This window comes from Somniosus microcephalus, chromosome 6 (genome assembly GCF_052327205.1).
Source record: "Somniosus microcephalus isolate GS21.2 chromosome 6, FLI_Smic_1.0, whole genome shotgun sequence".
NCBI classification, from domain to species: Eukaryota; Metazoa; Chordata; class Chondrichthyes; order Squaliformes; family Somniosidae; genus Somniosus; species Somniosus microcephalus.
This window is the reverse complement of record NC_140992.1, coordinates 56,944,812-57,088,990: the sequence shown is the minus strand read 5'-3', so window position 1 is coordinate 57,088,990 and position 144,179 is coordinate 56,944,812.

Genomic DNA, 144,179 nt, shown 5'->3' with positions numbered 1-144,179 from the left:
GTGTGCAGTTTTGGTCACCTTACCCGAGGAAGGACGTTCTTGCCATGGAAGGAGTGCAGCGAAGATTCACCAGGCTGATACCTGGGATGGCAGGAATGACGTATGAGGAGAGATTGTGTCGATTGGGCTTATACTCACTGGAGTTTAGAAGATTGAGAGGGGATCTCATCGAAACCTATAAAATTCTGTCGGGCCTGGACAGACTAGATGCAGGAAGGATGGTCGGGGAGTCCAGAACCAGGGGTCATAGTCTAAGGATAAGGGGTAAGCCATTTACGACTGAAATGAGGAGGAATTTCTTCACCCAGAGAGTGGTGAACCTGTGGAATTCTCTGCCACAGAGGGCGGTGCAGGCCAGTTCATTAAATATATTCAAAAAAGAGTTGGATATATTTCTTAAGGCTAAAGGGATCAAGGGATATGGGGGGAAGGCAGGGACAGGGTACTGAATTTGGATGATCAGCCATGATCTCATTGAATGGCGGAGCAGGCTCGAAGGGCCGAATGGCCTACTCCTGCTCATATCTTCTATGTTTCTACGTTTCTATGTTTATAGACTCTCCAGCCAGGGGAAACAATCTCTCAGCATCTACCCTCTCAATCCCCCTCAGAATCTTATATGTTTCAATGATATCACCTCTCATTCTTCTAAACTCCAGAGAGTATAGGCCCAATCTACTCAATCTCTCGTCATAGGACAACCCTCTCCTCCTAGGGATCAATCTAGTGAACCTTTGCTGCACTGCCTCTGAGGCAAATATATCCTTAAATAAGGAGACCAAAACTGTGCACAGTACTCCAGGTGTGGTCTCACCAGAGCCCTGTACAATTGTAGTAAGACTTCCTTACTCTTGTACTCCAATCCTCTAGCAATAAATGCCAACATGCCGTTTGCCTTCCTAATCGCTTGCTCTACCTGCATGCTACCTCTCTGTGTTTCTTGTACTCGGACACCCAAATCTCTCTGAACACCAACATTTAACAGTTTCTCACCATTTAAAAAATATTCTGTTTTTCTATTCTTCCTACCAAAGTGAATAACCTCACATTTCCCCACATTATACTCCATCTGCCACTTTATTGTCCACTCACTTAACCTGTCGATATCCCTTTGCAGACTCTTTGCATCCTCCTCACATCTTACTTTTCCACCTAGCTTTGTATCGTCAGCAAACTTGAAAACAGTCCACTCAGTCCCTTCAGCTAAGTCATTATTGTAAGAGTAAAGTCCTCTAGCATGGTGGCCTGAAATTGAAAGTTGGAAGCAAAAGCAAAATACTGCGGATGCTCAAAATCTGAAATAAAAATAGAAAATGCTGGAAATACTCAGCAGGTCAGGCAGCATCGGTGGAGAGAGAAACAGAGTCAACGGGGTCAATTTTCATGAAGCTGTCGGGAAGGAGGCGGGACCACAACTTTCAGGTTTTAGTCCACCTACATCGATGTTCGGCCAATCCACGCGATTTTCCCTTGATTGACCTTGTTAAGCCCGCCCAGCAGGCTGAGCAGGCCAATTAAGCGCCACCCAGCAACAGGTGACGTCACAGACTGAAATTTCATCTGTCAAGAGGTCTTGACAGATGAAATATCAGTGTTTCACTGCTGTTTGAAGCTGTCAAACACTGACAGTCTGACTTCTAACCGGAGTCCTTCTACACAGACTCAGTTAGAAGTCTCAGTTAGAAGGCTGTCACTTTTAACAGCTCGCAGCCATTTTGCTTTCAGTGCCGGCTGAGTGATGGACTCCCGAAACCTAGAGGAAGAAAGGCTGTTAAGGTAAATACAGGTAATTTAAACTTCTTTACACACTTTAGACACACCAAACACACTTACCTTTGCACTCATGCACCCATCACTCACCTGAACACCGACATCGCGACCCCTCCAAGTCCTTCAACCCGACGGCCTGCCTGTTCTAACCTGGCGTGGTTTGGAGCCATCGGGAATCCCACACGACACCCCTCAAAATAGGGATTAGGTTGAAAACTGCCTGTTAACTACCTGTTAACAGGTAGTTAATTGGGACTAATCCCTGTAATGATCAATAACATGTCATTCTATAGTGGACACTAGGTGGAGCCGTAGAGCTGTGTAGTGCTGTATATAGCTGTATGTATATTAAGACTACATTACCCATGAGGCACTAGGCTACCCACAAGGCAGCAGTCAAGATGGATGCCTCTACAGATACTGTACCTAGTCCACATGTGCTCAATAAAAGTGTCTAGCAAAAGCTAGCAGTGTTCGTAATAAGAATGTCTATGTATTAATGAATATAAGATGGTACCAGGATGGTGAAGATCTGCTGAAAATTGTGAAAAGCGACATGGAGAATTTGAAGCCACCAGAGCGTTTGAAACTCACAGGAAATATCGACTACAATTGGCAGACTTTTAAACAACAATTCGAACTCTACATTGCAGCCATCAGATTTGGGACGAAGCCAGACGCAAGGAAGATAGCGTTGCTGCTTACGGTTGCAGGCCCACAGGCAATAGAGGTATTTAATACATTTGTATTTAATCCAGAGGAGAAAAGAGAAAAATTGGAAGATGTGCTAAAAAATTTTGATGCACATTGCTCTCCCAAAAAGAATGAGACCTATGAAAGATACATCTTCTGTTCTCGGACACAGCAGCAAAATGAGACTTTTGATAGCTTTATAACTGATCTGAAACTGAAAGCACAGACATGTAATTTCTGTGAGCTCAAAGCATCCATGATTCGTGACCAGATTGTGTTTGGTATTCATGATAAAAAAGTCAGGGAATGTCTGTTGAGGGAAACCGAACTAAATTTGGAAAATGCGGTGAAAATATGCCAAGCCAGCGAGCTAGCTCGAAAGCACTCGAAGACTTTCAGTGAAATGAATAATGATGCAATTGTAATGAGTGATAATGCTGCTGTCAGTGCTGTGTCCTACAAGGGGAAGAAACGTGGGCAGAACAGAAATGAAAAGCAATCGGAGGATGACATTTTTAATTGTAAACGCTGTGGTTACAAACACCAGTTAAGACAGTGCCCAGCGTTTGGAAAAATGTGCACAAAGTGTAATGGAAAGAATCACTTTGCCAAACATTGCTTTTCTAAAGTAAAAACTAAGAAAGGGCAACGAGTTAATGTAATTGAGGACACTGATTTAAGTGAGACATTTTTTGTAGGAATGGTGTCATGTGACAATATCAAAAAGGATACAGAAAATTTGCAGCCCTCAGAAATGGACAATGCTGAACATAAAGTTAATGCAGTAAAAGAGGACAAATGGATGATCCCACTGCAGGTAAATTGAGCATTAGTTACCTTGAAACTAGACACTGGGGCAAAAGCAAACTTAATCAGTATGAGTGACATTAACAATATGAAAGAAAAGCCCAAAATACAGAAAAAGTCAGTACTACTGAAGGACTATAATGGACAGAAAATAGATAGCTTAGGTGTATGCAGACTTAAAGTGACAGTCAAAGACAAAGTGCATCATCTCATGTTTTCTGTTGTGGCTGAAAGACTTGATTCACTACTGGGTGACAAAGCTTGTGAGGACTTAGAACTGGTCAAGAGAGTCTACCGTATAAACTGTGCCATAAGCAGACCAGATGACTCGGTGGATTCTGTAGTGAATAATTTCCAGGATGTGTTCAAAGGATTTGGAGTTCTACCATTCACTTACAAGATCCAGCTAAAGGAGGATGCTCAGCCAGTGGTACATGCTCCACGAAGAGTTCCAGCACCCCTACGTGACTGGCTCAAGAATGAACTGGACAGAATGACCACACTAGGAGTCATCAGGAAAGTCGAAGAGCCAACAGACTGGGTTAACTCCATGGTATGTGTAAAGAAAAAGAACAATGATCTAAGAATATGCATGATCCAAAGGACTTAAATGCAAACATAAAACGTGAACACTACCAGATTCCCAAGCGAGAAGAAATCACCAGTGAAATGTCAGGTGCCAGATACTTTACAAAGCTCGATGCCTCACAAGGATTTTGGCAACTAAAACTGGATGAAGAGAGCACCAAATACTGTACCTTCAACACACCATTTGGCAGGTATTGTTTCCTCAGAATGCCTTTCGGGATAATATCTGCATCTGAAATCTTTCATAGAGCGATGGAACACATAATTGAAGGTCTGGAAGGAGTTCGGGTCTATGTTGATGACATCATCATCTGGGGCTCCACACTGAAAGAACACAATGAGAGACTGACTAAAGTGCTACAGAGCATACGCCGGAATGGACTGAAGCTCAACAAAGCCAAGTGTCAGTTTGGCGTCCAGGAAGTCACTTTCCTAGGAGATAATCTATCTGGTAAAGGAATAGAGCCAGATATGGAAAAAGTAAACGCCATACTCAAAATGCCCCGACCCACTGACAAAAAAGGAGTGCTACGCATCATGGGGATGATAAACTTCATTGGAAAGTTCATTCCTAACTTGTCAGCCAAGACAGCCTGTCTGCGAGACCTGCTACATAAAACAAATGAGTTCGCATGGACAGAAAGACATGAACAAGAGTGGATGAACCTCAAAACAGTGCTGACAACCACACCTGTACTCACCTTCTTTGACCCAACAAAAAGAATCAAAGTGTCAACGGATGCATCAAAAGATGGCCTAGGTGCGGTCTTGCTACAAGCAGAGGGTGAAGATTGGAAGCCTGTTGCCTATGCCTCCAGGTCTATGACTGATACTGAGTGTCGATACACCCAGATTGAAAAGGAATGTCTAGGCTTGGTAGTTGGACTAGAAAAGTTTCATGGCTACATATATGGACTTCCCACCTTCACAGTTGAGACAGACCACAGCCCTCTGGTTGCCATCATAAAAAAAAACCTGAATGAGATGTCTCCAAGGATTCAACGACTCATGATGAAGCTGCAAAGATATGACTTTGAACTGATCTACACACCAGGCAAATACATAGTGTTAGCAGATGCACTATCCCGAGCACCCACAATGAGTCATGTGAGCTCTACTGAAGAAGACGTGGATGTTCATGTGAGTATGGTCACTGCTGTGCTGCCCGTGTCAGACACAAAATCAAAGCAAATAGCAGAAGAAACAATAAAAGATACAGTATTACAAACAGTAATATAGAATATTCATCATGGTTGGCCAAAAGGTTCCTGTCCAAAATATTTTCACATAAGGTCAGAATTGAGTGTCGCAAGTGGACTATTACTAAAACAGAACAGAATAGTCATTCCACAGGCTCTACGTCAAGACATGCTCAAAAGGATTCATGAGGGACACCTCGGAATTGAAAAATGCAAGAGAGCAAGAGACACTGTTTATTGGCCTGACATAAATAAGGACATTGAGAACATGATAGGCAAATGTGAGACATGTCAGAAACACCAAAACAAACAAGCAAAGGAACCAATGATAGTAGCAGACATACCAACAGCACCATGGCAAAAGGTTGGTATGGACCTTTTTCATTTAAATGGTAAAGACTATCTAATAGTGATTGACTACTATTCTAACTATCCTGAGATGGCGCTGCTCTCAAGCACCACAGCAAGCAGTGTCATAATGCATGTGAAATCCATCTTCGCCAGACATGGAATTCCCAGGATTGCCATTAGCGACAATGGTCTGTGCTTCAACTGTAAGGAGTGGCAACAGTGTGCAGCACATTATGACTTTCAACACATCACACCCAGTCCTTTGTATGCTCAGTCAAATGGTAAGGCAGAGAAAGGTGTTCAAGTTCTCAAGCAGCTACTGAAGAAAGCGACAGAAAGCAAGTCTGATCCTTATCTCGCCCTGCTGAGCTACCGAGCCTCACCTTTAGACTGTGGTTCCTCACCTGCTGAACTACTAATGGGTCGCAAGTTGCGCACCATGCTACCCTGCTGTGCAAAAGAACAGCAAAGTGAGGAACTGAGACAGAGACTTCAACTGTTAAAGCTGAAACAGAAATCATACTATGACAAGTCATCCAAAACTCTAAAACCATTGACAAGGGATGATGTTGTCAGGATTGAGGATCCAGATGCATGGAACAGGAAAGCTACAGTTCTTGAGGAAGTAGGACCAAGGTCATACACTGTTAGAACTGAGGAAGGACAGATTCTCAGGAGGAACCGCCGTTCCCTCCTAAAAACACAAGAGACTATTCAAGAGCAGATTGATGACAATGCCGCAACTGCATCTTGTCATTCGCCGCCAGAACAATCTCATGAAGACACATCAGACTTACCTGTGTTGAGAAGATCCACACGTGAAGTAAAAACGCCTGATAGACTTAATCTTTGAGTACAATGTAAAGCTTTGAAAATGTGTTGACTGTTTTGAAAATGTTTATGTTCATAGAGCACTAACAAAAGTGTTACTGATATTATCTTTATTGTTTTCTTGAAAGTTGATTGATACTGATTTTGTTAAACCTCAATGAAAGGGGGATGTAATGATCAATAACATATCATTCTATAGTGGACACTAGGTGGAGCCATAGAGCTGTGTAGAGCTGTATATAGCTGTATGTATATTAAGACTACATTACCCATGAGGCACTAGGCTACCCACAAGGCACCAGTCAAGATGGATGCCTCTACAGAGGCTGTACCTAGTCCACATGTGCTCAATAAAAGTGTCTAGCAAAAGCTAGCAGTGTTCATAATAAGAATGTCTATTTATTAATGAACATAAGAATCCCTTCCCACCTCGGGTCAGCGGGTCCCAGTGTGGGGCGGGTACCCGCCTCCCCTGAAACTTACGTGGAGGCGGGTTTTGGGCAGGACCCCAGAAATCAGGATTTCCCCCCCCCCCCCCACATGCCTGAAACCCCGCCTGACGGCTCCAGGAAAGTCAACCCCAACATTTCAGGTCAAAAGTTGGATGGTTAGGACTTCGTTCCAATCGTGTTGAGGGAGCAGGAGGTCAGTCTCATGGCTGAGATAAGCTTGGCGAGTGCATGAAGGGAGATGGGGGAGAAACTCTAGAGTAGGAGGGGGGTTCAGCATGAGAGTATGAGGGCTGGTGGGAGTTTGACTTTGTAGGCAAGGGAATGGGAGGAAACAATAGACAATGCTCTTTAACTTGGTGATTGAGAAATCCATGAGCTTCTTGCGCTTGTTGTTAGAGAGTGTATGGGATGGGGGAAGAGGTTTACAGAGGTGGTTGGTGATAGAAAGAGTAGCTTGGGGTTATCTTTGCTCTCCAGGATGATCCTAGAGTAGTAGCCAGTTTTGGAATAAGAGAGTGAGGCCTGGTGGAGCTTAGTGTGATTAAGGGAGATGTGACAATGGATAGCTGAGCCAGATATGCTCAAGTTTATGCTGCTTGAACCTGAGGGAGCAAAAATGGGACAGTACTGGAGAAATGACCGGGATGGAAGATGGTGAAGGTTTAGTTGCGGACAAGGGTGTGAGTGGTGAGGGCTGGAAATTCTGGTCAGGCAGTGAGGTGGCTGTTGGCATCACTGCTTGAAATTTACTTCATTCTCTGCTGCGAACCTGCTCAATATTTGGGCAGGATTATGGAAGAGAATTCCTGCCTATAAGTCAGCACATTCACTAATAGTGCACTAAAGGGTAAATTTCCCACCAGGAGCAGATATTGGGAAATTGTGCAACATGACCAATGTTTTTCTATCAATTAATTGTGAATTCAAAAAGATGAGTCCAATAGGCTGCATTCTTAAATAGGGTTCTTTGTCTAATTAAATAACGATAACATAATTATCTGTCTAGGGATGGCCAGTCATTGGCGGTGTCACCACATGTAATTGGAACCTAGTCAGGTCTAGCTTTGCATCAGGTTTTTGAAATGATAATGAATACAAGTTTGCAATGGTGGGAGAAAATATAACTCATTCTCTGCGATTGTTGTAACCATGAAATAAATGTCATGCTGGATAAAATTACAATTGGTTTTGTTTTAGGCCTTGGTATAAGGCTCACTGGACAACAATCTGTCCACCTGATGGGTAAAATTGATATGATTGCATGCAAGTTAGAAAGGAGAGTTTCTGATGTGAAAGACCACAATAATAGGGGGATTGTTCGTCCAGTGGCATGCTATTTGATTCAAGTCACTCATTGCAAATTGAAGACTGTGGGAGACATGAGTTTGCTTATGGAATCTGTCTTTTTGCTGTGAATATGAATGAAGAGAGTTGTGAGAGAGCCCAAATCATAACTTCTCCCTTGGTTGAACTCACCTCAACATATCTGCTCAATATGGCTCCCTAAAGTGAATGTTCCCAGGACACCACAGAAAATAATCCAATAATAAAACCAGCAAAAATACCTCAGACCAGGGAAGAACTCTGTGCAAATACCAAGCAATTATGTAATTTGCCTATAAGTTCTCTAGAGCCAATATACCACAAGCTTTTGGTACTGAGTTCATCCTAGTTTTAGTATAAATTCAGCTTTAAATTGTTCATATTACAGCTGGGCATATGAATTCCTCTGGCATCAAATCACCTGTGTTCGTTCTCATTTATCATAAGAGAGAGTCTGAGTGGATTGCTGCAGTATAATAGCAGCAGGTCAACACAGCATGAATAGATCCAGTCAACCTAATGACCAACATGAGTGCAAACCCCACCCCATGGACTGGTACATCAGTGCTGATAACAAGGTTCATGGTTGTGCAGTCGTGGGAAGCAGATCACATGGTGCTGTGTGCTTCAGCTTCAACTGAACCTTGGACTGCCAGGTCTCATGCTCATACTGAGCATTCACAGTGTTGCTCCAAGTTGAGGCAATTCAAAGAGCATCAACAGTAAAGCTTCAGGTGTGTGTAAAATGGTGCTGTTTGAATAGCACTTTATATAATAATATAACAGCATCAGATAGTAGTAAAATTAATATGTCCTTTTGCCAAAATGAAATGTGTTAGTTGACGCACATTTATCTAATGTTTATGTTGATATTCCATTACCCACATTCTTTTAGTTTTTGCCTTAAAGATCTTACAGTTGAGATAAACTGTACTGAGGTCTAATTCATTAAATAAATACCTGCTATGTTAATGTCTGGTAGTCCTTTAATAATTTGGGGGACCAGGTAATATTTTTGTTCCACATTCCTCATCAATTAAAGTATTAGAAAGTTTTCTTCAGATGACGTTGAATATTTTTCATGTTGCTATCTTTTGTGTGTTTTTGTGTAATATTTACAAATGCAATAAACTAGAGGGTAATTCTGAGCTTCTCCCCCAAGTGCCAGAAATAATGATTACCCAAATAACTTGATGGTTAAACCAGAGAACGTGTAGCTAGTCAGTCTCAAGTGTCCCCTTAGGGTAAACACTCAGTCTGAATTTTCAGTTCTCAGTCAGTTAGTGTTCTAATTACTTTTTTCATTTTTTAATGCAAGAAATAAGAGCATTGATGAAAGGGAGTGAGTATGTGAGTGGGGGAAGATGGAGAAAGAAGCATCAGAGGACATGCAATTTAATGTGGGCAACGTTTTAAAAATCTTTTTGGCATCAGTGAATTGGCGACAGAATCTGCACCTCACGGTGACCCAGAGTCCTCGGCTGTTGCTGGATTAACAGACCCGAGTCAGTGCTGAATGCATTGTCCAGGGAAATGGTCCAGTGGTTAACCCAGTAGGGTCAAATACACCCACCCACAGTGAAAATTCCTTTGTGAAAAGAGCCATTGCCTGGACAGCAGAAAATTAAAGCCATTAGTTAAAAAGATATTTTGTAAAGGAATTTGGTAATAAGTGAACATCCATATTTCATAGATCAGGTTTATATTCAAGAAGCAATGGGAAACCTCAGCAGCCATTGTACGTAATGTGTACAAAAAAGATTTCTACTAGGCCTCGCGAAAAAATACAATTATATTTTATTAAAGAAAAATTGTAATTATATTATTTATATAGCAGTACAAAATGATGCCCCATACCCCGTTAGTATCAGTTCAACAGTCACATTAATAGACAGTTATTAACATTGAACTAGTAACACAGTTGTGAAATAATTTGACTACAAGCTTCACCTAATTATAACCCTTTATTACACGAATATTATTTTTGTATGCAAAGATTTACTTTTGATAAATTATATAGCGGGGAACTCATGTTTAAAATTAATCTACAAACAAAAGAATTTTGGGTCATAATAAAGGGTCATAATTATGTGCAGCTTGTAGTCAAATTATTAGTTCACAACTGTGTTACTTGTTTATGGAATAAAACTTATTTTATTGTAGGACAGAGCAATTTCAGCTAACATTTTTGTTTATGTTGTAAACTGTTGCTTAGTATGCCAAGTGATAGCATTTTTTAAAGTGTGTGTATTATTAGGTGGTTCTTTATTCGCTAATAGTTCCCAGGTGATTGCAGTCACATTTAATATTTCACAGTTCTTTTATGTCTGCACTGGTTATCATAGCTCTTTTCTACCAAAACATTCTTTTATAAGTGCTGGAAACTGTCCAGTATTTCATTTCAAATAAAACACAAGATGGATGTCCTGATTACTAAAGAAGAAAAAACACATTAATGGGCAATGAAAATACTTTCAATACCCATTACCAATTTCAGCTCTATTGTTTAGGAACTTTTGAATGTTTGGAAGGAGGGAGAAATGTATATGAAAAGGTCCTAAATCCAGTGTAAACAAGTTGACTGCTATGAAGAGGAATGTTCTCACTGCTCTACTTTACAGAAAACAAGGGTGGAAACACTTGGAAAAGGCAGATTCTGAATGCCTCAGCACTTTATGAAAGATTCCTTTAACCCTATTCCTGCACCAATTTTTGTGGCACCGGAAGTGGGATGGAGAAAGGGGGAGTGAGGAGCTTTTCATTATTAACTCTTTACCTTTCTAGTTGTTCTACTGATAAACAGGTAAGCCTAAATATGCATTTAGTACAGGGTTATGCTTCCACAGCCTGAAGGTTACATTCTAATGCTTCTCGCTGTAATTTTGAAATGCGTTATGTGTTGTGTTTGATTGTATTCTCTGCGCCTAAATATTGAATGGCTTTTTGATACCCAATGAACAATTAGTTTGTAATAGCTTTATTTAAGTAAGTCCAGTTGAAGGGGAGCAGAGAGAGTTAATTGAATACTATTGCAAACTCAGAATCATGCTTTTGATGCATGTTCCAGAAACATCAACTGATAGCACACAAAGCTCCAAACAAGACAAAACAAATAAAGTGGAATGCAGCACAGATTAACTAATTCATTGTTGATAAAGATTTATGGACGGTAGTTGTTTTTAGAAAAACTGTCACACTTTTTATCAAAGTGCCTATAGTAATTCATCTGCTTGGCTTGCTGAACCATGAGATGGGTTCAATGCCACTCATGCTTGATAGTGTTACTGTTGTTATCACATGATTTTGAGTCACTAGGAGGGAGGTTGTGTCACTACCCTGTTTTGCTTTTATCAATTCATTTTAGTTTTCTCATTTGATCTCAGTAACATTGAAAATATATAAGAGTGAAAGGACAATGCAAAATAATTTGTTTCCTATGATCTACGTTGAATTATTTTGTGGTATCCCTCCAGCCTCTAGTGGCAATGCTATTACCCTAGCTATGGACCAATATAACTAGGAGATGTATACCAGCTGGAGGGATTTCTAAGAGTTAACCATATGTTGTGTTGAAATGCAAATCATGAGATATAGTACTTCTGTCACTTGATCTGAGATGTATCAGTGTGTGAAATAACTTTTAAAAGTTCACCAGTGAGATATGTAGTCACTTTCTAATTATGAAACAGTATAAGATAAAACATCAGAAATAATACTTCTCTCTGCATTTTGGAAGGTCCTGCATTGGCCTATAGATGTGTGCCCCCTGCTGGCTGTACTGCCATTGGAAGGAGTAAAATGGGCTGCACTTTTGGGCCTCCTTTCCAATTGTGAGGATGACCAACAGGTGAGTATTATGTATGTGGGGAATAAAACAGGATAGAAAACAGATGAGGTTAAAGCTGCCAAATTCACACCACCCCTCCACCCCCACCTTCTGAGCCATGTGCCAATTTTTGGTCAGATTCATAAATTTAGATTCAGTGCAGCAGCAATCTTTGTGCATGTTGATTGATATAAAACAGAGCTGCAAAATACTGCAATAGGATTTCAATATAAAAATAATAATAGAACACTTGGGGATGGAGGTTGAAGCAATAAAACTGTTATGTTGAGACTTGTTATAGAACTGAGATATGGTTCAAGTTCTTCATAAATATACCATTCATATACTCAAAAATGCACTATAAAACCCTCTGGTATAAATGGTCCAGCGCTCCTTAAAGGAATTTGACTTTATCCTGCAATGTAACTCACTGATTTATATTAAACGAGTATTAGAGTATTAAAAGTGAAATAATGAGTTAACAGTTTGCTGGCATGATTTGCGAAAAATTTCCAATGGGGAAAAGTATGCAAATGCAAAGTAATCTCAGACTTTCTGCCTGCTTGTCACTCTAGACAATGTGTGTAAATACATATTTCTGCTTGCTGAGCTGTGCTTCTGAATATCACTGCACTTGCTCCTCCAAATTACAGCAGACCTGAAAATAGCTGTTAGAAAATTCATAGCATAAGCTGGAACATGCTTCAGTATGGTGCAATTCTGCTTCTAAAATATTTAATCTAGATGTTGAAAGGGGAAAGAAAGTTGATATGAATTTAAATGATCATATAAATCAATTACTACATGTAAACATAATCCTCATTTCACTGATTTTTAAGAAAAGATTGTAATTGTCACACCCTATATTATACTGTAGAGCACGGCATTATTTCACAAGACTTCCGGTAGCACAGCAGTGCTGCACAGAACACAATCTATTTATTAACCCACAGTGGAGGCGCACATTAAATGAGCATCAGATGCCTCTTATTCTTTGGTTAATCTAAGCTCTGTCTCAGAGCAACTGAAAGACAGAATGATACACCCTCTGTGTTTCTCTCTATTTGTTTCTCTGTTTTTTCACTCGCGCCTGTTTGGTGTGAACACTATGACCCGAGCAGGGCATGGTGTGTTGGATATAGAGAAACCTTTGTTAAAGTACATAATGATGGAATTAAATGCTTTGTTGATCTCTATACCAGATGCTGGTGAATTTTGTGTGGATTTTCTTGGTGAATTTTTTGCCTTTCAAATCTCTCAAGAAATATATTTGCATATTGCAAATCACAATCTGATCATTGTTACTTTTGCTTTCCTGAGAATTATCTCAAATACATTCTATGGATTGAAATAGATCTTTATGTTCTGAAGTCACTGAGTTGACACAGAGAAGCACTTGTACACATGTATGCATCTGCTGGATTGCATTTTCCATGCAAAAAGTCACTTAACTGTAGCTTTTGTGCGAACCTATTTTCAGTCATTTCTGTTCAGTTTAGTTGTTTTCTTGCTTGTTTCACTTTATATTCATGCAATAAATTACCTTTGAATAAGAGCAATTTGTAATTTTAAGGAATATATGTCTGGCATCAATAATCCAAGGATTTAATGGATACACTGTGTGCAAATTTGTATCATGAGCAGTGGTTCCCTGTACGGCATGAGTTTTCCTGTTGGCTCATTTCTATATGCTTTTATAATAGAGTTCATGTGTACCCAGCACATACTTCCACACATACTTTAACACTTACTCTTATAAGTCAGTTCCATAATGGGTTGTTATCATATGAAAACTTTAATTTCATATTACTTTTTTCTTAAGCTGTGACTTTGCTGATAAAATAGATTCTGTGACAATTGTTCAATATTGTAGAGGTTTCATGAAGAGCTCTTGTTCTCCCTACCCTTGAGCCACACCATTAATATTGCCAATGCCATTGCAAGTCTATTTAGAAAGATCCCAATTTTTAACTACGGATGAGAAACAATTATACACATACATAGAAGAACAATAGCATTTCCTCTGCCCTGTGACTGCTGTCTGAAAAATATTTTGTCTGACTGATGGACTACAGACTGAAGTCAAAATAATGGAGTTAATTTTAACTTTAGGCAATAGTGTAAAATGGGTGATACTGAATTGACTGCCCATTGTACGCACTGGACCATTTCTTTTCCTTCCATTGATTTCAATGGAAAGGAAAATCAAGCTTGGTGTATAATGGATGTTTAATTCGATATTGCTTATTTTACACTATCACCCAGCGTTAAAATGACACCCAATGAGAGTAAGCATTACTCAATTTTTACTTCCATCTACTAAATTGTAATAGAGTTCAGCCTCCCTATTTTAGTTGTAGTGGGTGGAGGATGGAAACAAGGTTAATCCAACTGGTATTGGACTATTCACCAGGATGCAGTTGCATTTGATCGCTAGCCATGTGGTTCTGTCAGTGTCTAACGACCATCAATGTAAAGGTGAGGTATGTGTCCATATTTCCTAAACATTACGGAGAAGGGGGGTGTGTGGGGATGGTATGTCTTTGTTGCCTGGAAGTCTGGGCACATCTGCATGCCAGCTTCCAAGATTGGAATCAGATCCTTGGATTACAGTTTGTGAATATCTCAATTATAAGGGCTCTGCAAAAAAAGCAGAAACTCAGATAAGGTAGACTCTGCTCTCTAATCCTAGTAAATTAATGAAAACAAAGTAAGGACTCTAGTCTTACATAATAAAATGAATGAAATCAAACAGTGCTTGAGTATGACAACTTAGTGCCACTTCTCCAGTGAATTGCAGCCTATTAAGTCTGATGTCATTATGCCCTGGTTCATTGACATTTCATTATATTCAGCTGATCAGAAATGATTGGAAATCAAATTTGCGCCACAATATTACAACATGATTTTCATTTATTTCCTCGCATCGATCCTTTTTTGAAATTGCTTGAAACGTAAAGCTTGAACATATGTCAAGGTTTCACACACTTATTAAGTACGGGCTGTTTATTTCATAGTGGCTATTTTATTTATTGTGTTATAGTTTTTGAAATGCACCTACCTTCATTAGAAAGCCTGTTGTACACAAATGCTACGAGATTGGCTCCAATATTTTATGCTCCATTGTTGGACATTCACTATAGCAAGTACCTTGTTATGAAACACAAAATTTTTAACTCTCAAGGAAAGCAATGTGGCACATTTGATTTCCTGGTTATTGGATTCTACAAGGTATGTCATACTATTTTTTAAATCCTACTAATGTCAATTGTTGTCATAACATGTGCACCCAATAATATTCAACTGACCCCATCTCACTTCCTTTTTACATCCTTTTGTACATCTGTACCTGTATGGGTTTCATCAGTTTCTCAACTGGTAAACTATTTCGACAACACTCGATTAGTGACCATAGGTAGAAAATGAGATTTCTTGAGGTCTGACACCGTCATGAATGGGAGACATAATTGCACCTGTTGTGGCATCTCAGAAAGAACACTTCCACTTCTGCAGAATTACAAAATAGGCCGATTAAAAGGCACAAGAAAATGGGAACAATGATTTTAAATTATACAATACATACCCCATCTGTTCTAATTCAAATCAAAAATGTATCACCTAAAATATATTTTGTTCCATACTTTGATATATAAGAGAATGTTGTCATTGTCACAATAGCAAAATACTGCAGATGCTGGAAATCCGAAATAACAACAGAAAATGCTGGAAAAACTCAGCAGGCCAGGCAACATCCGTGGAGAGAAATGAGAGTCGACGTTTCGGGTCTAACCCTTTTTCAAAACTGGAAAGGAAATGAAATAGATCCCAGCCCTGCCTTTCGATCTATTTCATTTCCTTTCCAGTTTTGAAAAAGGGTTAGAACCGAAACGTCGACTCTAATTTCTCTCCACGGATGTTGCCTGGCCTGCTGAGTTTTTCCAGCATTTTCTGTTGTCATTGTCACACCTTGTATAATACTGTATAGCATTGTAGCATATCACAAGACGTCCTATGACACATTGGTTATCGCATAGTATATGGCATAATATAAATCTGAATGGAAAGATATATAACTTAAGTATAGTGGAAAGATATATAACTTAAGTATATTTGAAAGCTGCTAAAAGCATAACTCTTTACCAAGAAATCTCAATTAATTTGCAATACTATAAATCTCTTTTATAAGATTCTTTTCATAACCTACAGGCTATGAGTCAAGGTGTATCTTGTGACTCCCTTTCTAAACCATTATAAGCACAACTTTATGTTAAGTCTTCCATTGTCTATGGCTTCTAAAGTTAGTGCTTTAAAGGAATCTTATCATTTGTGCATCTTAGTCTGTTCAATCCCATATGCTGTAACAGAACCTAACTTTTAAACAAATATACAAGCATGTTTTACAAAAGGCTGCTAATGTGCAAGAAGGAGTGACATGCAGTACTAATAATATAATATCAACTGGACACAATTATAGACTTTTATGCTTGGATTGCACAAAATGCACTTAGGAAGATTTTTCTTTGGTTAATAGACTATATGGAATTCTAAAGGGCAGTTCAATTGTTTATGTGTTTTTTAGGAAACTATATATATATTTCAGTTACTTACTTTGGCGATGCTCTGACTGATGAGATCTCACTTATTAATTAGCTTATTATTCAGCAGCTGGCAAAGTAGTAAAAGTCAAAGTAGTAGAACATTGATCAATACTGGGAAATAATGTTTGGATGTATAAATGCAGAATAATGCTACAAGGTCAGGTTATTGGATATTGGAGCCCATCATATACAATAATGTAAACAAGTGTTAGAATGCCTATGGATCAAATGATAACTTCAGACTTCATGTTGGATTAAGGGACACATTTTGAATTGGATGCTTTAATTAACCCCTTATCCCCTTTTTCAGCTCAAAACACTTTGGAGCATTCATTATAACCATTGGTAGTGGAGGGAAAAGCAATATATATTCTAATACAGGTAGACTATCCTTTATCCGAAAACCTCGGGACCAGCCGAGTTTCGGATAAAGGAGAATTTCGGATTTCGGAAGGTGGGTCGGCGGGGGGTCGTGCGTACGACTTACGCTGACGCTCAGCGTAAGTCAGTCGGGGTCGGCGGCGGCGGCGGCGGGGGGTCGGCGGTTGTCAGGGCTGGCGGGGTCCGCGGGGGGGTCGGCGGCTGGCGGGGTCCGCGGGGGGGTCGGCGGTTGTCGGGGCCCGCGGGGGGGGGTCGGCGGTTGTCGGGGCTGGCGGGGTCGGCGGTTGTCGGGGCCCGCGGGGGGGGTCGGCGGTTGTCGGGGCTGGCGGGGTCCGCGGGGGGGGTCGGCGGTTGTCGGGGCTGGCGGGGTCCGCGGGGGGGTCGGCGGTTGTCGGGGCTGGCGGTTGTCGGGGCCGGCGGGGTCCGCGGGGGGGTCGGCGGCTGGCGGGGTCGGCGGTTGTCGGGGCTGGCGGGGTCCGCGGGGGGGGGTCGGCGGTTGTCGGGGCTGGCGGGGTCGGCGGCTGGCGGTTGTCGGGGCTGGCGGGGGGTCGTGCGCACGACTTACCCTTTATCCGAACTTCCGCAACCGGAACCCTCTAAAAACCGAAGGTTTTTTCGTTCAGCGTAAGTCGTACGCACGACTTACGCTGAACGAAAAAACCGAAGGTTTTTAGAGGGTTTCGGTTTTCGGAAGTCCGGATAAAGGGTAGTCTACCTGTAGTAACAATTTAAGGACTTGCAGAATACGGTGGTGCTCATTCTAGGAATGTTGACTTTTACCATATGTTAATACTCAATTTCATATCCAATCCAAATACTCCATATGATAACCTATCCACTAATGCTTATTATTGTAGTGTGACAATGGCATTAAGCTGTGAGGACAAACATAAAGTTGTGATTTTACAAATCCAGGTTGAAGAAAGATCCGATATAATTAGACTTCTATAACCCTCAAAATAAGCCTAACAGAAACCATAAATGCAGGAATGAGCAGCAACAACACATAAACAAAATGTGTGGTTATCCATTATCCACACACGTGCTAATAATTTTTATCCTGTAAGTGACAAATATCTAAACAATGTAAGAAGAAAATGTATTCTATAATTATTTTTTCACTGCCGTTCTGGTAAAGAGCCAAAAATAATCATTGGATGTTTGTTTTGATTTCTGAATGATTCCTTTCACTTCACAGTTCCTTTTCATGTTGCACCATACAAACATGTTTTTCATCACCCGATCTGTAAAATAGATGAAAAACACTATCTAGCTTCAATAGTCGTTTTACAAGCTTCAAAGATCCTTTTACATGAACACCCTGTTATGAGCTACAGTACTTTAATAATTGTAAGTTATTAATGACAAGATCATCAAAGAGAAATAGCATACACAATTACTACTAGACAGCTAAAACAGGCTACTAAATTGCAAGTGAAAACCCTGATTAGTTATGTGTTTTAGCATGTGGCTATTGTTACTGTCACTATTAATGTTTGCTCTGCTCTCCACAATGTGCTGAAATACTAAATGATTTTATTGTCTAGCTATTCCAGGAGGACAGAGGAACTGGATGAGTGTGTTTTTTTAATTTTGAGCATGATGTTCTTACCAGCATTAGGTTGGAGAGCAAAGCTGTTGGCAACAACTGGAGTTTAAAATTGAGCAGCAACAGGGAAGGACTTTTACTTTATTCCCAAGTGACTGATGTTGGGGGAAAGGAGTGGGCAGGTTGTCAGGAGGTTAAGGTTGTTGGTAGTAACAGCTTACCTTTTTGTAATGGTACTTGAGGATGAAAAGATTAGGCCAGTGGAATCTTCGTCCATCAGGAATGAAAATTGGGAAATCACCAGTGTGCTCTCACTGATTTTCCATCCATTAATATTAATGGCAGGAAAATGATATGGAGCAAGTGTGCAAACTCATAATATGCACTGCTGGCAGGTGAAGCTCCACATCAGGAACTCATTCCTAAAATGTATCCTATAGAGTGCAGTAAGTAAAACAAAATTAGTGATCAAGAAAAATAGCAAATGCTGGAAATACATAACCATCACCATCAGAAATCAGAAAAGGTAAGTTGATATTTCTAGTGTAGATCCTTCATTGTCAATTAATGTGAACCTATATTTTTTCTTTCAGATGCTGATCAACCAGCTGTGTACTTCCAATATTTTTTGTTTTCATTTCAGCTATCTAGCACGCGCAGTTTTCCTTTTTAATTTTAGTGATGAAGTAATACTGTGAACTTGCCAAGCAACCAAGTCAATTGGTCCCAGTCTAGTGTGTTGGACACTTACGTATCAAAATGCTTTTACTTTTAGTTAGAAGCTGAACATTGACAGTAGCAGATTTCACGCTGACTGTAAAACCATACCTACTATCTGGAGAAAAATGAGACTCAAGCTGCCAGAATTGAATGGCAGTTGCTAATTTTCATTTTGAAATCTATCCCTAGCTGTTCGATTTAACACACTGTGTAGCTGTGCTATTAGGAATTAAACCACAGTAGTAAGGCACTTGGAGGCTATTTTTTGTTTGGAAGCTTAACAAATTTAAATGTTCAACCCCTCGAGCCTGTTCCATCATTCAATTAGATCATGGCTGATCTGTATCTTAACTCCATTTACCTGTCTTGGTTCCATATCCCTTAATACCCTAACCTAACAAAAATCTATCAATCTCAGTTTGGAAATTTTCAATTGACCTAGCTTCAACAGCTTTTTGGGGGAGAGAGTTCCATATTTCTACTACACTTTGTGTGAAGAAGTGCTTCCTGACATCAACACTGATGGCCTAGCTCTAATTTTAAGGTTATGCCCCTTTGTTCTGGACACTGCCACCTGAGGAAATAGTTTCTCTCTATCTACCTTATCAAATCCTTTAATCATCTTAAACATCTTAATTAGGTCACCCCTTAATCTTCTATACTCAGGGGAATACAACCTTTCAACCTTATGCAACCTTTCCCCATAATTTAACCCTTTAGTCCCAGTATCATTCTGGTAAATCTGCACTTCACTCCCTCCAAGGCCAATATATTCTTCCTGAGGTGCGGTGTGCAGAACTGAACACAGTACTCCAGATGGGGTCTAACCAGAGTTTTATACAACTGCTGCATAACTTCCCCTTTGCATTCCAACCCCCTTGAGATAAAGGATAACATTCTGTTAGACTTTTTAATTAATTTTTGTGCCTGTCCACTAGCTTTTACTGATTTTCGTACATGGACCCCGAAATATCTCTGCTTCTCCACAGTTCCTAGCTTCTTACCATTTAGAAAATACTCTGATTTATCATTCATAGGTCCAAAGTTCCCATAGCAAAACCTTTTATTTGGAGGAAGTGAGTGGAGTCAAAGGAAAAGTTGTTCAATGTGAGAACAAGTTCAGCCAGGTGGAGGAGAGTGGTGGTGGATGGGGACTGGCTGGGCCTCCATTCTAGGAAGAAGCAGAGAGCTCTCAGGCAGTCTTGGTGGGGGCTGGAAGTATAGAGGGACGGAGGAGCGCAGGAGATGTAACACCTGCCCTTTTCTCTCCTCTCTTCCCACTGTCCAGGACCCCAAACACGCCTTCCAGGTGAAACAGTGATTTACTTGTACTTCTTGCAATTTAGAATACTGTATTCACTGCTCACGATGAGGTCTCCTCTACACTGGGAAGACCAAACACAGATTGGGTGACCGCTTTGCAGAACAGCTCTGTTCAGCCTGTATGTGTGACCCCGAGCTTTCGATCGCTTACCATTTTAATTCTCTGCCCACTGCCACTCTGACCTCTCTGTCCTCGGCCACTTACAGTGTTCCATCGAAGCTCAATGTAAGCTCGAGGAACAGCACCTCATCTTTCTATTAGGCAGTTTACAGCCTTCCAGACTCAACATCGAGTTCAACAATTTCAGATCATAACCTCGGCCCCCATTTATTAGGTCAGCAGCTGTTGCTGATGATTCTGATATTCCCATTTACACCTCCTCTAGATCTATCTTTTGTTTCTTTACTTGTCCCATTACCTTCTCCTTTCACCTTGCACCATCATCCCTTTGGTCATTTAATCTCTCCTGCCTTCCACCCTATCACAGACCTTCCCTTTTGTTCTTTCCTCCCCTCCCCCCTTTCCCTGCCTTTGCTTAAAACCTGTTACATCTCTAACCTTTTCCAGTTCTGACGAAAGGTCATCAAGCTGAAATGTTAACTCTGTTTCTCTCTCCACAGATGCTGCCTGACCTGCTGAGTATTGTAGTGTCCGTGTGTAGATAAAGACACTGAAGACAGGAGTTGGTTCATAGGTATTTACTAAGCAAGTCTGGGGGGGGGGGGTTTCTAAAGGATATACACAATACACAGGCTTATATAGCCCAAGTGGCAATTACCGGCATTACGCACACCTGGGGCTCTTAAAGGCACATACACCACAATTCCTCCCCTTCTAGCTAACTAGTACATCATATTTTAAGTAATTATTAATTACATGTTATATGCAAAATAATATACATTGCTGTATTAATTAATTATAAGTTAGTCTCTCAGGAGGCTTCCTGACTCGGTCCGGATAACGCCTCGGGGGTGTAGTAGTTTCTGGTGGTGTAGTAGGTTCTTCTGGCAAGGCTGATTCGGCTTGAAGGCCAGTGTCGGGTTCATCGGGCTCCAGTATCACCGGATCGGAGGTAGATATGGGTATCTCTACTTCATCGTTAGATGTATAGAGTGGTGGTGTAGGTTGTCCCTTTTCGGATGACTTGATGATTTGGTCAGCATGGCGCCTTATTATGCTGTCTCCGATGTCCACGGTATACATCAGTGGTCCTAATCGTGTGCAGATAGTTCCAGGCTGCCATTTCTCGGTACGGTAGTCCCGGGCCAAAACCGGTTGGCCTATCTGGAAGGCCCTAGTTGGCCTTTCATTCATGCCCTGAAACTGCCGGTTCTCCACGTCCCTTCGGATGTTGGGCTTGACCAAATCCAGCCGGCATCTTAGGTTTCTATTGTAGAACATCATGGCGGGAGTTTGGTTAGTAACCATATGCGTTGCATTCCTATATGCAAATAAGAAGTTATCCACCTTGTGCTGAAGTTTTATGTCTTCATTACCCATGGCCTTGATGGCCTTCTTGAAGGTCTGGACAAACCTTTCAGCCAATCCATTGGTGGCGGGATGGTATGGGGCGGACGTGTAGTGCTTTACCCCATTGTTCTTTAAGAACTTTCTGAATTCTTCGGACACAAATTGCGGTCCATTATCAGAACATATCTGCTCCGGCAGCCCATTCCTGGCAAATATGGTCCTTAATACTGTGATGGTTTTTTCCGTGGTGGTGGAGGACATCTTTATTACCTCCGGCCACTTGGAGTGTGCATCAACTGCGATTAAGAACATCGAGTCCATAAATGGACCAGCAAAGTCGATGTGCACCCTTTGCCAGGGAGATGAGGGCCACTCCCATGGATGTAGTGGGGCCTGTGGCAGAGCATTTTGGACCTTCTGGCATCCTAGGCAGCTCTTGGTCATGTCTTCGATGTCTCCATCGATACCTGGCCACCATACAAACGCCCTAGCTAGGTTCTTCATTTTCACTCCACCCAGATGCCCCTCGTGAAGCTCCTTTAGCACTTTATCCTGGAGTTTGGGTGGAATCACCACTCTGGATCCACACATCAAGGTTCCTCGGCACACTGACAGCTGTTCTCTTCTTTGCGAAAATGCTGGCAACAGTGGTTCGCCATGTGCTGGCCATCCCTTCACTGTTAAATCGTAGACCCGTGAGAGAGTAGGGTCATTTCTTGTCTCCCTTTCAATGGCAGAATTTGTCACCGGTAGACATTCCACTATGGTAGAGTGGAATATCTCTACTGGGTCTACTGTAGGTGCCTCTTCTATCGTTGGCAACGGTAGGCGTGATAAACCGTCAGCATTCCCATGCTGTTTTGACCCTTTGTATTCAATGTTGTATTGGTGTGCCCCTAGAAAAAGGGACCACCTCTGTAGTCTTTGTGCCGTCATAATGGGGACACCTTTTTTAGGGTTGAATATGGAGATGAGGGGTTGATGGTCAGTCAGCAAGGTAAATTTTTGTCCGTGTAGGTAATGGTTGAATTTCTTCACTCCCCATACCAGGCTGAGTGCTTCCCTGTCTATCTGGGCATAGTTATGCTCAGCTGAGTTCAATGAGCGTGACGCAAAAGCTATCGGCCGTTCCGAGCCATCAGGGAATCTATGGGACAATACCGCTCGTATGCCGTAAGGGGATGCATCGCACGCCAGTCTGATTGGTAGTGATGGGTTGTAATGAGCCAAAATTTTCTCGGATGTGATTAAGTCTTTACATTTATGGAAGGCACGTTTACAGTCTTCGTTCCATTTCCAAATCACTCCTGTCTGTAGAAGATCATTAAGAGGGTGTAGAATAGTTGATAAGTTCGGTAAAAATTTATGATAGTAATTTATTAATCCCAGGAATGACCTTAATTGTGAAACATTTTCAGGTGCTGGGGCTTTTATAACTGCTTCAATTTTTTCAGGTGACTTATGCAACCCTTCCTTATTAATTATGTGGCCACAATATGATATCTGATTTTGGAAAAATTCGCACTTGGGGCGATTTGCTCGTAGGCCCCGTTCTTTCAGCCTAGTGAGCACCTGCTCCAAATTGGCAAGGTGCTCGTTGTCGTTTTCTCCTGTTATAAGGATGTCATCTAGGTAGCATTGAGTCCCCGGAATCCCTTGCAGGACTTGCTCCATAGCTCTTTGCCAGATAGCTGGAGCTGATGCTATTCCAAAAACCAGTCGATTGTACTGGTACAGGCCTTTGTGTGTGTTTATTGTGAGATACTTTTTAGAGGTCTCCTCAACCTCCATCTGTAGATATGCCTGTGCCAAGTCAATTTTTGTGAAACGTTTCCCTCCGGATAGTGAGGCGAAAATATCTTCTATCCTCGGAAGAGGATACTGTACCGTGTGAAGGACCGGGTTTACAGTCACCTTAAAGTCCCCACAGATGCAAATTTTTTTCTGTTCCTCAGAGTTATTTTTCAATGTTTTTTTTATGACTGGAACGATGGGTGTTGCCCATTCGCTCCAATCTATTTTGGATAATACGCCTGCCTTTTCCAAATTCTTCAGCTCTGCCTCGACTGCCGGACGTATTGCATATGGCACCAGTCTTGCCTTAAAAATTTTTGGAATTGCTGCATCTTCCACTTTTATTGAGGCGGTGATGCCTTTCAAGGTTCCTAGTTTCTCTTGAAACACTTCTTTGGCGTTGGCCAAGATGTCTTTTAATCGTTCAGGTATGATGTCATCGTTGTTTTTTTCCTTACTGGTCACCGTCAGTGCCTGAATGGAGTGCCAGTCTAAACGTATCTTCCTTATCCATTCACGTCCCAACAACGGTGGACCACCATCTTGTAGAATGTATAAATACAACTTTTGTATTTCCTTGCCGTTGTATACCACAGGCACCCTTATTTTTCCTTTGGGGTAGACTTTCTGCCCCGTATATGTTTTTAAGATAATGGATGTGTCTTTTAGAGGTATATGCGAAAATAGCCTCTCGTAATCTCGTCGATTTATTACGGTTAGAGCTGATCCTGTATCTAGCTCCATTTTAACTGGGGACCCTGCTATTGTGAGGGTAACCCAAATGGTTTGGTAATCCTCTTTGGCAAGTACATTATGTAATTTGAGACAGCTTAGTCTCTTGTTTCCGGAGTCGCTATCGCTATTCTGGTCTTCGGAGCTATTGTCCGTCATCATTTGTACCTTCCTGTACTTTTCTTTATTGATTTTTTGTTTTCTGTCCGTGGATTTATTTTGTCCAGATTGGCATACCCGTGCAATGTGTCCAATCTTACCACATTGCCTGCATGCTTTGCCCTTGAACCAGCAGTCCCTCTGGTTATGGGTGGATCTGCCGCAGCGATAACATCTTCCGAACTCCTGTGTCATTTTATGGGTGCCGAAGTCCTGTGTCTCTTGTATCTCTGCAGCTCCTTTTGCTGCTGCTTCGTATGATACAGCCATACTGAAAGCTTTGTCCAATGTTAAATCTTTTTCAGAAAGCAGTTTTTTTTGTGTTCCTTCACTTAAGAGACCGCAAACAAATTTGTCTCGAAGATAATCCGATAGTCCTGCTCCGAATTGGCAGTACTTTGATAGCTTTCTTAATTCGGTTAGGTAATCAGCGTTACTTTCATTCTTGTGTTGATTTCTCTTGAAGAACTTGAATCGTTCCGCTATCAGCAGCGGTGTTGGGTTTAAATGCTCCTGCAGGGTATCAACAATTTCTTTAAAAGTCTTGTCCTTTGGTTTGGCTGGAGTGATTAAATTTCGTAACAGCCCGTATGTCTTCGCGCCCATTAAGTTCAGAAGTACTGAAGCTTTTTTTTCATCTGTTATTCCATTTGCAGTGCAATAAATCTCTACTCTTTCCACGTATGTGGTCCAATCTTCTATTTCGCCATCAAAAGCCTCAATATTACCAGATTTAGGCATTTCAGAAAAGATATGGCGCTTCCCGCGCTTTTTTTTTCTCTCTGTAGCAACGATATGGCGCTTCCCGCGCTTTCCCGCCGCTGCTACCGATAACAACGCTGTTTTACTGTAGTTTCCGTTTATTCACTGTTGGAGACTCGTTCCCGACGGAGGTCTAAACGCTGACCTGCTTGCCGCGCCAGCCGTCTCTCGAGTGCACCCTCCCAGTCCGTTATTGCTTGCCTCCGATTTCGCTGCCTGTCTCAGCTGTAGAGCCCGCCGCTGGAGCTCCAGCCTGACGCCCAGGAAGCATTAGCGCAGTACCTGTCACCAGCTTGGCCAGCTGGTGAAACCACAATTTCTCTTACTTCCTTGAGTCTTCTGGACGCTGGAGGAATCGATGTCCTTGAGGTGCTGCCAAATTGCAGGTAAGTCCGTTTCCACTTCGTCGCCACTGTAGTGTCCATGTGTAGATAAAGACACTGAAGACAGGAGTTGGTTCATAGGTATTTACTAAGCAAGTCTGGGGGGGCGTTTCTAAAGGATATACACAATACACAGGCTTATATAGCCCAAGTGGCAATTACCGGCATTACGCACACCTGGGGCTCTTAAAGGCACATACACCATAATTGCTCTTAAAGGCACATACACCACAAGTATTTCCAGCATTTTCTGTTTTTATCTCTATTTCTTCATCTAAGTCATTGATAAATATAGATAAACGCTGAGGCCCCATTACAGATTCCTGTGGGACACCACTAGTCACATCCTACCAACTGGAGTACATACCCATAATCCCTACTCTCTGTCTCCGACTTCCTAACCAATTCCCTACCCTTGTTAAAAGGTTGCCTCCAATTCTATGCGGTCTCATCTTTGCTAACAGTCTCTTTTGTCAATGAATTCCCCATAGCAGATCCTTGAAACAGTAAAAATCAAAATCATGGTACCTGTTTTTTTTTTAAATCAGTTTTAATTCTACATTTTACTTTGTGTCATGTAATGTATTTTAATTTTCCAACATATGATTTTAAATACTATAAAGTTCTCTGAAGTGTGACTTTAAAATACAATTGTGCAGTTCCTCATGGATTTCTTGATTAACCAACCTTATAATTGACTATTGTCACACTCAAATAATGATTGAATGTTCGAGTAATCACAGCACTTTGGGAGCATTTTACTGAAAAAGATTATATTTGCAGCAGGCATCTCAACACCTTTTTTAAAAAATGGCAACATTTTATGTAAAATGAATGAACTAAGGATTAAGGCCAACTGTGGCCAGGAGCTGGGGACAGAAAAAGACAGTGATTAGAAATTTGTGACTGACAGACTGAAGGAAAACAGACTGAGATTTCACTAGACAGGACCAGGGGATTGTGATTGACTGCAGTGGGGACTGAGAGAGTGTCAAAATCTAGATCAGTCATATCAAAACACAGTCAACTATTGTAAAGTTCAAGTTTGTTTTCCTATTAATTGAGCTGTGAATTATTTGTGTAACTAAACTCATTATCAGGCTATGCCGACTACTGTAAATATCGAGCTTTATTTTGTTCAATTTATGCAAAATGGAAACATTATTTGTCAAAAATAAATATATCAACATTTTTCCCTTTGGCTAATAGGTGAATTTTAATTATTTTCTACCCCTGTTAATGTGATTTTAATTATATGTACACAATCTTCAAAATGATTGTATTAATGATTCCAACTTTAGTATTTCTACTGGTACTTGATTTGATCTCGGCCTTAAAGACAATGGGGTAGATATTGACTTTGTGCAATAGAGTAAAATGGGTGCTGGTGAGTCAGCAATCTGTTTTACATCTTTCCCAATTTTTATATCCACTGAAGTCAAAGTCAGAGATCTACCTGAAAATGGACAATGTTTGATTCAATCTCATTGGTACTAAGGGGCTGCTTATATAGTTATATTTGGACCAAGATAGCAGGAGGAGAACAACAAAATGAGCTAACTGCCTATCTCATTGTGTCCTAATTCAACAAATCAATGTATTCCTCCCCAGCTTGAACTCAGGAAAGCAACAATTGATTATCTTCAGTTCACAAATAGGTAATTTGTGTAACCTAGGCAACTCCCATTATAATTAAGTAAAGAGTACTGGCACCAATGTGCTTGTGTAGTTAGCTCTTCTGCTGTTGGACTGGCTCATGCATATTTGCTTCAGAAATTAATGGCCCTGAATTTGCGGTAGGAGGCTTCCCGCGGGGAATGCCTCCGATCCGCAAATAAAATGCCCATGTACCTGGTGGCCCGAGAGGTATGAAGATTCGCGCGACGCTGGGCCTCTCCAGGTACCCGCGGGTTGAAGCCCACGTATTCCGGAGCGCAGGTGGTTCGCAAGCACCCCTGGGATCATGTGGGCCGGCACAACGAATGAAAGAAGGGAATTCCCATTCATACTTATGGCGATTCCGTATGTACAGAATCCCCATAAGCATGAATGGGAATATCCCCAAAAATATATCTACACATCAAATAAATTTTAAAAATTACATATTTAAAATGAATTAAAATGTCATTTAATTATTTAAAACAAAAATTAAATTTTTTGAAAAATAAATTTAAATGTTTTAAAGGGGCTAAAAATAACCATACCTTATTGCACATGTATTTTAATGTATAAATGATTGAAAACATTTTATTTTTATGTTTTTTTAAACTCTAAAATTTCATGGGCATTTGCTGGGCAGAAGTTAATCGCCCAACTCTCCACCCGTGGATGCCTTTTTCCTGGGGATGCGGAGGATCTGTCAAGAAGATTCTTGACAGAGCGCAAGTTTCGGGTTTTCGCACACGAAGCGGGGGGAGGGTATTTATGAATCTGGAAATAAAGCATATTGTTGGGCTAAGTCTAGGGAATTTTATCCTGTATTTGGCCCATGCTGTAACTGAGGTATTGGTATTCCATAACAATACTCGTGTCCAAAGTGGGAACAGTTCCATTCCCGAACACTGACGACCCTTTTGATAAATGTATTGATATTGGTGGAACTTTCTATCCAAGGTCAAGTCCCCTGATGATTCTGTCGATCTGGAAAGTGTTTTGTATGATCAGCAGCTGCATGGAGTTAATTAAAATAGCTGAGCCTGTTCTAAAATTCTGCAGTCTTTTCAAGTTTGTTATTGGCTGAACTTGATGACAAACAATAGATGGTATTGGGTTTGGAAGTTACTCACTCTGAACCTACTAGAATGTTTTAAAAGGATATGTAGGAAGAAAGAACATATGAAGCCAGAAAAGCTGCTTTTAAAAATAAAAGCATGTAGTATGTTCATCTTATGATCAGTGCTGCTAATTGTGAAAATCAATGTAACTAATTCACAGTAATAATAAATGGTAACAAGAGGACAGAGTGAGTTATCGGTGAAATAATCTGAACTGATCAAATAAAAATCCTGTACTGTTTTTGTTCTACTGTGTCCTACTCTGTGTGATTGTAGTTACTAAAAGTTAATTTTAAATGGCAAAAGTAAAATACAGCCACTGTACAGATCTGAAAATCTGTTATTCAAACTGTACTATTTCTAGCAAAACTAGAGAAGGCAGATGAACTGGTCAGCAATTAGAAAAGCTTTAAGAGAATTTTGCGACAATAATGCAATTGCATCTGTAATTATGTCTCATTAAACAACAAAATACCAGAACTAAAAACAGAAAATGCTGGAGATGCTCAGCAGGTCAGGCAGCATCTGTGAAGAGAGAAACAGAGTTAATGTTTCAAACGTTAACTCTGTTTCTCTTTTCATAGATGCTGCCTGACCTGCTGAGTATCTCCAGCATTTTCTGTTTTTATTTCAGATTTCCAGCATCTGCAGTATTTTCTCTTTTTTTTTTAAATACCAGAACTATTTGATTAATTATCAACAGGGTCAGAAGGGCACTGGAAATAGTTGATGGTCTTTGGTTTTAAACTGATGAAGAATAGATTGATACAGATGTTGTTCTTAGCAAGAAAGAACAATTTTGAGTTGGAGAAACTTAGGAAGTGGTAGACAATGAGGATTTTAAAGGAGAGGCAAGAGGGGTGGAACAAGGTGAAGTGTAGAATGGTGAAGGTGCCAGAGGAGACCAAGGTGTGATTTGGTGATAATGGTTACACCACCACTGTGACAGTTTCGGTGGAGCAGGTGGTGGAAAGTGGAGTCAGGAAGGGAGGCTTTAATAAGGGCAAGGTAACGCTATCCATGACCCAAATTTCAGTCCAAAGCTATGATGCCAATGCAATGTGAATGAATGGACATTCTAGAGGGAAATGTGAAGAAGGTGGGGATTATTGATCTGCTGGCAGAGTCTGAGGGGAGCAGTGATGGGTTGTGTGATTGAGATGGGAGGGAGGTTGGCAAGATTAGCAGGAAGCTCTGGGAGGGAAGATTATCAACAGAGGAGAATGGGACAATTGAGGTTGCTGTTCATATGGAGGCAGCAACAAGTGCCTTTGGAGAATGCCAAAAGTAGCACAGAGGGTAGCTGTGGGCTTATTCAAGGCGTGCTCCTCTGGGCTCCACAAAAACAATCTGGGCTACTGCACTGTGGGTTTTCCCCTCTCGAGAACTGACCCTGCCCCCCCCCCACCTAACTTCTTCCAGGTCAGCTGGGTCGCCTAATATTATGGTAACCCAGGGCCAGCAGGCTGCCCTGGGATGATTGGTTTCCACGCGCAGTCTGTGGCCCTTTGTTAATGAAGCCCAGCCTTCAAAATGGACGGGTTTTCCACGGGCACTTGTGGGTAATTACAAACGGCTTGAAGCCAAATTTCATATCTCCAAGAAAGAGAAGGAACTGGTTCTTGCTGACATATCAACCTTTCATAATCAGAAAGTTTTACACTAAGGAAGTTATGTCAGTGAACACCCATCTAAAAACTGTAAAAGAGATCAAAATCATCAGCATGCTGTCATACGTACCCCTATTTGACAACGGAATGACCAAGTTTAAATAATTTACTGGAGTAGATGAGGATTTGAAAATGTTGAGGATGAAAATAAACAAAGGATGGCCTCACACAAGAAAAGTGTCGCCCCAGCTCTCAATGCTAGAGGTGAACTCAGCATACAGAATTGACTGATATTCACGAGAGTTAAAGTAGTTATACCACTCGATGAGAGAAGCGATGAAGTGTAGAGTTCACACAAGCTACAGCAGAATCGAAGTTTTTTTTAGAGCTAGAGAAATGATTTATTGGCCTCTCATGCATAGGGCATAGAGACATAAATGGGAAGGTGTGATGCATGCAGGCAGTTTCGAGTGAAGAAACAAAAGGAATTGCTTATTAGTCACCAAATATCACAAATACTTGAGATCTGTTTGAAGCAGCTGGTAGAAACTATCTCATGTTGCGATTGATTTCTTTGAAACCAATAGATTGTCTGATTTAAAAAAAGGAACAAAGTCATAGCTAAGATAAAAGCTTCCTCTACACATCATGGTTATGTCAGACAATGGGCCACCGTCTGTGCAACAATGAGCTCAGTCAAGTTACCAACTGTAAGATTCTGAAAAGTGTAATAAAACCGCTGCTACCGTATGGAGATTGAAATTGCGAACGAATTGTAAGATGATAACGGACAGATTTAAATTGTAGGAAATCAGCATGTGTTCTTTGTTTGTGAAGACACAAAATGGTGATCAGTATGTCTTCTTTGTTTGAGATGCCACCTGGACAATGATTGACAAGGAAGTCCCGCCCCATACATCTCACAGGAACAGGAACGTGTCATGCGGAAGGAACTTCAATCAGGGAAGGCTTGGACTGACCTGTCAGAGGGAGGCAGAGTGTGATTTACGATAACCCAGGGGCGGGAGTTTTCAAGTTTTCTGAAGAAAGAACATCAGAGAACACAGAAGAAGAACACCGAAGACAGCGCAGGAGGGAGATCACCCAGAGTTGAAGGAGTATGTATGGGAATCCGATATTAGCTTAGATATTGTTAAAAGGGTACTTTTATGTACATTTGAATTAATAAGTTGCAGGCATATTTATTGCTGAGAGTTCTTTGAATTTATAGCCAAAGGTTCTTCTATGCACACTTGAATTTTGAACTATAGTGTGAATAAAGACCAATTTTATTGATCACAGCCTTGTCTGTCATTGTTAAGCTAATTCATAATTCTCAAGGTCCGAACAGTAGTAAGAGAAAGTGCTACACAGCTCACTGAGGTATCCACCATTAATTGGCAAGATATAGAATGCTGTTAAAATAACCTTACTGTTAGTCAACTAAGATGGGTAGGTGGAGTTAAGATATAGATCAGCTATGATCTAATTGAATGGCAGAACAAGCTCGAGGGCTGAATGGCCTACTCCTGTTCCTATGTTCTTGACTGGTAAAATACACAAATTAAAGCACTGGACAGCTCAAAGGCTATTGGGCAGATGGACCGATACAATCCTACCTAAAGCAAGTCAGCTTCTGAAACAAAGGCTGGTAAGTGAATTAAAAGAGAAATTGTGCTTCAGGGAAGTCACATTAGCCCTGTTTGGAAGCTTAAGAGTAAGAGAAGGGGTCAGAATTCAGACAACAGGAAAAGTGCACTGGATACCAGCAGAAGTGCAACATCAAGTAGGTGTCAGAGGTCCGACAATGTATGAACTGGAGATGGCAAAATGTTTTGGAGAACCAGTGAGAGCTATGAAAATCAAAGCCACCATTTATAAAGTGAGAGTCTGCAAATTGTGGCAGGGAACGGTGGATGGCCAATGTAATACCTCTGTTCAAGATGGGAGAGAAGGATAAACCAGATAATTATAGATCAGTTAGTCTAATGTCAGCTGTGGGAAAAATCTTATAATCCATAATTCAAGATCAAATTAATGAGAATTTAGAAATTCATGAGCTAATCAAACAGAACCAATGTAGATTTCCTAAAGGCAAGCCATGTTTGACAAACTTAAAAATGGATTATTACTAATGGAGCAGAGAAGGCTAAGAATAGATTTATTAGAGATTTTTTTTAATTCTGAGGCCGAGCAATTCGGCTCCTTTGCGCCTGCCATTGGCACCTAGGCGCTAACAGGGTGCAAACAGCTTATCGCCCGGGTGGGGACACTAATAGCGCCTCCTGAGAAATTTGGTGGGGCGCTACTGAAGGGCTAGTTGATAGCAGCGCGCCCCCACCAGTAGCGCCCCAGGTCGCTGTGCTGCCGGCGATGATCCCATAGTGCCCTGCCACGGCCCCTTACTGCCCCACAGCAGAAATTCAGCTGCGCCCCATGAGGCTACCGTGGGTGGTGTCAGAGCCAGCCTCTCGGGTCGCGAACCGGGCCGACCTTTGCCTGCGGGGTGCTAATTAAAGGGAGGTGTGGCCACAACCTGCGCTGCCATTCAATTTTTTTTGGCTGACCTCTGTGGCGGCCCTTGGCGTGGTCCATGACCGCCATCGCGTAGCCCGGCACCATGTCTCAGTGCCGGGCTGTAGCCACAGCACCACGCCGCCCTGGTGGGCTAGTGTGGGCCATCGGAGGCTCTGCAGAGCTCGCAGCGTCCCTCCCCTTTAACGGAAGGAGAGGGGTGCTGAAACGCGTCAGCGCTACGCGGAGCGGCCGCGTGGCGCTCTGACACTACCGCGCTTTGCACCCCCGACACTGCCCTGAGAGGAAGTGGAGCACCTGAGATAGCGCTCTGCTTCCTCGCCGGGGTGGTAAGCTGAATTTAACAGCTGGGACGGTACTTCCGTGCCGGGCGCTAAATCTCCAGCGATAATTTGGTTACTATGTTAAAGGCGCTATATAAATGCAAGTTGTTCTTTATGTTGTTATAGTGGAATCTTTAGATTGCATTTAGATGTGGGCCGCGATTTTCTTCTTGGAGGCGGGTTGGCGTTGGGAAGGGTAGTCGGTGGGTTCCGGTCCCGCTGCCGGTTCCAGTCAGCCTGCTGAAACAATTTTTGATAAATTGGGCTAGTTAAGCGCGCCGTGTGGGTTACCCGCCCTGATCACAAGGTGCGCGTCTGTTCAGTTGATACTCTGAAGCTTTTGTAGCTGTTGCATTTAAGGGGGCTGTTTCACCATTAGATCTCAGATCGTTTCTGGTGCTTCAGACTGCTGCTTCTCAACACGATGGGGCCGATTTTCAATGTGCCATGTGTAGAGTCTGTAAGTATTATGGCAAATTAATACACAGACTACAAGAGTAACTTTAACAGGACTTTACTGTTCGAAGGTCAGGGCGAATCTGCCCAATAAATCCTGACACAGCACTTATATACCGGTGTGGTCACCGTCGGTATTACAGTATACAGCAGCCAAGATAAAGTAGTGCCACACCTAAAATAGTTCTCTTAAAGGTGAACGGTTACATACAATAGTTCTCTTAAAGGTAGAACAGTTACATACACTACAATCCTCCCTTTTTAGCTTACAACATACTTATTCCCCATTAAACATAACATCATAACATATATCCAACTTCATGTTAAAACAGTTCACAGATGTAGTCTCTGCGGAAACAGTTCACAGATTCAGTCTCTGCGGAAAACAGTTCACAGATTCAGTCTCTGCGGAAAACAGTTCATAGATTCAGTCTCTGCGGAAAACAGTTCACAGATTCAATCTCGGTGGATGCGCCTTCCGTGCTTCTTGACTCGGTCCTGACAACACCTCAGTGGTGTAGCGGTTCCCTGTGGTGTAGTCGGTTCACGTTGCTGGAGTGACTCATCCAATAGCCCTTCACTGGACTTAACAGCTTGAACTTCCGTCCTTCTGAACCAGCATTGTTGGCTTGTAAAAACTTGAGTACCTTGGGAAGTTTTTCTACTTCCAAACTGATTTGGCTCCGTTCGAAGGGACCCCATGCGTGATCTAGTAGTGGTGATGATGGTCCAGATGATCATCATCTTCTGCTTCGTCTTTTCCTTTTCTGCTTCTTGGAGACTCTCTGGGCTCCACTGTCAGCTGCCAGCTGCATGCACAGTTCCTCCTTCTCGTCCTCCTTTTTCCGTAGTAGCGCCACCATCTCCCGATGTTCCTTAGACTTTTTGTGATTCTTCATGGTTTCTGCACTTTGGGAGTTTTCATCACAAGCTGGGCAGAACAGGTCATCGTAATATTCGATGTCGTCCAACAGGTCATGGTAATATTCGGTGTCATCTTGAGCTAGGCCAGTGAGAGGGTCTTCTATTTCCTCCATACCCAGCTGGACATTAGCCAGCTTTTGTTCCAAATCCAGACATCTTTCCTGAAGAGACTTCTTCAGGCGTTCAGCTTCATCCAGCTTTTTCTGGGCTTCCTGCAAGTCTTTTACTAATGACGTCATTTGTGATTTCAATACTTCAACTTCATTCGGAGATTGGTTGATCGGACTATTCAATCCCTCTACTGCAGCAGCTGTTTCAACCTTCTGTTGTTCAACATTGATGTGAGTCAGCGTACTTTTGGCATCCAAGGGTTGCTCTGCTGCCATCTTCTCAGTCTGTGTTGCAACCTCAGCTATTTCAATAACTTTTGGGAGCTCCAAACCCCTCTCCTTTGAAGATTTAAACTCATGTTCAATTTGTTCCCATTTCAGAGTCTTGTCCTTCAGCATATGAAAGAGTTGGCTGACCGTTAACTCTTCTGACCTCATACGTTTCCCAGTAGCTGCAGGGCTGTTTATAACCTTGCCCTGGGGCTCCTTTGCTGTTTCTACTTCGCCATCATCCGCAGCCTCCACCATTCGAATTTCCCCACTTGAATCGTCCGGTGATGCTGCACCCAACTTCAGTAGGAGCTCGGAGTTCATGGCGACCAAATCAGTCTTTTCTGCCTGCAATCCGCTAACAAGCGCTTTCAGTTGCTGAACCTCTTGCTCCACCAGATTAAAGCACGCACCTTCTGAAACCAAATCAGCTTTGATTCGTTTGGCCTCCTTGCCCCGACGGTTTGTGTGCTCCTGCTCCTTTTTCTCCATCAGCTGTTTCTGTTGTCTTTCCAGGTTCTCCCACTCTGTGTCACAGAACTTTTTCATTGCTTTCATCTCTTGTTCGAGACGGCAACTCAATTGTTCTAATTGCTGTTGTAATTTGAAATGGAGTTGAGTTTGAGCCTGGTGTTCCTCAGAATTGTGCATATCTGTAAACTGGACAGACTCAGAATTCTCTGTCAACTATGTTGTTGTTGTTCAGTGGAATTCTGTTCTGAAACTTTGTTCTCCTCTGAAGCATAAGCATTTATGCACTCCTTCGTTTTTCCAACCTTAGTCAGCAAGTCCATTTTAAACTTGTCTTTCGCACCTGGGCTGGTCTTATCGTCATCCGTTTCAGAGTCTGAGCTGATTGTCTTCACCGAGTTCTCACTCATTATTGCTTTTAAATAGTGCCATTCCATGTTTATTTCCCAGATCCACTCCCGTCCCAGAAGTGGTGGACCTCCCTCAGGTAGTACATATAAATACATTCCTTGGTGTTCTTTGCCCCGTCTCTCACCTTGACTTTTATCTTTCCCATGGGGTATACTTTCTGCCCCGTGTATGTCTGCAATACGATCTTGGTATCTCTCAAGGGTATGTGTGAGAATAGCCGGTTGTAATCCCTTCGATTTATGACTGATAGGGCTGATCCTGTGTCCAATTCCATTTTCACTTGGACTCCGGCTATTTTTAGCATGACCCAGATAGTTTGCAGGTCAGCTTCCTTACTCACATTGTGAATTCTCAGACTACCCAGTTCCTGAACGGTTGGGTCTGAATCCGAATTCTGTTCATCTGAACTCTTCTCAGCCACCTTGTGTACCTTATTGTACTTTTCCTGCGGTGACTTTTTTTTGTTGTTGTTGGTCTTCTTTCCTGACCGGCATACCTTAGCTATGTGACCAAGTTTGCCACATTTTCTACATTCCTGGTTTTTAAACCAGCATTGGTTCTGGTCGTGTGTTGTCTTCCCACAACGATAACATTTCGATGTACCCGAAGTAATTTGATCCACACTGAGTACCGCTGCCTTCAGCTGCATTTCCGCTGTGCCTCTCGCTGCGGCTTCGTGCAATGCTGCAATAAGGACAGCCTTATCAAGTGTGAGATCGTTCTCTTCTAGCAGACGCTTTTGTGTTCCTTCCTTCGACAACCCGCACACGAACTTGTCTCTCAATGCCTCTGTCAGATTTTCCCCAAACTGGCAGTATTTCGCTGGTCTACGCAGTTCGACCAAGTATTCCGCGTTGCTTTCCTCTTTCCGTTGCGTTCTCGCATAGAATTTGAATCGTTCCGCCAACATCAGTGGTGTGGGGTTCAAATGATCCTTCAGGACAGCAACAATATTAGCGAAAGTCTGATCCGCCGGTTTAGCTGGTGATAGAAGATGCTTCAATAGCCCGTATGTCTTTGCCCCCATTGCGTTTAATAAGGTGAGAGCTTTATCATCATCTGCTATCTTATTGGCCTCACAATATATCTCGATACGTTCTACGTACGTGGCCCAATCTTCCACCTCGGAATCGAAGTTGTTGATGTTACCATGCTTAGGCATCTTCACTATCTCTCACTATCTTTCTGCGAAACAAACACGAAATTTTTCTTTAACTTTTTTTTTTAAATGGCGGTTTCCCGCGCTTGTCTTCTTCCCCCGCCCACTTTCAAAATGGCGGTTTCCCGCTTCTGTCGTCTTCCCCGCCTACTGGCAGCTTCCCGCGTTTCTTCCCCTGGCGGGAGGGGTAAGCTTTTCCCTCGGGCGACGACCGCTGGCTTTCGGGGTTCGCAGCCTGCGCGTCAGCTTCAGTGCGTTCCTTGTTCCCTTTTCTCGGCAGGGCAACCGGCGCTGGGTACAACCCGTTGACGGCGAACAGTTTCAGCCGCTGGGCTGGATCTCGCTCAGTCTCCCTCGCTCGGGCTCTGTTGTTCCCTTTTCTCGGCAGGGCAACCGGCGCTGGGTACAACCCGTTGACGGCGAACAGTTTCAGCCGCTGGCTGGATCTCGCTCAGTCTCCCTCGCTCGGGCTCTGTCTCTCCCGCTCGCTCGGGCTCTGTCTCTCCCTCAGCGGCTTCCAATCGCGCCTCCCAGCCCTCTCGCAGTCCGGTGCTTTCCTCCCCGGCTGCGGCTGAGTTCTCCGTGATTTATTTATTTTTATATCTTCCCGCGCCTTACGATCCCGGTCGCAGCGCTTCGTGGCCTCGGTCGCTGCCTGGCCTTTTTCACTCCAATCGCGCCTCCCAGCCCTCTCGCAGTCCGGTGCTTTCCTCCCCGGCTGCGGCTGAGTTCCCAGCGGTTTATTTATTTTTATATCTTCCCGCGCCTTACGATCCCGGTCGCAGCGCCTCGTGGCCTCGGTAGCTGCCTGGCCTTTTTCGCCGGTTGCGGTCTAGCTGTCTCACGATGCCGTTGCGTCTCCCAGCCCGCTTGTACCGCGGCTTCCGTGCTCCACGCTGCCCCAGTCTCAGCGCCTCTGGGCCCGACTTCTGTCCGACTCCTTTCCCCCGACCATGGTCGAGTTCACCGCCCTTATCCTCCGTTTATTTTTTTATTTTCCCTTTACTCACAGTCACCGTGGCCGACTTGCTTCTCGTGCTGATCGGCTCACTCACCACCGTGGCAGAAGGGACAATCAGTGCCTGTTGCTGATGGAAGGCTTCGTGTCTGAATTCTTCCTTCTTCCTTGCTCTGCAGACTCGAGTTTTCTCTCAGCAGAACGACGAGGGCGGGTGCCTCTTCTCGACGCTCGTTAACTACTTCGGAAGTATTGTTGCCGCAGGGTAAGATCGAACTCGTCGCCACTGTAGAGTCTGTAGGTATTATGGCGAATTAATACACAGACTACAAGAGTAACTTTAACAGGACTTTACTATTCGAAGGTCAGGGCGAATCTGCCCAATAAATCCTGACACAGCACTTATATACCGGTGTGGTCACCGTCGGTATTACAGTATACAGCAGCCAAGATAAAGTAGTGCCACACCTAAAATAGTTCTCTTAAAGGTGAACGGTTACATACAATAGTTCTCTTAAAGGTAGAACAGTTACATACACTACACCATGAGGCGGGCTTTTAGGCGTGCGGGGGGCTAAAATCCCAAATTCAGGGGTCCCGACACCATCCCGCCCAAAACCTGCCTCCATGTAAGTTTCAAAGGAGTCGGGTACCCGCCCCGCACTGGGGCCCGCCGACCCGAGGCGGGAAGGGATTAGTGCCAATTAACTGCATCCTCTGAGGGAGCAGCGTCAACAGCAATGAGCGTACCCAGCACTAGCGCAGAGACGCACACCTCGGTGGGTCATTTGCGAGATAGAGTAGTGTTGTCACCTGGTGTATCACAATGCATGAGTGAACAAAAGCAAATGGAGGAGACAGGGCCAGCAGTGGAGAGTCTTCTTCAGAGGCTGCAGGATGCTCCTAGCTCTGCTCAGCTGCATGTAGATGCTGAGCCTCGGGGGCCATCCAGAAAGAGAGCAGTGCTGGAGTTTCAGGAAGAAGTGCAGGAGGCTCTGACAGGGTTTGCAACCATGGTGACTGCGAGTGTGCAGAGAATGGAGGAGTCCATCTCAAACATGAGCAATGCTGTGGTGCACGCAATGGCGAATGTAGGTCTCGCCATGGAAAGGATGGCAACCTCCATGGAGGACATAAATCGCCAGACACAGCAGAACATGGTGATTCTTCAAAATAGATGGTCAGCTATGGAGGATAGATGGGCATCTATCATGGAGAGGAACCAGAGGTACATGGACGTCCCCATTATAAGGACTGTCAGTACAGAGACAGGTCCTTATGGCCCCACTGATGTGCAGCAAGGTGCTCTCCAGCTACTTGCTAGCAGATAAGTGCGGGTGGCCCATGAGAGGGATGAAGGTGGGAGGCAACATGCAAGTGGGGGCTCCTCTCCAAGTGCTCCAACTTCCATCCCCTTGCCAACCCTTCGGTCAGCGCCTCAGATGACTGCCGGAGCACTGATGGCCAAGTCAGCCCCTGTGCAGTCGCAGGAGGAGTAGACTTTTGTGGGGCCTTCAAAGGCTCCAAAACCCAGAGGACGATCGCCAAAGGCGTCTAAGCAGGCGCAGCAGGGAAGTGAGCAGGCTGTCCCTACAACTGCTGAAACCACAGGGGTAGCACAACGTAGAAGCACGCATAAGAGAAAGCTGACACATAAATGATCACAAGGGTACTCACTTGGGTGTTCTAAAAGAATTCAATGTTAAGTTTCTGCTCTTTTATTATGTTGGAATACATTAATCTTGTATGAATGTTTGACATCTTTGCCATTTGTGTGCTCACAATTTGAGGTGGCACAGTGAAGGGTGAGGGCATCTTTTATGTCCAGCAATGCAGGTGACAGTGGATATAGAGTTAGCACCACACACTTACAGCCTCAAGACAGTCTCCCAAATCGTGAAATCAGCAACCTCTGTCATTTGAAATTGAGCAGGTTTGAGAGAATAGCTTTTAGACTGCAGTTGTAGCTGTGAAGTTTCCAGCTCGTTGGTCTTCCAGACACACTTACCTGGCATGATCTCCGAATGTCGTGAAACCCGAATAAAATGTTGGAAAATTGCAAAAGGCTCTCAAAATAGCAGTTAACAAGCACTTAGCAAGGAGTTAAGTACCTTAAATCCCTACCCGCCGCTTGGTGTCGGGTCTGTTGTGAAATCGCAGATCTGATGCTTTTGAAACTCACATGGAGGCGGGTTTCTAACCCGCCGTCAATTATTGCGACTGTAACACCTGGCCCACCTCTGAGCGCCGGCAAAATCGCGGCCGTGGTTCCTGATTCACATACAATTATGTTTATTGACAAATTATAACAAATTCACCATCTAATTCTTTTTGCTATTTTCAAGGTACTGTACAGAAAGCAAGTTTCTTTTACATGGAAAATAAAAATATGATATCTGACCTTTATAATCTGTAAGCTATAGAAATAATAAAAATATTAAAGAGAATGAAATTTTCTGGAATGCCATCCCTGTCAATTCTGAAGGAAAGCCCATTCAGCACTAATTTTATTTCCCAAACTCCTCTATTTGTCTCAACCATGTTAAGCTGTCGGAGATCTGCTATTGGTATTGAGCAAGGGCAGACATATGGGACCAGCAATGCAAGCAGTATGACACATAACTGTTCCCATGGTGAATTGACTTGCTGCAGGGACTCTTTCCTGACAGCAGCACAGGCCTGTGCCTTTTCCAGCACCCCTCATTTGTTTTCATACTGTCAGCCATCAGGACACATTGGTTGGTTATGCTTGTTTATTTAGCCACTTTTCTATGTACTGCCAGTAATTAGCTTCTCTGTTTAAAAACAACTAAGCATGCAGATGATTAAACAGCATGTGGCCAATTATGGCAGTCTTTATCCTCCTATGTGCTAAATAAATGAAAATGTATTCATCAAGTAGAAGACTTCGTGTAACTGCCTTTGACTCACTTTGTGGTTATTGCAATGCTGCAGTTTAATTAATGTATCACATTTACTACTTGTTTTGGAGGGGAGAGAAATGTGTTTCTGATACTTGAAAAATAAATCCAAAAGAATGCCAGTTATAATTTCATGGAGACCTGTAGTGTTATGCAAGCTCACTGCTAGAATATTGTAAATTATGCAGATGGATCTGGTATTTTCATCTAGATGCTTTGTGCAGTGACATTGAGAGCTACTAAAAGAAGGCATTATTGCATTAGCAGGTGAAGCAAGTGCTGTAAAAGCCATGGTGCATTTACACCCACAGTGCGTCTTTTATGTTTTGATTTTGATAGATTTACTGCAGATTTCAATCCATTTACACAAAGCCTTTTATCTTCAATTTGCTGAAAGATTGAGGATGGATGCAGTTGATGCAGACAGTGACAGGAGGCTTAAGTACCAACGAATCTGATGGCATTTACAACGCCATACTAAATGATTCGCCAGTGTCATCATTAATTAAATAGTGACCAATTAATCTACTTCTAATTGCATTCAGTTCACACCATGAGCCATTTTGTAACTCTATTGTATTTTCAGTATGTTTCAACAAAATTAAATTGTAATGTTTTAACACCAGACAAATTTGTAAGTCTTTCAAATGTGCCATATTAGAAATTACAGCAAATGAACAGTATACCTTACGACATAACCTCCCCCAAATGCAGCGTCTGATGGCCGATATCCCAGTTTCAATTGCAGCTCAAGCAGCAGCCATCCAATGTCTGGGTGCTGCAGTGGAACTGCAGCCATGCTGCCATGCAAGCTCAGCTTGCTGCTATGCAAGCTTAGACTGCTGCCATCATGGCTCGAGATACCAGTGTTCAAAGGGGCTTGCAGGATGTCACACCATTCCAGCAATCTGTCCTCCAGGATTGCTGAGGTGTGGCCCCGGAGGAGTGGCAGTAACTCCATGGAGCACGAACCTGCTGTCCTCTCTCAGGATGACAGCATTCATCCTCCCACCACTGCCACTCCACCAGTGCCCTTGCTGTTGCCTTTCACCCAGCCAGCCCAGACTGCTGCAGTCCACGGCCGGGCATTCTAGGCCCAGAGCTGTTCAAGGTTGTCCTCCAACGCCATCTGCAGTCTCCCCCACTGAAAGTCAGCAACCTTCCACCAACCATGCTGCAGCCAGTGGGGTAGCACTGCGTAGGAGCACTAGGATAGGTAAAGTCGCATGGTGATTAGTTTACGTTTGTATGCAACATGGCATGTTTTGATTTATAACTTTGGTTTGGATTGTTTATTTTGTGTTGGCTTTTATTTTTGCATTGTGGCCAAGCAGACGCTCTGATGGTCAGTGACAGAGGGAATATAAGGTGTGGGACTGCTGGTAAATGGGGAATTGGGTTTGCGTGTATTGGTGAGAGTACACCTTGAGTACTGTGTACAGTTTTGGTCTCCTTATTTAAGGAAGGATATATTTGCATTGGAGACAGTTCAGAGACGATTCACTAGGTTAATTCCAGAGATGAGGGGGTTGACTTATGAGGAAAGGTTGAGCAGGCTGGGCCTATACTCATTGGAATTTAAAAGAATGAGAGGTGATCTTATTTAAACATATAAGATACTGAGGGGGCATGACAAGGTAGATGCAGAGAGGATGTTTCCCCTCGTGGGGAAATCTAGAATGCGGGGGCACAGTTTTAGAATAATGGATCGTCCTTTTAGAACTGAGATGAGGAGGAATTTCTTCTCTCAGAGCGTCGTAAATCTGTGGAATTCACTGCCCCAGAGAGCTGTGGAGGCTGGGTCATTAAATACATTTAAAGTGGAGATAGACACATTTTTGCAAGATAAGGGAGTGAAGAGTTATGGGGAGCGGGCGGGGAAGTGGCTTTGAGCCCAAGATCAACCATGATCTTATTGAATGTTGGAGCAGGCTCGAGGGGCCAAGTGGCCTATTCCTGCTCCTATTTCTTATGTTCTTATGTTTAAAGAACTCTAGAAAGCACCAAATATTTCTACAAATGTAGCAACAGCCAGTAGAAATCAATCAGCAGCTAACATGAAAGTAGTTGATAATCCCTTTAAATGGTGCTGGTGGGGGTCCTTCCTGCTGCTGAAAGCATGTTCAGCTGTTCGAGCTTAAGAGAGGGTGTTAGCTGGAGCATTGAGTTAAAAAATGGAAGTGCTCGTGTCAAATTAGCGTTACATGCTGACTGACGTCATGATCTACCTACTCTGCATACTTCTGCGAGATGCTCATTGCGCGCATGCTAACGCCCTCACCAATATGGTGCCCGGTGCATCTCGCATCAGAAATGTGCGCGTGCACCATGGATGCCATTTTGGACCTCTAAGTATACTTGCAGCACCCAAAAAATGGGCACTATGGATCCAAATTTTGCACCTAAAGTCAGCAAAATGAAATCCCAATTGTCACTAGCTTTCTGTATTTCTATATGTTACAATTTTAGCTAGATAGCCACATGTCCCACAATTATTACACTTTACTGTTTCTTTAATTAATTTACTGATAGAAAGCTATTCTATGACTAACAGTGTGTAATAAATTTTATGCAACTAATATATCCAACTAAGTGTACACAAGCGACAAAGTCATAGGTATCTAGCGAGTCACAAGTCCTGTACCTTTTTTACATGACTGAGTTATGAGTTACTACACTTACATGATTGTAATAGAGCCACCTGGTGGACTACTGATGTATATAATAATAAAGCCATATGCAGTACAGTTCTTACCAGAAGCCATGTTGTGCTGTTGCATATATATGCTGTGTCTCAAGATATCACAGAATTGGTGATGAGGATGCGATTGCGGATTCCCTAGCTGAAATTTTTGTTGGAGGGTAATGCTACCAACCAACGGATGGACTGTTAGAGGTTCTTCATTTTGCAGAGAAACTTAAAAATCTGAGGTAAATTTCGAGCACACATGGCTGAACTGTCGACATTGCCAGTGTTCAGATGGCCGCGCCTATGGGAATAATCGGGAGCTTGGGTGAGTTCCATCGTGACTGAGAGACCTATGGAGCATATGTGGAGCGGCTAAAAATGTTTTTCACTGTGAATAGTATCGTCGAAGTCCCCGATGATGTAATCGGGCGGAATTAGAAATGAAACAGGCTATTTTTTTTGACTGAAGCAGGAGCCGAGTGTATGAAACCCTGAAAAATTTGCTTGTTCCCGCCAAGCCGAAGGACACGCCACTGAAGTAGATCCTAACCAAGTTAGAACAGCACTACAGTCCTGAGTCCCTGGAAATTGCTGAAAGTTATCATTTTGGAACACGTGATCAATTAAATGATGAGGGTATCAGTGAATACATTGTAGCTTAAAAGCTATCCATTCACTGTAATTTCAGAAACTTTCAAGACTGAGCTTTGCGTGACCACTTTGTTTGTGGGTTGAAAAATGAATGTATCAGAAGTAAATTGTTGACAACCCCTAACTTAACTTTTGACTTAGCTTGTCAGACAGCTATGTCGATGGATATGGCCGACCGATACACCCGAGAGTTCCGCGCCATTTCCAGTCGTCAGACAACCGAGGTGAATCAGCTGCAGGCTAAAGGTAAAAGGCAGTTGGGCCCCAAGGACTCAGCAACTGGCCAAGGTAACAGTGCATTGAAGTCGTGCTATCGGTGCCTAGGACAACACATCGCTCAAAGCTGTCCATATGTGAAGGCAGAGTATTTCAACTGCAAGAAAACTGGGCATCTTGTGAAGGCGTGTTGACAGAAGAGTAAACCAACTGGCAATGCTAGAAGTAGAAATCGCCAGACACTACATACCATTGAAGAGAAGCAGCAGGATGAGGATTTTATGGAGATTCATGTCATCAGGAGCATGAAGATATCTTACAGCAATTTGCGAAGTATCGTCATCCAAGTAGATATCGCAGGAACCAGGATACCCTTGGAAAACGACACTGGTGCCTCTGTGAGTGTAGTACCAGAATCACTATATCGCGACATGTTGCGTGATTATCGACTAGAGAAATCGAAGGTAGAGCTGCGAGGCTACTCAGGAGAGCAAATCCCTGTAGTAGGAAGTGTCACCATACCAGTGAAATACAAGGGTCAGTGTCAGAGCTTGCCTCTTATAGTAGTGGCAGGAGACAAGCCTGCCTTGATAAGAGCGTAAAAGCCAGTTAGTAGAGAGTACCATGTTAGTTCACGATAATGTATCTAAGGAGATCAAGCTAGCGTGTGACGCCTCTCCGTATAGAGTTGGGGCAGTGATCTCTCATGCACTAGAAAGTGGAGAGGAGAGACCAATTGCTTTTGCTTCATGCACTCTCAGCGCCAGTGAGCAGAATTATGCGCAGATCAAAAGGGAAGCTTTATCATTGATTTTTGGGGTCAAGAAGTTTCACAAATATTTGTTTGGTCGTAAGTTTACCATAGTTACTGACCATAAACCCCTGACAGCAATCCTCCATCCAAAGTCCCCAGTTCCAACCTTAGCGGCAGCCTGAATGCAAAAATGGGCTATGATGTTAGTACAGACGATCAGCTGATCACAGTAATGCTGATGCTATGTCCAGGTTGCCATCCCCATCACAATTTACACCCAATAAGGAAGAAGTGTTCTATTTCTCATCCATTGATGAGCTGCCAGTCACAGCTGAAGAGATTGGTAGGGCAACCAAACGTGACCCAATTATGTCAAAGGTGTATGATTACACAGCAAATTGATGGCCAAACCAGGTATCAGAGGAAGATATTCATCCATTCTTTGTTCTTAGGAATGAATTGTCAGTGGATAAAGATTGTATCATGTGGGGAGCAAGAGTGGTTATCCCAAATAGGTTCAGGTCTAAATGGTTAGAAGATCTTCATGACCAGCACCTGGGAATGTGCTTGACCAAGAGCTTTGCATGCAATTACTTATGGTGGCCAGGTTTAGATAAAGAGATAGTCAGTCAGTGTACAACATGTCAATCGGTGGGCAAGAAACCATCATTAGTACCATTACAGCCATGGAAATGGCCTCACAGAGTGTGGCAAAAATTACATGTAGATTTTGCTGAGCTAGAAGGACAGCAATTGTTCATAGTGATATATAGTCACTCGAAGTGGGTAGAGGTGTTTCCAATGTGGATAATAACAACAAGCAAAACACTGGACAATTTGCAAAGATTGCTTTCTTCATACGGCCTCCCAGAAGAAATTGTGTCTGATAATGGGCCGCAATTTTGTTCAGAAGAGTTCACACAATTCATGAGCAGAAATGGTGTGAAACATACCAAAGTTCCACCATACCACCCTGCTTCAAATGGTGCAGCAGAATGCACAGTACAAATTGTCAAACGTGCCCGCATCAAGCAAATGTTGGATTCAAATGCAAAGAAATGTCAGTTGTCGTTGGACTACAAACTGGCAAATTTTCTGATTACCTATCAGAATACTCCTCATACCAGTAGAGTTGTTCCTCAAATGACAGCCACAAACCAGGTTCTCGTTATTAAAGCCAAACTTGGCACAGTCTGTAGAAGAGAAACAATCAAGGCAGAAAGAGAGTCATGATAAAGGTTGTAAGATTTGCAAAATTTCCACATTTCCCCCAGGTTATTAATAATAAAAGGGACCCTGCATGGACATTAAAAAAAAAGGTACCCAAAGATGGCGTCCGCACCTCGTGACCAAAAGCCTGCAAGATTTTTAAAAAGCTTGGACTCTGTGGCACAAGCAGCTTTTGGGGAAATCGAAACCTAAAATGCAGTTTCTGTGAAGAAGGACTTTGTATTTTGGAAAGCAGACAGAACTTTGAATATGCATTAAGCCAAATCGTAGACAGACCAAAACCAGTTAGGCCTATACTTGAGGCCATCAAGTTGTTTGCATCTATAATCGGAAACAGCTTAAGGAAGCCATCGAGGCTGGACAGGCCAATTAAGATGCATTAATAACAATGCAGCTCAGACATCAGGCCATTAGGTGCGATCAACGGCCATCTAAAAACAGTTAGCTTAGATTGCTACAATTATTTAAACTAGCCCACCAAGATTGGGACAATGAACTAACCTGATTTGGCATGCAGATAAGGGTTATCGTGAGGAGTATAACTGAAGGCCCCAGGTAGCAATCACTCTTTGGCTGTTGGCTCTTGCTCTGCTCTCCTGCTCGCTTGCTGCTCTCGTGGCTCCGGCCTCTTGGGCTGCGCTCGTACTCGTGCCCTGGCCTTGTGGTGGGTTCTCTCCCCATAGCAGATTTTCAGTAACCAGTTACACCATACCAACAGCAGGGGAGGGGAATGGGACCCAAGTCCATAGCCATCCAGGACGCCCTGGCCGCAGAAAGGGGCGCGACAAAGTCGAGCAGGTAGCCCAGGACTTGGATAGTAGTCTGGCGAGATGAGACGAGTAGAGACGAAGAAGACGATAACAACTCGATAAGGGCAGAGCAGGGCAGCGAAAAAGGTATCGATAAAAACCAAGCGCCTAGTTATAAGTTGGCGCTTGGGAAGACAAGCATCTCATTGAACACAGCGAAAACGCAGGTGGCCACACCACGACAAATAGACTGGCATTCTTAAGCTTGGGTAGGAAAATCTAGGCAGCTAAAACTGCCAACTGCCCTGTAGGCACAACAGTGCCGCCGACGACCACCCAAGGGAGAAGAAGAGGAGAATGCGATGAGACGACGATGGCAGCAGAGGGGAGAAGGTGTGTCGCAGTAGCAGATCCAGCACCGCGCCCCTGAAGATCATGTGGTGATGGGGTACCTAGAAGGACCAAAGAGCAGAACTCAAAACTCGCACTTGTTAGCAGTTGGCTTTATTTTGGATTGGTGAGCATGAATTCTGGCTCCTCATAGCTTAATCTAGTTAGATATAAGGGGTGGGATAAGGATAAGGGGATTGTTAAGATAGTTTGTTTTCCCTCGATGTGCCATGTGTTCCCCATTCCTTGTATAAGTATAGTTATTTTGTATTTGTCTGTAATTTTATACTAGTAACTTCTCATAAGATTGTGTTAATTTCTATTTTAATAAAATCTTGGTTTTCTTACATCCAAACCACCTGTCTACTCGAGTCTTTTCTGTATCGCCGCCTGTACCTAAGTCTGGTGTCTAGAACCCAGGGGCGTGGGAGCGATTCGAACCACTCACAGACAGGGGCATAACTGACTGGGCGCACGCGCCAACCACACCACCCCCTACAGGTAGAGTTAGAGCGAGAATTGTGAAGTTGAACCAGAAGGCTAGAGTGAAGAACCATCACCATAAATGGTTAAAGTGGTTACCAGGAAGAGTAGTGAAGATATGAGGCCCTTGCACATATTTGGTCAAGATGTTTGATCATGGAAAGGTTAGGTTTGTTCACATTGATCATTTCTTACCTACAGATGTGGAAGGAGTTGAAAGCTGGGATGATTCAATTTATTCTGATTAGTCAGATAGTCTTGTTACAAGTAGAGTACCAGTAGCAAATCCTACATCAGATGTAACAGAAACAAGTCCAAGACAAAGTCAGAATTTAAGTCTGAGCCTGAGTCAGTCAGACAAAGGCCTCGAAATTGGGTTTTGGCTTAGCCAGGGCTTTAGCGCCGGAAGTTAGTGCCGGCGCTAAGTCCCCCTGCGCGCGCCAAAAATTCAGCAGGGCCGCGCCCAAACGGCTGCCGGCGCTACTGAAGGGTCTTTGCGGCGGTAAATCGGCGCTAACTGCCGTTTCGCGCCGCAATTCCGGCGCTGCGGCACCCGATGCGGTGCGGCAGGCTCGGGAAGTGCAGGCCTCCTCCTTCCGTTAAGGAGGAGCTGCCTGCACCCGGCCGCGGCCCGCGCAAATCTGTCTAAAAATGAGCCCGGCACCTCGGACAAGTGCCGGGCTTGCATCTGTTCCGGGGGGTGGGGGGGAGAAGTCCGGGGAGGGAGCTGCGGGCAGGCGGCCGGCGGGAAAGCGGCCGGCCGCCGCGGGGCCTTTAATGCGCCGGCGCAAACTCATGCAAGACTCTGTTGCCAGAGTCTTAGTTGCGGCTGCCACGGGCGAGGCGGCCGCAACTGAATTTCGGTGCTAGGGCCCGTCGGCATGGCAACCGGGACGCTGCGCACACCAATGACGTCATCGGTGCCGGCGCAGCGCTACCGGTGCAACGCCGATTTAGGGCCCCAGGGAATTTTTAAACTGGCCATAACTCTGGCGCTAGTCCCTCTAGCGCCTCAAAAGCGGCGCTAAGGCAACTGAATTTCTAGGCCAAACAGTCTGAAAATGTAGAGGGCTGAAAATTCAGTAGGGTTAGCGCCCCATTTGAGGCGCTAGAGGGCCTAGCGCCGGAGTTATGGCCGGTTTGTAAATTCAGTGGGGCCCTGCCATCGGCGTTAGACCGGTTGCGCTGCGCCGGCACCGATGACGTCATTGGTGTGCGCAGCGTCCCAGTTGCCGTGGTGACGGGCCCCAACGCCGAAATTGAGTTGCGGCCGCCTCGCCCGTGGCAGCCGCAACTAACGATGTTTCAGCAGAGTCCTACGCGAGTTAGCGCCGGCGCATTAAGGTCGCGCGGCGGCCGGCCGCTTTCCCGCCGGCCGCCTGCCTGCACCTCCCTCCCCGGACTCCTCCACCCCCCCCCGCGGAACAGATGCGTCTGGCCTGCGAGCCCGGCACTTCTCCGAGGTGCCGGGCTCATTTTTTTCAAGATTTCAACGGCCAGCGGGCGGGTGCAGGCAGCTCCTCCTTAACTGAAGGAGGAGGCCTGCACTTCCCCAGCCTGCCGCACCGCATCGGGTGCCGCAGCGCCGGAATTGCGCCGCAATGCGGCAGTCAGCGCCCATTTCGAGGCGCTGACACCCTCCTGTAGCGCCGGCAGCCGTTTGGGCGTGGCGCTACTGAATTTTTGGCGCGCGCAGGGGGACTTAGCGCCGGCGCTAAATTTCCGGCGCTAAAGCCCTGGCGCGGCGCCAACTGAATTTCTAGGCCAGAGAGTCCAAATGTAGATCAAGGTCAGCCCTTGGAGAAAAATTCTCCACAGGCTCAGCCTAGAATGAGTCAAAGTCCTACAACAAGATCTGGAAGTTCTGTTCAAGAAAGAAGGTATCCTCTTCGAAACAGAAAACCAGTGTTTAAGATTAATCTGTAAATATCAAAAATAAGTTTGTATCTTTTGTTTGTGTTACAGAATTCTATAGTAGAATTTGGAAACATAAAATGGGTTCCATTTGAGAAATGTATACCAAGATTTGTGTATACCATGCAAGTCATGTACAATGATTAATTGCTTTGATTAACTTCTTCAATAAGGAGGGCAAAGTGTAATAGAGCCACCTGGTGGATTACTGATGTATATAATAATAAAGCCAAGTGCAGTACAGTTCTTACCTGAAGCCATGTTGTGCTGTTGTATATATATGCTATGTCTCATGATGTCACAACGATGAAGGTGTGGAGGGGACCCCTGGTGCTCCAGCTGTGATCAACAAATTCAGCATAGACCATAAGTTACTTCATAGGCACTGATTTGCATGAAGCATTGGTGAGACTCACTTCGCCTGTGCATTGAGAAAGTTACCAGTGGGAGTATACAGATTCTTATCAGCAGTTTCAAATTTCTGAGCTCAGCGGATCTGTGGTGACTGATGGGTTGTATCTTTGACCAATTTAACTGAAATTGCGAACAAGCAAATTGCCAGCCGGCAAGTTCCAGCCTCTGAGTGAATCAAAGCCAATCATCTCATTGAGAATGTGCTGCTCCTCTAATATTTAAAATTAGAGGTGCAGTTATCCCACCTTGCTCCCTCTAATTCAGAGTCTATGGGCTCGATTTTCATTGTGCCGTGGAGTCGGGATTAGAGGCATGCGGGGGGTTAAAATCCCGAAATCGGGGGTCCCGATCCCATCCCGCCTCCATGCCAGTTTCAAAGGAAGCGGGTACCCACCCTGCACTGGGACCCGCCTCCCCGAGGTGGGAAGGGATTAGTGCCAATTAACTGCCTGTTAACAGGTAGTTAACAGGCAGTTTTTAGCCTAATCCCTATTTTAAAGGTTGAACTGTGGGATTCCCGACGGCTCCAAACCACGCCAAGTTAGAGGAGTCAGGCCGTCGGGTTGAAGGGCTTGGAGGGGTCGAGATGTGTGCATGAGTGTAAAGGTAAGTGTGTTTGGTGTGTCTAAAATGATTAAAGAAGTTTAAATTAACTTTTCTTACCTTTTCAGCCTTCCTTCCTTTAGGTTCCGGGAGTCCCTCATCTCACCGGCACAACAAAGCAGAATGACTGTGAACTGTCTAAAGTGACAGCCTGCAGCTTTCTGTGCAGGAGAGATTTCTAACTGAGTCTGTGGAGAAGGACTCAGGTTAGAAGTAAGACTGTCAGTGTTTGACAGCTTCAAACAGCTGTGAAACACTGATATTTCATCTGTCAAAATCTCTTGACAGATGAAATTTCAGTCTGTGACATCACCTGTTGCCGGGTGGCCCTTTATTGGCCTGCTGAGCCCGCTGGGTGGGCTCAACAAGGTCAATCAAGTTAAAATTGCGTGGATTGGCCGCATCTCGATGGAGGCGGGACTACAACCCCGAAAGTTGTAGTCCCGCCTCCAACCCAACTTCTGAATGAAAATCCTGCCCTATGAATTAAACTTGTGAGCCTGCTGGTCTGTGTAGCAAGGTACCATGAGAGGCAGCATATTTTCTACCCATAAAACCATTGGGGAGCTAATAGTAGCAGCTAACAATATGAATAATTCTAGGCTGTTAAAAAAAAATTATCTATTAGGAAAAGAGCACTTACTGTTATGAACTATGTGCTGTACAGGCCACCCAATGACTAGAACTGCATAAGGTTAGCTTTCAACTGTGAACAGTAACTCCAGACCAGAGACAGAAATGTCTATTGTTTACTCTTAACTGGAAGTGTTTGCAATTTATTGTCAGCTGTCGACAAATTCTCTTCCTATGATATACTGCAGGTCTGCTTTTTAAAAAAAAATTCAGCTCCTGTATAACTTTTATATTATCTTTCCTACAGTGACTATGCAACTGAATATCACACTTTATAGAAATATTAATAGATTTTTTATTAATTTCCCACTTGAAAATTTCAGGAATTTCTATATGTTGCAGTAGGAATGTCAACATTTTTTTTAAAGTACAAAATTATATCAATCTGCTGTCTGTATTTTTTCCACAACAGGGGAAATAGTTATCAGGGTTTATACAGCATGTGAGAGTACAGATTGGTTGCTGCATTGTTGCACATTTATCTGATATATTTGTAATGTTTCATTGCTTGAACGTTCTGTTATAAAGGTACAATACCTAGTGTGGAACTGTGAGATAGAAAAACTTATTCCACTTGCTTGGTTTTGGAGATACTTGAAAGTTGATGTGTTAGACAGTGCATGAATCTCACTGGACAATCAAATCTGGCTGCATCTTTCCACTCAAAAGCGAAATAAAATACTCATTGTTACATCACCTCGTGGCTGAATGAGAAAGATAGCATTAAAAAATGCATTGAAAACATGGGTAAAAACAGCAAATGAAATATAGAAAACGTTTTTACATTCTCCAAATGTTTCACCATCACAAGCCACTTTAAAAAAAAATCAGCCACAAATAATTATGACTACATCCTTTCTGTTTGTGAATTTCCATTGATTTTTTGAATCTTCATATTTAAATAATGAATCCTGATTGCATTATCAGGGGCTCCATCTTGAATGAGTTAATGAGCTTGATTGATGAGGATTAATGAGGACTAATGGTGAGCCTGCTTCCTCAATATTATATATATATATATATATATATGTATGTATATACTTAACATCCAATACAAACAGACCAAATTAATTGGGGTTTTCTGCTTTTTGATTTCTTGTTGCTTATGTACCGGTTTGGTGGTCTTACACATGGAAAGAACATGAATGAAACATTTATGTAGAAAACAAAGGGACAAAATGCAATACAATTTATAGAATGTAGCTTGAAGGAACAGAGGAACAGGAGTAGGCCATTCAGCCCCTCGAGCCTGTTCCGTCACTCAATGAGAGCATGGCTGATCTGTATCTTAACTCCACCCACCTGCCTTGGCTCCATATCCTTTTATACCTTTGGCTAGCAAAAATCTATCGATCTCAGATTTAACGCTATTAATTGAGTGAGCATCTACTGCTTTTTGTAGGAGTGAGTTCCACGCTTCTACCACCCTATGCGTGAAGAAGTGTTTCCTAACCTCTCCTGAATGGCCTGGCTCTGATTTTAAGATTATGTCGCATTGTCCTAAACTCCCTCAGCAAAAAAAGTTTCTCTCTACCCTATCAATTCCTTTTAAAATCTTAAAAACCTCAATCAAATCACCCCTTAACCTTTTATATTCCAGGGAATACAAGCCTAGTTTATGTAACTTTTAATGGCTTAGCTCCTTTGGGGTGTTTAATACTAATTAAAAGATATTTAGCAACTACAGATTTCCTCCCTTCAGTGAGGAAGACCATAATATCCTTGGGGAGGGGAGAATATCTGATACTAAATGGCCCAATATATATCTATTTTCTCATGTTGTTTAGCACATGTGCTTGTGTGCAGGCAACATGGAGAAAGAGGGTCTGATGTGGTTTAGTGAGGAGGCTGGGTCCGATGGCCTGATATTGTCGCTGGCTGGGGTAAAGGTGGCGTTGGCCTAGGGAATGTCTGAATCAAATTCCAGGATTTGTAGAAGTGAGTATGATTGACAGTTTGTTAACTCCAGTGGTAGAGTGTTGGACAACCATCAAACCTATACCTTAGGAACATAGGATACCTTCTATTGGGAAATATCATCAGAAAAGGTAACTAATCAGAGATTAGGAGACCTATGTGTCCACAGCGACTTAGAATTCTTTATTGTCACTTGAGTATGGAGGCATAGGTCTCCTACTCCATCCAGTACTGTGAAGCAGCAACCCCATCGTACCAGTTTCCTCCGTGGTATAGAAATGTATTTTTACATTCACTTTTTTTCTCTGAAATAAATTACAATAGCGCTTTGGTCGTTAGATAAGACAAAAATGTCATGTAAATAAAGTGTAAGGATAGCCATATGACAGATGACTGGTTAGCTTAGTGGGTTGATTACTGTCCATTCACCTCCATAATTCTATTCTCAATGCTCTCTGTAAGGGTGCTGTGTGAAATGAATTTGGGGCAGTTAGAAATGGATGCTGGCCCACAGCTCAAAACTCTTCATAGCGGGCACTGAATTACCTCTCGCTCAGAGACCGTAAAATTGGCTGATGTGAAAAGTAGAAAATGGGCTCAGTAAGAGATGAGGGAGTAGATTTTCAACTTGCTGCCCAGGTGTAAAGGTGGTGTTGTGGATCAGCCGCTTGTTATAGAAACTGCCTGATTTCAATTTCCATTTGATGCCAGTTTTATACCTGGGCAGTTAGTTGAAAATCTACTGCATGATCGTCTAAGGCTGAAGCCAAGATTAATTTTGGGGGGCAGAATTGAGGAAGCATTACTCTGTATCTGGTCATACTATCAATGGCTTGGAAATGCGCAATGCTAACATTGGTGTTATCACTCATTATAAAAGTTTTGGCACCAACTAGGCAGAGACCTATGATCCATCACTACAAGACCAATATGCCAACGTGTCACACAAATGCGCTTTCTAAACTCATGGGCTAGAAATTGTGGTCGGAGGCGTACCTCCCGAGTACGCCTCCGGCCCATGAAAGAATAACTTAAGTACCTGCTGGCAGCCAAGCTACGAAAACTTGTGATCTTAGGCCTCGAGGCGGAGGGCAGCATAATGGCCCACGGATCCCAGGGACGCAGGCAGTGCGGAAGCGTACCTGGGACCACGTGGGCCTGGTCCTCCAATGACAAAGCAGAATTCCATTTTAATCATTTACGAAGGGAATACCCTAATGAGATGCAATGGAATCCCCAAATCTAATAATTGTATAAGGTGCAGAATTGTAATTTTATTCCACCGACCTCAGTAAAAATTCAATTTTTGATAATTTTATACATCACTAAAACTGTAATCTGGGCCAATATTTGCATAAACTAATTTCATACAGTGTATGTGCATAATTTATGATATGAAAATGTTTAATTAAATCCTTAGATATCCCCTTACACTGATGCAAACAGGCCCTGTGCCTGCTTGCATCAACCATAAGACTTCTGTGCGCAGTTGCTGGGAAAGTAGCCCAACTCCGCACCAGTGATTGCTTTTTTGTGGCCCCCGCGGATGACCTGTCAATGCGTACGTTGACAGGCTACAAATTCCAGATTTCATGCATGTGCAAGCGCATGCAGGAATCCCAAATTTGGGATGGATTTCAAAGGGAATACGACGGCGTTTTCTGAGAGTATGCCGTCATACACACCGCAATTTCAGGCCCATGTGTCGCTTTTCATTATAAACTTGGTTAACTTGTTTATAACTGACATACAAGTTAGTGTGAGTTTTGAGGTATAGAAGGAAAGATTTAAAGGGTCTTGGCAAAATTTCAGATTAAGTGAGTATAATTTGAACTGAAAAAGCCTGGCTCTATTATAGCTTTTACAATGGGAAGCAAACTTTTATAAAGTTGAATGCTTATATTTCCCTTCCCCAGATAGTAGTGGTGTCTCTTTAGTATAACTGTGAATATGACCTTGATATGACCCAACTGTAAAATGTATTGTCAAACTGTGATGAAAATGGATGAACAAATCCCAGCCAAACTGAACACAAATGGGAAAACAAAATATGGGTTCCTGTAGGGAACTTGTATCATCTAATCTCAAAATTCAGAAACTTTTAGAAACTGAAATAAAAGTTTAATGTTATATTTTAGCTCAGCTTGGTTTGGTTAGCTTGTCTCTTACTTGCAACCAAGCTCCCCCTTTTATATCCCTGTGATACTAATACTGATAAAAATTGCTGGAAAATATTTAGCTTGTGGATTTAGATATGGAACATCCAAAAATATAATCCAAATATAAACTCAAAGGGAAAAAATGGTTGGTATGTCTGAGGAATGCATCCTTCAATAAAATGCATATCTTTCGGCTACAAGACCACTCGGGATCAGAAACATACCCTCTCTCCTTGACCAGACTCTGAGAATTAATGGATATACCAACATCAAACAACTGAAGAAAACCAAAACTGGGATAAATTAAACAAAAATGTTTGGAAACTACTGTTGCCAATGAAAAATGAAATCTTTGAAAAAGTGAGAAATGTTTTACTTTTTAAAGGTTTCCAGACAGTTGTAGGTCCACGACCACCTTACTCAAGTAACCACTTTTCATGTGTGAAATAATGCAGCAAATGTTGGCAGGCTCTTCAATTTTGGTGGTGGTGGGGAGGAAGCATCATGCCCTCAACTGGACATCTGAAAAGGTGCATTTAGCAGGAACCCTAGCTGATTTTCTGTTCTATAGCCTAGAAATATGAAGAGCAATTATTACACTCCTAATGCTACTGTGGCTAAGGTAACCAACTCGGCACAAATCTAGAACCTTCTGGAATGTGTGCTGAATTTACGAATGAGGGACCTTGGCCATCTTTTGTGAAGGACTAGGCTATCTGAGTCATAGCAGAATCAGAAATGATATGAAATTTAAAAAGTTAAAATATAAATTTCTAGTATAGCTTTTGAATAGTATTGGTGGCCAGGACATTGTGTGTAAAATAAGCTTAAAAGTAAATGTTAGGTGGAGTAGCCAGAAGCTGATTATATAACAAAAAGAAGACACTGTGACGTTGGTGAATGAAAGCTGGCAACACAGCAAAGAAAGTAAACAAAGGAGAACGGACCGTGCCAACCGTAATGCTCTGGGCCAACGTAGAATTCCGTTGCTGTGCCTTCTCAAACTGCCGGTGTGCAGGGTACGCGTATCCCGGGGCGCAGCTAGTTCGCAGCATCCCTGGGATCACGTGGGCCATGGGGAGCCAATCAGAGCAGGGAATCTCCATTCATAGATTTGACAGGAAGACCTGTCAAATCTATGAATAGAGATCACCCTCAAAACATAAGTAAAACTTCAAATAATTTTTTTTTTAAATCACATTTTTAAAATGACTAAATTACATAAATTAACTATTTTAAACAAAAATTTTAACTTTTGAAAAAAATAATTGAAGTTTTTAATGGGGCTAAAAATAAACTTACCTCTTTTTAAAGTATTTTAAAATGATAAATAAGTGTTAAAAAAATTATTTTACTGATATCACCTCTTACCTTGTTAAAAGCAGGCCTTGCGCCTGCTTTTCCAGGCGCAGTTGCTACCGACTTACCCGGACTGCATCAACCTCGAAAAAAACGGAAGTTCCAGGCGTACGCGCTGCCTCTCCGGCGCAGGCGTTTAACCTGTGAACCCCTTTCTTCAGAGAACGGAAGTTCTGGTTTCCAGCGCATGTGCAGTGCATGCGTGAAACCAGCACTTCTGTTGGCCCTACGGGTGAGTTCACAGCGCGTACACACCCGTAGGGAACGGAATTTATGGGCCATTATGAGAGAGATGAAAACAGAACAAATGGATGCTGTAGCTCCATTGCTGAATCCCGGAGTTTGAGACTGCCTGACACTGGCTAGTTACAGTACTGTTGTATATTTCGCCTAATTATTTTGCATTCTTTAATGTTAATTAGGATTGTGAGGCTGCATTTTATACAGGGTAGAGCTGGGCATGGACTTGTCTCCATTTTGCAGTAGCAATATTCACAGAAGTAGGCAGAGATCCTGCAGATGGTGGTGCAAGAGGTTACATACCAGAATCACATCAGACATTCTTTGATCAATATATCATCACAACCTAATTCACCACACTTCATGGTGAATAAGGAATGGACACAATGTAAGACTCAGGTTCTTACTAATGAATTAGAACAACCCAAACATAATAGAGCAGATACTGAAAAGCAGCCAGTGATGGAGCTGTGTATGAACATTCCCATAGTTAAATACAAAAACATTCATTTATACATCCATTAATTGGTTAGATCAACCACAATATATCTGAACTCTTGCACTGTTACACTGATGTAGCTGTATAAAGCAATTAAATAAGGGAGCAAGTTGCAGAAAGGAGACTCTCAAGGAAATAATTACTGGCTATTCCCTAAATGCAGCTTTTCCCAATTACATAAACCGTGCTAAAATTACATTTTGACAGCAAATAATTGTACTCGAGTCAATTAAATTGGTAACAAATTTTATTGTACAATGCAGTTAGACATTTTTCAGAGGAAATTTAAAAAAATAATATTTATAAAATAAACTAAAAAAGATTCATGTTTCATAGAATGGGATTCTTGTTAATGGTTCACGTGCTTATCATTCAGAAACAATCTCTAATAATTTTATCACGCATTAAGCAAATATGAAAGTAATTAGCTATTTGTTTTTAAAACAGCTCTATTGTGTCAAAGGCAATAACACAAATTAAAAACTTTGCACCATTATCACAGCTTGTGGTGAACCGCTGGGAATACATGAAGACCTCTACCACTATACTGAGCTGTTCTTACAACAATCTCTGACATCACAGGGGGCAAACATGAGGCAGATGGAGATATCTGTAGGATTACTGATTATGAAAGTCCATAAAGCACAATATTGGCCCAGAAATTCGGGTTGGAGGCTTCCCGCGGGTGCAAGCCCCCGACCTGCACTTACCTAGCGCACCGGCCGTTGTGCTGTGGGCCCACGTGGGATTCCGATCCTGGGCCTGCTCCAACTGCCGGCGCGCAGTGCTTGCGTATCCCAGGGGCGCAGTTAGTTCAAAGCGTCCCCTGGGATCACGTGGGCCATGGAGAACCAATGGTAGCAGGGAATCTGTATTCATAGGTTTGACAGGAAGACCTGTCAAATCTATGAGTACAATTCAGCCTCATAACATCACTAAAACGTCAAATAATTTTTTTTTAAATCACATTTTAAAAATAACTATAAATTACATAAAATAACTATTTTAAACAATAATTTAAATTTTTGAAAAAATGAATTACAGTTTCTAACGGGGCTAAAAATAAACTTACCTTTCTTTAAAGTATTTAAAAATAATAAACCTGTGGAAAAAATGTTTTAATTTAACTTAATTCACCACTTACCTTGTTAAAAGCAGGCCTTGCGACTGCTTTTTACAAGCGTAGCTCCTGGAGACTTACCCTCCCGGAGAAATCTGTAAAAAAAATGGAAGTTCCAGGCGTACGCGCTGCCTCTCCGGCGCACGCGTTCGACCTGTGAACCCCTTCCTTTAAGGGAACGGAAGTTCCAATTTCCCGCGCATGCGCAGTGCATGCACAAAGCCGGCACTTTCGTTGGGCCTACGCGCGAGTACCCAGCGTGTACTCACCTGTGGGGACCCAAATTTCTGGCCCATTGTGTAAAAGGACAGTACTAACTAACATTACCACATCTCTAAGGGTAAATGATGTCAGCACCAGCAGGTTATAGGCTTCAGTGCATGAATCCTACATTTATGAAATATTTATTAAATAACCAAAGCTTAGATCATAATTTCAAATATATATGTTTAATACAACATGTCATTGATAATAAATCACAAGAACCATTTTTGTATGCACTTCAAAATTACCACAAGGCCTACCAGCACTTTTTCAGATCAATAAGGGATGGGCAATGAATCCGGCGTTGCAATTGTTTCCCACATCCCAAGAAAAAAAACACTAAAGTTTTAAACTATTTAAAATGTTTTCCAAGAGCTAAATAGGTATATAGTTTAGATTCCCTGGCACATTATAAATTATGTTTTGACATTGCCAGAACCATAATGAAAAATATTACGTAGAATGTTACAGCCCAGAAACAGACCATTTGGCCGGTGTTTATGTTCCACACGAGCCTCCTCCCACTCTATTTACTTCATCTCACTCTATCAACATATCCTTCTATTCTTTTTTTCCTCATCTACTTATCTAGCTTCCCCTTAAATGCATTTATGCTATTCACCTCAACTACTCCCTGTGGTAGCAAGTTCCACATTCTAACCACTTTTTGGGTAAAGAAGTTTCTCTTGAATTCCTTATTGGATTTATTAGTGACTATCTTATATTTATGGCCCTTAGTTTTAGACCCCGCCTCCCCCCACAAGTTAAAATAATAGCAGTCAAGGAGTTTGTATTTCGCTCTTTCTCTCTCTCTAAGATACACAATGAGTTAGCAGTTACAGATATTCACAAAATCTTGATGCGTTTGGAAGGTAGAGTAGTAAAGCCATGTGAATTTAAAGGGAGTATGTGACTGGACAAGCAGATACAGGTTAAGGTTAGGCCTTTAATTAGAAAGTGTGTATCTATGGTGACAATGTCACAGATTGATCTCTAGATTTAGCAAAGACAAATTGCTAAAATCTGTTTTCACAGCATAGTGCTGGAATGATTCCAATTAGATACCAAAATAATAAAGAAACAGGTATAACAAGAAAAACAATAAACACCATGGCCTGGAAAATTCACGGAGGTGCGACCTGTCATTGCCGGGATTGCACCTGTCAGAGAACTCTGATAATGACCTTGCTGATGTTCGTGGGGTCAGGGGGTGGGTCTGCTGGAGCAGGTCATTGGGCAGTCTGAGGGCGGGAACTGAGTTGCCCAACCTCACTGGAGATCCTGGAATTGCAAGCGGTGGCGGGCCAGCCTGAAGCGGGGTAGGGAATGGTTTTCCACCTGGTAGAACAATATTGGTGCCTGGCTGGCTTCCTTATAAATAGGATCACTTCAAATCTCCCCACGACACTTTAAAGGGCCAGAAATTCGGGTCCCCACAGGTGAGTACGCACTGTGTACTCATGCGTAGGGCCAACGAAAGTGCCGGTTTCGTGCATGCACTGTGTATGCGCTGGAAACCGGAACTTCCGTTCCCTTGAAGGAAGGGGTTCATAGGTCAAACGCGTGCGCCGGAGAGGCAGCGCATACGCCTGGAACTTCCGTTTTTTTTACAGGTTTCTCCGGGAGGGTATGTCTCGTGCAGCTGCATGTTTAAAAAGCAGGTGCAAGGCCTGCTTTTAACAAGGTAAGTGGTGAATTAAGTTAAATTAAAACATTTTTTCCACAGGTTTATTATTTTTAAATACTTTAAAGAAAGGTAAGTTTATTTTTAGCCCCGTTAAAAACTAATTAATTTTTTCAAAAATTTAAATTATTGTTTAAAATAGTTATTTTATGCAATTTATAGTTATTTAAAAAATGTGATTTAAAAAAAAATGTATTTGAAGTTTTAGTTATGTTTTGGGGCTGATCTCTATTCATAGATTTGACAGGTCTTCCTGCCAAATTTATGAATGGAGATTCCCTGCTACGATTGGCTCTCCATGGCCCACGTGATCCCGGGGGACGCTTCGAACTAACTGCGCCCCTGGGATACGCAAGCACTGAGCGCCGGCAGCTGGTGGAGGCCCAGAATCGGAATCCCACACGGGCCCACAACACGACGGCAGGCGCGCTATGTAAGTGCAGGTTGGGGGCTTGCACCCGCGGGAAGCCTCCAACCCGAATTTCTGGCCCTTTATGATTTCCTTTTTGGAGAGTGGATGGTGGGGGGGGGGGGTCTAGGCCCTAACAGTGACATAGGCCACCATTTTGCCAGCGCTCAGAGGGCGGATTCCGAGGCGGGTCAGGTATTAAATTCAAAATGATTGATGGCAGGTTGGGAACCCGCCGCGAACCCGCATCCACACCAATTTCCAAAGTGTCAGGTCGGCACTTTCACAGCAGACCCGACACCAAGTGGCGGGAGGGACACTTAAGGTTGTTAGCAGCTTGTTAACTCCTTGTTAAATGCTATTTTGCCAGGTTTATTCCACTTTCACACATTTTCAACGTATTTCACGTCGTTTGGCCAACACGCCAGCTGAGTATGGCGGGTCTTCCAACAAGCTGAATAGTTCACAGCTGCAAGTGCTGCATAAAACCTTACCTATCACTTCAGTTCATTTTCAAATGGCCGAAGTTGCTGAATCCATGATTTGGAGGACACCTTTGAGCTGTATTGAGGTTGTGTGTGCTGTGAACTCTATATGCACTGTCACCTCCTCGGAATAAGTTCTCTCCCTATTGACTTACTGCTGATAACATTTCATCCTCAACTGCCATGTATAACAGCAGAATTGGAACCATTTATACCCTCTCATCCTGGTCCTCAGATTCAGAAGAGGATCAGCCGTGGCAGCAGCAGAACCAGGCACAGCAGCAGCACCAACAACAGGAGCGACAACCTTCTCCTCAGCCTCTGCCCTGTGCAGCATCCGGTGGCTATCAGGGCTTGGCTGTCCCACGCCGCAGGAGATACCCCCAAAACAGGGTTTACAGGCAGAGGATGAGCTTCCTCAACATGAGTGAGCAGCATTGCCAAAGGAGGCTGAGACTTTCGCGAGAGGTAATCGCAGACATCTGCATAATGCTGGACCAAGACTTGCAGCACAGAGGAACGCTTTACCATTGGCTGTCAGAGTCACCACTGCCCTCAACTCCTTTGCGTCAGGTTCTATCCCAGGATCAGCAGCAGAAATATGCGGCATCTCCCAGTTGACCGCCCATAGATGCATCACGCAGGATACTGATGCCCTCTTTGCAAAGTCTGCCAATTACATTCACTTTTCAACTGATGAAGCAAGTGTTACCGCGCGGACGCTAGGCTTTGTCAATCTGGCTGGCTTTCCACAGGTGCAGGGCATCATCAACTGCACCCATGTGACCATCAGGGCACCCCATTACAACCCAACAGTACTTGTGAACTGCAAGGGCTTTTACTCCCTTAATGTGCAGCTGGTGTGTAACCACAGGAAGAGCATCAGGCATGTGTGCGCAAAGTACACTGGCAGCTGCCATGACTCTTACATCTTGTGCCAGTCCACTGTGCCTCAGCTCTTCGCTCTGCCAAATGACCTTTCCGGATGGCTCCTTGGAGACAAGGGCTATCCCCTGAAGACGTGACTAATGGCGCCAATGAGGAGGCCAGCAAATGAGTCTGAGGAGCGCTACAATCAGAGCCACATTTCCACCAGAAGTGTCATTGAGCAAACAATAGGGTTGCTCAAAATTCACTTCAAATGCCTGTGCAGATCTGATGGAGCCCTACAGTATGCAGCAGCCAGGGTCTCGAGAATCATCGTGGTCTGCTGTGCCCTGCACAACATTGCACTGCAACGGGGTTTAGCGCTGCCTGAGGAACAGGTCACAGAACACACAGCCTCTTCAGAGGAGGAGGAGGAAGAGGAAGAGCTGAATGAGGTTGCAGATGAGGAACACCTGGAGGAGGTGGCTGACCCAGTTCGACCAGCACGCGAGCACATTGCTGCCAGTCAGGCAAGAGATGGCCTAATCCATGGCAGATTCAACTAACTTTAGGCATCACTGACATGTGGCTGTCACATGCACATGAAGGTTTGCATGACCCCATTTCCACACCATAGAGCATCCCTACAATATACTGTGTATTCCAAGCTCTTTCACCACCATAGCTTCAGATGAAAGGCACCCTCACCCCTTGCTGTGCCACTTCCAACTGTGAGCACATATAGGGCAACATTTGGAAACATTCACATGACATAACTTTAATACAATAAAATAAAAGAGCACAAACATTACAAATATGAAAGCACCCAAGTGACTACCCTTGTGACTATTTGTGTGTTAGCTTTCTCTTACGCGTGCTTCTACGTGGTGCTTCCCCTGTGGCTTCAGCAGATGCAGAGGCAGCATGCTCACTTCCCTGCTGCACCTGCTTAGATGCCTTTGGTGGCCATCCTCTGGGTCATGGAACCTGTGAGGGCCCTGCCAAAGCCTGCTCTTCCTGCGGCTGTGCAGGGGCAGAGATGGCCATCTCTGTTGGGGGAGGCATCTGGGGCTCGGACCGAGGGGTTGGCAATGGGATGGCAGTGTGAGCGCTTGGAAAGGAGCCCCCACTTCCATTTCCCCTTCCATCACCATCCCTCTCATGGGCCACCCACACTTCTCTGCCAGCTAGTTGCTGAAGACCACCTTGCTGCACATCAGTGGGGCCATGAGGACCCGTGTCTGTGCTGACATTCCTCACAACAAGGATGTCCATGAACCTCTGGTTTCTCTCCTCGATAGATGTTCATTTATCATCCATAGCTGACCATCTATTTAGAAGTGTTACCATGTTCTCCTGTGTCTGGCGATTTATGTCCTCCATGGAGATTGCCATCCTTTCTGTGACGGGCCCTACATTTGCCAGTGCCTGTAGCATGGTGCTGCTCATATTTGAGATTGACTCCTCCATTCTCTGCACACTTGCAGTCACCGTGGTTGCTAACCCTGTCAGAGCCTCTTGCACTTGTTCCTGAAGCTCCAGTATTGCTCTCTTTCTGAATGGCCCCCAAGGCTCAGTGTCTGCATGCAGCTCAGCAAAGCTAGGAGAGTCCAGCAGCGCAAACCTTTCAATGATCTCAGTAGATCACGAAATGTTACTGCAAAGCCACACTCAAACTCATCCTGCTGTGCCACTCCTCACATCCCCATCACTCTGCCCTCCCTACCCTACTCCTGCACATCCTTACTCACACCAACTTACCTTGCACCTCCACCCATCCCTCTCTCTCTATCTACATTATCACTCCCCCATCTCACTAGCCACCCCTCACACTCACCCTCATCCTAGTGCAAGCACACCAACTAACAACACACAAGGATAGGCACTTGAGAGGTTTAGCCAATGTTCATGTGATGTTTCTGTTAATGTGTTGTCAAACATTGAAATCTATATTTTCAACACTTCACCTTATTGGACAGATCTGTGCTCACATTTGGAAGTGTCTTAGTGAGTTCCCATGAATGTTGACACATAACTCACCCCGCCCCTCCCGCTATTGTGATGAGTGTGAAAGGAATGGCTTGGACATTGTAGGGATACTTTATGGTGCTGTTGTGGGATGGTGTCAACCTGGCACGTCATGTAGCAGCCAGTGTGTACAGCATCAAGTGAAGTAAATCTGGCCATGGTGATGCCATTGCTGGCCTCTCGGGCAGCAATGTTTTCAGGTGCTGATGCCCTGTGTCCTGTGCAGCATCAGGTGATGGCGGAGGAGGCTGGTGTTGTTGTTGGTGATATTGTTTGTGATGTTGGTGTGCCTGGTGATGTTGGTGTTGGGGCTGATCGTGGAAGGATTCGGAGGACCAACGTGTGATTTTTTCAAGGGCACCAATGTTGCGGAAATAGATGGCAGCTGAAGTTGAGATGACAGAAGTGATCTTGCAATGGTGAGAGAAGTTGTTCCAATGGGGTGTCTCTGGATATACAGTTGGCTCTAAACACTTGCAAGCTAAAGAAATCTCTATGGCCTAGAAATTCAGTTGTTAGCGCCAGCCGCTAGCGCCTTAGGAGGAGGAGAAGTGGGGCGCTAAGCGGCTAGCGCCCGGGCGCGGCGCGATCTGCGCCTCTCGCGAACTTCAGTCAAGATTTAGCGGTGGCGCAAAACCGCAGCGCCCGCTCAGATGCGCATGCAGATCCTGACGTCATTTCATGGTGCAATGCCCTTGGTGCGCCCCGATCCGGAACTTCAGTGGCGCCCCCCTTCTGTGCGCTGGGCGCCCCCAGCGACTGGTAGAGGGGAATGGTGTGATGAAATATGCCTTCATCAGACCTGCTTGTATTTTACCTGCTTGTATTGTGTGAACCACACCCTTTTGTTCCTATTGTGTGTATTGGCTACGCCCCTGTCTTTTGCCATATAAAGGGCTCAGGAGCTGTATGAGCCACTCACTACCAGATGAACCCGATGTGGGAAGACCTGCTATGCTGCTATGTTCTTAGTGATTAAAAGCCTTAGTTGAATCCTTTAAATTCCTTGGGCTGGATTTTGCTACGGGGGCGGGTTGGAGGTGGGAAACCCACATTCGGGCTTGTTGTCCCGCCTCCATGGAGATGTGGCCAACCCACTGGATTTTCCTCTGATTGACCTTGTTGAGCCCGCCCTGTGGGCTCAGCAGGCCAATTAAGGGCCACCCGGCAACAGGTGACGTCAGAGATTGACATTTCATCTGTCAAAAGCTTTTGGCACATGAAATATCAGTGTTTAACAGCTGTTTGAAGCTGTCAAGCACTGAAAAACTGCTAATTCAGCCTCAGTCCTTTCTCAGGATAACTTTAAAATCATTTTGCTGTAGAAACAAAGAAGCTGATTTTTTTTTTTAAATCGGAGCTTCTGTGGTTCTTGCAGCCGACTCCCGACACCGGAATGCAGGACTCCTGTAAAGGTAAGTAAAAGTAAGTTAAACTTATTTAAACACTTGCAAAACACTTACCTTTGCACTCCTGCACCCCTCACTCACCTGAACACTGGGCATCTCGACCCCTCCAAGACCTCAGACCCACGTCCCGCCTCGAAAACTTTTCGTGGTTTGGAGCTGTCGGGAAGCCCACAAACCAGCAATAAAAATCGCGAATAGGCAAAAAACTACCTGTTAACTACCTGTTAACAGGCAGTTTAATTGCCTTTAATCCCTTCCCGCCTCTGGGAGTCGGGTTCCAGCACTTGTCGGGAACCCGACTCCTATGAAATTGACATGGAGGCGGATTGGAGGCGGGATGGGGTCGGGACCCCCGGATCTCCGATTTTTATCGCCCGCACGCCTCCAACCTGACTCCAGGGGCTTAGGAAAATCCAGCCCCTTGTCTTTGAGTTATTGAAGGCACATCAAATGGTTCCCAGTCGCTGCGGGGTGTGGGGGCCGCTATTTAAAGGGGACTCCTCCTGCATTATAAGTGGCAGCCATTTTGTGTCAACCCTTCTGTGTGAGAGACAGATATTTGGAGAGAGACAAAGGGAGAGAGCTTTCTGCTTTGACGCAGCGCTCACACAGGTACTTCTGGCTTCAGGCCAGAGCTTTGCACTTGGATTTAACTTTCAGTGCCATAGCCTAGAGTTGCCACATATAATGGGGGCTGCAATAGGTGGAAACGTTGGCTCTCTGCATTGCATTCAAAGGGCTCAGAGACGCCGTGAGAGAGTGCCAATCATGGCCAGATGGAGAAGGGCCAACAGGCGTCGGCACAGGAGGCCTTACCCACCCAGGGTATACCGCCAGCAGTTCTCATATCTGAACATGTCTGAGGAGCAGTGTGTTTGGAGGCTGCAATTCAGAAGGGACGTGGTCACTGAGTTCTGCCACCTGCTTCAGAGAGATCTGCAGCCACAGCTGAGGAGCAGGATGTCTCTGTCAGTGGCAGTGAAGGTGACGGTGGCTCTCAACTTCTATGCCACCGACTCCTTCCAATCCGCTACTGGGGACATTGCCAACATCTCCCAGTTTGCGGTACATTGCTGCATCTGCCAGGTGACCAATGCCCTTTTCAAAAGGAGACGTCAGTACATCTCCTTCCCCATGACCCTGGACAAGCAGCAAGAGCGTGCAATGGGATTTGGAAGAATAGCAGGCTTCCCCATGGTCCAGGGCGCCATTGACTGCACGCATGTGGCTTTGCAGGCACCTCTAGAGATTGCCGAGGATTACTGCAACCGGAAGGGCTACCATTCGCTCAATGTCCAGTTGGTGTGTGACCACAGGCAACTCATACTAGCTGTCAATGCCCGCTTTCCAGGCAGCAGCCACGATGCCTTCATCCTGCACCAGAGTTCTGTGGCAGACATTTTCGAAGCCCAGGCGCACCCACGAGGATGGCTTCTCGGGGACAAGGGCTATCCTTTGTGCACCTGGCTGATGACCCCGCTCCATGCGCCCAGCACCCCTGCTAAAGAGCGATACAGTGACAGCCATCAAGCTACCAGGAACATAATTGAGCACACAATCGGTGTGCTCAAGCAACGGTTCCGCTGTCTGGGCTGTTCCGGAGGAGCCCTACAGAACTCGCCTGAGCGAGTCTCCCATTTCGTTGTAGTGTGCTGCATGCTGCACAACCTGGCTATCCTCAGGACTCAGCCACTGCCACCAGACATTGGAGCACCAGCAGAGGAGGAGGAGGAGGAGGAGCACCAAGACGGCAGGGAGGCACAAAGTGCAAGGGCCGTCCATCGGCGGCTTATTGCAACTTGGTTCTAGGCCCCCTCTCAGGGAATGGCTTGTGCCAATGAAAGAACATGAATGGAGCCGCTCCGCAAACCCTCAGCCGGTCAAGGCAACAAATAGTTCAAAGTGCAAACATGGACAATGTGAATAAAGAATTTTTTTTATTGTGCAAACTCTGTGCCCTTCCCGCATGACAAACTAATTCAGATAAACCCCCAAAAAACAGTCAGAAACATAATTGGCTCTCACAACCTTCAGAAAATGAAAAAAAACTGTTGAACAAAAATGACCATGATCCTCGACCTTCATATAAAAAACAAACACAACATTCCCGGCCCTCATATAAAAAACAAACACAACATTCCCGTCCCTCATATAAAAAACAAACACAACAGTCTCGGCTTCCATATATATAAAAAACATTCTCGGCCTTCATATATAAACACATTTGGCTACACCTTCTACTTTTTCCCCTGCAAGGGTGATCCGCCTCGCTTCCGCGAGTGGCCCCTTCCCGCCCTGCAGCTCCTCCTCAATGGGATCCCAGTAGCTGCAGCAAGGCAGGGGGAAGGTGGCTGAGGGTCAGATGGTGAGATGGCAGATGCCCTTGGGGGACAGCCTGGACCAGCTCTGGGCCTGGAGGGCCCGGCTGCTGACTGCTCCAACTCTGCTTGGGCGGCAGCAGTCTGTCCTACAGGTGGTGGCAGCTGCAGTGGAGGAGTGACAGTGTTGGCAGCAGGAATGCTGCCGACCTGACAGAGCACAGGCACTCCCTGGTCGGCTGATACACTGGCACTCGCATGGGCCAGCACTGCAGCATGCGCAGCAATCTGCTGAAGCACAGACTGCTGGGCTGCTGCGGCGCGGCGAGGGCCCCGGCGATGCCTGGCCGATCCAGCGAGGGTGGCAGCAGTTAGTGCCCGTGTGGCCCTGATCTGTGTCTGCATCAGACCAGCCAGTAAATGCATGGCACGACTGAGCACTTGGCTGGAAGCCGCCTGTGATGCAGCGAAGTCCTGCTGACTCCTAGCCTGTGCTGCCGCGAAGTCCTGCAGACTCCTTGCCTGTGCTGCACTGAATTCCTGCAGACTCCTGGCCTGTGCTGCCCTGAATTCCTGCAGACTCCTGGCCTGTGCTGCCCTGAATTCCTGCAGACTCCTGGCCTGTGCTGCCCCGAATTCCTGAACACTCCTTGCCAGTGACTCTATGGAGTCAGGCATCCTTGCCACTGCAGCCATGAGCTCAGTGTGCCTGCGCTCAGCCTGGGCGCCCATTTCACCAAGGAGCCACACCTCCTCTGCGCTCACCGTGGCAGGACTGGAGGCCGCACTCACCCGCCGGGGAGAAGGCCGCCGAGCTTCCCCACCCCTCCCATGTTGCTGCAGCCCGCTGGGCCCCGGAGCTTCACTCTCCTCAGACCCTTCCCCCCTGCTCCCCTCCAGGGAAGACGTGTCCCCATCATGGTCATGGGCTGCCTCGGCTGAGGGTGGCACTGATGGGCCGGCTTCCTCTTCCTCCTCCTCGAATTCAGAATCACTGACAGTGGCAGCTTGAGGGGCCGCCTCCTCACCTGGCAAATCAGCATCTGAAAGCAGGGAGGCACAAGAGTTGCTTTAGAGTGAGGACAGGGCGGCAGCGAGGGAGGCATGAGTGCTGCTATGCACTGCATTGGTTCGATAGTGGCAAAGGATGCTGGTGTGAGGCACAAGTGGAAGGAGAGAGGTCAAAAAGGTGATGACCTTACCATTGCTGTCCAGAACAGGGTCAGCATCTCCACTGGCGACGGGGCCAATCAGCCAGCCTGCCATAATGCGCTCCACACGCTGCTCCAGGTCGCTGAGCTCTTTCAGGTCAGGACGGCCTTCCCCGGTTCGTAGCTGCTGCCTGCGATTGTGGGCCAGCTTACCCTGCAAGAGAAAGGACGGCCTCTAAGTACAGTGTCAAGCCCTGATCTTGCCTGCACTGCCTCCCATGGTGGAATAGCCCTGAAAGTGTCAAGCCCTCATCTTGCCTGCACTGCCTCCCATGGTAGAATAGCCCTGACAGTGTCAAGCCCTCATCTTGCCTGCACTGCCTCCCATGGTGGAATAGCCCTGACATGTCAAGCCCTCATCTTGCCTGCACTGCCTCCCATGGTGGAATAGCCCTGACAGTGTCAAGCCCTGATCTTGCCTGCACTGCCTCCCATGGTGGAATAGCCCTGACAGTGTCAAGCCCTCATCTTGCCTGCACTGCCTCCCATGGTGGAATAGCCCTGACAGTGTCAAGCCCTCATCTTGCCTGCACTGCCTCCCATGGTGGAATGGCCCTGACAGTGTGTAAAGTGCTGAATGTGCAAGTGGTTTTCATGAGAGTCCCATAGCTCTTGGATGAGGGCTGGGCATTGGGGCTTTCAGGTCCCTTTGGCCAGAAACTGAGGTGCACGTGCAGGGATGAAGAGGATAGTGGAAAGGGTACTCACCCTGACAACCCGAGTGAGGTCGTTGAACTTTTTTCTGCATTGAACTGGAGTCCTGGCAACCATGTTGTTGGTGGTCACCCTGTTTGCCACCTTCCTCCAGGCTTTTTGGTACTTGCTGGGGAGTGGCCTCCTCCCACTGTCAGGGAAGAGGACAGGTCGCCTGCGCTCCACTGCACCAACCAGTAGCCTCAGGGCACCCTCGCTGAAGCGCTCCGCTCGCTCCCTAGCCTTCTCCATTGTCCTGGGCGTTGAACTGTTGAACCAGCAATGGTCAAGCCTTGCTTCAGGGCTGCAGTGTGCAGGGCGTGGCAGCCAAACAAATCGACCCTCCCCTTTAAGAGCTGACCGGCGCCAGCGTGTCTGCCTTCAATCAGCAACTCGCCGCACCTGCGCTACACCCGCCCTCGGTGTTAGCGCCTCGACTCGCCGGCTTAGCGCCTTATGATAGTTGTGCATCACCTGCTTTAGTGCAGCAGCAACCTCTTGGGGCGATGCAACTCAGTTTCGGCGAAGGTGGCGCTAAGTTGCGCCGGGCGCTAAATTTAGCGAACACCCGGCTGTAACGCCCCAAATGTGGCGATACTGAATTTCTAGGCCATATATGTCTCACAAATGCAGTAACCAACAGTTCCTGAGCTCTGAAACTGAACAGCTGCAACATGGTATCCTTTATACCACTTCTGCAGCTGTCAGGTTATCAAATAAATCAAAGCAGACTCAACTCACGACAGGGTGAGCTGGCGTGTTCCCCGAGCAGTGGGTAACCTGTGGGGGAGCACGTAAAATTACAAGGTAGCCTCAAAATAGCATTAAATTAGCTGTTAACAAGCCATTTAATGAGCTCAATTGTTTCCCCTGCTGCTTGGTGTCGGGTTCGTTCTGCGCAGACTGATCCAACACCTGGGAGACTCGCGTGGAGGCGGGTTGACAGCGGGTTTCCTACCCGCTGTCAATCTTTGCTATTTTGACAGTGGACCCGCCTCCAAACTTGCACTCTGAGCACCGGCAAAATTCAGCCCAGAGTCTACACCAGTCATAGGCTGGGTCCTGGCTTAGAGCTATGGTGTGAAAACTCCGTGCTTGGGGAATGCCTGTTCCTGGCCCCCTCCCTGCATATGAATAGCCTTGTAGAGTCTGATGGAGGCTCTGCCACTACAAGGCTATCCAAGAAATGCACACTTAAGGCTGGGATTATGTAATTATGTTAAATGTTATAGCGTTTACATTAAAGTGCACAAATTTAAGATTTTGCTTGTTAAATATTCAAATGACTTCTTCATTGTATTACTGAGTCAATTATTTCTCATACCCAAATAAGCACCATTTTCTTTCTTTCCAAATTTGTCCTGTTTGGCTCCCATGTAATATTCCATGGCCTAGAAATTCAGTTGCGTTCGCCAGCCGTTAGCACCATAAGAGGGGTAGATTTCGAGCACTAGGCACTTAGCGCCTGGGCGCAGACCGATCTGCGCCTACGCCCAACTTCAGTTGACATTTAGCGCCGGCGCAAAGTGTTTGCGCGCGCTCAGCTGCGCGCGCAGCTTATGACGTCATTTCGTCGTGCAACGCCGTTTGTGCGCCCCAAACCGGAACTTCAGTGGCGCCCGCCCAATGTGGGCGTGGCGCTGTTAAGAACTGTGAAGTGGAACGCAGCAGAGGCCCTGCGGGCCTCGGGGAGCGCTAATTAAAGGGCACTTAGACTGAACTGTAAAGGGCAGCCATTTTGCTGCAATGACTTTAGTGCTACGGATTTCTGGACAGACACCAAGGAAGAGACCTTACTGAATTGGGCCAACATAGGAGAGGTATTTTTGGCTTCTGGCCAGAGCTTGCAAATTTGTCTCATTGTGATTTCACTGTTTGCAAGTATATTATGGGGGCTGCATGGGGTTCCAACCCTCAGTTCCAGCATTATGTGCGAAGGGCTCGCAGACGCTGTGTGAGAGGGGCAGCCATGCCTAGACGCAGAGGGGCCATCAGGCGTCGGCAACGTAGGCCTTACCCACTCAGGGAATACCGCCAGCAGATGTCCTATCTCACCATGACTGCCGCGCATTGTGTTAAGAGGCTGCGCTTCAGAAGGGAGGTGGTTGCAGAGATCTGCCAGCTGCTTCACAGAGATCTGCGTCCACAGCTGATGTGCAGGACGTCTCTGTCGGTGGAAGTGAAGGTCACGGTGGCTCTGAACTTTTATGCAAGCGGCTCCTTCCAAGCCGCTGCTGGGGACATAGCGAACATCTCCCAGTTTGCCGTGCATCGCTGCATCCGGCAGGTCACCGATGCCCTTTTCGCAAGGAGACACCAATTCATCTCCTTCCCCATGACCCTAGAGAGGCAGGAGCAGCGTGCAGTCGGATTTGCGAGGATCGCCGACTTCCCCATGGTGCAGGGCGCCATTGACTGCACGCATGTGGCTATGCGGGCACCTATCGACAATGCCGAGGATTACCGCAACCGGAAGGGCTACCATTCCCTCAATGTACAGCTGGTGTGTGACCACAGGCAGCGCATCCTAGCTGTCAATGCCCGCTTTCCAGGAAGCAGCCACGATGCATTTATCCTGCGCCAGACTACTGTGGCTGACATGTTCCAGGCACAGCCTCCCCCAAGAGGATGGCTTATCGGGGACAAAGGCTATTCTTTGTGTACATGGCTCATGACCCCGCTCCGCGCGCCCAGGACCCCTGCTGAGGAGGCATACAACGAAAGCCATCAAGCCACAAGGAACATCATAGAGCAAACGATTGGCGTCCTCAAGCAACGGTTCCGCTGCCTGGATCGTTCCGGCAGATCTCTCCAGTATTCGCCGGATAGAGTCTCCCAGTTCGTCATCGTATGCTGCATGCTGCACAACCTGGCTATCCGCAGGACTCAGGCACTGCCACCTCACGTTGGACCACCACCTCAGGAGGACGAGCAGGAGGACCATGAGGAGGAGGAGGAGGAGGAGGAGGAGTACCAGCCCAGGAGGGAGCCACAAGGTCCAAGGGCCGTCCGTCGGCGGCTTATTGAACGACACTTCTAGGCCCCCTGTCAGGGAATGGCTTGTGGCAATGAACGCACCTGAATGCAGCCGCTCCGCAAGCCCTCAGCCGGTTAACGCAACAACCACTTGAAACATCACACATGGACAAGCTGAATAAATAAAAAGCTTTATTTAACAAACTCAGGGCCCTTCCCACGTGAAACCCAAAAACAGACAACACCCCCAAAAAACAGTCAAAAACATATCTCACTCCCACAACCTGGGGAGGAATAACAAAACTTGTCCATCCAAATGGCCTTCATCCTCGGCCTTACCAAGACAAACCCCCCCATACAGAACACAAACACCCCCATATAAAAAAACATTTGCCTTCATCTTCGGCCTTACCAAAATAAACCCCCCCCATATAGAACACAAACACCCCCATATAAAAAAACATTTGCCTTCATCTTCGGCCTTACCAAAATAAACCCCCCCCATATAGAACACAAACACCCCCATATAAAAAAACATTTGGCAACACACTCTACTTTGTGTGCCGAGAGGGCGAGTCCTTGTCCAGGCTTTTCCGGCCCCTGGCCGACCTGCTGCTCCGCCTCAACCTGGGCCCTGTGGGTGTTGCAAGGCTGGGGGAAGGCTCCTGAGGGGCACAATGCGTGACGGCAGATGCCCTTGGGGGTCGGCCTAGACGAGCTCCGGCCCTGGAGGGGCCGGCTGCTGACTGCTGCAGCTGTGGCTGGGCAGCATCAGTCTCTCCAGCAGCTCGTCGCAGCTTTGCTGGGGGAGTGGCAGTGGCAGCTGCAGCAATGGGGGCAAGCTGGCTGATGCCAGGCGCTCGCTGGTCGCCAGAGACACTGGCAGTCGGCCGGGCTGGCATTGCAGCAAGCGCAGCAATCTGGTGAAGCCCAGACCGCTGTGCTGCAGCAGCGCGGCGGGTGCCCTGGCGATGCGTGCGTGACACAGCGAGTGTGGCAGCAGTGAGTGCCCGTACTGCCCTGGTCTGTGCCCGCATCAGACCAGCCAGTGACTGCACGGCACCACTCATCAACTCTGCACTCGCTGCCTGTGCTGCCCTGAAATCGGCCCGACTCGCGTCCTGTGATGCCCTGAATTCTTCGTGACCCCTGGCCTGTGCTGCCCCGAATTGTTCGTGACCCCTGGCCTGTGCTGCCGCGAGTTCTTCTAAACCCCTGGCCTGTGAGGCCCCGAAATCGGCCACACTATGAGCCAGGGACTCAATGGCCTCAGGCAACCGTCCCACAACCCCCATGAACTCGGTGTGCCGACGATCCGAGTCCGCGGACATTTGATCAAGGAGGCGCACCTCCTGGGCGAGGACCGTCTCCGGACTGGAGGCCGGACTCTCCCTCTGGGGAGAAGGCCGCCGAGCTGCCCGACCCTTCCCGCGTGGCTGGACGCCACTGGGCCCAGCAACTGCACTCCCCTGCAACACTTCCCCCCTCTGGGGAGAAGGCCGCCGAGCTGGCCGACCCTTCCCGCTTGGCAGGATGCCACTGGGCACAGGAGCTACACTCCCCTGCAACACTTCCCCCCTCTGGGGAGAAGGCAGCCGTGCTGGCCGACCCTTCCCGCGTGGCTGGACGCCACTGGGCACAGGAGCTACACCCCCCTGCAACACTTCCCCCTGGCTCTCCTCCAGGCAAGACATGTCCCCTCCATTGCCATCCCCTGGCGCGGATGAGGGTTCCCCCGATGTGCCGCCTTCCTCTTGCTCCTCGTCGTCCTCCTCTTCCGAGGGACTGACACTCGCAGCCTCAGGGACCTCCTCCTCACCAGCTGAAAGCAGGAAGGCACAAGAGTAGCTTCAGAGTGAGGACAGGACATCAGCAAGGGAGGCATGAGTGGTGGCATTATGCGCATTGGTCGGACAGTGGCAAAGGATGTAGATCTGAAGCGCAAGGGGAACGAGAGAGGTCCAAACGCTCATGTCCTTACCATTGGGGCCCAGCACAGGGTCGGCATCTCCAATTGCAATGGGGCCAATTACCCGGGCACCCATGAGTCGACCCACGCGCTCCTCCAGGTCACTGAGCTCCTGGAACTGTGCACGGCCTCCCCCGGTGACAGTCCGGCTCTTCAGATTCTGGGCCAGCTTGGCCTGCAAGAGAAAGGACGGCCTCTAAGTCCAGTGTGGTGCCCTGTTGTTGTGTGCACTGCCTCCCATGGTCGAATAGCTTGGCCAGTGTGGTGCCCTGTTGTTGTGTGCACTGCCTCCCATGGTCGAATAGCTTGGCCAGTGTGGTGCCTTGTTGTTGTGTGCACTGCCTCCCATGGTCGAATAGCTTGGCCAGTGTGGTGCCCTGTTGTTGTGTGCACTGCCTCCCATGGTCGAATAGCTTGGCCAGTGTGTAAAGTGCAGAAAGTGCTATTGATGTTCATGCCAGTGCCATAGCTGCTGGAGGAGGGCTGGCCATTAGGCCTTTGAGGTCCCTTTGCCCATAATGTGAGGTGCACATGCAAGGATGAGGAGGACAATGGAAAGGGTACTCACCCTGACCAACCGAGTGAGGTCGTTAAACTTTTTCCGGCATTGGTCACCAGTCCTGGGGACATCGCTGTTGGCTGTGACCCTCTGGGCGATTTCCCTCCAGGCTCTCCTGTACAGCCTCTTGGGAGCCTTCTTGCCACTGTCCGGGCACAAGATATCTCTTCTCTTCTCCAAACCCCTAAGCAGCACCTTCAAATCATGGGCAGAGAAGCGCTGCGCTCGCTCACGGGCCCTCTGCATCGTTGCTGGCGCTATTTCTCTCCAGCAGCAGTGTTTAGGCCTAGCTGGAGGGCTGCAGTATCCAGGGCGTGGCAGCAGGCCAAGTCGACCCTTCCCCCTTTAAGAGCTGGCCGGCGCCAGGGTGTCTGCTGTCAATCAAAACATGACCGCACCTGTGCTGCGCCCGGCCTCGGCGGTATCAGTCTGCACCGCCGGCTTAGCGCCTAAAGATGGGGTGCAACGCCAGTTTTAGCGCTCGAGCAAACTCCTTGGCCAAAGCTACTGAATATCGGCGAAGTGGCCTCCACTTTCCGGCGGGCGCAAACTTTAGCGCCCGCCCGACTTTACCGCCCCAAAAGTGGCTATACTGAATTTCTAGGCACATATTCTATTCCTCAATTCCATTTCCCTTCCTGGATGCTCACTCAGATTGAATCCATTGGTGTGCTGTTTGATCCTGTTTGATCCCAAGCTGAGCTTCAGGTCCCACATCTTACCCATCAGCAAAACTGCCTATTTCCACTTCTGCAATATCACCCGCCTTGGCTCTTACCTCACTATCAGCACTACTGAAAGCATGAAATGGGCTAGAGATTGCTGGGAAAGTAATGGCACATTAATGGCGCTCGCCTTTGTAAAATATCCAGCAATTTGGGATGAAAAATTTATCTGAAGTGTACGGTGAAGTAAAAAGCCCAATTAACCTTTGCTGCAAGTTGCGGCATTGCACCAATGTCTGGCCCATTAACCACACTGTAGACCCATTGGGCTGAATTTTAGCAACAAAAACGGGTGGGTTGGATTTTAAAAATCTGAACCCCGACCCCAACCCGTCAACTTCTAGGTTTTACGCCATCGGGACAAGGGGTGAGCAGCAAACTCGCTTCCAGGAGGCGGGTTGGAAATTTAAGGGGGAAAAATTCGGTTGGTTAGCACCTCCCATTAGCACCTCCGGGGGGCGCTAACGGGGCACTAGGAACTTAGCGCCCGAGCACGACAATTTTAGCGCCACTCACAAAATTGACCAGTCGTTTTGCGGCGGCGCTAAAGACTACTGCCATGATCTCCTGCGCCCACAGCTCGTGTCGTCGGTCAAGCGTGCAACGCACCGGTAGGGCCCCGAGCGGATATTGAGTCACGCCCCCTGCCTTAGCGCCTGCCGCTAGGAACGACAGGTAGAGGGGAATGTTTTCAAGTCAGGAAGGGGCTGAGGGGGTGCTATTTAAAGGCGGGCACTTCCTGCCTTTTCTTGTCGGCAACATTTTAGGTTTTAACGCTGTCCTAAGGAGTTTTGGCCCTCAGCACCACATTTGAGGTTCCTAAGCGTCGAGGTCTTTCCCTGGGCCTATCCATTAGTGCTTCCAACACAATTGCTTTTGAGGTTTCTCTAGGCCGAGATTCAAGGCTGCAATGAGCAGGGAGTGGCTGGCCAGCAAGATGCCCCTCCCCTTTAAGAACTGGATGGTGCCAGTCTGTCTGGCTTCCATAGTGATTGGCATCGCCTGAGCTTCGGTAGCATTCTGAGGTAGTGCCTCGCTCCCTGACTTTTACACCTTTAGAGAGGTGTGTAGCGCCTGATTTAATGCTCAAATCACTTCATGGGGTGATAGAGGTGAATTTTGCAGTCGGAGGCGATTATTAGCGCCGGGCGCTAAACTTTGCGCCTGGCCGATATTAGCACCCCAAATTGGGCGATACTGAATTTTTCCCGCTAAATATTTTAATGAGGCTAGAAGCCTCTGATTTAACCTGCCTTGCACGTTTTACGGCAGGCGGCCGGGTTTCCCAGTCCTCGGGAAACCCAGCAGCTGAAGTGAGGTGAGAGCAGCTTCGGGGAGAAGGTATGTGCTTTCACAGCACTGCTTGTGGGCCAGGAGGAGCAGGAGTGCACCCCCCCGGCTCCCAAGCTCCCCCTCATCATTCCCCCCTCCATACAAAGGCCCCCAGGGTCGGGGATCGGACTCCTCCCACCCACCTCCCCCCAGTCCCCGGGATCGTGGATCAGACCTACCTGGTCTTGCAGCCTGCTCTGGAGTGCACCTCACCTGACTGGAAGTCAAGACTGTCAATCAGACTGACTTCCGGGCGGTGAACCTGTCAATGACAGAAGACAGTAAATGTTCCAAGACTCCAATGTTCTCTTTGCCAGCTTCCGGAGCTTTATCATAGAATATTACATCAAAAATGGAGGCTATTTGGTCCATCGTGCCTGTGCCGGTTCTCTGAAGGAGCTCCCAATTAGTCCGACTCCCTTGCTCTTTCCTCACATCCCTGTAAATTTTTCCTTTTATGCAGCTATCCAATTCCCTTTTGGAAGTTACTATTGAATCTGCTTCCACCATGCTTTCAGGCAATGCGTTCCAAATCATAGCTACTCGCTGAATTAAAAAAATTTGCCTTATTCCCCCCTGGCTTTTTTGTCAATTATCTTAAATCTGTGTTCTCTGGCTAATGATACTCCTGCCAATGGATCCAGCTTCTCCCTATCTACCCTATCAATACTCTCTATTAATTCTCCCCTTAACCTTCTTTGTTCTAAGGAGAACAATCCCAGCTGTTTTGTTCTAAGGACAACAATCCCAGCTTCTCTAGTCTCTCTACATAACTGAATTCCTGGTAACAATCTGGTAAATCTCCTCTGTACCCTCATCAAGGCCTTAACATCCCTAAAGTGTGGCGCCCAGAATTGGACATAATACTCTAGCTGAGTCCTTACCAGCGATTTACCATAACCTCCTTGCTTTTGCACTCTGTGCCTCTATTAATAAACCCAAGGATCCTGTATGCTTTAACAGCCTCATCAACTTGTCCTGCCACCTTTTATCGTATATAAAACACAATCATCGCATACTCAATCCAGCTCCACCCATTACCCCATCTTTGCCAACTTCCATTGCCTCTTTATTCCCCAGTGCAATGAATGCAAATTTTTCATCCTATTTGTAGTTCCCTCAAGGCCTCGCCCACCCTACATCAGCAAGCTTCTCCAGCCTTCTATTCCAGGCCATGCCCTTTGTCCTTCCATTCTAGCCTCTGGCATATCTCTCGCTATCACCCCCACCCCAGCTCCACCATCAGTGGTACAGTCTTCAGCAGTCTTGGCTTTAGTATCTGGAATGCCCTCCCTAAATCTCTCGGCTTTGCTGCTTCCATTCTGCTCCTCTCCAGTCCCAAAAGCCTCCTCAAAACTTTTTTTGGCTGTGCTTTTGGTTCACTTGTTCTACCTCTTCCACTTCTGCCCAGTGTCTAGTTCTCCTTTGTGAAGCTCTTTGGAACATTTTTTGTGTTAAAACTGATATAGAATTGCAAGTTGTTATTTTTATTCCCCTATTCAACAGGTTATTCTTCATGTCAGTGGCCTGGGAGTCTGAAAAAATGAGAATAATTCTTCCATGAGTATCTGGGAGATTATTCTGTTTGTGGTCATCCTCACCAAGTGAGGCTGAATTGTTTTGTGAACCTGTCTGTTCATGCCAGTGTTTCAGTTTTTAAGCAAAGAGAAAGTGCTTTAGTCTCATATTGCTAAAATACATGAAAAATGAGGCCAAGCTAATTCTCAGGATAAATAGCTAATTGATAGGCAAACATTACACACTCAACTTACAGGAAATTCAGCTCAGTACTGTTGTGTATTTTGAATGTGTATTAGAATTGTCCCACATGGGATACCGTAGTGGTGATTTGCAATGCACTATGGGAAATGTTGCGCATTGAGTGAAGAAGTACATTGTAAATAAAATGGCCGTTAACTAAACTCTCCACCCCGGAGTCCTTCTTAATTGTTATATAGGTAAGGGTTTAAAACCCCCTGAGACACAACAAGTACCAAATTGAGCAATTTCTTCCCTCTCTTTTGCTCTATTTTGCCATTTAGGTACTTTTATTCATTACTATTAGATTTATATCCATAACTTAAAAAAAAATCTGCTTCAGCTGGAATACATTTCGGTTCAACTATTTTAATTTAAAGTGCTTTTCCTTTGAAATAAAAAATTCTGGAGCCAGGACATTCTTCCCTGCCTCCAAGATCAAACATGCCAGCTCATAGAGCAACTATATAATATTGCACTTATTCAAAGAGCAGTGGAAACCAAGGCGGTGCTATGAATTATGAAACATAAAATTAGTGTCATGACATGAAATATTAATTGTTAGTGTCAAAGAAACCTGAATACTATTAGTGAATATAATATCAGGCCCACAATGTCATAATTGTGACCTAGCTGACTATCTGGCTATTAGTCAAATCATAGACAAGTGTTTTGTAGTTAACCATGTGTCAAGAATGACAGCAATTGTTTCACCTCATTTTCAAGTTATTAACAGGTTGTGAAACTGTCAGTTCGAGAAATAGCTGCGCTGTCAGCACATTGGTGGTGCAAGTCCTCTCGCAGAACACCATTTCAGTTGGCTTCAGCCGGCATTGTCTTTCTTCCATGTAGTAAATTGAATCTGCTCATTCCTTTGTGCGAAAATGGCATGTTCAACATCCAGTGAATTGCTTCCAGATTCCCAAACTACAGAGAAGCACATTTACTTCAGATTGATTTGTGAATTGCACTTTTTGAATCTATTTCCTATCACCAGTGAATTATTCGTCTCATTGCATTTTATTAAGGACACATTGTGCCCCGTGTAGGTTTGAATCCCAGTTGGGGCAGCATGTGTCACAGACCGATGCTTAACGTGCGTTCCACCAGGATACAGTTAATTCAGTCTCCAGAGTAAATGAGCTTTTATTTAAGAGTTGCTATTAACCAACAGCTCACAAATCTACAATGATGCTCCTGATTGTAACACTGTCCAATCTGCATAATTTAAGACCTTTGATAACAATTAGCTCGCATCAAGTTATTTATTTGGGTAATGTGCCATAAAAACAAAAATGTGCTGTTAATTTTTAAAAGCTCAATTTTCATTTTTAACTGTACTCAATATTTATTAAGATGTTTTAATAAGAAATTATATTTTTTGACTTGCAATAAATCTATCTTCTTTGCAACCAATTCTAAAGGCTGAAAAGCTGAGGGTGCAAGTCACTGATCCTTTTTTTAATCCAGTCAAAGTAGGACCATAATGCTACTCTTATCAAACCCAAGCAGTAAGGACATAAATCGTATTTATAATGGAATCAGATTTACAGCGTACATCTTAGTGACTCCAATGTCTACAGCCTGTACTGACAAACGAAAGGAAAGAAGTAACATCTGAACATTAGCTCTAGGTGATGTCACTGTTAATAATTAAAAGTTTAAACCAGAATGAAAAGGCATTGAACGCAATGCTTTAAGCCAGCATGTGATATCTGTCCTCTGCTATTTTCTCTTTTCCTAGTACAGGACCAGCATGTTGAAGCTATAAAGCCATTCTATTAAATGTGCTACGCTGTTTCGCCGAAACTAATATGACAACTAAAATTATTTAAATAAACAAAAATTTACAGATCTTTTTTGTTCTGAATTATTTATTATTTTTATCAATCCAGCTGCTCCAGAGCACCATGCTGCTAGAACAGCCAAATTAAAAAATAGCTCGTAGGTCCATTCTTCAGACAAACATAGTGATCTGAGATAACAACAGAAAATGCTGGAAAAACTCAGCAGGCCAGGCAACATCCGTGGAGAGAGAAACAGAGTCAACGTTTCAGGTCGAAGACCCTTCGTCAGGACTGAGAAAAAAGCAGGAAATGAAACAGATTAAGAAGCAAGTTTGGGGGCTGGGAAATGGGGGAGGGGATGAAAGAACAAAAGGGAAGGTCTGTGAGAGGTGAAGAGACATTAAGAGATATTCAAGGCGAGACGAGATGGTAATAGGACAAGTAAAGAGACAAAGGATGACTCTAGATGAAGTGTGAAATGCGCTGGCAGAATGAGAGACAGCTGCCATGTGGGAGAGAAAAAAAGGAAAAGGCACAAACCAAAGGTGTGGATAAAAAATATATAAAAATATGATAGGGGCCGAGGTTATGATCTGAAATTGTTGAACTCGATATTGAGTCCAGAAGGCTGTAAAGTGCCTAATCGGAAGATGAGGTGCTGTTCCTCGAGCTTACGCTGAGCTTCCGTGGAACAATGCAAGAGGCCGAGGACAGTGAGGCCTGAGTGGGAATGGAGCGGTGAATTGAAATGACAGGTGACCGGAAGCTCGGGGTCACCCTTACAGACTGAACGGAGGTGTTCCGCAAAGCGGTCACCCAGTCTGCGTTTGGTCTCCCCAATGTAGAGGAGACCACATCGTGAGCAGCGAATACAGTATACTAGATTGCAAGAAGTACAAGTAAATCGCTGTTTCACCTGGAAGGGGTGTTTGGGGCCCTGGACAGTGGGAAGGGGGGAGGTATAAGGGCAGGTGTTACATCTCCTGCGCTTGCATGGGAAAGTGCCGGGCGAAGGGGAAGGGGTGCTGGGGGTCTGAGATGTAGTTCAAGCCCAGGGAACGGTTTAGAAATGTTGATGCTGAGCTGAATTTAGGATGATGTGCCATGTGATAAAGACAACATTCTGTTGAGTAACCTTTTTGATTATTTTTTGTACCTGTGCATTAGCTTCTAGTGATTTGTGTACCTGCACACCAAATCCCATTGCTACTCCATATTTTGAAGTCTGTCACCATTAAAAGAAAAACATTCTGTGTTGTAATTCTAAGAGCCAAATGGATGACTTCATACTTCCCCACAGTGAACCTCATCTGCCACAGTTTTGCTCACTCACAAATATGCCCCTTTGTAACTTCCTGCTCCCACCTGCACAACTTACTGTGTCTCTCAACCTAGTGACATCTGCAAACTTGGATATACAACTCTCTATTCCTTCATCCAAGTCATTGATATAGATGGTGAAAAGCTGAGGCCCTAGTTCAGATCCCTGGGGAGCACCACTGGTCACATTTTGCCAATCAGAATACATTCCTTTTATTGCTACTCTCTGTCTCCTACCTCCCAACCAATTACCAACCCACGTCGCAAGGTTGCCTTCAATTCTGTGCGCTTTTATTGTCGCTAATAATCTCTTGTGCAGGACTTTGTTGAATGTCTCTGGAAGTCCATATAAACAATATCCATAGACACTCCCTATCCACCATGCTAGTGGCCTACTAAAAACATTCAGCTAGATTAGTCAGACATGACCTACCCTTCACACATCCATGGTGACTCATTAATCAGATCATACTTGTCCAAGTCCTGAGTCAATTTGTTTCTGATGATAGATATATTTATAAAAAAATTTACTGCTAGCTTTGATATCCCTTGCAAGTTTTTTTTATTTTCTATCCCCTTTTATGTACATCTTATTACTTTCTTTGAATCCCCTTACTGCTTTTTATAGCTCCTCCAGTCTGCTGAATTTTCACTTCCCCTTGCATTTGTGTAAGCCTTTTCTTTTAGCTTGATACCATCTCTTACCTCATTTGTTGAGCATGGCTGCTCAGTTTTTGCCTTTTAGAGGTATATATGGATTTTTAACTTTGCCAAATGCTTCTTTGAATACTTCCTACTGTTTGTCGTAAAGCTTCAGTCCAGCTTACTGTGGTCAATTTATTCCCCTCCCTTCGAACGTTGCCTGACTTAAATTTAACATTCCGCCTCACTCTCACTTGTCACTCTACCTCCCGCTCTCAAACCTAATATCAGATTAAATGATATTATGGTCACTATTCGCAAGATGTTCCCTTACCATCAGACTGTTAACTAATTCTGGTTTGTTACTTGGCACGAAACCTAATATGGTCTGTTCCTTTGTCAGTTCTAAAACATATTGGGTGGAATTTTCCGGGGATCAGTGGGTGGGATTGGTGGCAGGTCAGGTGGGAAATTTGATTTTTTTTTGACAGCGGGTCCCAATGGCGCAGAGCAACAAACCGAGAGAAAAAAAATCAGAAAGCGACATCATAACTGGCTGCGGATCCGGAGGAGATTGAGCTCAGTATTTGATCTACTTTATACACTCTCTTTAGTGTGAATTTTTAATTTTTAACATAACTATAAATAAATCGTCAAATAAATATTCAGAATAATTGCTAACTAATATAAAAAATAGTTTAAGAAGAGTGGGCAGTGAAACTAACGAAAGGGAAAATCCGATAAAGTGAAGACATGGAGAGCACGAAGGAGGAGTTCTGAGTCTGAGTAAACCTGGTAAGTCATTTGCTTTTTTTTAAACAAAAGCTGTCTACCTAATTTAAATTTAAGTTTACTTAAATAAATAAACTTGCTGGGAACAGCAGAGCGGTGGACTGGAAAAATCAAGAAGTGACTCACAGGACAGCAGGTAGCTGATTGGTTGCTGAGTAGTACAGCTTTTTTTTCCTCTCTAAGTTAGGGAACTGGGTTAAATTAAGAGCTGAGAGAATAATAACTGCTATTACTTTATTAAATTAATAACTTAAACTAGCTTAATAATTATATAAAAAAATAAGGTTAGATAGAGATGGCAGTGTCTCGTAACTGCAGCATGTGGGAGACCAACAAGATCCCGAGCAACCACATCTGCGGTAAGTGCCTGCAGCTCGAGGAACTTCAGCTCAGAGTTGTTGAGCTAAGAGTCTGAGCTGCAGACATTACGATGCATCAGGGAAGGGGAGAGTTACCTGGAGACATTGGGGGGAATTTTTCAGGGAGTCAGCGGGTGTGTTTGGTGGCGGGTCGGGTGGGAATTTTTTTTTTTGATGGCGGGTCAGGAACCCACTGTCAACCTGCTGCCACATGACTTTCTCAGGTGCTGGGTCTGTCAACGCTGAACAGACCCGACACGTAGCGGCGGGAGAGGCAATTTTGGTCATTATGACCTTGTTAAGAGCCACTTGAAAAGTATTTTGAGCTCACCGTTAAATTTTATGAGGTCGTCCATGGGGTCCACACTGCTTGGGGATCACGTCAGGTAAGGAGGTCGGGAGTTGTGTTACCATGAAATGATAGCTGCAAATGTGCTATAAAAGCTGCCGTCTCGTAGCCGTTCACTTATCAAGCTCAGAAGCTGTTGCTTCCTGCATTTGGAAGACAGATTGAGCTTTATGCAGGTTGCAAGTGTTTGGAGTAAACTCTCTATTTGTAAGATTCGCAATTTTCAGCAAAAATCACGCAAGAAAACTGGATAAAATAAGACTGTTTATTGACCAAAGTAAGCTTGCACAGAAAAACCTTTGATAAAAGGGCATACAAAATGGCCGCCAGGCCCCGTGATCAGTTTATGAACCATTTTATTTCTGTTACTGCAAGCCAGACAGGCTTGTGGATTGAAGACAGTGAGCCCGCGAAAGCCAGTATCTGGGAACCGAAACTCAGAGCAACAGCATACATATTCAATGGATTATAAGTACAGGATGGGGCCCATCAAGATATGGGCGGACAATGTAAAAACACTTATACCCATTTATCGTACAAAGGAAAAACCGTTTAGCAGCCATCAAGGAAAATGTCCGGACCGATCAATATGCGAACCGAGCCGCGGTGACAATGCAAAGGACATTAACAGACATTATCGGCCAGGAAGGCCAGTTCAAGTTATCACCGGCTCCGTTACAAGACAAAGCGCCCCTGCAGAGATTTCTGCCCGCCAAAATTAATACAAAGACAGGACTATGATTTGGCGGGAGATAAGACTGTCCCAAAAGAGTATAACTATGGATTGAAAGTCCATCTAAGTTACTTCTTCACTGCTACGGCTTCTTGTTGGGCGACTTCAGGCTTCCATTTCTTCAAGAACTTTCTTCTACGAGGAACGAACGAAGGGCGGACGGTGCCCGGATCGGCGCCTCTTCCACTTCGGCAGACCGATGAAAACGTTTTCGTCTTTTTAAAGATGGACGGTTTCGGAAAAAGGACAACGTGGCCGGTGTTCAGCCAAACAAGGCTCGGCCACGACGAGAAGACGACAAGGGTGGCCCGGGTACTGGGGTCGGGAGATCATCGACGACCCAGGCCGACGGAGAAGAAACCCTCTGGAGAACCGGCGATCGATGCCACAAGATTCTCCCATGTGCATAACCTGCATCTAGGTCTACTCCATGAACCAAAATCCACGATTGTGGATCTCAACCTTGACGAGCGCTCATCGAGGCTGGGTCTACCCCACCGCCTCGAGGGAGGAGAGAATATCGACTGTGCCAGAAGCTTCCAATCCACGTGACGACGGGAAGCGGTGTCAAAAAGTCTGCGAACCCCTTTTCGCGATTTCGAGAGTGGTGAGCATGATCCCAAGTTCCCCAGGTCGAAACTTAGTTTAGGTATAGGGGAGGGAGTTAAGGGAAATCGTAATGTGTTTCCCCTTTTACGATGTGCCGTGTGTTCCCCATTTCCATAGAGTCAAGTTCATAAATTTGTGCATGATTGTAGTTACTTTAATCTGTGCCTATGACATGTATTTTGTAATGCTTCAAACTGTTCAAAAATAAAAGCATCCATTTCGTGCTATTCAGCCTGGTCTATTGAGTCCTCTTCTCTGCACTACTGTTCTCTGCATCTAAGTCCAAGGTCTAGAACCGTAGGGGGGGGTGGGTCGAACCACTCAAGGGTAATTCTTGCACGAAGCCTGGCAGGGGGCCAGAACGGGCAAGAGAGCAGAAAAACCCCCTACAGAAATGGCGACCGCGGCAGGACCTTGGCAGCAGGAAAGTAGTGTGTTAGATCAAGATCTGAATAAACGAAATGTGATGGATGAAAGAACAGCAGATTATGTTTTCGGAAAAGTCAACCTCACAAAACAATGGATATCTGATCTACTAAGGGATAGGCGCCCGCTAGACGCAGCCATCAAGTGGACAGCGGGTAGAGAGCATAAGAAATCTGTAGAAAAGGCGGTCTGGCTGATGTGCTACAAGAAGCAAGTCCAGCTTTTGGACCAGGTAGTTGCAGCACAGACAGTCCAGATCAACGGCTTGCTTAAAGACGTAGAGGAAAAGGTTGCGGGAGGTCAAAAACTGATTGAATCGCTTGACGCGCTGAATCAGGAACGCCGCTCTGTAATTCGCTGCCACGAAACCCGGGTAGAATATTTAAAATGTCAGGTCGTTGAGGCCAAGGTCAGTGAAGGTAGAATGAGAGAGAAGTGTTTCCGTCTAGCCAAACAAGTAGATGCCCAAGAGGAAAAGCTCCTGGGAGCCAGGGCAGCATATAAGATGGCCATGGAGGATAGATCTGAGAACACCGACCACAGCACTTGCCGCCGGGAGCTAGAGGACCTGAGAAAGGCCCTAGCGAAGGCAAACGGGTTGGTGTGTCTCATAAATCCACCAGCGAGTCAGCTGTTGCTAGCCAAGGAATCCAAAAGACCGATTCCACAAGAGGCAGTTGGGGTACCAACCCCCGAACCTTCTGCGCCTCCTGCCTATGAGGAGTCTTGGACTCCGGGACAGGAGACGGAGACGGTAGAGGAAGAGAGCCCTGAGGTAGAGCAACCCCAGACAGTAGAGTCGGGGCCGGCGCCAATGTGTCCAACGAGACACCGGAGGATCGGTCCAAATGAAGAAAATGGCGATGACGGACCCCTTGAGAGTCAGATCATAATGCCTCATAGCGCACGACAGCTAAGAGAGATGATAAGTCACATCCAAAAACTCTCCGAGTCAGGAGATCCCTCCGTGCATTTCAGGGACGTGGAGCAGACCGCAGCAGTCAATGACTGCGACGGGGTTGAACAGTCTAAAATGCTGCTGTTCTCCCTGGACAGTTCGCTCCTCCAGTGTCTCCCTGACGAGAGCAAGAGAGGGCACAGGGACTATGAGTTGCTACGGGATGAGATTCTGGAGATCATGGGAGAGGGGGACGGAACTCCGTTCCTCCGTTTAGAAAAGACAGTGCAGCTAGAGGGAGAACCCCCACGGGTTTTCGCCGACAGGTTGTGGCCAGTGTATCGGCGCAGCTGCCCGGGCGGGCCGGCCCGGGCCGGGCTGGATGGCGAACAAAGGGCTCACTGGCTTCGGTGCCTGGTAGCAGGTTGCCTGCCAGTAGTGAAGGAACAGGCCAAAGCATGGTTTGACCCCACTAACGCCCGCTCCACGGAGGAAGTAGTACTAGATCAGCTCACGATCAGTTATAGAAACAACAAGGGCAAGAAAACGCCTGTTGTGAAAGGAAAGGTGCATGAGGTGAGACCCGCAGCCTCTGCTAAAAAGGAATGGCGTCAGGAGGGAAATCGCCATCCCCAAGCAAATAGCAGCTGTTACGGGTGTGGGAAGGAGGGTCATTGGCGCAAGGACTGTAGGAATCCTTGGAAGGATAAGAGGGAGAGAGCGTTCGCCGCAGCCCAAGATCAAGCCCAAGCCCGAGTCGCCAACGGCCCGAGAGTTTACCCAACACCAGCACAACCACAAGTGCAGGCCGCTGCCCCAACACCAGTCCAGAACCCAACCGTAGCCTCTGCCCCGAATAAAGGGGGTGGTGCGGTTGTGGACCCCGCTGCGATCGAGTCAGTCTTGGAGACTATGCGGTCTCTGATGACCTGGCAGGGGAAGGTAGCGGTTGCTAACAGCCCTATCGCCCCCGAGACCCCAGCCGAAACACCTAAATGACTGACGCCCGCGCAGCCCATCTACTTGTGTCCGCTCCGCTATGACGCTTGGAGAAGACCTGTGGTGGAGATGGAGGTGGAGAAACAAAGGGGTAGTTACCTGTTGGATACGGGAGCTTCGTGTACCGTGATCCACACGGACAAACCTTTTGCCTCACCTCTGTCCGCCCAGGCTCCATATTTAGTAGCGGGTTTCACAGGTAGAGCACAGGCTGGCGCGCACTCCCTCCCGCTCTCCATTCAGTTGGGAGCGCTCCACACCACATGGACGTGCATCCTATTGAAGTGGAATGAGGGGGGGGGGAAAGGCATCCTCGGGGCTGATTTCTTGGTGGAACACGGGATCCTCGTGGACCTGAGAAATCACTGTCTCTGGGGAGCCGAGGGCGGTTTAGGTAAGGTAGTCGTAATCCCGGGGAAGGAAGAAAAGGGGGCCCTGTGCACTATGAAGCCGTCAGGAGGTTACGATCTCGAGCTCATGATAACAAACGTCCCAACGGACTTGCAGGCGCGTGTGTCAGAAAATCTGACCGCGTTCGCCACCCACAAGCACGACTGCGGGAGAGTCACTGGGTTCGAAGTCAGTGTAGACGGGGACCCCATGATCCGACCCCAAAAGCAGTATAATTTCCCCAAGGAGGCAGAACCCGACATGGAGACAGCAATATCTTCATTGGTACAGCAGGGCGTGTTGAGGACGATAGCCACCCACGTGAACTCCCCATTATGGCCGGTAAAGAAACCGGACAATTCGTGGAGAGCCACGGTGGACTACAGAGTCCTCAATAGTAATATCCCAGCCTGCGCGCCCACGGTAGCAGCAGTTGCAGACTTAATAGGAAGTATTCCAGCATCGGCGACCACATTCACGGTGCTGGACATCTCGAACGGTTTTTGGTCCATTCCGCTGCGGCGGGAGGACCAGTACAAGTTTGCCTTTACTTTCAAAGGGCAACAGTACACTTGGAACTGCTTACCACAGGGTTTTCACAACAGCCCCAGCATTTTCCATCAGTGCATGGCGGGGAGTTTGAAAGAGTTCAGCCAGCCCAACCAGATAGTGCAGTATGTGGACGACTTACTCCTGTTCACAGATACAAGGGAGCAGCACGGCCCACTGTTAGCCGAATTGTTGGAACTGTTAGAAAGGAAGGGTATCAAAGTAAACCCAAAGAAAGCCCAGATCGGCCAGCAGGAAGTTAAATTCCTGGGTCTGGCCATCCGCGCTGGGGAAAGAGCCATAGATAAGGCCAGACGGGAATCTATACAAGATCTGCCGATTCCCAACACAGTAACGGGTGTAAGGTCCTTTTTGGGATTGACCGGGTACTGCAGAGATTTCATCGAGGACTATGCTGCCACAGCGGCCCCGCTACTTCGACTCTTACACAAGGGAGTCGAGTGGTCTTGGGACGAGGGGTGCCAGGCAGCATTCGAGAAGTTGAAAAGAGATCTGCAGACCGCGCCAGCCCTAGGGGCCATAGATGGGGGAGAGGAGTTCTTTCTGGAGGTAGCCGCTAGTGGGGACAGCCTGAGCGCAGTGCTGCTCCAAGAGCGGCACGGCAAGCTAAGACCAGTAGTTTATTCCTCCAGGGTGCTCACGGATGTGGAGAGGAGTTTCTCCAATTGCGAACGGCATCTCCTGGCCACGCATTGGGCTGTGAACAGATCAGTGATCTTCACAGGGACCTCTCCCATTACGCTCCTCACCCATCACACCCCCACGAAGATGCTTCTGGACGGGAGGATTAAGGATGGGACCGTAAGCAGCGCTCGGATTGCGCGCTGGACCCTCCTCCTTTCCCAGATGGATCTCAAAGTTAAAGGCCTCTGCGCGCCAAGGCTCGCAGCCAATATGGCATATCCCGGGACAGCCCATCAATGTTCCATAGAAGGGGTATGGGAAGTTAACATAGGTTTACGGGCCGGGATACATCCCACGGGCCGCGAGATCTACGTAGACGGTTCTAGCACTGTAGCTGACGGCAAGCGACTCACAGGGTGTGGAGTTTATGACCCTGCGGCAAACATTGCCCTGGCAATTAAGCTCCCCAGCACTATGAGCGCACAGCAGGCTGAACTGTCCGCGGTGGCGTACGTGGTTACCCACCCCGAGATTTTCCCAACCCCATACACGATTTGCTCAGACAGCATGTTCACGTGCAATTCGTGTACAGAGTACCTCGCCATCTGGTCCCGACGCGGGTACACCTCCGCGGACGGGCGGCCTTTAACAGTTAAGCCCTTGCTGGAGAAGATCCTAGCAGCTGTGGGGGAGAAAGGAGAGGTGTTCATCCATAAGGTGAAGGCTCACTCCACTACAGAACCCCGCAGTCAGGGCAACCGGCAAGCGGATGCGCTAGCCAGGGAGGGTGCCCGCAACGGCATTCTCTGGGACCCATACGAACCCGGACCCGTGGCGGCGATCCAAGGCAGGGAGGGAATTCCCGGGAACACAGGGGTGACACCGCCCCCAGACCTAAAGACCGTCCAAACCCTGGATCCCGCCCTAAAAGCAGTCCTAAAAGCCATCACAGAGGGCAAACAGGTAGAAGGTCCGTACAGTACGGCAGCCCTCACAGTCAAAGAAGGTATGCTGTTCCGAGAGGAGCAGTGGGTTGTGCCGCAGCAGCACCGAAGGGAATTCCTGCAATTGGCCCACGAGGGTCCAGGAGCGGGACACCCCGGACCTGAGGTCACCTGGCAACGGGTGGAGCAGGCGGGATGGTGGCCGGGACTTCGGGACGATGTCCGCGAGTTCTGCGCAAGCTGTCTTGTGTGTGCTGCTAACAACCCAGACCCCCACAAAAGGAAGGTGCCCATGGGGCACATCAGGAGGGTAGAGGGACCATGGCAGTCGATTCAGGTCGACTACATAGGGCCCCTGCCCGCCGCCCAGGGAGGCTATAAGTACTGCCTTGTCCTGGTAGATGTGTTCACCAAATGGGTAGAAGCCTTCCCGTGCAGAACAGCTACGGCACTGGGTACTGCTAAGATCTTGATTCGGGAAGTGTTCTCACGGTGGGGACTCCCCCGTTTTGTAGAGTCCGACCAAGGGAGTCAGTTCACCGGTCAAGTAATGCAGAACGCCCTCATGCTCTTGGGCATTGAGGGAAAGTGGCACGTAGCATACAATCCCCAGTCATCCGGGATTGTTGAGCGTATGAATCGGACCCTCAAGGAAAAGCTGAGGAAAGAGACAATGGGCTCGCCCCAGAAATGGGCGGAGGTCCTGCCTTTAGTCCTCATGGGGATCCGAGCCAGCCAGTCCAAAAGCACGGGGTATTCCCCGCACGAGTTAATGACTGGAAGGATCATGCGAACACCCACCCATGTGATAGCCCCGGTGCTCACTGAGGGCCAGCTCCGAGAGGTGAAACGGGACAAATTCGCCCAAACCCTCTTGAAGCGCCTGAGACAGATTTATGGGCAGGCGGCTGGGAACATGGGAAGACAGCACCAGGGAAATAAACTGTTGTTGGAACCTCGGAAACAACAAGAGTGGGTAGTCGGAGACCAGGTCATGGTCCGAAACTACGCCAGGGTAGGGAGTTTTGAACCACTGTACATGGGGCCATACAGCATTGTAGACAAGGCCAGCCCCATGGTTTATGCAGTGAAGACGCCCCGACGTACCAAATGGTTTCACATCAACCAGTGTAAACTGTTTAAACCGGGTACACAAGGGCCACCAAAGGGGACCAGGTCTGAGAACAAAGATCCTCAGCCTGTAACAGAGTCACAGACCACACAGGCTGGAGCAGTAGCCTGCGTGAAGGGAGAGGCCATCCCATTGGAGTGGGAGGTCTCATCTTTTGAATGGGATTTAGGCAGGGGAGAGCCCGAACAGCTCAACCTCGCTTTAGACCCAATCACGGAGGAGGAAGAGTCAGAGGACGGCAGTCCCGCCCTCGACTCAAGCTTGGGGGAGGTAGGGAGTGGGGGTGGAGACTCGTTACCTGTAGGGACAGGTGAGGTGGAGTCGGAAGCCACAGATCCCGACCCCGGGGGGGCGGAGCCTGAGGGAGGGGAGCTGGAGCCGGCAGCTGTGGAGGAACCACAGGCTGTAACGGTAACAGTCACAACCCCCGGTCCATCGGCCCCGGGAGCCCAACCCAAAGCAGCCCCTCGTAGGTCGGCTCGAGCGCCCCAGCCCAGAAAATTTTGGCCAGATTCTCCCCATCCTCCCCAACCACGGTTTAAAGCAGCCCCAGGAAGACATGATCCCCGTTCAGCAGCGACAGGCTGCGGGGGATCAAAGCCAAAGATCAATGCAGCCCCACCGCAGGGTGTGGCACACGACAGACCTCACAGGGATTCGGAAAGCCGCCCCACGGAGGGCGGCGCTGTACATAAGTTAAGTTAGGTAATTATGGTCATAGTTTAAGGAATGTAAAGTATATGGTGTTAAGAGTACAATTTTGAGGTCTGCCCGGTATGTGTGTTTGTTAGGGAGCGGGGTCCAGGAACCCGCGCGTCCAATTAATTTAGGCCAGCACCTATCGGGAGCCCGGCTACATCATTTTGTTGGTTACAGAAACCTGGGATACGATGGAAAGGATTGTCGTCGCGTTCATGGCGATCGGGTGCGGGTGGGCCTACCGAGGCCGCACCAAGGACGTCATCATTTTCGGGTGCTCCGGGGACACGGCCCCCATCACAACGGATGGGACGGGGGAGCGAGAGGTAGAGGAAACCGCCACCTACTTCCACCAAGGGAGATGGCCAGGTTGGCTGGGAACGAATTCTACGGAATATTCCAGCAATTTCGGTTTTGCCTACCAAGAGACTTCATTAACGTGCCCTCGAGTGAGGATCCTAGCGCCCAGAGTCAGCGTCACCGTGGGAAAGAGGATTTGTCTGGTGTGCAATGGGAACGTACCACCAAGGCGATGGTGGTGGCTACGAAAGCTGGGAAAGGACATGAGAAACTCTACGGTCGAGTGGGAGCGACTGGGTAATAATACCCATCGGACTATTGCGGGAACTCACGGACAATTACGTGTGTGTTGGGACAAATGGTGGGAACCAGATGAGGGAATATATGTCTGTATGTGGGGTTCGAGACACGTCTGCCCCAAGGGCGTGTCCATCTTCTTCCAGAGGCAGTGGCAGGATGAAGGGAAGGGGATGAGATGGGATGTTAGCACTCGAGCGTGCGGAGCCCCATACTCCCCTATTCCGGTGAACGCCACTGAACTCATCACCCGCCCACGCAAGCCCCTGCCCACGCTTCCGGTAGCACTAGCCCAGAAAGGAGGGTGCCCAACCACCACCAAGGGACCCGGGAACGGTTTAGTATTGGTACCCACCGGTCAGGTGCTGTACCAAGGGGTACACTACGCGGTGGCCTCAGTGATTTTAAATCTCACTGAGGTAAGATTGCCGGAGTGGTGTCCCAAAGAAACGGAACAATTATACCAGGTCCTGTTAACCCGTATGTTTAGACAATTTTACGAATTTGACTTTGCCGACATCGACAGAGACAAATTATACACCACACCGCCAGAAGTTTTGGATCGAGTCGGGAGGCAAAGAAGGGGTACTGTAAATGACATATTCACTGCTTTTAATACCGGGACATCTGTTGTCAACGCTCTAGATAACGTGGAGCTGCAGACACAGATCAACGGTTTAAAAGCCCAGTTAAGGAACATATTGACAGACGAAAACAAGGTCGTGGGTTCTGAGTTGCATGAGGACCAGGCCATGACACTACACTTTAAGGACATAATTGCTGAGCTGGAGAAACACGCGAGAACGGTAAATGCACTCATTAAGGAGGATCGGAATGCGTCCGATCAAGCTGCGCAAAACGAGGCCTGTGTGCTGTATGGGGCGTGGTTACTGGGCGAGGGCCGCAGTAATCTTGAGGATTTAAAACAGGGTTTGGTCCCGTCCTGGATCAGCAACAAGCACTTGCAAGCGCTCCACCCTTTTGAGAATGCATTAAGCCCGTGCCAGCTCAGGCTAGCCGCAGAAGCATACCCAGTTCCAGTGGACTGCGGACATTCGAATCACACTATTATGGGAATAGTAGTAAGAATGCCGGTGTTGGGTCCCGCAGCAAAGCCCGCCCCGGTATACAGAGTAGAGAACATTGGAGTCATTCAGGGGGGCGCACACATTCGTTACGCAGTGGTCCCGCCTTACGTCATCAGATGGGAGCGTACGATGACAGGCACCGACCTCTCGGGATGTCGGAGCCGGGGAGCACACATCATCCTGTGTCCCCAGCACTTGAATGCCTTTTTGAAACCACAGTGCGGGTTCAGAACCGCTAGCGCGAAGCCGGTGAATTGCACCATGGAGGCAATGGCAGGGGACCATGTGCCCCCACAGGTAGCATATATCGGGGGTGGGACATACTGCGTCACCACTGCAGCGCCTCAGTACCGATATGGACAACACGAGTGGTGTTCGGTCGGTGATAGCAGTTTCTGTTTCAAACCCAGGGCCGAGGTTCAAGTGGCACAACAACGAATTGTTCCCATTCCTGCGCCCTCCACCGTACACATCACTATCAAAGAGAATTTCACAGACTTACAACGATTTGTCGCGCATTTTGGTTATGTCATTCCCCCTCTTCCCGAACACCTCACCAAGATTTTAAAAGCCGTTATAATTTCGCAGAAACATTTCTACACACTGGAGCAGAAGACTTTAGAGATAGGAAAAGACATATTGGACATGACCATCCCACCATGGTGGGACTTGTTCACCAACATAGAGGTCCCCGCCTGGATTAGAATAGCATCCCATATCCTAGTAGTATGTCAGGTTTTGATTGTGATATTTTTGCTCTTCGTGCATTGCAAAAGAGGCAAACGCCTCCAGAGGCACGAGAACACAGGAGAATGGAGAGAACGCTATGTGCGAATGGGGGAAGCAGATACCCCAATCTAAGCTGCTAGTATAAGATTAAGCGTCCCTCCATTTAAATTTTTTTTGTGATTGTTTTGGGTTATAAGGAAATAAGTATTGTTATGTTATTAGTTGTTCTTAAGTTTTTTTTGGATTAATAAAAGATGCATGCAGATGGTGCCAGGGGGTATCAACCCCCGCACATCTGACAAGTGAATGTGTTATAGTTTAAAATACGCTGTCTATGATTGTCCAAATGTACAAAAGGTAATTTTCATTTTCTGCGGAAATGGGAACTGCATGTGTCGTGAGGGTCATAGATAGCTAAGTGCCAGGAATGTTTGGATGTGGGGAATCAGGGAAAATTTGCTCATCAAGGATTATTGATACTTTAAGCAAGCTATCAGTATCACAGGGGGGCCTGTAAGATTCGCAATTTTCAGCAAAAATCACGCAAGAAAACTGGATAAAATAAGACTGTTTATTGACCAAAGTAAGCTTGCACAGAAAAACCTTTGATAAAAGGGCATACAAAATGGCCGCCAGGCCCCGTGATCAGTTTATGAACCATTTTATTTCTGTTACTGCAAGCCAGACAGGCTTGTGGATTGAAGACAGTGAGCCTGCGAAAGCCAGTATCTGGGAACCGAAACTCAGAGCAACAGCATACATATTCAATGGATTATAAGTACAGGATGGGGCCCATCAAGATATGGGCGGACAATGTAAAAACACTTATACCCATTTATCGTACAAAGGAAAAACCGTTTAGCAGCCATCAAGGAAAATGTCCGGACCGATCAATATGCGAACCGAGCCGCGGTGACAATGCAAAGGACATTAACAGACATTATCGGCCAGGAAGGCCAGTTCAAGTTATCACCGGCTCCGTTACAAGACAAAGCGCCCCTGCAGAGATTTCTGCCCGCCAAAATTAATACAAAGACAGGACTATGATTTGGCGGGAGATAAGACTGTCCCAAAAGAGTATAACTATGGATTGAAAGTCCATCTAAGTTACTTCTTCACTGCTACGGCTTCTTGTTGGGCGACTTCAGGCTTCCATTTCTTCAAGAACTTTCTTCTACGAGGAACGAACGAAGGGCGGACGGTGCCCGGATCGGCGCCTCTTCCACTTCGGCAGACCGATGAAAACGTTTTCGTCTTTTTAAAGACGGACGGTTTCGGAAAAAGGACAACGTGGCCGGTGTTCAGCCAAACAAGGCTCGGCCACGACGAGAAGACGACAAGGGTGGCCCGGGTACTGGGGTCGGGAGATCATCGACGACCCAGGCTGACGGAGAAGAAACCCTCTGGAGAACCGGCGATCGATGCCACAAGATTCTCCCATGTGAATAACCTGCATCTAGGTCTACTCCATGAACCAAAATCCACGATTGTGGATCTCAACCTTGACGAGCGCTCATCGAGGCTGGGTCTACCCCACCGCCTCGAGGGAGGAGAGAATATCGACTGCGCCAGAAGCTTCCAATCCACGTGACGACGGGAAGCGGTGTCAAAAAGTCTGCGAACCCCTTTTCGCGATTTCGAGAGTGGTGAGCATGATCCCAAGTTCCCCAGGTCGAAACTTAGTTTAGGTATAGGGGAGGGAGTTAAGGGAAATCGTAATGTGTTTCCCCTTTTACGATGTGCCGTGTGTTCCCCATTTCCATAGAGTCAAGTTCATAAATTTGTGCATGATTGTAGTTACTTTAATCTGTGCCTATGACATGTATTTTGTAATGCTTCAAACTGTTCAAAAATAAAAGCATCCATTTCGTGCTATTCAGCCTGGTCTATTGAGTCCTCTTCTCTGCACTACTGTTCTCTGCATCTAAGTCCAAGGTCTAGAACCGTAGGGGGGGGTGGGTCGAACCACTCAAGGGTAATTCTTGCACGAAGCCTGGCAGGGGGCCAGAACGGGCAAGAGAGCAGAAAAACCCCCTACACTATTCAGTGTCACCTCATTGGAACCAACTCTCACCATTGACCGATCGCTTCTGTCATCTCAAGTTCACCTGCCATCTATTACATCATCCTTGAAACATTCTCACCTTGGTCCTCAGAATTCCGCTACGATCAGCCCCAACACCAGCAGCACCAGGCACACCAGCAGCACCAACAACAATACCAACCTTCTCTGCAATCAACTGATGCTGCAGAGGACACAGGACATCAGCACCTGACCACGTCGCTGCCCAGGATGCCAGGAATGGCCTCACCATAGCTAGATTTACTTCATTTGACCTTGTACACCCTGGTTGCCACATGATGCACCAGGTTGGCAACACCCCACACCAACACCATAAAGCATCCCTACAATGCCCAAGCCACTCATCACCAATGCAGGGGGTACCGTTATGTCTCACCATTCACTGCAACTCACTAAGCCACTTCCAAAGGTGCACAGCAATCTGTCCAAGAATGCAAAGTGTTAAAAATAAAGATTTCAATGTTTGACAGCACATTAACTGAAACTTCACATGAACATTGGCTAAAACACACAAGTGGCTTGTGTGTTGTTAGTTAGTATGATTGGACAAGGATGAAGGTGAGTGTGAGGGGTGGCTAGTGGGATGGGGATGTGATAATGTAGATAAAGAGGGATGGGTGGAGGTGCAAGGTAAGTTGGTGTGAGTAAGGATGTGCAGGAGTAGGGTAGGAAAGGCAGAGTGATGGGGATGTGCTGAGAGGCATAGGTGGACGAAGGTGAGTGTGGCTTTGTACTACTGTTTCGTGATCTAATGAGATCATTGAAAGCTTTGCGCCACTGCACCCCAGCCCTCCAGACGACATCCCTGCTTGTGACCTCCTTTGCAATGTGCAACCAGGCTGTGTTGATCTCCTAGGGAGGTCTCTTCCGCTCATGAGAAGGGAAGAAGACCTCCCTACGTGCTGGGACTCCCTCCATAAGCATATGGAGGGAATCATGGGAGAGCCTGGGTGCAGCCATGCACCTCTGTGCAGTGCTTGTCAGTGTTTGCAGCACCTCAATGCTGTAGAACACGGACAGCACAACTGTCAAAAGTAAGGTGGCCATGGTCCCTTTAAGGAAACTGGCTGCTGACGCATCATGAATGACGTCACCAGACCTGCTTCCTCTAATTGGACCAGGAAATGCGCTGGGTGGGCTTAACAAGCCCCATCAATGTAAATTCTTTTTAGGCAGCAGGATGGAGCCAGCAGTGGGGCCACAACCTGCCATCGACATCGGCCGCACCAGACCCACTGAGGTGAGCAAAATCCCGGCCATTGTCCCAGATTTTGTGTAGATAATAACGGGGAGGCTAACAGCGCACACCATTATAACAGAGTAAATCAGACAGCAACTTCTGGCATCCGCACATGCGCAGTTAAATGCGGAAATCCAGAAGTTGCTGTCAGAGATACACCGTTCCTCCACAGGGTGCGCTGTAATAGACCTCACTGATAGGCTCAGCACTGAAATCAATGCAATGCCATGAAGTTTGGGTACTTGCTCACTAGGTCCCCACTAAAGATGCCAGAAAAAGTTAGGGCAGGTGCATTCAGCAGTAAGAGAATTTTTAATGCCATAATAAGTGATAATTACTGACAGGCAACCTCTCTGGTCCTGAAAATATAATTTTACAAGTGTGGAGTCTCATTCCTTCAGAAGTTCATTAGTGTTGGTGATTTAAAAAAAAAATTCTGTCTGCCTCTTTTATCTCTCTCTTTTAATCCCATCTGTCTTTCCCAATCTTTATTTAACTTTTTGTACCTAATGTAAATCAAATTTATACATCCTGCTTTATACTTCCTGGTTTAGACTATGGGCTCGATTTTAATAGCCCTGAGGAGGCGGGTTTGGAGACGGGTCGGCAGCGAAACTTGGAAAAAATGGCTTCAGACACCCAACATGCCTCCATCCTGCCCCCACCCGATTTTCGTGAGTGTCTGTTCAGCCGCTCCCAAACTGACCCGATTGGAACCAGTGGGACAGGTAGTTAAGAGCCTGTTACCAGCCTGTTAGCTTCCTTGCTAATCCTATTTTGATAGTGGTTTCCCATTATCGTTCCTCTGGCTCCTGTTTCCTGTCTTGTCAGAAACAGGCCAGCTGCGAGGAGACGAGTTGCTGGAGGACATGATTTGTAATCATTGGTGCAGCACTTTAAAAGCGCTCCTGTAACATGGCTGACATTCAAATGCAACAACCTTTTTGTTCGAGGTTTGGGATAAGGTTTTGCAAATCTACTGACCTTGACTGTTCAAGCTGACAGCCATCTGCAGTGCTACCTGATTGGAATCATTTCAGGCCACTTCTAGTGTGCGCTTGCAAGCTTCTTGCCTCAAGTGAAATCTATAGCTACGAGATGGGAACCATTTATATCCTCTCATCCTGGTCGTCAGATTCGGAGGAAGAGCAGCCGCGGCAGCACCACAACCAGCCACAACAGCAGCACCAGCACCAGGAGTGCCAACCTCCTCCTCACCCACCTGAGGATGCACAGGGCAGAGGGCCTCAGCGCAGGGCTGCCCCTCGCCGCAGGAGATACCCTCAACACAGGGTTTACAGGCAGAGGATCAGCTTCCTCAGCATGACTGAGCAGCAGTGACAAAGGAGGCTGAGACTTTCGCGAGATGTAGTCACTGACATCTGCGCAATGCTGCAACAACACCTGGAGACCAGAGGAGCGCATGGACACTCCTTACCAGTTGCTGTCAAAGTCACCACCGCACTCAACTTCTTTGCTTCGGGCTCCTTCCAGGGATTATCAGTAGACATCAGCGGCATCTCCCAGTCAGCCACACACACCTGCATCATGCAAGTCACCGATGCCCTCTTTGCAAAGGCCCACAATTATATCCACCTCTCCACGGACGGCCCAAGTGTGACGGAGCATGCGGTTGGCTTTGCCTATATGGTAGACTTGCCGGGCGTCATTGACTGCACACATGTAGCCATTAGGACCCCCTATCACAACCCAGTTGTATTTGTCAACCGCAAGTGATTCCACTCCCTGAACGTCCAGCTGGTGTGTAACAACAGAAAGATCATCATGCATGTTTGTGCAAAATACCCTGGCAGTTGCCATAACTCCTTCATCCTGTGCCAGTCTACTGTGCCTCAGCTCTTCCATCCGCCAAACCAACTTTCCAGATGGCTTCTTGGCGACAAGGGCTATCCCCTGAAAAAGTGACATATGACAACGATGAGGAGGCCATCAAACGATGCTGAGGAGTGGTACAATTTGAGCCACATATCCACCAGAAACATCATTGAGCAAACCATCGGCTTGCTCAAAATGTGCTTCCAATGCCTAGCCAGATCTGGAGGAGCCTTGCAGTATGCCCCAGCCAGGGTATCCAGAATCATTGTGGTCTGCCTTGCACAACGTCGCACAGCAGCACGGCTTAATGCTGCCAATGAACAAGTGGCTCAGCACACAGCCTCCTCGGAGGAAGAGGAAGAAGACAAGGAAGAGGATGAGGAAGAGGATGAGGAGGAGGATGGGGAGGACACTTTGTGGGACCGGATGTGGCCAATCCAGCAGCAGACGATCACATTGCTGGCCGTCAGGCAAGGGATGCACTCATCCATGCCAGGTTTGCGTAAGCTTATGCTTCAACCACAAGTGGCTGGCACATGGAGATGAATATAGGTCTGACATCCTCAAAACCCCAGGCATTATCTGTCTACTAAAGTGCTCAGTGTCACCACCATCATTCTACATGGCATTCGCCCAGAGCCCTCGCTCTTGAACTTCCATTTCTCAGAACACAAAGGCCACACTTTAGGTGAGCTCAGCAGATCATTAAACCTTTTTCGACACTGAACCCATGTGCGTCTGCACACAGACCTCAAACTCACTTCCGCAGCAATTTGCGGCCAAGCTGCCTTGGTTTGCTGAGGGTGCCTCCTCCTTCCATTTTCAGGGAAGAGGACCTCCTGACGTCCTCTAACTCCCTCCACAAGAGCATGGAGAGAGCCCTCATTCAACCTGGGTGCAGCCTTAGTTATTGGGACTGCCATTCCTGCAGCTCCCAGCAACTTTAGGAGAAAAAAGCATTAATTTTACTAAGCCAATGATTGGAACACCTCTGGCATATTTTTCATTTCTTAGATAGATAAAAAAAATCATAAGTGTCTTTCTGGAATAATATGACCAGCAATTTCATTCAATTATTTGTGTTCACACCAGCCACTGTCAACTCCCCTTTCTAGATAATACAGCACCAAGCCATTCCAGTTACATTTTTTGTTAAGGGGACATGGCCCCTTTAAATTTTTATTCCCAAAACACGGCATCAGACGCGAGAAACTGACATGCTACAAGCAATTGCCTGGAGGGACCCACACGTCGGCCGTAACGAGGCCAATCAAGCAAAAATCGGAACTGCGGGCCGGCGACATCCGGGAGCGGGCCTGAAAGTTGCCGAGCAGCAGACCCGCCCGCAACCCGCCTCCTCAATAAAAATCGAGCCCTATGTCTCAGTGAGGGTTCTTCAATGCCACAGATCCCTTGTAGAGGGCGCTGCCCTGGACCAGATGCTGGATTAGAGCAAGTCTTCATGCAAAATTCTGCAAAATCTTTGTGGGCGGCTGTCAGCAAGGTGAACAGCGAGCGCGGTTCCTTCGCCACTGACCACAAAATCCGGGCCATTGTTCCAGAAAACTGTTCCAGAAAATGACTTACCACCCAGGCGTGACGATGTTACCGCCGCCCGCAAAATTCACCTGCCGGTTTATGGCGGCGGTAACCCCTAGCGCCATGATCTCCTGTGTCTGGAGATCATGACTTCATCCGGCTGCGCAGCTCCTCCCTCCCTCTTGAGGCGCTACCAGTGAATTTCGGGCACGGGGGTGCTAAGTTTTTCGGGGCGCTACTTTTAGCGCCCCGGCGAAGTTAGTGCCCCAAAGGGGGCGCGACCCAGTTTTGCCCCCAAGGTGGCCGAGGTAAGTAAAAAACATTCTGAAATGCTCTTTCCGTTTTTTTTTCATTTGTCTTCGCCAGCGATCGATCAGCCCGGCACTCTGCTGCAGTGCATCGGGCTGATCGGGCCGGATCGCCGCTGCCATCGGGGACCAGGTAAGTTTTCCCCTTGCAGAGCCTGCAGCGATGGCACTTCCCTTTAAGGGAGGGAAGGAGCCTTCCAACGCAGCAGCCCATTGTGCAGCGCTGCACACCCGCCGCCCAGCCTGCTGCCGATTGCTTTCCAGGAAGGAAGTGGAGCACTTGATTTAGTGTTCCACTTCCCCCCCCTGGAGCGCTAAAACCTAACATTTTAAAAGCTGGGACTCATTAGCTCCTGGCGCTGAGTTTCCCAGCTTTCAAAAGTTACCACCCCCAAATGGGTCGATGATGAATTTCTCCCCCATAGAATCATCGAATGGTTAAAGCACAGAAGGAGGCCATTCTGCCTGTCGAGCTCATGCTGGCTCTCTGCAAGAGCACTTCAGCTAATTCCACACCCCGCCCTTTCCCCGTAGCCCTGCAATTTTTTTTCCTTCAGGTACTTATCCAATTCCCTTTTGAAAGCCACAGTTGAATCTGCCTCCACCACCCTTTCAGGCAGTGCATTCCAGATCATAACCACTCGCTGCATAAAAAAGTTCTTCCTCATGTTGCCTTTGGTTCTTCTGTCAATCACCTTAAATCTGTGTCCTCTGGTTCTTGATCCTTCCGCCAACAGGAACAGTTTCTCTCTATCTACTCTGTCTAAACCCCTCATGATTTTGTACACCTCAATTAAATCTCCTCTAAACCTTCACTGCTATAAGGAGAACAACCCCAGCTTCTCCAGTCTATCCATGCAACTGAAGTCTCTCATCCCTGGAAACATTCTTGTAAATCTTTTCTGCACTCTTTCTAAGACCTCCACATCCTTCCTAAAGTGCGGTGCCCAAAATTGGACACAATACTCCAGTTGAGGCCGAACCAGAGTTTTATAAATGTTCATCATAACTTCCTTGCTTTTGTACTCTATGGGCTTGAATTTCCAAGCCCCGTGGAGGCGGGTTTAGAGGTGGGAGTGGTGGGAAAATTGCAGAATCGGGGGGCATGAACCCATCCTGCCCCCAACCCGCCTCCGTGCCAATGTCCCAGGAGGCGGGTACCCGACCTGTGCTGGGAGCCACCTCCCTGAGGCAGGAAGGGGATTAGTGCCAACTAACTGCCTGTTAACAGGTAGTTAACAGGCAGTTTTTTGCCTAATCCCTATTTTTAGCCCTGAAGTGTGGGCTTCCCGATGGCTCCGAACCACGCCAAGTTAGCGAGGCGGACCGCTGGTCTGAAGGGGTTGGAGGGGTCGAGGTGTCCGTTACGCAGGTGAGTGATGGGTGCATGTGTGCAGAGGTAAGTGTGTGAGGTAAGTGTAAAGTGTTTTAATAAGTTTTACTTACCTTTACTTTCTCCTGCAGGCTGTCTTCCTTCAGTTCTCGGGAGTCCCTCAGTTCATCGGCACAGAAAGCAGAATGGCCGCTGAAAAGTCAAAAGCTGCAGCATTCTGCTTTCTGGTCTGGAGAGATCTCTAACTGAGTCTGAGTAGAAGGACTCAAGTTAGAAGACAGATTGTCAGTGTTTGACAGCTTCACAGAGCTGTCAAACGCTGATTTTTCATCTGTCAAAAGCTCTTGACAGATGAAATGTCAATCGCTGATGTCACCAGTAACCAGGTGCCCCTTAATTGGCCTGCTGAGCCCGCTGGGCGGGCTTAACAAGGTCAATCAAGGGAAAATAGCATGGGTTGGCAACAAGTCAATGGAGGCGGGACTACAACCCAAAAAGTGGGAGTCCCGCCTCCATCATATCCCCATTGACAAAATCCAGCCCTTTGCCTCCATTTATGAAGCCCAGCATCCCTCCCTTATGCTTTTTTAAACTGCTTTCTCAACCTGCCCCACTACCTTCAACGATTTGTGCACATATGCCCCCAGGTCTCTCTGTTCATGCACCCCTTTTAGAATTGTACCCTTTAGTTTATATTGCCTCTCCTTGTTCTTCCTACTAAAATGTATAATTTTGCACTTTTCTCCGTTAAATTTCATCTGCCCTGTGTCCACCCATTCCACCAGCCTATCTATGTCTTCTTGAAGTCTATCACTATCCTCCTCACTGTACTTCCAAGTTTTATGTCATCTGCAAATTTTAAAATTGTGCCCTGTACACCCAAGTCTAAGGGGGAAAAATTTGGTTGATCTGCGCCTCCCGTTAGTGCCCTAAGAGGGCGCTAACAGGGCGCAAAGCAACTAGCGCCCTGGCGAAATTAGTGTCCCAAAGCAACTCAATTTTTTCCTCATGGTCTTTAATATATTTCAAGAAAAGCAGTGGTCCTAGTATTGTATACCTTCCTCCAGTCCGAAAAACAACCGTTCACCACTACTCTCTGTTTCCTGTCACTTAGCCAATTTTGTATCCATGTTGCCACTGTCCCTTTTATTCCATGGGCTTCAACTTTGCTGGCAAGCCTATTATGTGGCACTTTATCAACCGCCTTTTGGAAGTCCATGTACACCACATCAACTGCATTGCCCTCATGTCCAAAAACAATTAAAAGCTGAAGGAATGAGACTCCACACTTGTAAAAGTTAATTTTCAGTGCCAGAGAGGTTGTTTAGCAGTAATTAAGACGTATCACAATGTTATAAAGGGTACTTAGACTGAAATAAACAAGCCCCATCTTTCTGTGATGAATTTAGTTTGTATTTACCTTGCAATTTCACACCGTTTAATGCATTTGAAAGGTGAGGCAGATGAGAGATGCCATTTTCACAAAGTTAACAGTGGAGTGGTGCATCTTGGACAACAACTTCTGGATTTTAACCATGATTCTGGTCTCACCTGAAGTTGCATTGCAAATTGCGCATAAATAACAGTGGACGCCATTAGACTCTCTGTTATTTCGACAGTAAATCCTGGCCCATTGTTTCTACTACATGGTTCTCTGATCACCATATTTATACATCTCCCCGCTACATCACTCCTGTCAGGACGTCTGTGGACAACTTCCACCAGAGTCTTGCATCCTTTGCTGATCCTTAGTTCCAGCCATGGTCTTTCCACAGCTGTAATTTTGTCTTTTATCAGTATTGCTACTCTTCCTTTCCCAAATTGGCAAGCATGGTGGAGAGGAAGTGAAGTTGGGTGGTTAGGATTTATAATGGGAAGCGATTGAGGGAACAGATGTGGGGGGGCTTTATAGATGAGATGAGTGAACTTATTGTTACCAGCAGAGGGTTTGTTCACCACCCAATAAACTACTCCCCATTAATAAGAAAGAAAGACTTGCATTTATATAGCGCCTTTCATGACCACCAGACATCTCAAAGCACTTTACAGTCAATGAAGTACTTTTGAAGTGGAGTCACTGTTGTAATGTGGGAAATGCAACAGCCAATTTGCACACGGCAAGGTCTCACAAATAGCAATATGATAATGACCAGATAATCTGTTTTTGTGATTGTTCTGTCTCAAGGGGTTTTATACCCTTACCTATATAACAATTAAGAAGGGCTCTGGGGTGGAGAGTTTAGGTAATGGCCATTTTATTTACAATGTGCTTCTTCACTCAATGCACTACATTTCCCATAGTGCATTGCAAATCACCACTACAGTATCCCATGTGGGACAATTCTAATACACATTCAAAATACACAACCTATTTCCTCCCCCTTAAAATAGAATGTCCACAAAACAGAATAACTGAAAATGACTATAACTTTGGAAGAGAGGGTAGACTGCCTCTACATTCCGCTAACCCTGGGGATTATTCTGCCCCATCCACACAGGTTAGCACTAACTGTAACTAAGGCGCTCTGGAGGCTGCCTTTCTCTTTGGGGGTAATGCCTACTCTCAGGAGCAGGCTCTGGCTGGCTCTCCCGTGACCCTGCAGGCGTGGCTTCCTCCCTCGATGGCACAAGAGTGGATGGTGCCACCGTCTCAGGGTCGGATGACCAGTCCCTGCTGGAGCACCCAGCAGGTCCTTGATCCTCTGTTTCTTGGGTTACCTGTGGCGACTGTCTTGGCAGTAACTGGTCTACGTGCCGTCTCCATGTTCGGTCGTCTCCGGTGCAGACTCGGTATGAAACGGGGTCCATCTTTTGAATGACCGTAGCTGGGACCCACCGCTCCGGGGTGGTGTAGTTACGCGCGAGGACTTTGCCCCCCACCACAAAGTGTCGTTCTTTGGACCTCTGAGCTTGTCTGCTGACTTGATCCTGCTGATTGGCGTGCACCACTGCTTCTGTGGACGTTGGCCTCAGCAGGTCAAGGCGTGTCCGTAGCTGCCTTCCCATGAGTAGGTAAGCAGGAGATGCTCCAGTCGTAGCATGAGGCGTGTTTCGGTATTTCAGCAAGAAAGCATTCAGGCGCTGTTTTAGAGGAGCATCACTTCTTGCCGCTTTCAACGCGCGTTTCAGCATTCTGACAAATCTCTCCGCCAATCCATTCATGGATGGATGATAAGGCGCGGAGAACGTGTGCTGGATTCCATTGCTCTTGAGGAACTCTTCCATCTCCTGGGCTGTGAACTGTGTTCCATTGTCGGTTACGATCTGCTCCGGCAGACCAAATCGCCCGAACATCTCTCTCAGAGTTTCAATGGTTTTCTCCGTAGTGGTAGTGGACATTACTGCAACCTCCGGCCATTTGGAATGGGAGTCCACCGCGACCAGGAACATCGCTCCTTCCACTGGTCCCGCGAAGTCCAGATGGATCTGTTAGATCCGTGTATCTTAATGTTGTGTCCTTCAATAATCAGACAACAGACTGCAGAGAACGATTCAACAGGTGTTTACTGAATGAGGGTTACTCTAGAACTAAGTGTACAGATCACTACTCAGGGTTTATATACAGGTGTGGTCACTGCCGGTACTACAGTATACAGGAGCTGTAAAAAGTAGTTCTCTCCCTTAAAGGTACATACATTACAACTTCTCCCCTTTTAGATTAACAGTACCATAACACTCATTTAACAATTAAATATCAAACTAATTACAATTAACACTTTTAACATGCAACATTAGCTGAAAATAGTCTATTTATAAATTCAGTCTTTGGGGAGGCTTCCTGATCCTTTCTGGATAGCGCCTTTCCCGAGTGTCTTGCTCTTGGTGCGGAGGCGATTCTGGCCCCCTGTCGTCGGTTGGTTCATCAGCTTCCAATGCTACTGTTTCTGGGATAGATGCGACCTGTACTTCGGGTTCATCACCAGGTACGTATGGGCGAGGCATGGGGTTGACTTGTTCCTGTGACTCTAGGATCTGGTCAGCATGGCGTCTCACGATGCTCTCCCCAATGTCCACTGTGTACATTAGTGGGCCCTGCCGTGTGCATATCGTTCCTGGCTGCCATTTTACTGTTCAGTAATCGCGGGCCAAGACTGGTTGCCCTACATTGAAGCTCCTTGTTGGCTTCTCATGGATGTGCTGGAATCGCTTACTCTCAACATCTCTGCGTACGTTTGGTCTGAGCAAATCCAGGTGAGATCTTAACCTTCGGTTAAAGAACATCATGGCCGGGGCCTGGTTGGTGATTGCATGTGTCGCATTCCGGTAGGCGAACAGGAAATTGTCCACCTTGTGCTGCAGCGGAATGTTGTGATTGCACATAGCCTTTATTGCCTTCTTAAATGTTTGTACGAACCTCTCAGCCAATCCATTTGTGGCTGGATGATACGGGGCGGATGTGTAATGCCTTACCCCATTCTTTTTCAAGAACCTCCGCAACTCTTCGGACACAAATTGTGGTCCGTTGTCGGAGCAAATCTGTTCTGGCAAGCCATTCCTGGCAAAAATGGTCCGTAGGACTGCAAGAGTTTTCTCCGTGGTGGTGGAAGACATTTTGATGATGTCAGGCCATTTCAAGTGCGCATCCACGGCTATTAAAAACATTGAGTCCATGAATGGACCAGCAAAATCAATATGCACCCATTGCCATGGAGATGAGGGCCACTCCCATGGGTGTAGGGGGGCATGTGGTGGTGCATTTTGGACCTTCTGGCATCCTGAGCAGCTCTTTGTCAGGTCCTCGATTTGCTGATCGATCCCCGGCCACCACACATAAGCCCGAGCAAGGCTTTTCATTTTCACCCCTCCCAGATGGCCTTCGTGAAGCTCATTGAGCACTCTCTCCCTTAACTTGGGTGGAATTACCACTCGGGATCCACACATCAAGGTCCCCTGGCATACTGACAGCTGTTCTCTTCTGGATGAGAATGCTGGCAACAGTGAGTCGCCATGTGCTGGCCATCCCTTCACCGTCAAATCATATACCCGAGACAGTGTCGGGTCATTTTGGGTCTCCTTCTCTATACCAGCGTTAGTTATTGGCAAGCATTCAATTATAGTCGAATGAAATATTTCGACAGGATCCACTGCTGGTGCTTCCTCCGCAGTAGGCAGTGGCAGGCGTGATAGCCCATCAGCGTTTCCATGCTGTTTCGTGCCCTTATACTCGATTTCATATTGGTGCGCCCCTAGAAAAAGGGACCATCTTTGTAGCCATTGCGCAGTCATCACCGGAATGCCCTTCTTTGGATTAAAGATGGAGACAAGTGGTTGGTGGTCAGTCAGCAAGGTGAACTTCTGCCCGTGCAGATAGTGATTGAACTTTTTCACTCCCCACACTAGGCTGAGGGCCTCCCTGTCAATCTGGGTGTAGTTACGCTCGGCTGAGGTTAGTGATCGTGACGCAAAGGCTATTGGCCTCTCTGAGCCGTCCGAGAATTTGTGCGACAGCACCGCTCCAATGCCGTAGGGTGACGCTTCACATTCCAACCGAATTGGTAATGCCGGATTGTAATGGGCCAATACCTCTTTTGATGTGATTAGTGTTTTGCTCTTCTGGAAAGCTCGTCTACATTCGTCACTCCACTTCCATGGCACCCCAGTTTGCAGTAGGGTGTTTAGTGGATGTAGTATTGTAGACAAATTTGGCAAGAACTTATGGTAGTAGTTTACCAGCCTGAGGAACGACCTCAGTTGTGACACATTTTCCGGTGCTGGAGCCTTCACTACTGCCTCAATCTTCTCTGGGGACTTATGTAACCCCTCTTTATCGATAACGTGGCCACAATATGAGATTTGTTTTCTAAAAAACTCGCATTTGGGACGGTTAGCTCGGAGCCCATATTCCTGCAATCTAGTGAGCACCTGCTCCAGGTTGGCAAGGTGATCACTGTCATTTTCGCCCGTGACCAGGATGTCATCCAAATAACACTGGGTCCCTGGGATCCCTTGCAGGACTTGTTCCATTGCCCTCTGCCAAATAGCCAGAGCTGATGCTACCCCGAATACCAGCCGGTTGTATTGGTAGAGACCTTTATGGGCGTTGATTGTGAGGTATTTTTTTTATGCTTCTTCTACCTCCATTTGCAGATACGCCTGGGCCAGATCAATCTTAGTGAAGCGTTTCCCTCCAGATAGCAAGGCGAAAATATCTTCAATCCGCGGAAGTGGATATTGTACGGTGTGAAGGACCGGGTTCACTGTTACCGTAAAGTCCCCACAGATGCGAACCTTCTTTGGTTCCCAAGGCATGCTGCTCAATGACTTTTTCATCACAGGGATGATGGGTGTAGCCCACTCGCTCCAGTCTACCTTGGACAGTACACCTGAACGTTCCAGACTCTCCAGCTCTGCTTCGACGGCTGGGCGGATCGCATAAGGTACCGGTCTGGCCTTAAAAATTTTGGGCTTGCGTTTTCTTCAATTTTAATCATCGCTGTCATGCCTTTTAGTGTTCCGAGTCCTTGCTGGAACACTTCTTTCGCGTCAGTTAGGATCTTTGACAGTCGCCCAGGTGTGACGTCGTCATCCTTTTTGTCAGCCACAGTCAGTGCCTGTATGGAATGCCAATCTAGCTGTGTCTTCCGGATCCATTCACGTCCTAGTAGTGGTGGTCCTCCATCTGGCAATACATATAGGTCCATTTTTGGTGTTTCCTTGCCGTTATATATAACGTTCACCCTTATTTTTCCTTTGGGGTAGACTTTTTGCCCCGTGTACGTCTTCAAGACAATCTTTGTATCTCTCAAGGGTATATGTGAGAATAGCCGCTTGTAGTCCCTTTGGTTTATGACTGTTAGGGCTGATCCTGTGTCCAATTTCATTTTCACTTGGACTCCTGCTATCTTGAGCGTGACCCAGATAGTTTGGTGATCCTCCGTTTTGATCACATTATGTAGTTTCAGACAACCCAGCTCCTTGCTTCCGGAGTCTGTATCACTCTTCTGTTCGTCTGAACTACTCTCCATCACCTTATTTACCTTCTTGTACTTCTCCTGTGGAGATTTCTTACTGCTGGTTTTCTTTCCTGACCTGCAGACTCTTGCTATGTGTCCTAATTTTCCACACTGTCTGCACACTTTGTCCTTGAACCAGCAATCATTGTGGTCGTGTGTTGTTCTGCCGCAGCGATAGCACTTCACTGTTCCGTATGACATTTCATTTGTGCCATATTCTTGCGGTCTCCATTGTATCTCTGCAGCGCCACGTGCTGCTGCTTCGTGTGATACTGCAATGCTGAAAGCCTTGTCCAGCGTAAGATCCTTTTCTGATAGAAGCCGTTTCTGGGTTCCTTCACTTTGAAGCCCACACACAAACTTGTCCCTTAAAGTATCTGTTAGTCCCGTTCCAAACTGGCAGTGTTTCGATAGCTTGCACAGTTCCGTTAAATACTCAAAATTACTTTCATCTTTATGCTGGTTCCTTTTGTGAAACTTAAATCTTTCTGCTATCAGCAGCGGTGTGGGGTTTAAGTGGTCCTGTAGGATTGACACTATGTTTTCAAAATCCTTTTCTACTGGCTTCTCTGGGGTTACTAGGTTTCGTAGTAAGCCGTACGTTTTTGCACCCATTGAATTCAACAATACCAGCGCTTTCTTGTCAACTGGCACTTCAATCGCCTTGCAGTATATTTCTATGCGTTCGACATATGTTGTCCAATCTTCGACTTAATTGTCGAACGCTGTGATACTGCCACTCTTCGTCATTTTTGGTTGTAGTTAGACTGGCTTAAAATGGCGTCTCCCGCGCTTTCCTTTCTTCCCCGCTGCGGCTTAAAATGGCATCTCCCGCGCTGCTGCCAACGCCGGTCTCGGCGGTCCTCGTGGCAAATGGCAACGCCCTGTGGGTTTCGTGTGCTGCTCCTGCGCTGCTGCCAACGCCACTCTCTGCGGTCCTCGTGGCAATGGCAGCACCTCGCGTTTTGCTGCGCGCCTCTCTCCCCCATTGACACTGCTCGGCCCTTGAACACCGGCTGCGCACTGCTCTCTCTCGTCTCTCTCCCCCGTTGACGCTGCTCGGCCCTTGAACACCGGCTGCGCCCTGTGCGCTCTGCCCTCTCTCACTCCCCCGTCGACGCTGCTCGGCCCTTGAACACCGGCTGCGCTCTGCTCTCTCTCGTCTCTCTCCCCCGTTGACGCCGCTCGGTCCTGAACACCGGCTGCGCACTGTGCGCTCTGCCCTCTCTCTCTCCCCCGTTGACGCTGCTCGGCCTTTTTCTGTGCCTCTCGGTCGGGTTCTAGCCCGCTGCTGTCCGGGAAGGGTCTGCGCAGTACCTGTTGCCAGCCCGTTTCGCTGGACCACCGTGACTGGAAAGCCAAGCCTGGCTCTCGACAGCCTCCCCTGCGATGCTCAAATCTCCGCTGGATCACTGGGCGGTTGCCCGTGGTCGACGCCCGTGCTTCTGGACTCGACCTTCTTCCACTGTTCTCCAGGAGCGAATCCCTGGGAGGTGATGCGGAGTTGCAGGTAGGTTCGAACTTGCTCATCGCCACTGTTAGATCCATATATCTTAATGTTGTGTCCTTCAATAATCAGACAACAGACTGCAGAGAACGATTCAACAGGTGTTTACTGAATGAGGGTTACTCTAGAACTAAGTGTACAGATCACTACTCAGGGTTTATATACAGGTGTGGTCACTGCCGGTACTGCAGTATACAGGAGCTGTAAAAAGTAGTTCTCTCCCTTAACGGTACATACATTACAGGATCCGTTGCCACGGTGTCGCCGGCCATTCCCATGGATGCAGTGGCGCTGCTCTTGGCGTATCCCTGGTTGTCTCGCATGATGGGCATGATTTCGCTTCAACTTCAATTTCATGATCCAGACCGGGCCACCAGAAGTAGCTTCGTGCCAGCTCCTTCATCCGGACAATACCACAATGTCCTGAGTGCAGCTCGGTGAGGACATGTTTCCGCAGATTTGGTGGTATGATCACTCGCATGCCCCAAAGGAGGCATCCTGACGTGACAGACAACTCCTTCCCTCTTGACAGGTAAGGTAGGAGCTCAGGTGGTGCGTCTGACACCCGTGATCCATCTCCTCGCATCACCCGATCCAGCACCTTGGATAGCGTAGGGTCCACTCTGGTCTCTTTCTTGACCTGCCGGGCCGTGACAGGGGCATTGCTCCCCATGTCAAAGTAGAAAATCTTCTGCTCACAGCCTTCAGGGGGCACAGGCAGCGGAAGTCTTGACAATCCGTCCGCATTGCCATGTGCTGCTGACCTCCGGTATTTGATGTTGTAATTGTGAGCGCTTAACATCAGCGCCCAGCGTTGCATCCTGCACGCTGCCAGGGAGGGTATTCCTGTGTGTGGACCAAAGATCGATGTCAGAGGACGATGATCCATCAGCAAGGTGAATTTCCTTCCGAACAAGTAGTAATGGAACTTTTTGATTCCAAAGATGATGCCCAAAGCCTCTTTTTTGATCTGCGGGTATTTCACCTCCGCCTTGCTCAGGGACCTTGATGTGAATGCAATCGGCTTCTCTTCGCCTGAGGGAAAGATGTGGGACACGACCGCGCCGACGCCATAATGCAACGCGTCACAGGCCAGCTGAATCTGCAATGATGGGCCAAAGTGCGTCAACACTCTGGGGTCAGTCAAAGCTGCTTTAGCTTTCTTGAATGCAGCTTCGCACTCCTTCATCCACGCCCAGGCCTTGCCCTGACACAGCAACTCATGTAATGGCTTCAACGGTGATGCCAGCTGTGGAATAAACTTTCCGTAATAGTTCAGGAGAGCTAAGAATGATCGCAGCTGGCCGACATTTGTAGGTGCAGGAGCGTCGGCAATGGCTTTCACTTTCGACGGTGCTGTGTGTAGGCTGTCTGCGTCGATGACATGGCCTAGGTACTCCACTGATGGCTTGAAAAATTCACATTTGTCCTTGCGAACGCGTAAGCCATATTCTTCAAGTCTTCCCAGTGTCTTCGTCAGGTTCTGCAGATGCTCGTTGTCGTTCTTTCCTGTGACAAGGATATCATTGAGATAACATTGTACCCCTGGAATGCCGCTTAAGACCTGGTCCGTAGCCTGCTGAAACAATGCTGGTGCTGACTTTATACCAAAGGTTAGGCGGCAGTACCTGTAGAGGCCCTTGTGGGTGGTGATGGTGAAGTACTTCTGTGAGTCCTCTTCTACATGCATCTGCAAGTAGGCTTGGCATAGATCAATCTTGCTAAACTTCTGACCACCTGCTAGACCCGCGAAAAGATCATCAATGATGGGGAGGGGGTACTGTTCAGCTGAGAGCACAGGATTCACTGTTACTTTGAAATCTCCACATATGCGAACCGCGCCATCACTCTTCATCACTGGTACCATGGGCGTGGCCCACTCACTGTGCGAAACCGGCACCAGGACTCCTATCTTGACCAGACGCTCTAGGTCAGCCTCCACCTTTGGTCTGAGGGCATAGGGAACGTTCCTGGCCTTCAGGAATCATGGCTGGCTGTCAGGCTTCACCTTGAGTTTGACCGTAATCCCCTTCATACTCCCCAATTCTCCGTCAAAGACAGCCGAATGCTTTGTCATCACTGCTGCTAGCCCCGCCTCTTCGACTGACACCGCATTCACTTTTTGCCAATCCAGATGAATTTTCTCCAACCATGGCCTGCCCATCAGGGATGGATAGTCACCCTTGACCACATAAACTGGCAGCATCACGGTTTGACCATTAAGCTCCACCTTGACCTCCGTCTTACCCAGCATTGGGACTGTTTCCCCAGTGTAGGTCTTTAAGATGAGCTTGGCCGGCGTCAGTGATAGGTGGTTCAGTTTTTCTTTGAATAGCTTCTCTGAAATCAAGGAGACAGCGGCCCCCGTATCCAGCTCCATTTTGACCGGTATTCCCTCTAGTAGTGGAGTGACTCCATAGCCTGATGAGCCTCCATTCACCGTTAACACATGGAGATTCAGCTCCCCATCAGAGTCTGTGTCACTGTCTTCCTGTTCTTGTTTCACCATGTGTAGGTTTTTCTTTTTAGAACGCCAGTTGGATGTGTTTCCTTGTTTGTTTTTGTGTGTCTCTGTGTAGGATTGTTTGCTTTGCCCTTTACACACACGTTCAATGTGTCCTTTCTTTTCACATTTCCGACAGGTCAGGTCTTTACACCAGCAGTCAGATGGCTGATGACCTGACCTTCCACATCTGTAACACTCTCTGGCGCCCCTTGCATGCTTATCCGGTGTATCTGCTACCCTGTGCACTCTTGTTGCAGCCCCCAACAGCTGTGCATCTTTAGCTGCTAACTCCATAGACACAGCGAGCTCCACTGCTGATTTAAGCATCAGTTTGTCAGTTGTAAGCAAGCGCTTCTGTGTTGCTTCACATCTTAATCCACACACAAACCTATCATGGACAGTGTCATTTAGAGTTTCACCAAACTCACAATACTCAGTTAGCTTCTTTAGCACTGCAACATATTCGGCTATGGACTCACCCTCCCCTTGGTTTCGTTTGTGAAACCTGAACCTCTCGGCAATCAGCAGCGGCTTGGGTGCGAAATGTGTTTCCAAAACTTCCACAATCTGATCATATGTCTTAACGCCGGGCTTATCCGGGTGCATCAAACTCCATAACAAGCCAAATGTTTTGGCTCCGATCACACTGAGGAACGCCGCCACTTTCATGTCATCTTTAATGCCATTTGCAGTCACAAAAAATCCGAAACGCTCTGTATAAGCACTCCATTGCTCCGCCGTTTCATCAAATGGTCCAACCGCTCCGGTTAGCATAGCCATTTTGTTTTCTTTTTTTTTTATCTTTACAGTCCTTTTCCTCCACTTCATTTCACTGTATCGTTACTCTCCCCCTTCTTATTTGTGTAACACATGAACCGCCACCTTTACGAGGCGATTGCATCAGCACTAAACTGCGGGCGCGCCATTAAGAAAAGACAGGAACTTCTTACTTTAAACATCGCCGATTCCAGTGCAAAGTGAAGCGCAAGTCCGTCGTCCTCGTCGCCAGTTTTGTTGTGTCTCAAGGGGTTTTATACCCTTACCTATATAACAATTAAGAAGGACTCCGGGGTGGAGAGTTTAGTTAATGGCCATTTTATTTACAATGTGCTTCTTCTCTTAATGCACTACATTTCCCATAGTGCATTGCAAATCACCACTACAGTATCCCATGTGGGACAATTCTAATATACATTCAAAATACACAACAGTGATTTTGGTTGAGGGATAATTATTGGCCAGGACACCGGGGATAACTCCTCTACTCTTCTTTGAAATAGTGCCATGGGATCTTTTACATCCACCTGAGAGAGCAGATGGGGCCTCGGTTTAATGTCTCATCCAAAAGAAGGCACCTCCAACAGCGCAGCACTCCCTCAGCACTGCACTGGAGTGTCAGCCTAGCTATATGTGCTCAAGTCCCTGGAGAGGGACTTGAACCCACAACCTTCTGACTCAGAGGTGAGTGTGCTACCAACTGCCACCCACTCCCCATCCCCTCCCCCCTCCCCCCTCCCCCCCAACCCCATAAGGGCCTCACAAGTTCCGGGTTTAGGCATGCACTAATACCCAGAACTTGCGATCTGTCAAGAATTTTCTTGACCGATCCTCCGCATCCCCGGAAAATGAGCATTCGTGGGTGGAGAGTTGCGCTATTTGCCCAACTTCTGCCCAGCAAATGCCCATGAAATTCTTACGCCTGGTAAAAGCAGGTGTAAGGCCTGCTTTTACCAGCGTAAGACTTTCAAAAAACAGAAAAATAAAAAATGTTCAATAATTTATACATTTGAAAACCTGTGAAATAAGGTAAGTTTATTCTTAACCCCTTTAAAACATGTAAATTTAAATGTGTGTTTTTATTTATTTATTTGAAGTGTAAAAGTATGTTTTGGGGTATTCCCATTCATACTTATGGGAATTCTGTACATACGGAACCTCCATAAGCATGAATGGGGATTCCCTTCTGTCATTTGTTGGGCCGGCCCACGTGTTCCATGGGGCGCTTGCGAACCCCCTGCGCCCCTGGGGTATGTGGGCCTTTGTGCATGTCTACGCGTAGCGGCCCAGGATCGCGAGTCTCCGTGGATCCTGAGGCAGAAGGTAAGTTTGTAGATTTTTTGCCAGTCAGAGGCATCCACCCGCAGGAAGCCTCTGACCGCAAACTCAGGTCCATTGTGGTAAAAGTGTAATCGTCAACCCTGTGACATGCTACTCCCATTCATAGCATGAATAAGGGTATAAGTTTCAGATCAAAGAAGGTGCCAGTCCTCATGGAAAATGAGACTTTGCTGTGAACATGAATAAAGAGAGTTGAGAGAAAGCTCAAATTGTAATATTCAGTGCTGTGTAATGGGGAGATGGCAGATGAGCATAATAGTTGGTCATTGATTAAAGCTTTGCATGAAACCTAATTCTGTGTTATATTCTCCATGCTAACACGCTTGCAAGAAATGAGCAGGTAAACTCTATGCAAAAAATATAGTAAGATCATAACAATCTATGACTGCATTGCAGTAGTATCATCATGAAGTCCATTTTTTTTATCAAGTACAATGCAGTAATTTATTGTATGTACATCCAGATTATATATTGTAATGGTTAAATCTGCATAAACCCTGATGATACACAATTCAAGGCAGATGTTTAAGAACATGGTAGCACATTTGGAAGATAATAGGCATAAAGCAAACAAACATAAAGGTGGGTAAAAAAGCACTGATATTGTACTGACTTCAATATGATTTAGGAAAGTTCAGAAATGTTGCTACCATTCTTGAAAGGAACAGACAGGTGGTATCTATTCTCTGGAATGACCCCACAGCTAGCAAAGTATCTGCTATTGTGTGGATATATATATCTATATATATATATGTGATAATGTTACATGTTTGCTCTTTGTACTGGTCTCCAGATACTAGTTACATTCTTTACCAAGACCCACGTTAACACGAAAGATGGCCTTTATCACAGCCTTAAATTCCAGTCTTGAACTTGAGATGTCAGTCTGTAATTAATAACATATTGTAATGTAATAACCTAAAGTAGCTCTTTTTTCTCAGCCTTTTAGAAACCTATATAATTAATAGCCAAAACAAAAGTGCCTGTTTTGAATTTCTGCAATTATGTTACCCAGAGTTATCAATAAAATTTAAAAAAAATTATGGCCTAGAAATTGGGTATAGCCCCGCCAGCTCGTTTGCGCCGTAAATTTTGCGCCTGCCGTGGAGCCAGTTGTGCCCGCCCCATATTCACTTTCAGCGCCCCAAAGCGGAACCGAGCGCTGTTCCAGGGTTTGGCCGCCCCGCTTGGGGCGCTGAAAGTGAATTTCAGCGCTGCCGGTCCCGCTGCGCCACCCGATGCGGTGCAGCAGGCTGCTGTACTGCAGGCCTCCCCCTTCTCTTAAGGGGGAGGTGCCTGCAACGGCCGGAGCCCCGATTGCAAGTGCCGGCAAAAGAGCCCGGCACAACGGAGAAGTGCCGGGCTCCACGGAAACCAGCCGGCAATGCCGCGGGGGGGGGGGTGGAGGAGGCCGGGGAAGGAGGTGCGGGCAGGCGGCCGCCGAAAAAGCGGCCGGCCGCACCTCCACCTTAAAGCGCCCCGCTAAGGCGGCTGTAAGGACCCGGTCTCCCGATGTTGTTAGCGGCCGCCACGGATGAGGTGGCCGCTACTGAAGATGGGGATCGGCGTGGTTTCGGGTGGTACCGGGGCACTGCGCACACCGATGACATCATCGGTGCCGGCGCAGCGCTACCGGCTAACGCCGATGTTAGGGCCCACCTAATTTCGGGCGCGACGCAACTTCCGGCGCAACCCACTCTTTCGCCCCTAATTGGGCGCAAACGCAAGTGAATTTCTAGGCCTATGTTCCAAGACTCAGATGATAAAGGGGTTTAAAAAGATGAATCACTTTCCCAAAAGACCTATTGAAACAATGCTGGAGTTTCATATCTTCTTTTTGATTTGGTCTTCTAAACCATCATCTATTGTCCCTAACAATGTAGTAGTGGTATTACATAATACTACATTACAGCACAGAAACAGGCCATTCGGACCAACAGGTTAATTAATGCCGGTGTTTATACTCCTCATGAGCCTCTTTCCACGCTTCATCTAACTCCATCAACATATTCTTCTATACCTTTCTCCGTCATGTGTTTATCTAGCTTCCTCTTAAATGCATCTATGCTATTCACCTCAACTACTCCTTGTGATAGTGAGTTCCACAATCTAACCACTCTCTGGGTAAAGAGGTTTCACCTGAATTCCCTATTGATGATCTCACTGTGTTTCTTGGTGGTCCAGGGTCTTCTGCCTTGAATTCGTGGCTACCAAAATGTCAGCAGTTCCGAAGCCAAATTTTGAAGCACAAGCTCTTCTCCTTAGTCAGGGAACAAAGTATTTCTTTCTTTGCTCAACCTTACTAACAAACACCACTACACGTAGTCCAATGAGCCTGAGTAACAGAGGTGATGAGAGTTTTGAAATGATGAATTGAGTTCCCTAATAAGATTGGAAAAGATTTGCATTCATATGGCATCTTATCATGTTTATGAGAAAGACACTTTGGCCTAGAAATTCATTGACGCCACTTTTGGGGCGCTAAAGTGGGGCGTCCGCTAAAGTTTGCGGCCGCCGCCAAATCTAGGCCACTTCTCCGATATTCATTAGCTTCACCCTACTAGTTCGGGCGAGCGCTAAAACTGCTGCTGGACGCCTCTCTTTGGGCGCTAAGCCGGAGGTGGTGATCGATAGCGCCGAGGCCGGGCGCAGCGCAGGTGCGGCCATCTTGTGACTGACAGCAGACACCCTGGCGCCGGCCAGCTCTTAAGGGGGAAGGGTCGACTGTGTCTGCTGCCACGCCCTGGATAGTGGAGCCCTCCAGCTAGGCCTGAACACTGCTGCTGGACCCAAATAGCGCCTGAAGACATGGAGAAGGCCCGTGAATGTGCGCAGCGCTTCTCAGAGCGTGATCTGAGTGTGCTGCTTGCTGCTGTGGAGAAGAGGCGCCATGTTTTGTACCCGGACAATGGTAAGAAGGCGACGGTCCGCGTCTACAGGAGAGCCTGGAGGCATGTCGCCAGCAAGCTGTCAGCCAACAGCGACGTCCCCAGGACCGGTGCCCAATGCCGCAAAAAGTTAAATGACCTCACACGCATTGTCAGGGTGAGTACCCTTTCCAATGACCTCCTCATCCTTGCATGTGCACCTCACATTATGGGCAAAGGGACCTGAAAGCTCTAATGGCCAGCCTTCATCCAGCAGCTATGGCACAGGCATGAGCATCAATTGCACATTCTGCACTGAACACACTGGCCAAGCTATTCCACCATGGGAGGCAGTGCACACCAGATCATGGCGACACACTGGCCAGGCTATTCCACCATGGGAGGCAGTGCACACCAGATCATGGCGACACAGTGGCCAGGCTATTCCACCATGGGAGGCAGTGCACACAAGATCACGGCGACACACTGTACTTAGAGGCCGTCCTTTCTCTTGCAGGCCAAGCTGGCGAATAATCACAAGAGCCGGACTGCGACCGGGGGAGGACGACCCCATATCCAGCCACTCACCGACCTGCAACATCGCGTGGAGCGCCTCATGGGTGGCCGGGTGATTGGGCCCGTTGCATGTGGAGATGCCGACCCTGTTCTGGGCAGCAATGGTAAGGACCTCACCTTTTGCACCTCTCTCGTCCCAATTGCGCATCAGATCTACATCCTTTGCCACTGTCCGACCAATGCGCTGAATGCCACCACTCATGCATCCCGCACTGACGCCCTCTCCTCACTCTAAAGCTACTCTTGTGCCTTCCTGCTTTCAGATGGTCAAGAGGAGGTCCCTCAACTTGCCAGTGACAGACCCTCCGAGGAGGAGCAGGAGGAGGAGCAAGAGGAAGGCCGCCCATCAGGGGAACCCTCAGCCGCAGCCACCCAGGCCAATGTAGGGGACACACCTTCCCTGGAGGGCAGCGTGGCGGAAGTGTTGAAGGGGAGGGGAGCTCCTGGGACCTGCGGGCTGCAGAAAGGCGGGAGGGGGGTAGAAGCTCGGCGGCCTTCTCCCCAGAGGGGGGATGTGTCGGAGGGGAGTCCAATTGCTGGGCCCAGCGGCCTCCAGCAACGGAGGAAGGGTCAGCCAGCTCGGCGGCCTTCTCCCCAGAGGGAGAGTCCGGCCTCCAGTCAGGAGATGCTCTTCGCCGAGGAGATGGAACACCTCGAAGACTTGTCCGCGTACTCGGAGCGCCGGCACACGGAGCTCATGGCGGCAGTGGCACGGTTGCCTGAGTCCATCGATTCGCTCTCTCGGAGTGTGGCCGAGTTCAGGCCCTTAGAGGCCACCAGTCGGGCGGAATACCGGGCAGATCTGTCAGCGACTGGCCAGGTGATTAGTGGTGCCGTCCAGTCACTGGCTGCTCTGCTGCGGTCAGTGAACAGGTCAACACGGGCACTCACTGCTGCCACACTCGCGGTGTCAGCCAGGCATCGCCAGGGCACCCGGCGCGCTGCAGCAGCACATCGGTCTGTCCCTCGGCAGATTGGTGCGAATGCTGCAGTACTGGCCCGGGCGAGTGCCAGTGTCTCAGGCGACCAGCGAGCGCCTGCCATCCGCCAGCTTGCCGCCATTCCTCCAGCCGCCACTGCCACTCCCCCAGTGGAGCTGCCAGGAGCTGCTGCAGCGACTGATGCTGGCCAGCCACAGCTGCAGCAACCAACAGCCGGCCGCTCGACGGCCAGACCTCGACTAGGCCGACCCCCAAGGGCATCTGCCGTCACGACATGTGCCCCTCAGGAGCCTGCCCCCAGCCTTGCAGCAGCCAATGGCCTTACTTTGAGGTGGAGCAGCAGGGCGGGCAGGGGCCACCCAAAGATGGCCAAGGCATCGCCCTAGCGGGCCAAATAGTCGAATGTGTGGCCATTTGTGTTTGTTTCTTGAGGCCGAGAATTGGATGTTTGTTTTTTGAAGGCCGATGATGTGATGTTTGTTTTGGACGAAGGCCGAGAATGACGGCCATTTTAGTTGCCCTATTTTGTTAATCCTCCCCAGGTTGTGGGAGCGAGTAATGTGTTTGAGTGTTTTTTGGGGGTTTCATCTGTTTTTGGTTTTCATGTGGGAAGGGCCCTGAGTTTGTACAATAAAGCATTTTATTTATTCACATTGTCCATGTTTGTTCTTTGAAGTGTTTGTTGCCTTAACCGGCTGAGGGCTTGTGGAGCGGCTGCAATCATGTTCTATCATTGGCACAAGCTATTCCCTGACAGGGGGCCTAGAAGTGACGTTCAATAAGCCGACGACGGGCGGCCCTTGGACCTTGTGCGTCCCTCCTGGGCTGGTACTCCTCGTCCTCGTCGTCCTCATGCTCCTCCTGCTCCTCCTCCTGAGGTGGTGGTCCAACGTGAGGTGGCAGTGCCTGAGTCCTGCGGATAGCCAGGTTGTGCAGCATGCAGCAAACGACGACGAATTGGGAGACTTGATCCTGCGAATACTGGAGGGCTCCCCCGGAGCGGTCGAGACAGCGGAACCGTTGCTTGAGCACGCCGATTGTTTGTTCTATGAGGTTCCTCGTCGCTTGATGGCTCTCGTTGTATGCCTCTTCAGCAGGGGTCGTGGGCGCGCGGAGCGGGGTCATGAGCCAGGTACACAAAGGATAGCCTTTGTCCCCGATAAGCCATCCTCTTGGGGGAGGCTGTGCCTGGAACATGTCAGCCACAGTTGTCTGTCGCAGGATAAAGGCATCGTGGCTGCTGCCTGGAAAGCGGGCATTGACAGCTAGGATGCGCTGCCTGTGGTCACACACCAGCTGTACATTGAGGGAATGGTAGCCCTTCCGGTTGCAGTACTCCTCGGCATGCTCAAGAGGTGCCCGCAAAGCCACATGCGTGCAGTCAATGGCGCCCTGCACCATGGGGAAGCCCGCTATTCTTGCAAACCCCACTGCACGCTGCTGCTGCTTGTCCAGGGTCATGGGGAAGGAGATGAATTGATGTCTCCTTCTGAAAAGGGCTTCGGTCACCTGGCGGATGCAGCAATGCACGGCGAACTGGGAGATGTTAGCGATGTCCCCAGTAGCGGATTGGAAGGAGCCGGAGGCATAGAGGTTGAGAGCCACCGTCACCTTCACTGCCACCGACAGAGACGTCCTGCGCATCAGCTGTGGCTGCAGATCTCTCTGAAGCAGCCGGCAGATGTCTGCAACCACCTCCCTTCGGAATCGCAGCCTCCTAACACACATCGCAGCAGACATGGTCAGATAGGAGGTCTGCGGGCGGTATACCCTGCGTGGGTAAGGCCTCAGTTGGCGACGCCTGTTGCCCCCTCTGCGTCTAGCCAGGGCTGCCACTCTCTCACGGCGTCTGTAAGTCCTTCTGGCATAAGGCTGAAATTCAGCGTTGCCACCCAATGCAGCCCCCATTATATGCTGGCAAACACTGAGCTCTGAATGAAGGCAAAGATAATTGGTAAGCTCTGGCCTGAGCCAAAAATACCTGTCCAAGTGTTGGTCCAAAGCAGTAAACTCTCCTCCTTGGTCTCTGTCCAAAAAACCGTTGCACAAGAGTGAATGCTGCAAAATGGCTGGCCTTTATACTGCTGGGTAAGTGCCCTTTAATTAGCGCTCCCCCCGGCCCGGCTGGCCTGTGTACCGTTCCACTTCACAGTCGCTCGGGACGCCCGGCGCACAATGGGCCGGCGCGAGTGAAGTTCCGGTTTGGGGCGCACAAAGGGCGTTGCACTATTAAATGACGTCATGATCTGCTCGCGCAGCAGGGCGCGCGCTAAGACTTTGAGCCGGCGCTAAATGTGTCCTGAAGTTGGGGAGAGGCGCAGATCACGCTGCGCCCGGGCGATAAGCGCCTAGCACTCGAGATCTACTCCCCCTAAGGCGCTAACGGCTGGCGCGCCCAACTGAATTTCTAGGCCTTTACATGCAATTAACTATTTTGAAGTGCAGTGACTGCTGTTATGTAGGCATGTAGGTTAGTCATTTTGCCCACAGCAAGATCCCAAACAACAATGAGATGAATTAATAATTTGGTTATATTCGCAGAAGTTCTCTCAAAATTTACTCAGTCATACTTAATTTACTTTTGAAAAAAGTAATCCTACTTCTCTATTTCTTCTATTTGGCAAACCTCATACAAAGAATTATTTTTCATAAAATACTCACCTCCTATAATTCAGTAATGAATCGGTTGCAACACTGGCAAATCTTTATGCCTTTAAAGCAGCAAAACATGCTTTCTTTTCATTTTAATTTTTAATTATATTGAACATGTTACAGGCAATACTAATAGAAAATAAAAATATGTAAAGACCATAAAAGGAACCAATAGGGAGCTCAAATTAGCTTGCTTAGTACAGCATAGTCATTCAATGCTGTCCCATGCTCTGAAAGTGAGTTATAGAGTATAAATTATGTCAATTCCACCTCATGGAATCAATAAAGTAACCTCTTACTTCCTCAGTACTTAGTGTGATTTATTGCAACTAAAATAAATGAGAAATGGCTGCCATGATGTTTGAATCAGATCTTGTTTTGTTCTTACTTCTAAAAAGCATGGCTGTCATCCTCCTGTGTACGCAGGCAAGGTGACTCATTTATCTTATGATCGTCACATGACTGTGGCAGAAAAGTTAGTTTCTGCTGGTATCACCAAGATAATACAGGCTCACCTTGTCCAAAGGTTGATACATTATATAATAGGATTTCCAATCATTAAGAAAAATGGATCCTTAGGGATAATAAAACATATGTGACAGGCATTTAGACAAAATACATTCAGGTTAGGAAGTAACCATGAAATACACTGGACCTTCATCTCTATCAAATTTTGTTTGATAACGCTCCTGTGAAGTGCCGTGGAATGTTTAACTATATTAAAGGCGCTATATAAATGCAGGTTGTTGTTGTCACACCTCCAACAGGTACCCAGTCTATATGTTTTGACAGGCATTGAGGTACCATTCCATTTAGGATTAATTTGCCAAACTTCCTTCCTCTAGATTCTCTGGCTATGATTTCCCCTACCTCGGCAGGTCCGTGGCAGGCGATGTCGGTGGCGGGTACCAACCTCGTTGCTGGCTCTAGCCCACTCTGTAGAGTGACTTTGCGTTGATTGGGCTTGTTAAGCCCGTCCAGCGTGGGTCTGATGACATAATTTGATGATGCGTCATCAGCCGGTTTCCTTAAAGGGACCATGTACAAACTGATTTGACAGTTGTGCTGTCAGTGTTCTACAGCATTGAGGTGCTGCAAACACTGACAAGCACTGCACAGAGGTGCAGGGATGCACCCAGGCTCTCCCATGATGCCCTCCATATGCTTATGGAGGGAGTCACAACGCGCAGGGAGGTTTTCTTCCCTTCCAATGGGCGGAAGAGACCTCCCCAGGAGACCAACACAGCCTGGTTGCACATTGCACAGGAGGGCACAAGCAGAGATGTTGGCAGGAGGATCAGGCTGCAATGGTACAAACCTTTCAATGATCTCAGTAGATCACAAAACGTTACTGCAAAGCCACACTCAATCTCATCCTGCTGTGCCACTCATCACATCCCCAAGACTCTGCCTTCCCTACCCTACTCCTGCACATCTTTACTCACACCAACTTACCTTGCACCTCCACTCATCCGTCTCTATCTACATTATCACTTCCACATCTCACTAGCCACCCCTCACACTCATCCTAGTTCAATCATACCAACTAACATTGCACAAGGGTAGGCACTTGGGTGTTTTATGTAATGTTCATGTAAAGTTTCTGTTAATGTGGTGTCAAACATTGAAACCTTTATTTTCAACACTTTGCATTCTTGGACAGATTTGTGTGCACCTTTGAAAGTGGCTTAGTGAGTTGCAGTGAATGGTGGTAAGACATAACGGTACTCCCTGCAATGGTGATGAGTGTGAAAGAATTTGCTTGGGCATTGTAGGGATGCTTTATGGTGCTGGTGTGGGGTGGTGCCAAACTGGTGCATTCTGTGGCAGTCAGGGTGTACAGCATCAAGTGAAGTAAATCTGGCAATGGTGAGGCCATCCCTGGCATCCCAGGCAACAATGTGGTCAGGTGCTGATGCCCTCTGCCCTGTGCAGCATCAGTTGATTGTGGAGAAGGTTGGTGCTGTTGTTGGTGCTGCTGGTGTGCCTGGTGCTGCTGGTGTTGGGGCTGATCGTGGTGAGATTCTAAGGACCAAGGTGAGATAGTTTCAAGGGCACCGATGCTGATGTAATAGATGTCAGGTGAACTTGAGATGACAGAAGCAATCTGTCAATGGTGAGAGACATTGTTCCAATGAGGTGACACTGGATAGAGAGTTTGCTCGAAACACTTGCAACCTGCATAAAGCTCAATCTGTCTTCCAAATGCAGTAAGCAACAGCTTCTGAGCTTGGAATGTGACCAGCTGTGAGATGGGAGCTTATATAGCACATTTGCAGCTGTCAAGTAATGAGATGATTCCATGGTCATACAACTTCCGACCTGTTTACTTGACATGATCCCCGAGCAGTGTGGACACCATGGGCAACCTCGTAAAATGGTATGGTGAGCTCAAAATACTTTTTAATGGGCTGTTAACAAGGTCATAATGACCTGAATTACCTCCCCCGCCGCTGCGTGTCAGGTCTGTTCAGCGTTGACAGACCCGACATCTGGGAAAGTCGCATAGTGGCGGGTTGACAGCGGGTTCCCGACCCACTATCCAAAAATTTTTTCCCACCCAACCCGCCACCAAACGTGCCCACTGACCCCCTGAAAAATTCTCCCCTCTATATCTGATGAGCAATGAACGATGGTCTAAAGATCTTTTCATAGTTTAATCTAAAGCTTCAACTATAGTTAGGATTAGAGGATAGAAATTGAGTTGAAAAATCAAATCATGTTTATTCATGTTTTATTTTATAAAGTGCTGGAAATCCCTTAGTTGAAACATAGACACTAATGAGAGCAGCCATCGCATGCCAACCTATTTGTATTTCAATAAATCTTTAAATAGATTATGATTTTTAAGTTCAGTAAAAGTGGTAAAGCCATAATCTTCAAGTACAGTACAACTTTGTTTAAGTACACTAACAAAGATGACATCCTCGCAATTCCAATGGTAAGTGGTTATCAGGTAATCTCCCTCTCCCACAAGTTTTATTTTCTTTGTGTCTGCATATTGTGAAATCAGGTGCCATAACAATCCAGTCCTGCCAGTTCACCACCTGTTGGCAGATTTCATGTTGCGATCAGCCAAAGCTGTTTTATTTGAAATTACTTGTCCAAATGTGACCAACTCCCCAAACTCTCAGCAGCTCAGGAAATTACATAATGAATGCATCAGGAGTGGTGATTGGGGTGGTCACAGACAATCACTTCCAGGAAATACATAATTAAATAATTGTTCATTTATTGACAATATATGGTCTTCCGGTTCATTTTAAATGTGGATCTCTGCCACAAAAAAAAATCCTAATGCATTAAAGAAGTGCTCAATCTGAAGCTACTCCCATAAACAGCAGTTTTTTTCTATTAACTATTAAAAGCAGTAACACTGATTTCATCCCAAATCATTAATTTTAATTTAAGTAAGCTTTTACCCTCAGGGTATATTTGCGGTAGGATTGCTTAACCTAGTGATTTCGCTGTTATCAGCATGCAAACGTACATAACTTTGCAAGTTTGCAGCTTAAAATATACACAAAGTTCACAGTCAGCTCCTCTGCCAGTTCCACCATTTTGGCACAACTCCAGCCTGGGGCGCAGCAGCTAGCGTTGAACATTCTGTGCAAGACTGTTGGCGGGACAGGAGGGGAGGAGAGGAAAGTGTGCTGTAGCTTTAACTGTAATGGCATTGTCTATTCATTGAAAAACTTGGTCTCTGCAAACTATCTGCAAAATCTATACAGGGAAAACAAACATAATCCCTGTGGCTAAGTACATCAAATCTACAAAATGATCTGTTAATTTGATAAAATACTAGCTGGTTCAAATGTCTTTTGATGGGGTTTGATATCTTTAAATGTGTGTTCAATTAAGAAATAATCTTAAAATAGAATTTAACTCGAGAAAGAAACATACAATACTTTCTGTGTTCTCTTTGTTTGACTGGCACTGCGGAGACAGTTACAGTTTTACAAAATCAAAGCCAGGTGAGAGTCCGACTGGAATGAATGGGAGTTCCTGAAAGATAAAATGAGAAACTCTGAAAATGTTTAGCCAAGGGTCAGCTATGCATGTATTAAAAACAAATTGAGAGGAAATAAAAGCCATTCGGAGTAGTTGTGGTTACCAAATCATCTGCAGAATAAATATTTTGTATTTAACCCTTTTGAATGCCAAATATTCTTGGATTATTTCAAAACACAATGGCAAAAAGATGATCAGCTGGTCCTGATTCTACGTTTAGGCTGGACTCCTGTTTATCAGCTATTTTATCTTAATTTGCATGCAGATTCCCTCACTGCTCTACTGGATCTCAAATGAAGGTTCAGATTTTTTTTAAACTAATGTAACAAACCTGAAGCTTCATCTGCTGGCCATGGATAAAGGTCAACAGCATTCTCTGAAATCTGAGTTACTGTAGCCAGTTCCTTCGCATCAATTCTCATTTGGCTGGAGCTTTGGAGTTCAGCCTTAAAACACAAATCTATTCTTTAATATTTACTTTACAATGCACAATGGGGGAGGGGGGAAATTTTCAACTTCAGTCCAAAACGGATGTGAAGTCGGCAGAGCGGCCAAGGCCTGCAGCCGGTGTTGGGATGTCTGATCTATTTTTAGGTTCGAACTTCATTTGAATGTAGCTGAAGAGCTGCGGGTGGCAAATGGGCGCTCCCCAGCACCATGCTAGTTGTGGGGGGCGGGGAGGGGCGGCAATTCATCCAGGTCTGAGAGTGGGGCAGAGCCAATCTTGGCGGGTGAGGGTGAGCATGGACAAGCAAGCCGCAGTATTTTGGTGGGGCCAGGAGCAACACTGGTGCCGTGTTGCCTGCCCGAAGCAGGCGCTGAGAGGGCTTGACTGTTTTCAAGTTCGAGCCTCATATGAATGTAGCTGGCGAGCTGCGGGTGTCTAGCCAGTGCTCCACTGCAGCTTGCGAGTTCTGGGAGGGCAGGAACTTGGTCAAGTCTGCAAGAGGGGAAAACACTCTTGGAGGGAGAGGGGCGGGGAGAGGGTCAAACATGGGCCGGCAGCAGTGTCCAATCATTTTGTGGGGCCAGGAGAAGCACTCAGGCTCTTCCTGGCGCCACAAAAATTCCTCCCCAAAATTTCTAGGTTTTATGTTGAGCTGCCACTAGCGGTCCCTTTAAGGATCACTGGTTAGGCTGCTCACCACCTGGTACAAATGGGCAGAGTGTGCGCGGTAGTCACTCTGCCCATTCACACCTGAAAATTGCTGGTGTCAGATCCCGATTTGCATATGTAAGCAGCCTCTTGCTTGAAACAGGCAGATGTGCCAATTTACAGGCCTGTCTGAAGAAGGCATCAGGCAGACCTTAGACATCAATGTGGTGGCTGAGGTGTCCCCCCTCCGCCCACCCCCCCAAATGCAATTCTCAACTGTTGTAAGTGAGAAACAGGCAGCCGGCAGTTGAAAATCACCCCGCACTGCTTTCATGAAACGTGGCAAACTATTTTTGCTTAGGAGGGAGAAGAACCAGAAGAGATGTGTATGATTTCATTATAATAATGCCATAGTTAAGCAAGTAGCATGTTTCAATGATATTTATGTTGGAAACAAATGCAAAAAATATTTGCCAAACATTTTTTGTATGAAGACAGTGTTTCACTAAATCAAAATTTCTCCAGCAGTAAATACAAATGGTATTGATAGTGACATTGCCAAGTATCCGCAATTTTACTCTGATGATGTGGCTGAGGAAAGCATATGAGAAACAAGTAAAACAGATAACACCAGTAAATTAGTTTAATGAGCTTTAATGTATTACATATATATTTTGTAAAGAATAAATGGGCATAATTGGTAACATTTAATAATAAAACTTTAAAAGCAATGGGGGGGGAAATTTGTTAGCGAACCATTTGGGGGTGCTAACATCACCTGGGCATTAAATTTAGCGCCCAGCGAAAAATAGCGTCAGCGTTCGCTAACTTCAGTGGGCCACGTAGTGATGCCGCATGGAAGGGCTCTTCCCTTCATTAAAGGGGAGGGCCCAAGCCCACAACTCTGCGGGGCCCTACCTGGACCACCGGGGAGCGGGGTGTCATGCAAGCAGCCCTGTACTCAAGAGGAGTGCCGGGCTGCCAGATCACGGCACAGACCCGGCCTTCAAAGACGCAACGGGCCACAAGTAAGTCAGACGATTTTTTTTCCACACCCGCCCACCACCTCCCCTTTAGTTAGCGCCCCACAAGCCTCCTGCCGCTCCGTTCCCGCCCCCTGAATCGGTTGCTGTGATCACCCAGCGCAGGTTCAGGGGGCGTGGGCCAATTTTGCAGGCGGGGCGAAAACCGGGCTCTGCACACGGTGCTGACATCATCATTGCCTGCGCAGTAGAGTGGGGCACTACCGGTTACCGCCGCCACTAAACTCCCGCTGAATTTAGCGGAAGTCGTTAACGGTGCCGCGCCTGGGCGAAAAGTCGTTTGTGCCCCCAACAAGAGGCGCAAATGCACCGAATTTCTAGCCCACAGTTTATTTATAACAAACTCAAAAAATCCTTCTAAATTGGGAATAACAAAAGAAATTAGCAGTCATTGGTTAGCAGCAAGGATAGTCTTGAGGAGAGGGCCTAACTTTATCATCATTGCTTTGGTCTATCCTCAGATCTTTGTCAGCACTTGAAGGAGTTCCTCCATAATGTGACTGTTTCTTTCATAAAGACACAAGGGAACGGAAAATAGTGTCAGGTGGGAAAGTGTGATGGAGACCTCACGGTAGTGTAGTGGTAATGTCACTGGGCTAGTAAAGATCCAGACATGGCAGCTGGTGAATTTAAATTCTGTTAATTAAATAAATCTGGAATAATTACTAGTATTAGCAATGGTAACCATGAAACTATTGGGAGAGCTGTCCCACAGACTAGTCAAACAAACAGCCTGACATAGTCATACTCACAGAATCATACCTTTCAGCCAATGTCCCAAAATGCTCCATTACCATCCCCGGGTATGTCCTGTCTTGGGGAATGAGCAAGGAAACCTCCTGCTGATTACCACCTACTGCTGAATCACATGAATCAGTACTCCTCCATGTTGAACACAACTTGGAAGAAGCACTGGGAGTAGCAAGGGCACAGAATGTACTCTGAGTGGGGGACTTCAATGTCCATCACCAAGAGTGGCTCGATAGCACCTGACGGACATAACTGCCAGTTCTGGGCCTGCGACAGGTGGTGAGAGAACCAACATGAGGGGAAAAACCTACTTGACCTCGTCCTCACCAATGGATCTGTCCATGACAGTATTGGTAGCAGTGACCACCGCACAGTCATTGTGGAGACGAAGCCCAGTCTCCTCACACTGAGGACAACCTCTATCGTGTTATGTGGCACTACCACCGTGCTAAATGGGATAGATTCAGAACAGATCTAGCAGCTCAAAACTGGGCATCCATGAGATGCTGGTATTCCACAAAATCTGTAACCTCATGGCCTGGCATATCCCTCACTCTACCATTACTATCAAGCCAGGGGACCAAACCTGGTTTGATAAGGAGTGTAGAAGAGCATGCCAGGAGCAGCACCATGCATACCTAAAAATGAGGTGCCAACCTGGGGAAGCTGCAACTGCAACACAGGACTACATGCATGCAAAAAAGTGGAATCAGCATGCTATAGACAGGGCTAAGCGATCCCACAATCAATGGATCAGATCAAAGCTCTGCAGTCCTGCCACATCCAGCTGTGAATGGTGGTGGACCATTAAACAACTAACAGGAGGAGGAGGCTCCATGAATATCCCCATCCTCAATGATGGTGGAGCCCAGCACATGAGTGCAAAAGACAAGGCTGAAGCATTTGCAACCATCTTCAGCCAGAAGTGCCAAGTGGATGATTCATATCGGCCTACTCCTGAGGCCCACACCATCACAGAAGCCATTCTTCAACCAATTCGTTCACTCCACGTGATATCAAGTAAACGGCTGAGTGCACTGGATACAGCAAAGGCTATGGGCCCTAGACAACATCCCGGCTATCATGCTGAAGACTTGTGCTCCAGAACAAGCCGCACCTCTAGCCAAGCTGTTCCAGTACAGCTACAACACTGGCATCTATCCGACAATGTGGAAAACTGCCCAGGTATGTCCTGGCCACAAAAAGCAGGACAAATCCAACCCAGCCAATTACCGCCCCATCTGTCTACCCTCAACCATCAGCAAAGTGATGAAAGGTGTCATCGACAGTGCTATCAAGCGGCACTTACTCACCAAAAACCTGCTGACTGATGCCCAGTTTGGGTTCCGCCAAGACCACTCAGCTCCCGACCTCATTACAGCCTTGGTCCAAGCATAGACAAAGAAGCTGAATTCCAGAGGTGAGGGGAAAGTGACTGCCCTTGACATCAAGGCAGCATTTGACTGAGTGTGGCATCAGGAGCCCTAGTAAAACTGAAGTCAATGGGAATTGGGAGGAAAATGCTCCACAGGCTGGAGTCATACCTAGCACAAAGGAAGATGATTGTGGTGGTTGAAGGTCAATTATCACAGCCCCAGGACATCGCTGCAGGAGTTCCTCAGGACAGTGTTCTAGGCCCAACCATCTTCAGCTGATTCATCAATGACCTTCCCTCCAACATAAAGTCAGAAATGGGGATGTTTGCTGATGACTGCACAGTATTCAGCGCCATTCACAACTCCTCAGATAATGACGCAGTCCATGCCCGCATGCAACAAGACCTGGACGACGTTCAGGCTTGGGCTGATAAGTGGCAAGTAACATTCGCGTGACAGAAGTGCCAGGCAATGACTATCTCCAACAAGCGAGAATCTAACTACCTCCGCTTGACATTCAATGGTATTATCATCGCCAAATCCCCCACCATCAACATCCTGGGGGGTCACCATTGACCAGAGAGTTAACTGGACCAGCCACATAAATACTGTGGCAACAAGAGCAAGTATTGTGCAGTGAGTGTCTCACCTCCTGACTCCCCAAAGCCTTACCACCATCTACAAGGCACAAGTAAGGAGTGTGATGGAATACTCTCCACTTGCCTGGATGAGTGCAGCTCCAACAACACTCAAGAAGCTCGACACCATCCAAGACAAAGCAGCCCGCTTGATTGGCACCCCATCCACCACCTTACACATTCACTCCCTCTACCACCAGTGTACCATGGCTGCAGTGTGTACCATCTACAAGATGCACTGCAGCAACTCGCCAAGCCTTCTTTGGCAGCACCTCCCAAACCCACGACCTCTTCCACCTAGAAGGACAAGGGCAGCAGGTGCATGGGAACACCACCACCTCCAAGTTCCCCTCCAAGTTACACATCATCCTGACTTAGAAGTATATCGCCGATCCTTCATCGTCGCTGGGTCAATATCCTGGAACTCCCTATCTAACAGCACTGTGGGAATACCTTCACCACACGGACTGCAGCGGTTCAAGAAGGCGGCTCACCACCACCTTCTCAAAGGCAATTAGGGATGGGCAATAAATGCTGGCATTGCCAGCGATGCCCACATCCCATAAAACAAATTTAAAAAAAAGACCTACCAGATCCCAGTGGTCTAGTTGCAGACAGAGGCTTGAATACCTTAGTTGATGAAGGCAAGTGCAAAGTAAATCTAATAGACCAGAAAATCAGGAGCAGAAATAATATTATAAGAAAGGCAGACTCAGCTGTCAATAATGTAAAGAGAAGAGAATCTTGCTAAAAGCAGAAGCACAGAATGGACATTTAAACAGATGTAGTAAGACAAGACAACAAAACAGACTGCAAAGAAAGGTATTTGGTTTTAGAAGAAAGTAACTTACATTTATATAGCGCCTTTCATGACCTCAAGGCGCCCTAAAGTCTTTCACAGCCAATGAGGTACTTCTGAAGTGTAGTCACTGTTGTAATGCAAGGAAATGCAGCAGCCAATCTGCCCACAACAAGGTCCCACAAACAGCAATGAGACAAATGAGCAGATACTCTGTTTTAATGATGCTGTGGTGTAGAGATGCCTGTGTTGGACTGGGGTGGACAAATGTAAGAAGTCACACAACACCAGGTTATAGTCCAACAGTTTTATTTGAAATCACAGGCTTTCGGAGCGCTGCTCCTTCGTCAGGTGAAGTGGAGAAATGCATAAAGACACAGCTTATATAGTCAGAGAATAATGCCAGATGATTACAGGTAACCTTTCTAACTGCTATTTATCACACCTCGGCAGAGAGATAATCACAGCAATCAAAGTGTGAATGGTGTCCAAACAGGTCAGCCAGGAAAACATTACATCAAAGAACAATGAGGTGGGGTCACAAGGGGTAAAATGTTGCAGATGCTGGGGTCTGTATGAAAAACAAAAAACAGACAAAAAACATTTTCTTTGCTGGAAATCACAGCAGGTCCGGCCGCATCTGTGTAGAAAGAACAAGCCAATGACGACTCGAGTCTGGATGACCCTACGTCAGATGGGGTTACATGTAGCATGACATGAACCCAAGATCCCGGTTGAGGCCGTCCTCATGAGTGCGGAACTTGGCTATCAGTTTCTGCTCTATGATTTTGCGTTGTCGTGTGTCTCGAAGGCCACCTTGGAGAATGCTTACCCGAAGATCGGAGGCTGAATGTCCTTGACTGCTGAAGTGTTCCCCGACTGGGAGGGAACACTCCTGCCTGGCGATTGTTGCGCGGTGTCCGTTCATCCGTTGTCGTAGTGTCTGCATGGTCTCACCGATGTACCATGCTCCGGGGCATCCTTTCCTGCAACGTATGAGGTAGACAACGTTGGCCGAGTCACATGAGTATGTACCATGTACCTGGTGGGTGGTGTCCTCACGTGTGATGATGGTATCTGTGTTGATGATCTGGCATGTCTTGCAGAGGTTGCCGTGGCAGGGTTGTGTGGTGTCGTGGTCGCTGTTCTCCTGAAAGCTGGGTAATTTGCTGCGAATGATGGTCTGTTTGAGGTTAGGCGGCTGTTTGAAGGCGAGTAGTGGAGGCATGGGGATGGCCTTAACAAGGTGTTCATCATCATCGATGACATGTTGAAGGCTGCGAAGAACATGGCGTAGTTTCTCCACTCCGGGGAGGTACTGGATGACAAAGGGTACTCTGTTGGTTGTGTCCCATGTTTGTCTTCTGAGGAGGTCTATGCGATTTTTTGCTGTGGCCCGTCGGAACAGTCGATCAACGAGTCGAGCGTCATATCCCGTTCTTACGAGGGCATCTTTCAGTGTCTGTAGGTGTCCATCGCGTTCCTCCTCGTCTGAGCAGATCCTGTGTATTCGCAGGGCTTGTCCATAGGGGATGGCTTCTTTAACGTGGTTAGGGTGGAAGCTGGAGAAGTGGAGCATCGTGAGGTTGTCCGTGGGCTTGCGGTAGAGTGAAGTGCTGAGGTGTCCGTCTTTGATGGAGATTCGTGTGCCCAAGAATGAAATCGATTCTGAGGAGTAGTCCATGGTGAGTTTGATGGTGGGGTGGAACTTGTTGATGTTATCGTGTAGTCTTTTCAGTGATTCTTCGCCGTGGGTCCATAGGAAGAAAATGTCATCGATGTATCTGGTGTATAGCATTGGTTGGAGGTCCTGTGCAGTGAAGAAGTCTTGCTCGAGCTTGTGCATGAAGATGTTTGCGTATTGGGGTGCGAATTTGGTCCCCATGGCTGTTCCGTCTGTCGAAGGTGAAGACATTGTGGTCAAGGATGAAACGGATGAGTTGTAGGATGGCCTCTGGAGATTGGCTGTTGTTGGTGTTGAGTACTGAGGCTGTTGCAGCGATGCCGTCATCGTGGGGGATACTGGTGTAGAGTGCCGAGACGTCCATCGTGGCGAGGCGTGTTCCTGGTTCAACTGGTCCGTGGGTGCTGAGTTTCTGTAAGAAGTCTGTAGTGTCGCAACAGACGAGGCAATGGAACTACACTGCCTACATGCACACCAAGAACAGGAAGCTTGAGAAACTCGGCATCACCACCAGCAGCAACCAAGCCTCTCCCGGTACGACGGTTGAAACCACAGGGAAGTCCATCGTCAACTTGGCGACCACACCCTTCAACCAGAAGAAATTGAAGTTCTCAGCCGAAGGCTCAATTTCTGCCCCACCACCAAAATGGACCCCATCGGTCTCGCGGCAGACACAGAGGAATTCATCAGGAGAATGAGGCTCCGGGAATTCTTCCACAAATCCCAAGATGTCAGCAGCGAACCCAATGAGACAACCAATGATCTGGAACAGCAGACAGAGGGATCCGTAGTGCAGCAACCGAAGAAGAAAGAGTCAAATTGGACCCCTCCGGAGGGTCGCTGCCCTAAGCTTAACATGTATGCGCAAGCTGTCAGGAGATGCATCAACGCCAGATTCATCAGCCGCACTCACAAGACAGTCCAGAATGTCACCCGAGCACAACACAATGCCATCCATGCTCTCAAGACCAACCGCAACATCATCATCAAACCAGCAGCCAAAGGAGGAGCCATTGTCATACAGAACAGAACGGACTATTGCAAAGAAGCATACCGACAACTGGACAACCAGGAACAATACAGACAGTTACCCGCAGATCCGACCAAAGAACACACCCGCCAACTCAACAGACTGATCAAGACCTTCGATCCAGACCTTCAAAGCGTCCTACGCGCTCTCATCCCACGTACTCCCCGCGTGGGAGACTTCTACTGCCTCCCAAAGGTACACAAAGCCAACACACCCGGACGTCCTATCGTATCAGGCAATGGAACCCTGTGTGAGAACCTCTCTGGATACGTCGAGGGCATCCTGAAACCCATCGTACAGGGAACCCCCAGCTTCTGTCGCGACACTACAGACTTCTTACAGAAACTCAGCACCCACGGACCAGTTGAACCAGGAACACTCCTCGCCATGATGGACGACTCGGCACCCTATACTAGTATCCCCCACGATGACGGCATCGCTGCGACAGCCTCAGTTCTCAACACCAACAACAGCCAATCTCCAGACACTATCCTACAACTCATCTGCTTCATCCCTGACCACAATGTCTTCACCTTCGACAACCAGTTCTTTACCCAAACACAAGGAACAGCCATGGGTATCAAATTCGCACCCCAATATGCCAACATCTTCATGCACAAGTTCGAGCAAGACTTCTTCGCTGCACAGGACCTCTAACCAACGCTATACACCAGATACATCGACGACATTTTCTTCCTATGGACCCACGGCAAAGAATCACTGAAAAGACTACACGATAACATCAACAAGTTCCATCCCACCATCAAACTCACCATGGACTACTCCTCAGAATCAGTTTCATTCTTGGACACACAAATCTCCATCAAAGACGGACACCTCAGCACTTCACTCTACCGCAAGCCCACGGACAACCTCACGATGCTCCACTTCTCCAGCTTCCACCCTAACCACGTTAAAGAAGCCATCCCCTATGGACAAGCCCTGCGAACACACATGATCTGCTCAGACGAGGAGGAACGCGATGGACACCTACAGACACTGAAAGACGCCCTCGTAAGAACGGGATATGACGCGTGACTCGTCGATCGACAGTTCTGACGGGCCACAGCAAAAAATCGCATCGACCTCCTCAGAAGACAAACACGGGACACAACCAACAGAGTACCCTTCGTCGTCCAGTACTTCCCCGGAGCAGAGAAACTACGCCATATTCTTCGCAGCCTTCAACATGCCATCGATGATGATGAACATCTCGCTAAGGCCATCCCCACGCCTCCACTACTCGCCTTCAAACAGCCGCCTAACCTCAAACTGACCATCGTTCGCAGCAAATTACCCAGCTTTCTAGGAGAACAGCGACCACAACACCACACAACCCTGCCACGGCAACCTCTGCAAGACATGCCAGATCATCAACACAGATACCATCATCACACGTGAGGACACCATCCACCAGGTACATGGTACATACTCATGTGACTCGGCCAACGTTGTCTACCTCATACGTTGCAGGAAAGGATGCCCTGGAGCATGGTACATCGGCGAGACCATGCAGAAACTGCGACAACGGATGAGCAGACACCGTGCAACAATCGCCAGGCAGGAGTGTTCCCTCCCAGTTGGGGAACACTTCAGCAGTCAAGGACATTCAGCCTCCGATCTTCGGGTAAGCATTCTGCAAGGCGGCCTTCAAGACACATGACAACGCAAAATCGTAGAGCAGAAACTGATAGCCAAGTTCCGCACTCATGAGGACGGCCTCAACCGGGATCTTGGGTTCATGTCATGCTACATGTAACCCCACCTGACGCAGGGTCATCCAGACTCGAGTCGTCATTGGCTTGTTCTCTCTACACAGATGCGGCCGGACCTGCTGTGATTTCCAGCAAAGAAAATGTTTTTTGTCTGTTTTTTGTTTTTCATACAGACCCCAGCATCTGCAACATTTTACCCCTTGTGACCCCACCTCATTGTTCTTTGATGTAATGTTTTCCTGACTGACCTGTTTGGACACCATTCACACCTTTGATTGCTGTGATTATCTCTCTGCCGAGGTGTGATAAATGGCAGTTAGAAAGATAACCTGTAATCATCTGGCATTATTCTCTGACTATATAATCTGTGTCTATAGGCATCGCTCCACTTCACCTGATGAAGGAGCAGCGCTCCGAAAGCTTGTGATTTCAAATAAAACTGCTGGACTATAACCTGGTGTTGTGTGACTTCTTACATTAATGATGTTGGATTAGGGATAAATATTGGCCAGGATATCTGGACAACTCCCCTACTATTTATTGAATAGTGCCATGGGATCTTTTACATTCACCTGAGAAGGCAGACGGGACCTGGGTTTAATGTCCCATCTGAAAGTCAGCCCCTCCAACAGTGCAGTTCTCCCTCAGTGCTGCACTGAATGAAGTGTCAGCCTAGATGATGTACTCAATTCTCTGGAGTGCAGCTTGAACCCATGACCTACTGATTCAGACAAAAGAAGAACATGCTTTTATGTAGCACCTTTTATATCCTTGGGATATACCAAAATACTTCACAGCCAAAGAATTACTTTTGAAGTGCATATCACTGTTGTGTGGAGAAATGCAGCAGCCAATTTGCACACAGCAAGATCCCACATACAGCAAATGAAATAAATGATCAGTTAACCCTTTTTTTGTTGATGTTGTTTGAGGGAGAAATGTTAGCCATGAGAACCCCCTGCTCTTCTTCCATTAGTGCCATGGGATCTCTTGAATCCACACAAACAGGCAGACAAGATGTTTATCATCTCGGGGTAGATTTTAACTGAGCCAGTTTTGGGCGGGTGGTGGCGGGTTGAGTGCAAAACGTACTTGCAGGCCCATTTCAAGCCAAGGGTATTTTAACTCCTGGATCTCATTAACATTTGATTGGTGAGTTTCCCACCCGATCACAGTGGGAACGGGAAGCCCACTGACTTACCTGGAGCAATTTGCAGTAGATCTGTGGAGGCCCATTTAAAGTGGAAATACATTAACCTCTGTGAGATTGCTTCAAGAAATGAGAAATGATTTGGAAGCAAGTCCCCAGGTTCTGCATTGCTAGTATGTCATTGATATAAAAGTTGTCTGAATAGTTTCAATGTTCTTTAAAGCAGGATTAAGGGACTGGTGAGGAGGATAACAGGACTGTTAATGCAGAGCGGCTATCTGTATGTGTACCTTTTCAGGGAATGGAATGAGCAGGACACCAGAAGCACTGTTCTATTAACTGATATCTAGCCTCTCTGGCTGCAATGTGTAGTGCTAGCCCTTATTCTTCTGCTTCTCCCTTGCCTTCATCCAATTCTTCCCCGTCAAATAATTTGGCAGGGGGATGGGAACCTAGGATGGGAACCTAGGTAGTGGAAAAGAGGGAAGTCATATGAAGTCAGAAATAGATGGTAGAAAGGTGAGAAGCAATAAGCAAAGGAGAGAAACACAAAGGGCCAAACTAATTCATAATGAGAGTGTGAAAAAAGCAAGCCTGAAGGCTTTGTATCTTAATGCTAGAAGCATTAGGAACAAGGTGGATGAATTAGTTGTGGAAATAGAGGTAAACAAGTATGATTTGATTGGGATTACAGAAACGTGGCTGCAGGGTGGGCAAGGCTGGGAACTTAACATCCAGGGATATACAATATTTAGGAAGGATCGGCAAAAAGGTAGGGGAGGTGGGGTAGCATTGCTGGTAAAGGAGGGGATTAATGCAATGGAAAGGAAGGATATTAACTCGGATGAAACGGAATCTGTATGGGTAGAAATGAGAAATAGCAAGGGGAGGAAAACGTTAGTGGGTGTGATATATAGGCCTCCAAATAGTAATATGGAGGTGAGGGAAGGCATAAAAAGGGAAATTAGAGAAGCGTGTGATAAGAGCACAGCTGTCATCATGGGTGACTTTAATTTACATATTGATTGGACTACCCAAATTAGTAAAAATTCTGAGGAGGAGGAATTCCTGGAATGTTTTCGGGACGGTTATCTGGACCAATATGTCGAGGAGCCGACTCGAGATCAGGCCATTTTAGACTGGGTATTGTGCAATGAGAAGGGACTTATCAGCAATCTTCTTGTACGAGGCCCCTTGGGTCAGAGCGATCATAATATGATCGAGCTCTCAGTCGAGATGGAGAGTGAGGAAATTGAATCAGAGACTAAGGTCCAGAACCTAAATAAAGGGAATTACGAGGGTATGAGACGGGAATTGGGTAAGATTGATTGGGTGGTGTTTCTGGGGGGATTGACAGTGGAGAGACAATGGCAAGCATTCAAAGATAGAATGGAAGAATTCCAGAACATGTTTATACCGGTTTGGCATAAAAATAAACCTAAAAAGGTGACTCAACCGTGGATAACGAGGGAAATTAGGGACAGCATAAAATCAAAAAAAAGGGCATATCAACTGGCAAAAAAAAGCACCAGACCGGAAGATTGGGGGCAGTACAGGATACAGCAAAAGAGGACAAAGGGATTAATCAGGAAGGGGAAAATAGAATACGAAAGTAAACTTGCAGCAAACATAAAGACAGACTGCAAAAGCTTTTATCGGTATATCAGGAGGAAAAGACTGGTAAAATCCCAAGTCGGTCCCTTGCAGTCCGATTCGGGAGAATATATAATGGAGAATAAGGAAATGGCAGACCAATTAAACTCATACTTTGGTTCTGTATTCACAAAGGAGGACACAAATAACCTCCCAGGAATATCGGCAAACATAGGGACTAATGAGAGGGAGGAGCTGACAGAAATTAGTATCTCTAGGGATATGGTGTTGGGTAAGTTGAGGGGACTGAAGGCCGACAAATCCCCGGGGCCTGATAAACTACATCCTAGGGTACTTAAGGAGGTGGCCCTGGAGATAGCAGATGCTCTAAGGATCATCTTCCGGAACTCCATTGACTCGGGAACAGTACCCGTGGATTGGAGGGTAGCTAATGTTACCCCAATATTTAAAAAGGGGGGTAGAGAGAAAGCAGGGAATTATAGACCAGTAAGCCTTACATCGGTTGTGGGCAAAATGCTAGAGTCCATTATTAAGGATAAAATAGCGGAGCACTTGACAAATGGGGAAAGGATCGGACAGAGTCAACATGGATTTACAAAGGGTAAATCGTGTTTGACTAATCTGCTGGAATTTTTTGAGGAAGTAACTGGTAAAATAGATGGGGGAGAGCCAGTGGATGTGGTGTACCTTGACTTCCAGAAAGCCTTCGATAAGGTTCCACACAAAAGATTATCATGCAAAATTAAGGCTCATGGAATTGGGGGCAAAGTATTAACGTGGATAGAGAACTGGCTGGCGGATAGAAAACAGAGAGTTGGAATAAACGGCTCGTTTTCGGAGTGGCAGGCAGTGACCAGCGGGGTGCCGCAAGGATCTGTCCTGGGACCCCAGCTGTTCACAATATATATAAATGATCTGGATCAGGGAATTGGATGCAATATTTCCAAATTCGCTGATGACACTAAACTAGGAGGAGGGGTGGGCTCTGATGAGGATGTCAGGAGGCTACAGTGCGATTTGGACAGGTTGGGGGAATGGGCGGATACGTGGCAGATGCACTATAATGTGGATAAATGCGAGGTTATCCACTTTGGGGGTAAAAACAGGAGGGTAGATTATTATCTAAATGGCAATAGATTGGGAGATGGGGAAGTGCAGAGGGACCTGGGTGTTCTTGTGCACCAGTCACTGAAGGAGAGCATGCAGGTGCAACAGGCGATTAAGAAGGCAAATGGTATGTTGGCCTTCATATCAAGGGGGTTCGAGTATAGGAATAGGGATACCTTACTACAGCTGTACAAGGTGCTGGTGAGACCGCATCTGGAGTATTGTGTACAGTTTTGGTCGCCCCATCTGCGGAAGGATGTTCTTGCCATGGAAAGAGTGCAACGGCGATTCACCAGGCTGATACCTGGAATGGCGGGAATGACCTACGAAGAGAGATTAAATAGTTTGGGCTTGTACTCACTGGAGTTTAGAAGATTGAGAGGGGATCTCATCGAAACATATAAAATTATGGCAGGCCTGGACAGGCTGAATTCAGAGAGAATGTTTCCAATGGCCGGGGAGCACAGAACCAGGGGCCACAGTCTAAAAATAGCGGGCAAATCATTTAAAACAGAGATGAGGAAGAATTTCTTCACTCAAAGAGTGGTGAGCCTGTGGAATTCCCTGCCACAGAGGGCTGTGAAGGCTAATTCAATAAATATTTTCAAGAGAGAATTGGATATATTTCTGAAGGCTAAGGGGATTAAGGGTTACGGAGAAAAGGCGGGGACCGGGTACTGAACTGGTAAGATCAGCTATGATCTCAGACGAAGATCAGCCATGATCTCATTGAATGGCGGAGCAGGCTCGAAGGGCCGAATGGCCTACTCCTGTTCCTATCTCTATGTTTTCTAAATGATGATTCTTCCTGTTTCTCTGTCTCCTCCAACTGTAGTCCACTCTGCATTACCATGTTGTGCAGCACAGAGCACATTACAATAAAGTGACAGACTTTGTGTAGAGCATATCGTAGGGATCCCCCAGACAAATCCGGGCACCTGGCCCTTTGCTTCAATTGTACTCCGTGAGTTTCCTAGTGGTTGTGATTGACCTGAGCTGTGATCTGAATGCCTGCAGCTGAGTGACGCTTGAAGTAGTGCTTTCAGTCACTGAGTTAGTCAGGACCTGAAGCCAATCCATGAGGTTTTACTCAGTAGGTTGGACACTGGGCAGGATGTCCTTTCCACCCAGTTAAAATCAATACAGGGTCCTAATGACATAAAAGGACTCCGATTTGTATGCATTCATGAGGCACCTGCCTGCTTCCGAGTGGCACCTCAGGCACCTGAATGTAGTTAGAAGTCAAAATGGTGGCCAGTTCAATTGCTGCAGGAATAGGGCAGTAAGACGAAATTGTAATGTATGTAATGTATATATATACCTTAAGGGCGAGAACTACTTTTTACAGCTCCTGTATACTGTAGTACCGGCAGTGACCACACCTGTATATAAACCCTGAGTAGTGATCTGTACAGTTAGTTCTAGAGTAACCCTCATTCAGTAAACACTTGTTGAATCGTTCCCTGCAGTCTGTTGTCTGATTATTGAAGTACACAACATTAAGATACACGGATCTAACATTGGCGACGAGGCAGATTCGAACCTACCTGCAACTCTGCATCACCTTCCAGGGATTCGCTCCTGGAGAACAGTGGAAGAAGGTCGAGTCCAGAAGCACGGGCATCGACCACGGGCAACCGCCCAGCCATCCAGCGGAGATTTGAGCATCGCAGGGGAGGCTGTCGAGAGCCAGGCTTGGCTTTCCAGTCACGGTGGTCCAGCAAAACGGGCTGGCAACAGGTACTGCGTAGACCCTTCCCAGAAAGCGATGGGCTACAGCCCGACCGAGCGGCACAGAAAAAGGCCGAGCAGCGTCGACGGGGGCGAGAGAGAGGGCAGAGAGCACAGGGCACAGCCGGTGTTCAGGACCGAGCGGCGTCAATGGGGGAGAGAGGCGAGAGAGAGCAGAGCGCAGCCGGTGTTCAAGGGCCGAGCAGCGTCAATGGGGGAGAGAGGCGCACAGGAAAACGCGAGGCGCTGCCATTGCCACGAGGACCGCAGAGAGCGGCGTTGGCAGCAGCGCAGGAGCAGCGCACGAAACCCACAGGGCGTCGCCATTTGCCACGAGGACCGCCGAGATCGGCGTTGGCAGCAGCGCGGGAGACGCCATTTTAAGCCGCAGCAGGGAAGAAAGGAAAGCGCGGGAGATGCCATTTTAAGCCAGTCTAACCACACCCAAAAATGCCGAAGAGTGGCAGTATCACAGCGTTTGACAATGAAGTCGAAGATTGGACGACAGATGTCGAACGCATAGAAGTATACTGCAAGGTGAATGAAGTGCCAGATGACAAGAAAGCGCTGGTATTGTTGAATTCAATGGGTGCAAAAACGTATGGCTTACTACCAAACCTAGTAACCCCAGAGAAGCCAGTAGAAAAGGATTTTGAAAACATAGTGTCAATCCTACAGGACCACTTAAACCCCAAACCGCTGCTGATAGCAGAAAGATTTAAGTTTCACAAAAGGAACCAGCATAAAGATGAAAGTAATTTTGAGTATTTAATGGAACTGCGCAAGCTATCGAAACACTGCCAGTTAGGAACGGGATTAGCAGATACTTTAAGGGACAAGTTTGTTTGTGGGCTTCAAAGTGAAGGAACCCAGAAACAGCTTCTATCAGAAAAGGATCTTACGCTGGACAAGGCTTTCAGCATTGCAGTATCACATGAAGCAGCAGCA